The 144179-nt window shown below is 38.3% G+C and overlaps 4 protein-coding genes across 9 annotated transcripts; 3 read left to right on the top strand and 1 right to left on the bottom strand.

The window, feature by feature from the left end:
* The first annotated feature begins 7303 nt into the window (after window positions 1-7303).
* Window positions 7304-34147, top strand: prkcbp1l (protein kinase C binding protein 1, like). Of its 4 annotated transcripts, XM_056250032.1 has the most exons (21): window positions 7305-7442; window positions 13609-13679; window positions 14065-14225; window positions 16150-16371; window positions 17873-17986; window positions 18113-18205; window positions 18384-18471; window positions 18555-18610; window positions 19241-19318; window positions 19519-19634; window positions 20862-21334; window positions 21417-21524; window positions 21609-21758; window positions 23273-23797; window positions 23897-24323; window positions 24355-24395; window positions 25106-25236; window positions 25643-25723; window positions 27991-28069; window positions 28269-28508; window positions 33521-34147. In XM_056250032.1, exons 1-21 carry the CDS (start codon window positions 7429-7431, stop codon window positions 33697-33699), a joined length of 3447 nt encoding a protein of 1148 aa, XP_056106007.1. In that variant the 5' UTR covers window positions 7305-7428; the 3' UTR covers window positions 33700-34147. The 4 variants fall into 4 exon arrangements, with proteins under 4 accessions (XP_056106005.1, XP_056106007.1, XP_056106006.1 ...); XM_056250030.1 differs by lacking the exons at window positions 24355-24395; window positions 33521-34147 and adding an exon at window positions 30458-30599 and having other exon boundaries at window positions 7304-7442; window positions 23897-24334; XM_056250031.1 differs by lacking the exon at window positions 24355-24395 and having other exon boundaries at window positions 16228-16371; window positions 23897-24334.
* Window positions 34148-35813: 1666 nt separating this feature from the next.
* mapre1b (microtubule-associated protein, RP/EB family, member 1b) lies at window positions 35814-44242 on the top strand. Its single transcript, XM_056250027.1, has 7 exons — window positions 35814-35919; window positions 36991-37114; window positions 37226-37371; window positions 39931-40129; window positions 42104-42210; window positions 42299-42451; window positions 43857-44242. The coding sequence occupies exons 1-7, from the start codon at window positions 35881-35883 to the stop codon at window positions 43905-43907; spliced, it is 819 nt and encodes a 272-aa protein (XP_056106002.1). The 5' UTR covers window positions 35814-35880; the 3' UTR covers window positions 43908-44242.
* A 10983-nt stretch (window positions 44243-55225) lies between these two features.
* Window positions 55226-136006, top strand: lama5 (laminin, alpha 5). 2 transcript variants are annotated; one of them, XM_056250026.1, is made up of 80 exons: window positions 55226-55660; window positions 57826-57978; window positions 87616-87733; window positions 89253-89371; window positions 89504-89674; window positions 89784-89881; window positions 93861-93976; window positions 96787-96905; window positions 97103-97193; window positions 97428-97562; window positions 97699-97743; window positions 97844-97984; window positions 98567-98704; window positions 99680-99814; window positions 99913-100047; window positions 100131-100268; window positions 100362-100414; window positions 101129-101228; window positions 101424-101476; window positions 101563-101668; window positions 101749-101848; window positions 101937-102093; window positions 103105-103234; window positions 104454-104596; window positions 104668-104771; window positions 104866-105019; window positions 105133-105296; window positions 105680-105794; window positions 105888-105985; window positions 107404-107596; window positions 107770-107896; window positions 107984-108123; window positions 108225-108340; window positions 109173-109384; window positions 109464-109665; window positions 111683-111827; window positions 112861-113001; window positions 113451-113612; window positions 115087-115191; window positions 115310-115393; window positions 115532-115762; window positions 116204-116317; window positions 116516-116646; window positions 116865-116945; window positions 118510-118724; window positions 118824-118924; window positions 119003-119186; window positions 119279-119419; window positions 120209-120360; window positions 120483-120593; window positions 120689-120800; window positions 120919-121089; window positions 121683-121879; window positions 122053-122169; window positions 122262-122416; window positions 123474-123615; window positions 123756-123855; window positions 123978-124091; window positions 124805-124990; window positions 125079-125221; window positions 125961-126143; window positions 126313-126449; window positions 126549-126702; window positions 128022-128164; window positions 128259-128421; window positions 128513-128641; window positions 128745-128887; window positions 128978-129110; window positions 130869-131012; window positions 131094-131224; window positions 131307-131471; window positions 131627-131750; window positions 131973-132121; window positions 132479-132665; window positions 132749-132895; window positions 133346-133493; window positions 133578-133708; window positions 134380-134473; window positions 135193-135312; window positions 135439-136006. In XM_056250026.1, exons 1-80 carry the CDS (start codon window positions 55403-55405, stop codon window positions 135585-135587), a joined length of 10986 nt encoding a protein of 3661 aa, XP_056106001.1. In that variant the 5' UTR covers window positions 55226-55402; the 3' UTR covers window positions 135588-136006. The 2 variants fall into 2 exon arrangements, with proteins under 2 accessions (XP_056106001.1, XP_056106000.1); XM_056250025.1 differs by lacking the exon at window positions 103105-103234 and adding an exon at window positions 102672-102810.
* A 120-nt stretch (window positions 136007-136126) lies between these two features.
* adrm1 (ADRM1 26S proteasome ubiquitin receptor) lies at window positions 136127-143182 on the bottom strand. 2 transcript variants are annotated; one of them, XM_056250022.1, is made up of 10 exons: window positions 143114-143182; window positions 142449-142663; window positions 142257-142373; window positions 141707-141830; window positions 139801-139887; window positions 139611-139683; window positions 139269-139531; window positions 139029-139186; window positions 136493-136595; window positions 136127-136372 (listed from the first exon to the last, which is right to left on the bottom strand). In XM_056250022.1, exons 2-10 carry the CDS (start codon window positions 142656-142658, stop codon window positions 136269-136271), a joined length of 1239 nt encoding a protein of 412 aa, XP_056105997.1. In that variant the 5' UTR covers window positions 142659-142663; window positions 143114-143182; the 3' UTR covers window positions 136127-136268. The 2 variants fall into 2 exon arrangements, with proteins under 2 accessions (XP_056105997.1, XP_056105999.1); XM_056250024.1 differs by having other exon boundaries at window positions 139801-139884; window positions 143114-143181.
* Between the last annotated feature and the right edge of the window lie 997 nt (window positions 143183-144179).

Genomic DNA, 144179 nt, shown 5'->3' with positions numbered 1-144179 from the left:
CATCGAAGATACATTTTGGTCCAAAAATAACAAAAACTACAACTTTATTCAGCATTGTATTCTCTTCCGGTTCTGTTGTCAAGCCGCGTACACGAGTCCGCAGTGACGCTGATGACGTAAGACGCTGCTGACGTGTTATCTGGTGTGCCTGAGCTTCGTTTACAGTCTGAGGGAGACGCACGCTGTAAACAAAACAATCTTCGCAAACATGTCTAAGGATTTCGACACAGAGGAAGACTTGCATTTTTTTGCCCAGCCATATTTATTTGAACCCCAATACACGGACGCACCAGATAACACGTCAGCAGCGTCTTACGTCATCAGCGTCACTGCGGACTCGTGTACGCGGCTTGACAACAGAACCGGAAGAGAATACAATGCTGAATAAAGTTGTAGTTTTTGTTATTTTTGGACCAAAATGTATTTTCGATGCTTCAAAAAATTCTAACTAACCCACTGATGTCACATGGACGACTTTGATGATGTCTTTATTTCCTTTCTGGACAAGGACAGTATACCGTACATACATTTTCAATGGAGGAACAGAAAGCTCTCGGAATAAATCTAAAATATCCGAAGATGAACGGAGGTCTTACGGGTTTGGAACGACATGAGGGTGAGTCATTAATGACATTATTTTCATTTTTGGGTGAACTAACCCTTTAAGGTTAGACCAGCTCAAACATACATTTAAGTCTGGGACTTGACACTTGAAAGTGTCACTTGAGGTCCACTCGGTGAAACCATTCACTCGTATAGCTAATCTTCAGACAGATGGTGCGTCCAAAATCACATACTGAGTAGGTAACTACATTTGAATTTACTTTGTGACCGTTAAAAAGCAAGTTCCATATAGTATCAATATGGGTAATATGAATGAAATGTGGACATACTACATGATCTGCCATGTTGTTATTGCCACGTGACCTGTCGCTTCACTTCCATTCATAAATCCCCTTCCGTGGCCTCATGGGATAGTAAAGTGACCATCGAATGTGCACTTCACAATCTCAAATTCTTTAGAAAACGTACATTCGATATTTCAACTTATATAGCACTTTAAAAACAAGTCAATAAAATAAAATCCCTTGATCTTTTGACAAGTATAGGTAGGAACCCCCAAACGGACGCCAAAGGACTAGCGCTGATGAAAGTCGACTGTGTTGTCGCCTCGCATCGCCTGCATCGGGGGCAAAATTCTGCACTTGAGAGAACTACAGCCGACTTTCAACTAGCATGCGTGTTCTGCACCTGCGTGTTAATGAGAAAACTGTCTATTTCTGCAGATATATTCATCTACATTCCTCATTCGAAATGGGAAACCGCTGATCACTTTCTTTATTCCACTCCGCTCATGTTAATATAAAAATATTCGCCAAGGAACACTCAGGTAAGATGACGTCAAATTAGAACAGCCTTCTGTACGGTTTTGACTTCTTTGCTGCTGTTTTGTTATTATTCTCGTGCACTGACTCGTTCACCAAGCTGAACAGCCAATCAGAGTTCTCCCTCTCACCGACGGCGATTCTACATGCTGAATCGGCCCAATAAACCCAACAGCGTCTGACTAGAGCCAACGGTGTGGAACACGCCGAAAAAACTACGTCGGCCCGAGCTTAAGAGGTCATTGTACTATAAAAAAATCCTGTAAATTTTAGAACTCAAAACTTCCTTGTTAGGCCAAAAACAGCTTTCATTGAAACCAGCTCTGTCACATTATGACTTAATAGTGCGAGAGAGACCGCCTCTGCAGAAACAGACTTCCATCTACATCATCGTATATTTGGCCCCGCCCACTGGATATATATAATTGTCCTCTTTAGCCACATTACTAATAGATAAAACCAGGGCTGCACCCGAAAACTTAGGCAGCTGATTTTGTTGCCTCGCTGCCCTATCAGGCAATGACTTTGCAGGCCGCATTTGAAGGCACCTCACGAAACTGACTTTTTTCGGGCAGACTTCTGAGGCAGCGTAACGGTTTAATGATTTACAGCAAAATAGTGCAAGTTTTGGTGATAACTAAGCGAATATTTAAGTACTACAGTAGTAACTTTTCACTAAAAATGATAAAAATGACAACTTTCAGACACCATCTTTATTTTTTAGTTCAACTGTCACAGAATGGAAAGCACAGGATTGTGGGATATCAAAGGATAGGCTAAATCTATGCTGCCTTCAAAAATCGATCAGATGAGGGTCTCTCATGAGGCAGGAAGTGAAGCTAACTTTGGATTCGGATGTACCTTGATGCCTTCACCTTGGAATGCGTCCTCCCTAGGCAGCATTTTTAAGTTTTCGGATGCAGCCTAGGTCAAAAGTGTGACCATGGCTGTGAGTAGCACAGGGTTCCAGCAGATACTTAAAAAAGTCTTCAAAAGTATTAAATTAGATTTTTAAAATTGAAGGCCATAAAAAGTCTTAAAATGTGCGGCATGGTGTAAGTGGCTCTGTCACCTCACAGCAAGAAGGTCCCCGGTTCGAGCTTTGCATGTTCCCCCGTGTCAGCGTGGGTTCCTTACAGGTGCCCGTGCTCTGGTTTTCCCCACAGTCCAAAGACATGCAGGTTAGGTGGATTGGATATGCCAGATTGTTGAGTGTGAAGCATGGTGTGAAGGTGTCCCAGCACTCTCAGATGTGACTGGGTTGTGTCAGGAATGGCATCTGACGTAAAACCTGTGCCAAATCATGTGTGTGTAAAGCGGACCCTGCAAATGAGCCGAATTCTGGCCCCCGCCAAATTATTACCTCCAGTATTGGTAGGTTTAGGATTAGTTCAGGGGGACAGGGTTTGGATTAGACAATCAGGTAATGACTTCAACTAGGGGGAAATCATTTGGCAGGGAGTCGAAATTCGGCACTGAATGAGCGGGAATAACGCTAGGAAAGAGAGAGAAAAGTCTTAAAACGTCTTATTTTATGAGAGGTCTTACATTTTAGATGACACTTTGATTTAGACATATCTAAATCCTTTACCAAATTAAAACTAGGCCTATATAGTTAGCGTTCATTTATTTTTTATTTAATTTGACAATTATTTGTATTATAGGCTACGGATTTGCTCACGTCACGTGACAATTCACTTTCGCGCATTTACGACAGCATATCCTCTCCTGCACGCGAAAGAAAGAGAGATGGAGAAGAAAATGGGTAAATTTCAGTTCAAATGTAAGTAAGTACATTATTTATGTGCGTAGGGATGTGCCATATGTATCGTCTAATGATATTGTAATTATTGTTTTAATAATGTGCGAGCTGACGTCGAGTTCGTCACTCGCTTTCACTGCGTGATGTATGCAGAATATGGCCTTAAAAAAAATCAAAATACAAGAGCATTTTTGCCCCGATGAGTTTTTTTCTTATAATTACATGATGATGTAGTTATATTACAATTTCACACGAGCAAGAGTGCCATTTCCACCAAATATCAGCACTATTATGATATTTATTTTATACAACATGTTAATGAACAATAAGTTATAACACTGTGAGTTACATTTTATATTGTTTATTTCGCCAACGAAAATTCCAAAATGAAACCACTTCAGAACGAGCCTCCATGCAACAGACAGCGATGATTTTTAACTGACTGAATCTCTGCATTTTAAACGAACGAAACAATCAATGATTCAATGACCCATTCACTTGTTTCTTTCTTGAATGAATCAGCCGTTTAAACGAATCGGTTGAACGAATGACTCGCTCATTAAGACAGTGACCTGCTGCCACCTACTGGCGGTTTTAGTTTCATATTTAAAGTACCCTTGAAAAGTTAAAATTAGAAATCATTTCATATTTAGCATTTAGCATTATTCATACAATTGTTATGCAGTGTAAATATATTAAGCCACGTCTGATGCTGCTTCTGTGTCACCTCTGCACTGCGAAGATGGATTTTGTTGAGGATTTAATTTGATTGGTAATAGCCCTATATTGTGTTATTATTCTTATTGAATTTAATTTGAATGTTAGAATTTGACATAAAAGGTGATGAATACATCCAATAAGTTTTAAAAAATGCCATTATAAGTAAATATTCCCCTGGAAATATTGCCCCTTAATAAAAAATAATAATTTCTGTCACTGCTGTGAACTGACCACCGCATAGGAAATATGAATAATATGAATATGTCTTTGTGAGTCAGCTGTCCACAACAGGCCTAAACCAGCCATTATACCAGGCCAGCACAAAAACAAACTCAGCAAAATAGCATCTAATTATTGCTATCAACAAAACTTTGAAAATATCGAGATATACTTTTTTGTCAATATTGCACACCCCTAATGTGCAGTATTAATTTTAATTTCTTCAGGTCTTAAAAAGCCTCAAATTTGACTTTAAAAAATGTGCAGCACCCCTGTATATGTAGCATCACAAACGGACTTTGTCAAGTTAAAAGAGTCAACAAGGTCAGAGAACTGCCTTACCAATGGGTTAAACTGGCAGAATACATGAATGTTAAAGTCCCTAATAATTAAAAGATTGTCAGTGGTTCGGAACAATAAAAGAAAGAATAATAATAATAATCCTGCACAATGAACAGTGTTGGTCAGTTCCAGTTTAACCAGCTGTAATTCAAAATTAAAAGTATTGCTCCACTGATAGTATAGGCTATGAATACCATTTATCCAGCCATGTTACTATCATGTGACCTACCTACCAGCATCAGTTGCGTCACTTCACTTAACTCGATCTCTGATCTTTGGTTGTAGCATCGATCACATCTTCCAAACTAGCATGGGATAAATGTACCCAAAATGTCTGACTTTCACAACAATCTAGGATTTATATTCTTCATCTCTGCCCTAACCCTCACAGCTTCTATCCTCCTTGATCCTTAACTTCTTCCTTTCTTACTATAAGACCTCATTATCTGATGCACTGCTTTCATTATCATCAATACTGTCTGGAAAAGGTACAGCTTTTCCTCTGTCTTCTATAAAACCGAACTAACATTTACCACAAACACGGGCAAAAAGGCTATTATACTGCCTGCAAGTAATGAACAATAGTGCAGCTACACAAATATACATTTATGCATGCCATTTTTTGGTCTTTTATGTATTGTTTTTACAAATTGTGCATTAAAAATGACCTAAAACTTTGGTCGTACAATGACATTTAAAAAAAATGGAATTTATATATATTTTCTTTATACATATTATCTTTCTTAAATGAACTCACTGTGGTGCCTTGACAGCATGTGACCTAACCTGCTAATGTCAATGGGTGCCGTCAGCTGTTTGATTACAAACGTTCTGCAAAATATCTTCTTTTGTGTTCAACAGAACAGAGAAACTCTACAGGTTTGGAACAACTTGGGGGTGAGTAAATGATGACAGCAATTTCATTTTTGGGTGAACTATCTCTTTAAGGGGATGTCATATATGATATCACTAAATTTATTACTATTATTATTATTGGTTGGACATATTAATGTACTTTAAATGCAATTTTACCCCACCCACCTCGACCAGTGGATCCGGGAGTAACGTTAGGCCCATTTAAAACATTGGAGTTCGCGGGGGGCTAACGAGTTCAGGCAGAAAACACCGGGTCTCTCAGTTAAAATCAGAAAATCCAAATTTTGCTAAACAATAAAATCGCGAAGTATTGCGTTTTATTTCCCACTGACCTCACATTCAGAAGTGCAGCGAATATACGCGCGCATTCCTCGTGGTCTTCGTTAACCGTCCGTCTCGTGTTTTGTTTTGTGGCGCTTCTTTTTAAAAGGTGAGAGATAACTCCAGCGGTATATGGATGGACATCAGGTGCTTGGAAAAGGTGAAACCATGGCCACCGGTGATTGTTTTGGCGAGCCACAAAGTTAATTGAAGCTTGAATGTCCAAAATAGTTCCCTCAACAACCAAGCACAAAAACAAAGACATTAACATAAAATCACAAACCATTAAGTTACCGTACTAAAGTGTTCGGGAATCGACGGCTTGCCGTACAACATGCTGGCGCCATCGCCTCTCAGTTTGCAATTGTAAGACACTTTTTTGCAAAACGCTGCACTCTACATTAGGCACATTATTCTAAACTAACAGCTCTTGCCTTGCGTTTGATGGTTTCTGTGTAGGTTTACTATACAAAAACACATTTTTTGAATGTTTGCTTTTGCAAGAGATGTGTTACGTTTTGCATGTTGTGTGCGTGTTTTGTGGTTTTGTGTGTAGAGAAAAGGAGCCACGGTTTGAGAAATTGTGTGTAAGCACTTTAACTTAGTTTTCAATGCAACATTTCTCATTTTCACTTTTTTTTTATCTATTAGTATTGTATTCTATTTCAGCTTTATTTCAATTACCGAAAACAACTTCTTTTCTATTAATTTTATTTAACAATAACAACAAAAGAGGTTTCACCTAGCTAGCATATGTGATGATCGATGGGAGTCAGTTCCCCGGCTCTCCAGTGGGTGTCAGTGTTGTGTAAGTGTCAGCGAGCAGGCGGCGCTGTTTCCGGCCTAGTGGAGGCTTTTGCTGTGAGGGCCTAAACACATTCCTACTAATTCATCGAATAGATTCACCTTAAAATTTACCAATATCTTAATGCAGTAAAGATTCAGAGAATTTTTGTTTTAACACTCACACTATTGTAATGAATCTAAGGCATTTGCCTAGCTAGCTCCTCTGCTTTTGTGAATGTGAAAATATATCATTCATAATAGCCTATGGTACTTTTTTATTCTAGAAAACTATCTTCATTGAATATAGTGAATTGTTTTTTAAGTGCTTCAGGGTTTAGTTAATCCGTTTAGGTACATTACTCGTTATGTAACATCCAAGTGTATTGCATTTGTTTGTTTTTTGCACTGATTACTGATATAATATGGTAAAGTACATTGCATTTCTCTTTTTGGAATGAACACCATATCTACTTTACATATTGCTCATGAATCAGTTGCAGTTCAAGCACAGGAAGTTATGGTGGCTGCACTATTTTTTGCTCAGGGCTCATATTCACTAAAGGAGTGTCTCCTATTTCTCAACCGGCTCTGATGGGGGAAGGGATTAAACAAAGGCCTACGGCTCCACACAGACAAACAAAAGAGCTTTAATGCGAAATCCCACACAATTTAACCAGCTAACGGATATTTAGCTGCCATTTCGTAGTGGGTCTGTGCAAACAAGCGTGTGTTTTTTAGAGTGAGTGAGGCCTAGTTCTTTCTCTCCCTCTCCTCGGTGCTCTTTCCCGCACTCACTGCTGCTGATCCTGCCAGTGCCGAACAAAGATAATTTACTCAGGAAGCGCTTCGGCCAATCAGACGAGGCCTTACATCCTGCATGTGGGAGGGCAGCCAGTCACGGCCCTGCTCTGATCACACAGGCCTGAGCTCTGAGTGTGGAGAGGAGAGCCCTCCCTTGTCTAAAGGCTGAGGCTGTCCTCCATGTTTTATAAGTATTGACATTACACTGTTTCAGCCATGCATCCACAGAGGTAAGCCTGATGTTTTATTACGTTTGTCCTTTCTTGTCATTGTACTGTTTTCATCCACTGCTAACACTGTGAATTGCAGATTTGATTCTCCACTGACTGGGGAGGCCTAGCAAAGGCCTGAGTCTCAGAAAAACAGGGCAGAGGAGGAAGGAGGTGGGGGAGAGGGCCAGAGAAGGGGGGTCAGGCGTTCTCCCTCTCTCTCTGCTGAGCTTTGGCCTGTGTGCTGCTGCTCGGTCACATGGTTACATGGCAAACGAAGTCAGCTATCACTCATTGCTGAACTGGCAAACAGCTGAGTGACAGTCATTTCTGTAGATGTTGATCTGCCCCACGTAGGGGGAGGAGGATCAGGGGGGTGGGGTGCTTGGGTGATGTACTTTTTTTAAGCTGAATGCCTGTCCCATTGTCTGTTTGTGTCACAAGCCACGCAACAGAAAATGGAGGCATCTGTTAGGGCCCTATTAGAGAGCAGAGAGTCCCAGCTGTGGTCATTTTACACAGGGGCAGGATGGGTAATTCAGGACGTGATCTACCAATGAGGGGCGGAGAGCACAGTTTTCAGTGGCATTCGTGTTTGTTTTATATTTTCATTTTATAGGTTTAGCTTTAGGAAGGATGTTAGATGACAATCCCATGTCGTTTTTTTTATTTATCTAGTGATTCCAGCTATTTTCTGTGCTGTTTTTCAACGCGTCCTTAAGAAAATAATTACTCAGTGTGGGCGTTTGCATGATTTTTGCTATCATTGTTTACTGTCAGTCACATTGTGAGTGCAAGTACGAGTTTAAAAATAGTATGAGACACCATTTTGTCATAAGCATTTTTCAAGCATGGATTATTCTTGGAAAAGGAATTCATCAGCCTCATGCAAATCATGCAAAAAAAGCCATTTTGTTATTTAGGCCAGTGATTAGAATACATACTGTAACCCATATTATGTGCAGACAGCCACAATGACAAAAAGCCATTGAGTTCTTAAGAATTATAGTCCGCTTTCATTTCCTTTGTGAGCAGACTTTTATTTTTTTGCATTGCACTATTGCACACGCACTATCATTATGTTATGTCAGCATTAGCAATGTTGAATTATTTAGAAATGAATGCATAACATTTAAATTCAGCTTAGATTGTGTGAAAATAAATTCTTGTCATAGAGAAGGCAATGAGGTATTTTTAAGAAGATTGTTTAGATGATATTTGCATATTTCTTATCTCCTTTAAATTTTTTTAAATTATTATTTAGATTTATGGTGATGTTAACAATAAAATAGCACCACGGCACATACACACAGCTGCTCCCTAAGACAAAACAAGCGAGCGCAAACCACACGGGACTAAAAGCCCCCTGCCTCATTCCCAACGGATCCTTGGCCTTTCTAATGATATTTATGGCTGCGTTACAAAAAACTCCAGTACGTATCGTATTTCACCTGTTTATCAAACAACAAATGGTTCCCGAGTTAGTTGTTGTAATTATGAACAATTAATTTAATTGCATTCACAATATAGTCAGCTATATTGTTAGCCTAGCTTCTCTTTATGGGAAAATGGCTGGAGGGTTTTATGTCAGTACGGTATAGCTCAAGTTTTGTGTGTTCCCAGGAAGATTATGCCACTGTGATTGAGATTCTTGTCAAGGAAACGACATTGTAAAGGATTGTGGTGATTGGCTTCTTGCCGTTCGGAGGAAATGACCCGCAGTGGTTTGACAAGTTTTTTTTTGCCTGTGTTAAATCAGCAAAGAGCAACAGAAAAAGTCAAATCATATCAAATCTACATCGACATTGTGACAGGAAACAACTGTGTTCTTGTACAGTCACTGCTTGCCCTTGAAATGATTCACAATGCAGCCATGAACCACAAAGTAGCAGCTCCCTTTAACGGCCCAAAAGCTCAATCTGAGAGGAAGGCTTGCCTTGTCTGAATAGCGAAATGTATGTTTGCATGTTGTTGATACTCGGGTGCATTGTCGCTTCACTTGTTTTTCTCAGCTGTGGCTCTTGAGACTGACCTATATGCTAGGGTTTCTGTCGTTCTCCCTGTTTACTGTAAGCTCCTGTGCCATGGACGTGCCAGAGCCCGCGTCTCTGGCCTAGAGGGAGGGGGGAAGGGGAGCTCGAGCAGAGCGGTGGGGGAAGGGAGGCACTCTCATTTCCTGCGAAGAGAGAAAAAAAAGACCTCGGCTCACTCTCTGACCAGTTATCTCCACATTCACAGCTGCCTTTCTCTTTATTTGGTCTGTTTGCGAGGACCTCTGATTGTCTCTCTGCTCAGATCGTTCAGGAAGATCCAGTTTTGGAGGGCGGTTTGGTTGCAGAGCGGTGCTTTTCTTTCTCTTCGTTCGATCAGCTTCAGGACTTCCTGTTTCTTTGATTTCAGTGTAGAGATCTGGATTTTCAGCCTCACAGTTGGCTTGACCTTTCTGAAGCGAACAGGAATAGAAAGGCCTGGTGGATGGGAGTTTCTGACGTGATGTGGCCCTAATGTGAAATAACATCCATGCGGCTCCTTTTAGCCTCAAATTAAAGTAAAAAATGGAGAGCCTTCAGGCCCTTGGCTACCTGCTTAGATGTGCATTTCCCTCCTCAGACATCATATGTCTAATTCAAGTTTGCTGAAACGGATATACGTTCTCCAGACTAATGTCATTACTCTCGTTTCTGACATACTCTGCAGATTACTTATGATTTTTCAGCACAACCTGGAATATTTTCTTGTGAGAAAGGTGAGTTTTATTCGTCGCAATGGAAGGTTATTTGCCACTTTGGATTTATTTGATGAGTTTTCCTTTTTACTGTCCTGATGAAGGATGTCTCCGAATATCTAAACACAGTAAAAGTACATGGATTTATTTTTTTTCAAGCCGTAGCTCCGTCAATGAGAATTAGTCAAAGACTAAGGCCTCATCGCGGCCTGATGATCAATCTTCTCATCCGTGCTCGTTCTCAACACTGGTCCTAATCCTGACCTCATGTAATGGAGATCCGTTGCCAGCTTCTAATCTTTTCTGGTCTTTTCTTCTGCACAAAGACCAGGATCAAGGCCTCATTGTTGTAGGATTTTGTTTGTGCCATTGACCTTGGTCCGCCTCTTCTCTTTCGCCTGTCATTTACATGATTCTGTTTGGTACCCGTCATTTCCATTCTAGCCTTGTGGTTGAGAAGGTTTTTGTTGATTGATTGACCATAGTGGGTTTCCTCTTCATGGGGTTGAATAAGGCCTCTTTGTGGTCAATATATGTGTGGTTAAGTGTTAAGTGAAGTATTCACCTCTTTTTGTTGTTGTTTAATCCTTAAGCTTATCAGTTTATTTTCATTAACTTTTGTTAATTGTTGGATGTATCTGATTAGATTCCATTATTGCTGGATGTATAACTTCCATTTTGTTACCTCGGTATGGTCTTAGATGTTACATTTCGGTCAGATAATGATATAAAATAATAGCACTGCATGATCGAATGTTAAAGCTGCCGTCGGCAACATTTTTTTATCATATTCAGTGAAATCGACACTATAATCCGAAAGAACAACATAAATAAAGTGGTTTTAGAAGAAAACCCGAGCTTCTAACACCACCTGGAGCGTGTTATTTGTTTTGCAAAAATCCACAGATCATCGGGTCCAATCAGCGCAGGGGGGTGTGAGATCTGACTGTCAATCACAGATCGGGCACACGCCACCCCTCGCGCACGTTACAATCACATGCACAGCCGCAGTAACGAAGAGTGATGGCGGATGTATCTCGCTTTCAAAACACTAACAAATCATGTAAGCTCATTTAGAGTATAAATGACGTTAGCAATTGCAATCTCTCGGTAGATTAGCCAGGACAGCATACCTCCAAATACTCCATGGTGTTGATGGATGCTGATGAGACGGGCGCGTTCACAGATAACCTGGTGCACACGCACTGACGAGCACGAACTCGGTGGGAGGGTATCCGTTGATAGTGGGGGAGGGGCATGAGAGTTGTAAACATTCAAAATTTTGCCTAAGTCCACTCAATCTGCCAGACTTGCCGACTTCAGCTTTAAGTTCAATACAATATATATTGGGCCATATTCAAGATACTTGAGCAGATATATGTAAATCCTTTTTTTTTTTCACATTAATTTTGTAAGACACAAATTTGTTATGGGTAGTCTTGCCCCCTGAATTGGAAGAAATCTCACTTCACGGATCTGTTTGCTGTATTAAACGTCAAATAGTTGCTACTCGTCTAATACTAAAGGCCTTCGCAACAACGCAATGTGAAAATTTGCACTCAGAACACCACAAATGTTCATCTGTCTGATGAGATTTCATTGCAGGCAGGGCTACACAACACAACGCTTCAGAAATGAAACCCAAGTGACCAAGAAAATGTGCTGTCACTTGTTGTAGTCATGGCAGCTTAAACCTTGTTTACACTGACGCCGATTAAATCGAGTGTCTGAGCTGTTGGTTTCTAGTAGACGTTCCTACTCTGCAGAAGTTTTCAACTGTATCATGTGGCGAATTGCTTTCAGTGCTTCTGTTGGAAGTCGCTGCATCGCTACGCTGGTTATTTCTGACACGGGCACAGACAATTTTGCGTGTTATGTGTCCGTTCAAGCACAATAAGACGAGAAGGAGAACTGAATTCGGTGTTCGCGTGCTGTCTACGGCGGCTCTGTGTGCGCATACAAAACAGCGCACGAGTTACAAATTGAGTTGTCTTTCAGGTCTTCTTGCGCTTGCATGCTTTAAACTCACTTTAATGTTGAAACTGACAGGACTTAAAAACACGTGCAAATAATAAACTTTCACTCACTATGATGGTTAATCTTTGCGATTAATCTGCAAATCGCATGCATTCCGAGCCGTGTCTCCTGACTCCTGGTCTGTACGTATCAACTACTATCCCTACTTGCTTGATATCGCACACCCTGTAATGTGAATATGTGCACATTGTGATGGCAATGCTGAAACAAATCGCTGTCTCATTTCGAAGGCTGCGTCCTCTGGAGGTTGGATTTGTCGGAGTCATTGAGGCTGCTTCATTTCAGTAAACCGACCACTACATTCCCAATTCATTAGGAAATTACAACAATTTATGCTTCACTACAATTTATGAATAACGGTTCATTTTCTGAAATAATACTTGCTTTTTGATATATGGGGCCGACAAATGCGACCTTCAAAATGAGACGCACAGCTAGTATATCTAGCAGCCCTACTTTAACTTGCTGTTCTTTCTGAAAATAAAGCAAGAACCATCGTTTTTTTATTGCATGTCTTTAACCATTTACTATGTCCAGTCATTTTGTCACAGCAAATTCACCTTTTATTGCTTGCCACTTTATTACCTTGTGACTGATAAGGGCAGGCCGTGACAGTTAAGATCTTTTTTGAGACCTACATCTATTTTCTGAGAAAACAACAAATATCAGTTGACAAGAATGGGGAAAAATTGGTTTCATGGGACAGCAATGTTTCATTCTAACATCTTATTGTTACTATAGGCCATTTCATTATCATTTCATTAGTTTTTGCTCAATTTTATGAGGCAAACATACTGCTAAGAAAAATGTATGTCAGCTTGACATCCAGTTTACATTTTATACAACGTCTCTGAACATGTAAATACTGCCACATTATTGGGCACATTTTGAATGTATCAATGTCAGTAGCTCATGGTATTTTAATACCCGATTATGCCTGAACTTGGACGAAGCCAAACCTCTCAAACAAGAAGTAGACTTGAGTCTGAATCAGAGACACTCTCCGGTGCTCAGCAGACGTCTCCGCCGTAATCCCCAGTGAGTTGACCTATTCACGGTGGTATTCCCCATGAACAGGTTTGGTTCATCTGAGGGAGGTGCTGGTCTATAACTAGACACAGAGAGTTTATGCCTCGCACCGTCTTGATCAGTCGTGTTTCCCTCCTACGGTTAAACCACTTAATATCCTGTTGTAAATACAGGCCGATAATAGGTTACAGCACAGTTCAGACAAAGCAATACTCATGCAAGGGTCTCCTTGCCCAAGTAAAGGTGGTTCAGATATGGACTGGAGGACGATTGCTATGAACAACAACAACATAACTCTGGAGATTAGATTACATCATCCAAGTCTTTTATCTCAGGGGTAGACCTCATGAGGTTTCAGTGTCTTATTCCAGCTTTTTCTCTCTCTACTCCATTTAGTTTGGCTGTGGAGGAAGTAAAGACGGAGTCCGATGCTGTTGATGGGATGGAGGTGTCCATGCCACCCAAAGGTATTTTTGTTTTTATTTTTGTATTTAATTCTAATATTTAGACTCCTTTATTGTATAAATTGAATTAGCATTTCAGTTCATCTTACGCAACAGACTCCAAATATAGATTGTGAGAGAATAAAAAGCAAGTCACACTTTTAATCTGAACCACATCAAATATGCCATGCAACCTAATTTGTAAGTAGGTTAGTCAGACGTTAAATGCGGCACCTTTTGTTTTATTCTTGAAGATGTACATAAAAGACAAGTGTCTTTGTGCGTGGAGGTCGATGGTGGTTTGTGTTGTTGATGCTTTGAAAGGTCACAATCACAGGCCCAGCTGGGTGAGGTGCTGTATTATCCATGTGGGCTTTGCATAATGAAGCAGCTGTGTTTCTCCTGCCAGCGGCCCCTGATCTGGGATCAGCGGAACAGGCGCTGACTGCGCAGAAGAGGAAAGCACCCAGTCCTCCACATTCCTCAAACGGACACTCTCCCTCTGACACGTCACCCAGTCCCATAAAGAAGAAGAAGAAACCAGGATTAATCCACAACAGTAAAGACCAAGTATGTTCCCTCACTGGCTTCCCTTTCTTCCTGATGTCCTTTTGTCCGATTTTAATTGGTTTGAGCTGAGAATTGCTTCAAATGCTTAATTTAAAAAACATTTAAAAGTCAAACTCTTGCCTCTTCCTGTGTCCTTTTATATTTCTTGCATTTGACTGGCCAAATTAAATAATCAGGGTTGATTGTGGCTTGTAAATCTATGTGATTGATTTTATTTCTATTCAATGTGCAGTTTTTAATGATAAAACATTGGTCATTGGCCGAATGCTTTTACCGATTTGCATGAACAAAGTCGACCCCTTGTGGGGATTTTTTCTCAAAAAGCATTTGGACACTACAGGCATACTTAAAGGGATAGTTCACCCAAAAATGAAACTTTTGTCATTAACTCACCCTCATGCTGTTTCAGATATTACTTTTTTCTATGGAGCACAAAAGAAGATATTTTAAAGAACGTTTCAACTGTTTTTGCCTATACAATGAAAGTCAATGGGGTCCAAACATCATTGCACAAAATATGGACACTTTTTAAAAATATCTTCTTTTGTGTTGCACAGAAGAAAGAAGGTCATACAGGTTTCCAATGACACAAGCGTGAATAAATAACGAAATACATTTTTGGGTGAACAATCCCTTTAATGTATTTATGTCATTGCATTGGAGAGAAAAAATATTAAACTGAGTAGTGTTAAAGAACAACCTATTTTAAATGATAAAATAATAATTATACTGTTTATAATGAAGGCAAAATGTATTGACACTTTCTGTTTATAATTTCATGTACACTATTCAAAAGTCTGGGGGTCTGTCATGTTTTTAAAAATGTTTTTTGAAAGAAATACATTAAAAACAGTAACATTGTGAAATATTATCACAATTTAAAAAGGCTTTTTTTTTTATTGTAATATATTTTAAAATGTAATTCATTCCTGTGATGCAAAGCTGGATTTTCAGCATCATTACTCCAGTCTTCAGTGTCACATGATCCTTCAGAAATCATTCTAATATGATTATTTGATGCTCAAGAAACATTTCAGATTATTATCAATGTTGAAAACAGTTGTGCTGCTTCATATTTTTATGGAAACGTTTTTTCCAGGAGTCTTTGATGAATAGGAGTCCTTAGTTCCTTTTTTTTTTAAATCTTAAAAAAATCTTGAACCCAAACTTTTGAACAGTAGTGTTCATATAATTAATGATGAACTACACCTGTGGTTTCCACTTTCTAGTTGGTTAAATGTCATTACAAAAATAGCTCAAAGGGAAGTTAGTTCTCAAAAAGCTTTCATTACCTATCATTTGTTTGCAAACTACATTTTTTTAATATTATGTAAGTGTCCGAATGCTTCTTTTTGGGCCCAAGTTAACTTTATCACAGCTAAATATCAAATGTGAATGCTGTGCCGTCTTTGTGGTGGTCCGTCCCAGTATATATGAATGAACAATGTTTCATGAAAGATGCCAAATGTGGATTTGCTTAATTATGTTTTTAATGTGAAAATAACAAGCAAATTTAAATGAACTAGTAACTTACAGTTATTGAACACTAATTAGCTGTCATTTATGATGATTCCATATGAATCAAAACTTTGTCTAAAGTATCTTTTGCCACTGTCCCTTCATCCTGCTAATCTGTATTTGGCATCTGGTGGTATTTTAGGATTTCATTCCAATCCTGGCGAAACACACTTGATCTCAGACACCACAAGGTTCTCAGATCACACATGAGTCATGTAGTGTGTTTACGGAAATGTGAATCGAAATCCTACACAGTGTCTTCCCAATGTGCCGCTTTTGACCCAGTGGTCATGTGACTGCTTACCTGTCCATGCTTGATTTATTGCAGTGCCTTGCTACATTTCCCCTGCGAGTGTTGTGGCTTGTGATTTGACCCCTTGCCCTGTCTCTCTTGCCTGCATTTCAGTGTGAGCTTAGACATGGTCCCTTTTACTATGTCAAGCAGCCCGCACTCACCACAGACCCTGTTGATGTTGTACCGCAGGACGGGCGGAACGACTTCTACTGCTGGGTGTGTCACCGCGAGGGCCAGGTGCTCTGCTGTGAGCTCTGCCCGCGCGTCTACCACGCCAAGTGCCTCAAACTGGCCGCAGAGCCTGAGGGCGACTGGTTCTGTCCAGAGTGCGAGGTACTGAGGACTGTACTGTGTCTGGATTAGTCAAGTCATGTGACTGTCCTTCTTGCAGTTTCCACATTCAAATATGTTCAGAGCTCGAAAAGCTGCTTGTGCAGCGATAAATCACGTCCATAACCGGTTATATGGAAACCTAAGATCTTTTCCAAAACCTAGTGAGCTGCCTAGTTATTTTAAGGCGCAGGCACAGAATGTTTTGAATGTTGTTTCACAAAGTAGGCGAAATTATGCTGCCTTAAAGGGATAGTTCACCCAAAAATGGACATTCTGTCATCATTTATTCGCCCTAATGTCGTAAAATGTATGACTTTCTTTCTTCTGTGGAACATAAAAGAAGATATTTTTGTTGTTGTTGTTTTTTAACCATACAGTGGAAGTCAATGGCCTGGAATGCTGTTTGGTCTTTTTTCTAAAATTCTTCAAAATATCTTCTTTTGTGTTCCAAAGGGTAAACTATCCCTTTAAGAAACCACAGTTTGGCTGAACTCTAAGGCAACATTGCGGTGTGGAGAATCCCTGAATGTTTATATAAAATAGCGGACGGACGAGTCACAATAAACATATTTCTTTCAGTACTGAAAAGTGTTAAACATCGTTTAGCAGTATAATAACATTTTTGAGTGTGCTATGTTTATGCGTATTGTGTTGTTAGTTTAACGACATGCTAACCTCAAACTCTGTTGTGCTTGTAGAATATCTATGTAAAGTATTTAGTAAGACGTCATTTGAGTTATACTTCATGGGAGTGGTTGGAGCTAACGAGATCTTTTCGTTGCTTCGAATTTTGTGTACTGCATCGTGGGTAATGTAGTTTTCACCAGAAATTCTGCTGTTAAGCATGGTTATTTTAAAACTAAGTTGAAATAACGCAAGCCAGCGATTTCAACAGAAACAAATACTATCGATTAACAACCTCGTAGCTCACAGTAAGGCTTATAAGTTATCATTAAACGTTATCGTGCACTCTATAGTTAGGATGCTACCCATGATAGGAGCTGCCTATGTAGACCGCAAGCTCACTAGGTTTTGGAAAACTAGATGTGACAGACACTTCTCCTTTCCTTAGAGTTCTGTACTTTGCTTGGACTAGTATGAACCAGACCATTCAGAAAATAGTGAAACGAGTCGAATTACTGTAGAGGTGTAGATATTTGCTCGGATGACAATTTATTTTGTTTACAATTTGTACTAAATCCTGTTATGCATCGTGAAATCTGAAATTTGGTCACAAATAATTTTTTTATGGTGTGATTTGTATGTTTACAACTTAAAATGGCTTCAGTGCATTATTAGACTACTAATTTGGGGCAGACAGTTCTTACCAAGAATAGAAAGAATATATTTTAATACATTTTATTACATCAGGCTAAATGAGACAGGAACTATGAATCGACAGATATTAATGATATTATTATATGCTTGAGAACACAAATGATTATGAACTGTTTGTGTGTGATGCATGTATATACTACAGTCATTTCACTCTCTACTTCAGAAAATAACTGTGGCTGAATGCATAGAGACTCAGAGTAAAGCTATGACCATGCTGAACTTGGAGCAACTGTCCTACCTGCTGAAGTTTGCTCTGCAGAAGATGAAACAGCCAGGGGTGAGTCAAATACCACATCCCTCACAATTTATTTAATCACCCCATATTTTCATTATGATGGTATTGGTTTTCACGTGACTGATTTCGACGCTTGCGGCGTATCTTTATGAATGATTAATCTTGCAGACGGAACCGTTTCAGAAGCCAGTGTCCCTGGAGCAGCACCCAGATTATGCCGAATATATATTTCACCCAATGGACCTGTGCACTCTAGAGAAGGTACGTTAGGTTTTCTGTATTACAAGTGTTTAGATATTTTTTGTCCTTATTTTAAAGCGTATATTTATTGTTTTATCTTGTAAAACCTAATCATTTTCAAAATGTTTGCTTTTTGAGCCCACTGTATGTGCCTAAAGGTAAAATAAATACTGTAACTGAGAAATATATGTGTCTGTAGAATATCAAGAAGAAAATGTATGGTTGCACAGAAGCATTTTTGGCTGACGTGAAGTGGATTCTACACAACTGTATCATTTATAATGGAGGTTAGTGCTGGTCTATGAAATCAATGTGCTTGTATCTTTACTCGCATCAGTACATTCATGAAGTCTAAATGGCTCTATTTCAGGGAACCACAAGCTAACAGCAACTGCTAAAGTTATTGTCAAGATCTGTGAACATGAAGTGAGTAGTCTAATATCCTTACAATATATAAAACATGTTTTATAAAAGCTTACATACCGTCAAACGTTTGAGGTCTGTATATGTATGTATATATATATTTATATATATATTATATTTAACTCTTTTATTTTTAGCAAGGCTGCATTTATTTAATCAATAATTAAATGCAAAATTATTACTATTATTATTAGCATTATTATCACAATTTAAAATAACTGTTTTTGTATTTTAACATGTTAAAATGTAATTTATTTCTTTGATAGTAAAGCTGAATTTTCAGCATCATTACTTGTCTTCAGTGTCACATGATCCTTCAGAAATCATTCTAAAATGATGATTTGCTTCTCAAGAAACATTTATTATTTATTATCAATTTTGAAAACAGTTGAGCTGATTAATATTTTTGTGGAAACTGTGATACACTTTTTTTCAGGATTCTTTAATGAAAATCTTTAATGTAACATTTTAAATGTTTTTACTGTCACTTTTGATCAATTTAATGCAGCCTCGCTGAATAGAAGTATTCTTTTCTTTTTTTTAAATCTTACTGACCCCAAACATTTGAAAGGTAGCATATGTATACATATTTTAGTCCTGTAATGTGATACAGTATCTATAAATCATCCACAGATGAATGAAATTGAGGTTTGTCCAGAGTGCTACCTGTCCGCCTGTCAGAAGAGGGACAACTGGTTCTGTGAACCTTGTGTAAGAGGATGATTTTTATTTATTTTTTTAAATATTCTAGCACTATCCATATGTGAGTGATCTCTCCTGATATCAAGCTGCTTCTTGGTTTGTAGTTAATCCTATTAATTTTGTAATATATTTAAAAAAAAACAGCCAGTCAATATCTGGCCTGTATTTCAAGTGTAGCTAATGGTCATGTTTGTTATGTTTACTTGTAGTCTCAGCCTCACCCTCTGGTCTGGGCTAAACTGAAAGGTTTCCCCTTCTGGCCTGCTAAAGCCCTGAGAGACAAGGACGGTCAGGTGGACGCACGGTTTTTTGGCCAGCATGACAGGTGAGCCTATTACTCTTCTATTTACTTTAGCCGGGGACACACTTAACGACTGTAAGGCCGATGATGAATGTAATTTGATACGTAAGACGGATCAAGCTCAAACTCACTGAGTCAGAGACAGTTGCGTTCAGTCGGTGTTCACGGTCGGTGTTTCAAATCTGCTCCAGTCACTGGAAACAGTCTGTAAGTGTGTTCAGTTCAGTCTTAGAATGTTTCAGTCGTTAAGTGTGTCCCCCGGCATTAGGGATTCACTTAAATAATATATTGAATATCTACAATATGATGGCAATGATTTTGTTACCAATATACAAAATTAGCAACATCAATTAAATCAAAGCTTGAACTTAATTAGCTTTTCATTTGACCCGTTCCTAAAGACCATTATAAAAGCTTTGTGACCTGAGGGTGTTAAAACATATTTTAATAGCTTTTCTGATTCAAACTTAACTTCTGACTTAAACTAGCAAATACATTTGGGAAGTATGATTCATTTCTGCAAATCAAGTTCTTCCAACAATACGGCAGCCAATTCATTGCTACAATGTGTTTATATAAGTTTGCAAAAGTTAATTTTATGTTTTAAAAATGAGTTAATATTACTGTATTGCTTTATTGGTAAAACAAATAAATGGTGAAGAAAAAAAATGAAAAGGCATACATAATCATTCTAATCTGCTGATTAGAATGCTCAAGAAACATTTCTTATTATTTAATGTAGAAAAATAGTTGTGCTGCTTCATATTTTTTTGTTAAAAGCCAAGATATACTACCATTCAAAAATTTTGGGGTCAGTAAGATAAAAAAAAAAAATTAATGCTTTTATTCATAAGTGGCAGTAAAGACATTTATAATGTTACAAAATGTTTCCATTTCAAATAAATGCTGATAAATGCACTTAAATGTATCATGGTTTCCACAAAAATATTAAGCAGCACAACTCAATATTATTTAACATTTATAATTGTTTCTTGAGCATCACATCAGCATATCAGAATCATTTCTGTGACACTGAAGACTGGAGTAATGGCTGCTGATACATTATTACTGTTTGATCAAATAAATGCAGCCTTGGTGAGCATTTTGACAAGGTGACTTCTTTCAAAACATTAAAACATTTTATTTATTCCAAACTTTTGAGCTGCAGTGTACATCAACAAGGGTCTTATAGTGGAGTCATACTGCCATACGCATTTTTTAATTTTTATCATTTCATCATTTACCTTTCAGAGCCTGGGTGCCCATAAACAACTGTTACCTCATGTCTAAGGAGATCCCCTTCTCTGTGAAGAAGACCAAAAGCATCTTCAACAGCGCCATGCAAGAAATGGAGGTCTACGTGGAAAACGTGCGCAAGAAATACAGCGTGTTCAACTACGCGCCGTTCAGGACGCCTTACACACCCAACAACCAGTTCCAAATGCTGCAGGACCCTAGTAACCCTAAAAAAGGCACGGTGAAGAATGAGAAACAGGACAAAGTCAAGTTCAACTTCGATATGACCGCATCCCCCAAGATGCTACTGGGTAAGACAGTGATGTCAGGAGGGGCGGGACGACGGATCTCTGTGACGGACATGCCCAGATCGCCAATGAGCACCAACTCCTCGGTCCACACGGGGTCGGACCTGGAGCAGGACGAGCGAGGGGCGAGAGTGTCTTCGAGTCACTATAGCGCCGGTGAAGACTCAATGGATTATACAGGTGATTAGCTAGATTCCCTGCCTTCAAATGGCCAATATTTTGTTTAATAGTGGGTAATAAAGTTTTCAAATTTGGCCCCCAGCGTCCCCTGCGTCTCTGAAGACAAGCGGCAGCCCCAAGCCTCTCCTACCCACGCCGGTTAAACAGGAAAGGAGCTCAGCCACGGGAGGCATTCTCAACCTCAATCTTGGTGAGTCTAAAATCAACACAATGACCACTGCTCCACTTATTCCTTAGTGTTTGTTGAATATTTGTGTTGAATGTGTTCCCTCAGATCGCATTAAAGCTGAAATGGACCTGAAGGAGTTGAGTGAGACTGTACAACAACAGCAGCAGCAGCAAGGGACGTCCGTTCTCCTCACCTCTCCCAAAAAACCTACTAGGAGTTTGGATAAAACTATAGAGAGCTGCAAGGCCCAGCTGGGTAATGAACACACAAACACACTGAAATGATGATAGACCTCAACAATGACCCTCCACTTTTTCAGCAACCTCGTTTCCACATTTATTTCCTCCACATTCTTCATTAAAGAGCCTTGAATCACGCTTTGAGATCAATCACAAAATTACAATATTTGAATTCAAGCAACAAAAATATTGTATTTTTTTACAGGGTTTGTGCCATTCAGAATTGTATTGAGAATGTCTTTTCAATTCCAATTGGAACTAGAATTGAAATTTGAGTACAAAGAAGTAGAAGAATTAAAATCAATTGAAATTCAAATACATTTCTATAACTGTGATAAGTGTAATTTTTTAACAAGAAAAAATAAAGTTTGTTAAAACGATTTTGTCAAAAAGAAACATTAAAAAAAAGAAAAGCCTTACAGACAGACAGATTTATAGACTAAGGTTTCCCAGAGTGCCATAACTGTCATTAACTTTCTTTGATTTGTCAAATTTCTCTTTCTGTCATTCCATTTTATATTCCAAATCATCTTCCTGTGTTGGTTGTGACTAATTCAGTTCAAATTCCAAAATATTAATTGAAAGGAAGCTTATTCTAAATTTTCTCAACCTTAACATCTTGTTATGAGGCAATAAACTCCACTTACAACTTCCATAAAGCATTGTAACTGTTAATCTAATCAGTCTGGGTTTTTTTTTTTTTTGTGTAGTTTCATTGTCTTATCAGAATCCATAACTACTGTTTCTATGCTCAACCCTACAGTGTTCTGTATTAATTTAACATTTGGTTGGTAGCTAGCAATTTAACTAGCCTGCTAATGTTATCTAAAGTTATATAGCTAACCTGCAAAAACTCACAGTGGGGAATGCCTAGATTTTTGTGTGTGATTGGTGGGTCTTGCTTCAAGAATTGTCGGTGACGTATTACTTAAAATGTTGTACTTCACTGAGAATTTAGTGATTAAAAATGTATATTTTTTCAAATGGAAGGTAAAATCACACTATGGCTTTTATAGTATAGATATATAAAATAACACCATTTATAATTAAGATTATAAATATTTTTACTGTCATTCTTGATCCATTTAATGCTCCCTTCCAAAAAAAAAGTAGTTTCTCTCAAAACAAAAAAAATGTTCTTAATGATTCAAGATGATCACACACACAAACACAGTCATATAATGAAAATGTCCTTTTTGTTTTAAGAAACTTTCTGTTCCTCAAAGAATCCTGAAAGAAATCATGCTTTTCACAAAAATATTAAACGGCACAACTGTTTTCAACATTGATAATAATCAGATATGGTTCTTGACCTCTAAATCATCATATCACAATGGTTTCTGAAATATCATGTGACTCTGAAGACTGGATTAATGATGCAGAAACTGTTAACTGTTTGTGATCAAATAAAACCCCAAACTTTCAAACAGAAGTGTACATCTGAAGCCCTACTTTTAAGCTCCATTATGTCCCCAGATATCCATTCTGTAAAATTTAAAACTGAAAAAATGTCTCTTTCTCTGGCCACAGGAATCGATGAGATCTCAGATGACGTGTACCGCGGTGTTGAGCACAGTGATTCGGACGACTCGGACAAATCTGACTCCAGTGACAGCGAATACATGTCTGACGACGAGCAGAAGCCGAAGAACACTAACCACAACAGCAGTGTCCACAAAGACTCCAAAAAGAGACCCAGACCTCCATCTGCTCAAGGGCAAGACCAAGACGCCGCCCCATCAACCGCTGGAGGAACTACAGGTGGGGACAAGAAATCCTCAGATCCCCAGACCAAAGAGAAGTTAAGTGGTGGCGTGGACAAAGACCCTCAGGAGAAGAACAAACCCCTGCAGCCGACCCAGAAGGAGCGGTCACAGCCTGGGCAGGACGTCCGGCCCGCCGGACCAGAGCCGGATGTGGACTCGGACTCTGAACGGGAGCTGGTTATAGACCTCGGTGAAGAACCAGGTGGGAGGGAAAAGAAGAAAGCCAAGCGAGAGACTCCATCAGCTCCCGTCTCCACACCTAAAGATCAGACGGGCATTAAAACAGATGGTAGATACCTTACATTTTGGATTTTGTTTCTCTAAAAAACTTTTCTAGAATATCTAAACTGAAGCTTTAAATTTACATTGCGTTCTTCCCTCTGTTTAGGTAAAGCTCCTGCATCTACCAGCATATCAGCTTCTCCATCCACAGAGAACGCTTCATCTTCCTCCAATCCTGGTCCAAAAGATGCAGCCTCATCAGCCATCAAGCCTCCAGCCACCGTCACAACAGCATCTACCACTCAAGCCACCTCCACCTCCACCGCTCAGCCCGTGTCTACCGTCCCTGCCGCTTCCAATGTGGTGAAGAAACAGCGCCCTCTGCTGCCCAAGGAGAGCACACAGCCGGCCCAAAGGCCTGCGACGTGGAACCAGGCTGGTGGTAAATTCCAGACCTCGTCTCAGAAGTGGCACATGCAGAAGGTGCAGAGACAGCAACAACAAGGAGAGACGGTTCCTCAAACAGCGGCACAGAGCCAAGCGCAGCCCCAGACTTCAGCCAACAACTCCAGCACACGCTACCAAACCAGACAGTCCGTCAAAGGTAAATACATCGATTCCCAGTGACTCCAGCACACGCTACCAAACCAGACAGTGTGTCAAAGGTAAATACACTGACTCCCAGTGCAGAAGTTTTATTCCCATATATATATATATATATATATATATATATAATTCTGACCTAGATAATAATATTTTTATTTAATTACTAGGATTTGTGTGAGAATTTCCCATGAACCCCTGAGCTGAAATATTCAGTTTAAATCTGTTTAAATGTGCAATAATACATTTAAAAAATATTTAAAAATGAAAAATATTAGATTTTTCTAATCTAGGTGATAAATATATTTGTATTTAATGACTAGACGTTGCATACGATCTTTTATTATTCCCTTTTATTTATTCCCCTTTGAATGTATATTGAGATTACAATAAAAACTAAAATCTGTATTTGTTTATTTTTGCTATAATATGCTACCTAGAATGCTTTGCTCCACAGAACTGACATAAACAATGAACACACCATATAAAATATATCACATAACTTTATTTGGACATCGTGATTCATCAGCTGTCCATCGGTGTGAGGTTAATGACAATTTTAGAGCTCAAATAACGATCTTTCATGGAAAAAGTGAAGTAAAGTGATTTCACAAATAAATATGAGCTTCAGATTTATCCCCAAACAGATTTTTATTGCATTTAAACATGAGGAAAAATTATTTCCTGTGATGATAACCTTATGCAACTTAATTTGTAAGGAAGCCAGAACATTGGTTTAATTTGGCATTAATCTTTTCTCTTGTTTCACCAGCTGTTCAACAGAAAGACACCTCACCTGTTAACACAGGGTCTGGTACGTCCACTTCCAGCCTGGCTGGAGACTTCCTCACCCCTCCTGCCTCTGCTGACGTCGCCGCTGACATCGCCAAGTACACCACTAAGGTGAGTCATACATTCACTTCAGAAGTAAAAACTGTCAAATTGAATCCATTAAATAGTTCCATTAGTACAATAACGCCTTCAAAAAGCAATACAACATTTCTTATTTGACATTTTTATATAATATGTTTTCAAGCACAAAACCTTGATGGCAGGCCACATCTAATTCAAGTGGATCTGTGCTGTAATTCTGGAAGTGCAACTTTGTAAAAAATAAATATCATTCCAGTATGTACTTCCATTAAATGAAATTAGTTCTGATGTTTTTTGGACAATTAGTTTGAACATATAGTTGATCCAACTGATTATTACTATTGCTGAACTGCTATTACTCAAATTGTCTAAATAATTTAAAAGTCAGTTGTGAATTTGACGGTGATGTTGTCTGTGTTATCCATCATAATGGCAGGTGATGGACGTGATCAAGGGAACAATGACAGAGATATACAATGATCTCTCTAAGAGCACGACGGGGAACACCATTGCAGAGGTGTGTACTTTTTGTGCCTTATTTCATTTCTACTAGTTGACTTTATTCCATCATCCACACTCTTTGTCAATGTGTATTTTATGAAAAGGTTAACTTCTCCAAGACATTACAGGTTGCAAGTTGACAGACTGAATTCATATTATGCCAATACTTTGATACAGTTCTCGTGTAAAATTCTCACACCATGAAATCAGTCCCAGTGTTGGAAGAATAATATTTTTTATCATTTTTTAAATCAATGGGACCAGACAGGGCTCCAGACTAACTTTTTTTACTAGGAGCGCTGTTGCCCCTGACTGAAAATTTTAGGAGCACAAGCAGAAAATTTAGGGGCACACCTTAAATCAGCTTGTAATGCAATTATTCAAATTTCCCCCAAAATAACTGTAATACTGACAAATTCTTTAATAATAAAGAGACTTAACGTACAGATATTACGATATGCAGTTTTAATTTAAGTTCACAGGGCTCCAGACTCAAATTTGAGGGCAGCATCACTTCAAATGAGACCTTCTCTAAATGAGAAGTTAGAAATGAGTTCTACAAAAAGAAAAAGAAAAATTCTGGTAGCACCGGGGCTGACAATAAATCACTAAGCTTAATTTAGGGTGTAGATGAAATTAACTTTTGTTATTATTATCATTCATAATGTCTTAATATTAATTAAAAAACAAAAGGAGTGAAAAATGTATATTAAGGAATGAACATAGCCATATAAACCTACTGTTTACAATGGTATTTAAAAAAAATAAAAAAATAAGTGTTTAAATAAGAGTTATCCAACATCTTAAAATTTTTAGTTTTAGGATAATCTTTGAAGGATGAACAAAAAATGAGTTGGTCATCACATAAAAAAATTAATTAAAAAAAGCATTTACATAATATTAGTGTTTTGAAGTGCTAGAAAAGATGTGTAGGTGTGTGACTATTTCTGTCACATTATCATATGGTTAGAGTTACTTACTACATTAGCCTAAATCCATGGTGAATGTTGCTGATTTGTGGACTGAAAGCCTTCTATAAGTTTTTCTCCTGGTTTCCACGTCAGCACTGTTTGATCCATAGACAGGTTTGATCTGATATCTATGGTTTATAACAGAACTCTGCGCCGAATCGGAATGTTTCTCACTGGATCTCGTAGCGATGATGTTATTAATTCTGAGGCGAATTCAATGGATTTCTTCACTGGATCTCGTAGCGATGATGTTATTAATTCTGAGGCGAATTCAATGGATTTCTTCACTGGATCTCTTTGTAAGTGTCGCGTGAGCGAGATCGGCCCGCGACTGGCAAGTTCGGGTCTTTATTTTAGCCTACTGTCAGTGGTTCGGGGCGCTGCTCCATTGATATACATAAGAAAGCTTATGCGCTGCTCTGTCTATTATTGGTCCGAAATAATTAACGGTCCGTGAAGCATAAATGAGTAGCGTATTTTCGTTCCACTTTCATTTTGTTTGCATTCGCTGCTTGGTAACGAGTCGATAGATCGCTCATTGATTGCTCAGACGCACATAGCAGCTTGTGATATTTGTCTCCGTCTCCTTCCCACAGACACGCGCGCTCTCTATTCTTGTCACACTCACTCATTCCGGATTCATTGACGCGCGCGCCCCTTCCACGCTTAACCATGCGTTTAACGTGAGGCAAATTTACTGGTCGCACATGTGCGACTGGATGTAAAATTCAGTCGCACACTCTCAAATTTTAGTCGCAAAATGCGACCATTTGGTCGCAGTCTGGAGCCCTGCCAGATTATGATGTTCTTAATTGGTTTGACAAACCAAATATAGCTTTCAAGTTTTTAGTAAATACAGATTTTACAACCTGATATAGTTCGCCATACATTTTTCATACCACAAAAATAGCCACAGAAGGATTAAAGTCATCATGAAAAGGAAGTTGCGATAGTCGTTTCTTCCCTATTGTGACCAAAACTGCTTCTCAAACGAGAAAAAATGTAAGGCGGGACTTGATTGGATGGCTGTGGTTTGCCTTTGGTGGATCTCATGTGAGTGACCGGTTGCCCCGCCCTCACGTCAATAAACACATCATCAGAGAAGAGAAGAGATGAGCTGCAAGAGGGCAGGAAGTTATTTTGATAAAAGGTTACAAGGGCACATGAATTAAAAAAAGATGATGTGCACGGATAAATTATTTATATAAAAAGAATAATACATTCCACAAAAAATAAGAATGGTCTTTTTTGATTTCATGGTGACTTTAAAAAACAAACAAACTTGTTACATTCTCTGTGGATTTTGTTGCAGATCCGGCGGTTGCGGATTGAGATTGAGAAACTCCAGTGGTTGCATCAGCAGGAGCTGTCAGAGATGAAACATAACCTGGGTAACTCTCCTTGATGACTTTCAATAGCACTGCAATGCAAACTGTGTTTCGGGATGCTGTAGCAAATACTATTGTTATCTAATGCAATTTAGAGAACATTTACTAAAGGCCCACTAAACTCCTACAAGTTCTAGATGATCAAGCCAGAGCTTTAACCACTAATACTAAATCACCATCGTGTGTGTGTTTTTGTGTGTAGAGCTGACCATGGCTGAAATGAGGCAGAGTCTAGAGCAGGAGAGAGAGCGGCTGGTGTCAGAGGTCAAGAAACAGATGGAGGTGGAGAAACAGCAGGCGGTGGATGAGACCAAGAAGAAGCAGTGGTGTGCCAACTGCAAGAAAGAGGCCATTTTCTACTGCTGCTGGAACACAAGTTACTGCGACTACCCATGCCAGCAGGCACACTGGCCCGAACACATGAAATCCTGCACACAGTCAGGTAACTAACCATTTCTATACCTAAAAGTAATTTTTTACTTTTTAGCACTTTTACCAAAACTGTTGGGAATGGAATCGGGAAATGTTGCAGGACAGATTCGAACTTTCATCGGCCAAATAAGCGCCAAAGCTCAATCTGTCAATGCAAATGTACCAAATGCTAAGCCACTTCTCTGAAAGGCTGTTTAGAATAACATACTAACATACCGTACTACTTAAATTGTATTAGTTCACCTAAAAATGAAGCTCTATGTATGTTCGAAAATCAATGTTTATACATAATATAAAAGTACACACACACACACATATATATATATATATATATATATATATATATATATATACACACATATATACTAGGGGTGGAACGGTACACAGAAGTCACGGTTCGGTTCATACCTCGGTTCAGACATCACGGTTCGGTACGATTTCGGTACAATGTAGGGAAAAGCAAAACAAAAATGCAGAAGGCATTGTATTTTTAAAATAAGTTTTATTAATAAAGGCATAGAACCAGTTTATGCACTGACAATAGTTTTATATAATTAGTTTATTAATTAAATTAATAAAAAGACAAAAAGACCTTGCGATATGTTTGGTAATTGTACTATTAATTTAATATTATTTTGCTATATTTCAGATCAATATATTTGTTTTCCTTAATTTTAATTTAACATTATGAATTGACAATGTAACATTATTCTCATCTGAATTATAAATAATTGATTTCTGCATGTATAAAATAATACTACCATTAAAAACATTCAATTTTCTTTTTTTTAATGAATGTAGAATGTGTGAGATTAGTGCTCCAAGGACAAGAAATGAAAACCAATGCAATATGACGAATGTCCAAAAGATTGGACCCACAGACTGTTTTGAAATGGAGTTGGATAAATATGTTTTGCTTTTAAAACAGTGTGTGTGTGTGTGTGTGTGTGTGTGTGATTTTGGTTGGGTGACAGTTGTAGGTTACAGTTTGACAAGAGTTTGCAGTGTGACAAAAGCACAATGTTGTTTTATTGCGAGTGTACACAAATATAAGTGAACACTTTGCAGGTTTAATGATCTGTATGAACAAAATGACGGAGTAGGCCTATGTTTTTTATGTTTCCACTGTTCGATCTCGCGCCTCTCTCTCTCTCTCACACTCACACAGTTCGATCGCGCCCGCGCGCCTCTCTCTCTCTCTCTCTCTCTCTCTCTCTCTCTCTCTCTCTCTCTCTCTCTCTCTCTCTCTCTCTCTCTCTCTCTCTCTCTCTCTCTCTCTCACACACACACACACTCCAGCATTGCAATCTTGACATCGCAGCCTGTTCATTATGCGGTCACACCAAACGCGAATAGAGCGTCAAATTCGCGTCTAGTTCGACGCAAGTCCAAAGCGAATAGGACGCGCGTATAAAGCCAACTTTTGAAGTGAACGCGCGTTCAGAGCTAAGCTGATGCTACAGATTATGTGTCACTAAAGAACCCGCGTATCTAACAGTAGTTCCACATTACATTAATTAATTTGCACGCGAGTTTTATTTATTTTTATACCGTGTATTCTCCGTGTAAATTCGTGCACCGAACCGTGACGCCCGTACCGTTTCGGTTCGATACGAATACATGAACCGTTCCACCCCTAATATATACATATATATGTGTGTGTGTGTGTGTGTGTGTATGTATATAATCTAAAAGCCTAGATTTAATGTGTTCATCATATAAAGTGATAGTGTGTATTCAGAAGACTTTAAACCACTCAGATCATATGGATTTCTTTTACGATCTTTTTGTGAACTTTTTGAGCCCTCAAAGTTTTGGGTTTCATTAAAAATAGCTTCATTTGTGTTTTGAAGATGAACGAAACTCTTATGGTTTTGGAACGACTTGAGAGTGAATAATTTATGACAAAATTTTCATTTTGGGTGAATTATTCCTTTAAACTATTTCTCTATTATATAGCGTCCGCCTCCCACACCGGAGGCCCCGGTTCGAATCCCGCTCGGAGTGGGTCGAGTAGGACTGGTTACACAATGCACTCAACATGAATATTCAATTTTAGTGTAATGCAATTTTTGTTGTCGGATCAAATAATATTTTTAAAAAAGTGATGTTAAGACAATTAAATAAAAATGCTAAATAACCTATTTTAATTCCAAGACGATAACAGAATGCCACTCGCAGTGTAGAATGTATAGCTTTTTTTTTATAAGTTTTTTTATTCACCATTTTCAATCGACCCTTTTCACATTTCTGGGGTTCTCAGAAGCGTAAGTCGTCATAGTTGGGTAAATTATGACAAATTTGCTCCCGTAGCAAAAGAAAAAAAATCCACGATAGTGTTTCTATGATTTTCCAAAAGAGGATTTTTTGCTTCTACTCCCTCATCCATTGTATTATAAATGCTCAAGCAGCAGCGTTAGCCAGTTTTCTGTAATTTAATGCCAAGGTTATAAAAAACAAAAGTATACTCTAATAAAAGATGGTTATTTAAAGGTTCTCTAAGGCCCGTTCGCACCAAGGATGACAACTATAATACTACAATGATAAAGCTCTAAAAATCATTCTAAATATAAAAGAATAGCAGAGTTCACACCACAGCTATAACGATAACGGCACAGAGAAAAGATATCATTGCAATCACTTTCAGAACGATTTTGTCCAGCTGATGAACAATAAAAACATTGACAGCCAATCAGAATCCATCCTGCTGTGAGCTCAAGCATTTAAAGCGGCAGACAACAAAACTGCAGGGCTCTTAGAATAAACAGAACTATATCGTCCGCTGGTGTGAATGCTAATATAGTTATCGTTAGTTATAGTTCTTGGTGTAAACGGGTCTTTACACATAGTGACAGTTCTATTTAGAACCGCATCATCCTGAAGAACCCTTTAAATGCTGAAATGGTTCTTTGTGTTAGAGTTAAAGGGATAGTTCACTTTGAAATTAATTTTTGGTATGTTTTAGCTTACCTCAAGGGCATCCAAGATGTAGGTGTCTTTGTTTCCGCAGTAGTTTCAATTTTGATATTTTTAGGTCAAACTGTTCTTGTCTGTCAGTCATATAATGCAGGTCTATGGTCACCACCTCAAAGAGCATGCACAGAGAAGTCCAAATTAAACATGATTTAATGACTCGTAAATGTAAGTACACATTGATGGCCTACGACACGAAACGAGCGGTTTGTGTGAGAAAACGAACAGTATTTATATCGTTTTTACCTCTTGTAAACACAGCCACGTCCAAGTGATCTGAGGGCGCGGGCGCTTCGGTCTTTTCCGGAAAGCGCCGGAAGTGATCTCTCTGAAAAAATTCAACGTTGTCTGTTGATATATCGAAATCGTCTTCCATTGCGATTTCCTGTGTATCTAAATATGTTTAGATCTTCACAGTGAAAGGTAACACTTCCGAAATCTCTGTGTAAACAATGAGTGACAAACACGCGCAAGAGATCAATTCCGGTGCTTGCGCAGACCGAAGCGCCCGCGCCCTCAGATCACTTGGACGTGGCTGTGGTTACAAGAGGTAAAAACGATATAAATACTGTTCATTTTCTCACACAAACCGCTCGTTTCGTGTCTTAGGCCATCAATGTGTACTTACATTTACGAGTCATTAAATCATGTTTAATTTGGACTTCTCTGTGCATGCTCTTTGAGGAAGTTAACGTAGACCTGCATTATATGACTGACAGACAAGAACGGTTTGACCTAAAAATATCAAAATTGAAACTACTGCGGAAACAAAGACACCTACATCTTGGATGCCCTTGAGGTAAGCTAAAACATACCAAAAATTTATTTCAAAGTGAACTATCCCTTTAAGGGTTCTTTATTCCCGCCTTTTTATTTTACAAATTTGTAACTATCAAGGCCACCTCATTACTGATTTTCTGGAGATCAGCTACACAGACCGTCAACACACTCTCAACAGGTGAATTATTTCTTTCTTAAAATGTCTATAAATTGTAACTTTCAATTTGTAACTGGTTTCATATCCAATCATGTCTTTTTCTCTTTTTAGTGTAACAGAACATGTAAGTGTGACCAGCACTGTTCGGTTAAGGATACTTATCTTCTCTTTTTCACTAAGTAAGTAACAGAGATATTTAATTTATGATCCATATTGTTAGATATTTAATTTATGATCCTTATTGTTTTTTTAATTATTACTTTATATATAAACATAATCAGTCGCAAAAAAATTACAATTATCCCATCACTTTTTTCCTTTTAACATTGTAAACATACTGTTCATTTTTGCTAATTTTGGCCTTCATAAACATAATTGTTTTTACATAAACAACTGGAAGAGACGCACTGTAACTCGAAACTCAATTGTGTATTTCAGATGCTGTCATACCATAACCTCATCATCTGCAGAGAGAAACTGACACTCAGAATACACACATAATGTACAACATCATAGAGGATTGTGAAGAGATTTCACTGCAACTTGGCCTATATCTATATCATGTTTAATAACAATAGTTATTTATTAATGTACTCAGCTAATAACTTGTTAGAGCACTGTCATTCTTGCTCCATTTGCCATATCAATAAAAAATAAAAGTACCCAATTGAAACAACATGCTGTTTGTTGTGTTTTTATGTAAAACCCAAATAGAGGCTACATGATAATACAAGACCAGTCAGATCAAGGGGTAAAAAAAATAACAATATAAAATAATAATATGTAAAAAGGGTTCTGCTATTACAAGTCTGTTACTGTTTGGAACCATTTTTCTTCAAATTGTATAGTGTTACAAATATACTTTACTTTTTTTTTAAATGTTGCTGTATTAACGATGTTAAAGATTGTGAAACGTGTCATCGGTCTGTGAAAAGGGTCCGATTTTTAACTAGTAGACAGTATCTACAGTATATACAGTGATGTATTCAGTATGTGGTAAGCTATATTCCCTTCTGAACCACACTCTTTTTACAAATGCATTTATTATTGAAAAGCAATTGTCTCAATAAATAATTCTCTCTTCTTTAAAAAAAAAAAAAAATCCCACATAGCCACAGCATCTCAGCCTGAAACTGAAGCAGAAGCCAGTTCGGACACAGCCGGAAAACCTGTAGGACAGTCCCCTAAAACCCAACCGCCATCTACCGGAGAAAGAACATCACCCGCAAACCACGGACCCTCCCCTTCCACAGACAACACTAAAGGCAGCTCCTCCGTTGCTGTCTCGTAACCCGAGCGCAGGAGCCTTTTCATCACCAGAACGGTGCCATTCAAAGAGAGTCAGATGTGAACACCAAAGGACCTTGACTCATTTCAAACAGACTGTTTATTGTTCAGTGTGGTCATGACATGATGTCAGCACACTTCCTGTTCACTACATCAAACTCGACATTAGGACAATGCCTATAGAAGTTTGATTCATTTCTACGTACATTTCGTATTTGAATTTGTGACTTGTTTAGTACAAAGACGGAAACACCCTTTGATATAAAATATGCAACTGTAAAACTGTTGTGCTTTTTTTTTTTTTTTTATACATATCAACTTTTGTAAACTTCAACAATTGTGTTTGATCAATATAATTTTTTTTCTCTTAATGTGAAAGATGCACTTAGAAGTGCCTCTGGAAGAGTACGTTCACTATACAAAGCTAAAGGTAAATGAAGAGCGTGTTTGTACAGGTCAAAAACGTACGGAATATGATTGTTAGTACTAATGGATTGTCACTACGTTTCTTGGAAAGATTCAAAGATTTATATCTTTCAGATCTGTCACCCATGAAAGGCTTCTTGATAAACAAAAAAATTGCAAAAATCTAGAGGAGCAAAGGAAAAGATTTTACTTATTGTGGGCATGTTTCTTTTTTTTCTCTTGTCTTGTGGACTCTCTTGTTTACATACTGTAAATACAAAAGATTAAGCAGAGATATCTGTAAGAAAAATAAAGTCTTCATGAGACACAAAACTTTGGTATGTGTTTTATGCATTTGTATCAAGAAATCCATCAATCTATCCATTCATCTATATATCATCCATCTATATATATATATCCATCCATCTATCTATCTATCATCCATGTATTTATCATCTATCCATCCATCTCTTTCTATGTATTTATCATCCATCTATCCCTCTGTCCATCCATATATCCTCCATCTATTTATCATCCATCCATCAATCTATATCCCTCTATCTATATATCTATCATCCATCTATATATCCATCCATCTATATATCTATCATCTATATATCCATTCATGTCTATATATCTATCTATCTATTCATCTATATATCTATCCATCCATCTATATATCTATCCATCCATCCATCCATGTATATATCCATCCCTTCATTCATCTATCTATCATCTATCCATCCATCCATCTCTTTCTATGTATTTGTCATCCATCTATCCCTCTATCCATCCATATATCATCCATCTATTTGTCATCCATCCATCTATCTATATCCCTCTATCCATCTCTATCTATCTATCTATCATCCATGTATTTATCATCTATCCATCCATCTCTTTCTATGTATTTATCATCCATCTATCCTTCTATCCATCCATATATCCTCCATCTATTTATCATCCATCCATCCATCTATATCCCTCTATCTATATATTTATCATCCATCTATATATCTATCCATTCATCTATATATCTATCATCTATCTATATATCCATTCATATCTATCTATATATCTATTCATCCATCCATCCATCCATCCATGTATTTATCATCCATCTATATATCCATCCCTTTATTCATCCGTCCATTCATCCATCCATCCATCCATCCATCTATCTATATCCCTCTATCCCTATATCTATCTATCTATCTATCTATCTATCTATCTATCTATCTATCTATCTATCTATCTATCTATCTATCTATCTATCTATCTATCTATCTATCTATCTATCTATCTATCTATCTATCTATCATCCATGTATTTATCATCTATCCATCCATCTCTTTCTATGTATTTATCATCCATCTATCCTTCTATCCATCCATATATCCTCCATCTATTTATCATCCATCGATCCATCTATATCCCTCTATCTATATATCTATCATCCATCTATATATCTATCCATTCATCTATATATCTATCATCTATCTATATATCTATCCATCCATCTATATATCTATCCATCCATCTATATATCTATTATCTATCTATATATCCATCCCTTTATTCATCCGTCCATCCATCTATCCATCTATCTAACATTTTAGTAATATAATTGCTTCAATTTACTAAAAAATAAAAGCGGTGAGACCTTTTTTACAGTCTATGGGTGAGACAGAAAGACTCTTATTTTGTCAAGGATTTGCCACAGTATTTCCCTACGTATGTGTACGTAATGACGTAACACGCCCAAAGAACAAACCGACGCATGATCCATCTGAGAGAAAGAGGCGCCGGCGAACAAGAGGTAAAACTCGTCTGAGACAGCTCAAATGCCGCTAGATATCATGTATTTTCTTTTATTTCATAAAATAAAGACACAGAGATGTAGTTTTATGTTGTGACAGCGCAGATAAAGCGTTTTATGCCCGTTGGAAATTGTTTAATTTTAACGAATGCTCTGAAATGAACGCTTAGCCCCGGTCGCTAACGGAAGCTGGTGCTGCTGTTTCTGATGTTTTATGGGACAAAGCATTTGCTTGGCTTGTCTTATATTTCGTCGGTCCTGCTGTCTTTGAGGTCGTATTTGCAGTTTGACCAAATACGTGTATTCATTTGCGTCTACTCTTTGTAGTAAGTGTCTGTAAATACCCCCGTTTGTAAGGGTTATAGAGGGGAAGGCGAGGCCTGGATGTGGATGAGCAGCTGAGGCGCTGTGTGACTCAGGGCTGTGTCTCAAAACCTTGCGAGCTGCCGAGCAAAAAAACAATTTTGGGCGTCAAAGGAGCATTTGAATCAGACGTGCTTAGTTTAGACGGGTTTGGTTTACTATGTTTTAAGACACTGTCTGCCAGAGTGACTGACATTACTGCTGTCTCTTTTCTCAGCATCTGCTCAGCTGTCTTGAGACTCATTCTGGCGTATTGCCAGTACGATGTATTACAGCCAGTATATTACACTGACTAGGTTTAGGCACATTAGTATCTTCATGGTGCTCATTCTGTTACATATCAATGTATTAGTTGACTGAAAAGACTATTTCTGTGTGTTTTGGTTGATGGATGGAAAGAGGAAATGTTGAGGCGAAATCCGACATTAAATATTCATGGTACACTCCCTGTGTCACCCATGTGATAAAATGCACAACAGTACATTCATTGAAGTGCTTATGTGTCTTTATATTACAGCATGGATAATGTATGATATTTGAACATCATTTAAAGTAAAATTGATATTTCAACTGAATAATTATCTTATTATGACGATATGATGATAATTATCTATATTATGATAATTGATATTATAATGCCCTAGTTTCCACACTAACTATTTACAGTCTTCGCATGGTTACTCATCATGATGTCTCATTTATCTTTAGGAAATGGCTGTGAACGTATATTCCACCTCAGTGACTAGCGACAATCTGAGTCGCCATGACATGCTCGCATGGATCAATGAGTCTCTACAGATGAACTTCACTAAGATCGAGCTTTTATGTTCAGGTGAGTTGTAAGGCCTGTATGCTCTTTTGTAGTAAGGCCTGTATGCTCTTTTGTAGTACAATATAATGGTTATGTTTTGAAGTAATGGAAGTGTTATAATTTTCCCTACAGGTGGAGCCTACTGCCAGTTCATGGACATGCTGTTCCCAGGCTGCATACCTCTGAAGAAAGTTAAATTTGGTGCAAAGTTAGAGCATGAATACATACACAATTTTAAGATATTACAGGCTGCCTTCAAAAGGATGGGAGTTGACAAAGTGAGTTGCTTAATTTCTTTTCCTCAAGCTTGTCTGTACAACCAGTGTTTGTGTGGTCAGGTTCAGAAAAACAGAAGTTTTTACAGACTTTTTTTTTAAAATTTAGCAACAAACAACTAAATGTTATTAAATTTCATCATGAATCATATTCACCTAGAATAGGGTATTTTTATTTTAGATGTGAGACAATTATATCTTGTTGACGAGTCTCAAACATTACAACCAATTTTTTTTTAAGTCCCTGTAAAGGCAATAAAAAAATAAAAAAAATTCTTAACACATTATAAGTGTTAGAAATGTATTGCTAAAACATATTACAAAGACTGTGAAGAACTGAATTATGGAGTTAAACAGTTTTTCACCATTGCTGTGTTCCGGATTTTTTTGGGCGGGGCTAAAACGGGGGCTCTGACGCACTGGAGCCCTTGAGCCCCTCCAGTCTATCCTCAGTGCCCAGTTTGCCGCTCAATCGCGAGTTACTGTCAGTCCTAGTTACTACAGCCTACACTACAGTTTGCTAGCTAGCTATGCCTTCGTCACGGAAATGCGTACTACCTGGATGCGATCACATACAAAACAGATCGGTGTCCTTATTTCATTTCCGAAAAACGATCACATCAAGAAGAGGTGGATTAATTTTGTGAAGAGCCACCTTGATGGAACCGCCAAAACCCGCTTCTGTTGTGATCATTTTACACGGGATCGTTTTATAAACTTTTGTCGTTGACAACTGGCATTCACTGATAATCCGCTGTTACTGGTGAACGGGGACGAACCGACTATCTCCCGCCTCGGCCTTCATCCTCCCGTCCCGAAAGCAGTAGCAGTGAGTGGGCGTGGTTTCAGCGCAGCCAGCGGACACGACCCCAGTGTTTGAGAGCAGAGAATAGGCTCTATGCATGAACGCTGCTGACGTATTTCCGGTAGAATCTCAGCCAGTGTCTTTACCTCCGCATAGCGAAGTGTACTAGCGGCCAAACTTTAATAAAATTCATTTTCTCAGAAACGAGACAACAATTTTAGAAACTGATTCGCTAGTCGGATTTCGCATGATATGAGAGATTACTCGCCCTCAAAGTTGTCGATGTAGCTCGAAATATATAATTGAATGCCCTTCTCTTTCTTATTTTTATGTGTAACTGCAAACTGCCTCACAATATTGTTAACATCATTCACGTTAACCGCTGGAAGTTCTTGTAAACAGCGAGTTTAATTTGCCATTATCTCCACCTAATGCAAAAACTGCTCGCGACGCAGCACCGGATGTAACTGGGCGGGCTCAGACAAAACACGGAAGCGATCGTGCATAGAGCCTATACTGCTCATTTTTTCAAGATTTTGATAGCTAATTTTATTTACTTGGTGGCTTTTTTATCATTCAAATTTGGCTGGGTGACTAATAACACATTTTTCTGTGGTGTGACAAACTCAGAACACATACTTAAAGCCCTAGAATGTGAAATTGAATCTATTTTGGCATAGTTAAATAACAAGAGTTCAGTACATGGACATGACATACAGTGAGTCTCAAACACCATTGTTTTCTCCTTCTTACTTAAATCTCGTTTTTGAAAAACACCCCTGAAAAACAGGCGAATCTCCACATATACAGAAAGCGATCAAAGAACAATCTTTCCACAGCACGAGTTTATCTGGACACTTGCCAAACTCGTTATGAATTCAATGACGCACGTTACACTGCACAACTAGCTCTTACTATTTACATGATCGTGTTTGCATTGGTGAAAGCATTAGAGAGAGTGCAGAAACTGCGTTGCAATGATTAGATCTTCAATCTCGCGATCAACACACTGTCATCTGCTCAATGCTCATCACGGCAACATTTTATGTGATGGGAATAGATCTAAATACTTTAAAAACATCTCACGATTCGTTAATCTCGATAGCTGTAATAGTAAAAACGTATAATAGCTGTAGTAAAATTATTCGAGAGAGTTTCACATGTAATACATAGCTATTTCATATGCAAGCATGTCAGCCAATCACAGCAGAGGCCGGTTACACACAGCAGACACGCCCCTTCAAACAGAGCGTTCAAATCAGATGCTAAAATCAGGCTAGGAAAAATGCCTTTTATTTCTAAATTATGACTATTTTTGATCTAAAAAACATACTAACATTATAAAATAATAATAAAAAAAAACATTCTAGGGCACCTTTAATTTTGACTTTACAGGGACTTTAAAGGATTTTGATTTGTGTCTGGCAGGGTCTGGTGTTTAATTAAGGTTGTTGTACAATATTGGCCTACAGGCCTACTTCTCAGTAATTTGGTATATAGGCATTGTAAACTTAAAGTTTGTGTAATTTCTGTATTACATGCAGAAGCACACAGAGGGCTTTTTTTCTCAAGCTTGTGACTTTATGGTGTTTGTGGGTTTCCATGTGTTTGGAACAGTCCTGATTTTGCAGTTCTGTTTGGTGTTTTTAATGGCATAACGTCCTCAAATGTAGTTGTATTCCAGTTTTTTTTTTTTTTTTTAATACACATACCTGATAAATCCATGAAATAATATCCGGATGCGTTTTTCTCATCAGATTATCCCCGTTGACAAATTGGTGAAGGGCAAATTTCAAGACAATTTTGAATTTGTTCAGTGGTTTAAGAAGTTTTTTGATGCCAACTATGATGGAAAAGACTATGACCCAGTGGAGGCTCGACAGGGCCAGGACACCATGCCTGTACCCAACCCCTCCATGCCTGCCCTCAGCAAGCCCAAGAAGATTTTGAATGCAGGTTGGTCACTTTGCATCAAGTGTTTAAAAACCTCATGGGTTTTAGTATTTTAGAATTAGAAATATTTGTGCGTATTGTATACATCTGCCCAAATAGGTCAAATGTTCAGTGTAAGAACTACACTGCCAATCAAAAGTTTGGGGTCAGTGAGATGACTCACCCCTTCATACTTTGATCACAGGAGTAAATTACATTTTAAAATATATAGAAAAGTTATTTTAAATTGTGATTTCACAGTATTACTGTTTTTACTGTATTTTTGATCAAATAAATGAAGCCTTGGTGAACATAAGAAAGCGCATATCTTACCACCCCCAAACTTTTTAGTGTGTATTAGCATTAATAATTTTATTCCATTTTATTAATATCCTGCAGGCATTGTGTTGTGTTCATGGCTATTTACATAAATTCTTCAATAAGATATTCATTTGGAAACCTGATCGTTTTGTTCCTTCTCCTCTGGCCAACGAACGAACACTGTGCCATTATGATTCAGGCTCCATCGCAAGTCAGAATTTAGATCGGGATTGGTAGAATTCAAATATTCATCCTGTTCCTTTTGCTTGAAGATAGATTCATCAAGCCGGTATGGAGCCGAAGCTGGCCAATAGGGTCTGTGGGGAGGACCTGTCTGGTTCTTGTGGTCTCTGCTGAGGATCTGTCTTGTCGACGAGGCCTTCACAAGGGATTGTCTAGTAGACATGGTCTCTGTTGACATTCAGGGCTGTGTTGTGGTCGTGTCTAGGTGCAGGTCCACCATCTGATCTGGATATGGACCGGATCCGGCTAACTACGCTAATCTCGGGATAAGGATGAGACAGACAGACTAATATTGGCTTAGATGCCTTTCTTCTTACGATGTAACAAGTACATCGGGTGTTATGGGAAGTGTTCTGGTTCCTGTAGACTGATTTGAATAGAAATTGATAATATGTTATGTTTATGCCAGGTTAAAGAGATGTGTTTATAGTATAGATTTAAACTGACAGGGTGTGTCTGCTTCTTGAACAAGGCTAGAAAGACTAATCCAGAGTTTGGGTGCTAAATAGGAAAATTATTTACTACCTGCAGTTGATTTTGATAATCTAGATATTATCAACTTTTTGAGATTGCAATAGACGTGAAGGACTGTAATGCTTTAAGAGCTCGCTCAAGTACTAGGGAGCTATCGCTCAAGTACTAGGGAGCTAAACTATTTAGTGTTTTGTAAGTAATTAGAAAGATTTTAAAATGTATGTGATGTTTAATAGGGAGCCAATTCAGTGTTGACATGGGCTAAAAAAATAGTCATACTTTCTGGTTCTAGTAAGAACTCGAGCTGCTGCATTTTGGACAAGCTAGAGTTTGATTATTAAGCTTGCAGGGCAACCACCCAGTAGAGCATTACAATAATCTAGCCTTGAGGTCATGAACGCATACTAACTTTTCTGCATTTGTCATTGAGTGCATTTGTCGTAATTTAGATATAATTTAGTCTACTCCTGTTAAGACAGCCAAAGCAGCAGCTGTAATCGGTATGAAGGTTTTAAACTTCTTTAGTGTCTGTAGTAGGGCTTCCCCCTAATAGTCGACTAAACGTTAGTCGATGAGGAGAGGCTTAGTCAACCAAAATATTATTAGTCAGTAAGTCGCAACTCGCAAGGAAAAAAAAACTCCACTAGAAGTCACGCAGTCTGTGAGGGACAGATCGGTTTTACAGTATGTCAACCGGGTAGGAAAGCCAAACGTTTGCCTTTCATTCATCAACCTCAAATATGGCTTATCATTTGAAACATGTTAGTAGCAACTTTACATGGACTCTCGCTATAAAGTAATCGAAGATTATGTGCGCTATTATTAGGCACATATCCAAGGGTTCGTGCTGGGTGTGGAAGCTGAAGTATAGTATTAGCGCGCTTACTGCATAACCCAAAACTGAACCGAAACTCATTTGTCGGTCTCTTAATACTTTTTGTGATTGCTTGTTTCCCATAGCACCACAGAGAGCAGCCGTTGCCAAGGTAACACCCAAGATGGTGCCTAGCTCTGCGCGGAGACCCGGTGCAGGTGGCGATGAAGAAAGGGCAGAGCTTATTCAAGAGGTTTGTTATACTGTGTACATTCTCACATCATTATGTTAGTTTGATATATAACCCATCACTACTAAAATGTTTGTTTGGTTACTTTCAGTTAAATATGTTAAAGTCTACGATCCAGGACATGGAGAAGGAGCGGGACTTTTACTTTGGCAAACTGAGGAATATTGAGCTGATCTGTCAAGAGAAGGATGGTGAAGGAGACCCCACCCTGCAGAGGATTGTGGATATTCTTTATGCCACAGACGTGAGTCCAACACAACTGCAATCTCACTAAAAAATGTTAACAGTATTCTCTGACTTGTGTTTCTGATTAGACCCTTAATAGAGAAAAGTGATGTTATCATACGTATTGTCATCTGCCTCATGATACAGTATTATGTCATGCTATGCATTGGCCGATATGACTTTTGTAGGAATGCGCTTTTAGTAGTCAGCCATGATTAATATATTTCATAAGTGATTGTTTATTACCATGGGGGTCACTGAGATAGTGTAGGACCTCAATATTTTAATGAGTTAGTTCTCACAAAAATGAAAAAAAAATTGTCATCAATTACTCACCCATATGTCGTTCCAAACCCGTGAGACTTTCGTGAATCTTCAAAACACAAAGATATTTTAAATGAAATTTGAGAGATATCAGTTCCACCATTGACAGCTACGCATCTACCACTTTGACACTTCAAAAAGACATTGTAAAACTAATCCATATGAATTAGTTTAGTCCAAATTTTCCGAAGAGACAAAATCGCTTTATATGATGAATGGATTGAATTTAGGCTTTTATTCACATATAAACATTGATCGGCAAATAAACAGAAGCTTGATGCACAAGAACAAACTAAAAAAAAAAATCTCAGATTTCAATAAAATATCTTCATTTCTATTTGGAAGATTAACGATATGGGTTACAGGGTTGGAATGACATGAGGGTAAGTAAATGATGACAGAATTTTCATTTTTTGGTGAACTAATCCTTTAAGCCAGCGAAACGTCAAGACATGCCACTATACGATTACGATTTGATTTTATGATATTTATGTGCCTATTTTACATCATCAGTTTTATTTACTCACAAATGCAGCCAAAATATAACATGAATATTTAATTGAAATCTCTGAAAATGGCAAGTACTGTATTTTTAAGAGTATAGAATAAAAGTTCCAAAAATGGGTTTTTGCAGTGATGCCATAGGACAACCATTTTGTGTTCCCCAAAAAACCTTTCCTCTATAAAGAATCTTTTGTGCAATAGAAAAGTTCTATGCATGCTAAACGTTCTTCATGGAACCATCAATTCCAATAAACAACCTTAATTTTTAAGAGTGTAATTGGAACACCCACAACAAAAATTTGACTTAAATTACACGGAATTATTTTTTAGTATGCGTTGCATAAACGCACATCTTTTGATTGATGCATCGATCCATATTGATGTGTCGTTACAATATATTGGCGTGTCGTTACATGTCTCCAGTTTACCATCTTTCTACTGTTTGCTACATTTTCATCATACAACAGGTTTACCCCTAAAATGAGTTGAGAAAAACACATTCTTGGATCAATCTTTAAATGTCTAGACTTTTGTTATCAGATGACTCACTCTCTCTTGTCTCTTTCCTCCTTTTTTCTTCTCTTGCTCTCTCTCAGGAGGGATTTGTCATACCAGACGCTGAGTCAGAGGACCAGGAGGAGTTCTAATGCTCGTGACTTGTTGCAGTTTAAACCCTCCTCTCACTCTCTCCATTCCCGTCCTCTCCAGTCACTTACCTCCCACCTTCCCATCCACACATCCCGTTATGCATTTGGACTATTCCGAACTAACTCCATATTGAATCCCATCGCATCTGCTAAAGCATGCATAGACACACATCATGTTGAAAGAACTGTTTTAATGCCCTCAGACCTCAGGCTGCCACGATACTCGTGTTTCGCTCCGAGGAAGAGTGTGTTTCCTGTCTGTAAAATACAATCTAATATTGTTTTCCTCTTTTAGCAACTTCAGACACCTGCAAATGTATTTATCTTATTTTAAATGTCTCTGAAACGTCTTGGACACATCGTCTGTAGTGTTTTATTGGTGGCGTCTCCTCCCTCACTGCTGTGATACATATCTGTGACCATGTCTCATTCAGGAACCGTACCTTGCTGATACAAAACCAAGGGGCGGAATGACAAAACGTGCGTTAGTTCATTGCAAAAACCTTCTCACTTCCTAGGTTCCACTCATAGTTTTGGTGCTTGCTTTAGCGTAAGGCAGATAGCAGTCACCACCAGCGCTCCAGTCTATCCTCAGTGACTGTGCCTTATACAGACTGTCTGGAGGGAGTGGACTCAGTCTGATGTTTGTCTTTTCTTTGTTTCATGGATGTAGTGAAGCGTCGTTTTCGAGTTGACGTATGTACTAACACTCAGTCGTGCGCTTTGGTCTGCAATACGCTGCTGTACTGTAGCGCCACAGTTGCACGAGTAAAAATATTTTATTCTAATTTTATTGCGTTCGTTTTAAAGAATTATCCCAGCCACTACATTGGTGGACTCAAGGACAAATTTTGAGTTGACAAGACAAACACTGCCCGTTTTCTTCCTGTTTTTACTGCCTTATATTTAATGCTTTTTTTCTATCCTTTATTCGCACTCTCCTTTGGCTAATTCAAGCTGTTAAAAATTTCTTTTAATTATTATTTGTAGAAATAGCAGCAGCAGAATATTGATTATTTCAGACCACACAAGATAATCCATAAAATCCTTTGAGTTATTTTAAAAGATTGCACTCTTTCAAGACCATTCCCGAAATAACCATGTCAGGCTGATGATACAAATGCAAAAAACACTAAAAATATCAACTAAAGGAGGCTTTTTAGATGAAAACTCGTTCATTTTCTATAAAAAAACAACAGCTTTCTGGATTTGATCTTTGAGTTGCTTCTTCTAAGCAATGATCTCTGTTCATTTGTTGTTTTTGGAGATTCATGATGATTATGATCACTGTGCGAACTGACTTTCTTTGTGTAGTTTCATTGTTTTCATGTGCACTGGTCATTCTCAGTCGATCTGAATTTTTCTCGGTGTGTAGTTCTCAATGTTGCATTTTACATCAATAGCACACGCGAAGCCGGCAAACAGTTTTTATTGGTGCTATGAAATACCTTGACCCTTAAGAACTTGCCTATTTGTGCTAGAAAAGCCTCTTTGCTGGTTCTTTTGGTTTATTGGATTAGAAATGTTGCTGCAGTTGGGTGGATATAACAGCGTTATATCTGTTCTAAATAGGAGACGATAGGAAAACAAGTGACACTCACATTTCTGAGCTTGCGTTTCGACAAATATCTCATTGTAATTTCATAATCCGAACTGCTAAATATTGGTGGATGCAAGTAAAAATGTGGAAGGAAGTTGTTTGGAAGCAGGTAATGTCTGTGAAATGCAGTGATTCACCCTTCCCTCCTTTCTTTCAATGCTCTGTGGCCTTTAAGAACAATCTGTAGCAAAGGTACATAGTGGGGCCCGCACCACGACCAAACCGTCTCTCTCCCTGTTTTTGTACTTGCAGGCTGTTAAGAGTTCCACATTTTTAACTGAAATCCATTTCTTACAATAAAACGGTATTTACATGTCTTTCTGTTGGTGTCTTCATTTCTGGTGTTGAGGGTTGGTTTGCAGTTGTATAACTTAGCATCTTGTTTTTTAGAATTTGTTTTGGATGTGTCTGTTCATTATTTATAGGATTTTCCTCATTTTTGAACAATAGAAAGTCATCCTAACTTTGAAATACTTACATTTGTCATGTAATAACTAAAAAATAATGTCAAATCTCAGCAAAGGCTGTGATGTCTGAGGGATATTTTCCTTAGTACCAATTGAGCATCGTTTAAATGCCACAGCCTACCTGAGAATTGTTGCTGACCACATCCATCCCTATAGGACCACAGTGCCAATCTTCTGATGGCTACTTCCAATATGGAGCAAAATCTCTGAGGAATGTTTCCAGCACCTTGTTGAATTTGTGCCCCAAAGAATTAAAGTTCTGAAGGCAAAAATGGGTCCACCCGGTTCTAGCTAATAAAGTAGCCAGTGGCTGTAGTCGACAGTCAGAAGACATCACCACTAGATGGCGGTAGGGATCAACGCTATTTAAACAGTTGGACTGAAAATCCTGAAACGTCCTAGCTAGAAATGAACATGCTTGTGCCTTTAGAGGCTGCTTTCAGTCGCTGACTCTAGGTTTGCCACTGAGAACTATGGTTGCTATAAAGCAGTCATTACATGAGGAGAATCAGGTACGACTCAAGCTTTGTTTGTCCGTTATTAAAGAGTGTGTGAGATTACAGCTGTGGAACTGAATAACAGAGTAATAACTGTGTTGGACCAAACAGGTGTGCTGTGTTTCTCTGTCATCAGGCCTGGTGTCTGACAACACGCTTGTGGTTGGTAGAATGATGAAATTTAGCTGCTATGCTACACCCGTGTGCTACACACACAGTTCGGAAGTCACATCCTGTTCCTACATGCCAGAGGATGCTTGTCATGGAAATCCTTTTTACTTTTAATATTTATTAGGCTAACTTACATGTTTTTTTTGTTTTTTTTTAGGTCATCATGGCAAATTGTAAACAACTGTAAAATTAGCTGCTGAGGTATTGAAATTTTCAGGTAATAGGTTTTTTATTTTTTTTATTAAACAAACAGCTTTACAGTTCTTTTCAGTAACTTTGAAAATCTCTCCTGTCTGTAGAATTGGTCAATTTAGGGCCATTTCTAAAACTAAGAAAGTTTCCTTCCTTTTTTTAAGAAATAATATTACTTTTTGATAATTACAAAGTACAATGCAGTGTTGTTTTAGTATTTTATTTTGTTTAGTTATTTATTCATTTCTTTTTGTCTTTTATATATTTTTAGGTAATATTTTAGTAATTTTAGTACTTTTATTTTGTTAGTTTATTTGAAAGAATATAAATATATTTAATTTATTTAATCTTTTTCAATTAACAAAAACAAATTTTAATAGATCTAGATTTAGTTAACAATAACAGTGGTACAATTCAAAACATTTTACGTTTACTCAAGTCTGTTTTGGCTACTGTGACTATAACTTGGGTATAATTTTGACCCCTTTTTTTACCTGTATTTTTGACCAATTTTTATTATTGTGTTTTTTTTGCTGTATGTTTAACTGCCCAATGACATCTGCTGTATGTGATTTCACCTGCTTCGGCCGTTGTCCTGTTCAGTTTAGTCTCACACTGTTCTTTTACACAGCTGCTGACAGCTGTTGTTTATCAGAAAAAAGAAATGCTGCTATTTTCAAACACACTGGGTTTTCTGTCGCCCATCTCTCTTATTTGTCCGTCTCTGTGCTTTGTTAGAGCTTCTGGACGCACAGCTTTTTTTACAGAGGTTATTTATCTCCCTTACAGAGGTCACAAAATGCCTGTGGCCAAAGTTTCCAGTAAGTTTGGAAAATGCTATTTCTAAATGTTCTCCGAACATTCGAAATGTTATTTTCTTGGTTAGGTGAACGTTAGAAAAAACATAAGGAAATGTTCAATTTTATTACTTGGCAAACATTATCGGAACGTTACTTTTGAATGTTCACCTGTAACAAATTGTAGGCCTAAGTAGTAACATTTAAAAAACATTAGACGAACGACCCATGAACGTTTTGCTCTAACATTTTGATAACATTATTAAAGACCAGATAACTTTGAATGAACATTATATTAACATTACTGGATGAACATTTGTTCATAACTTTAAGAGAACCTTTCCAGAACGTTATAGCCAAAAGATCTGAGAAAATTCCCCTGTACCTGGGAAAAGGGCTAGTCTTTTCCCCCAATTAATTGATGTGTTATACTCCTGACAAAAGGCTCTCATTCCTTCCTCCCAGACACCAAAGACCGCAACCATTGTAGCCACCAAAGTAGAGCTCTTCAACATGATCATATTCTGTCTAAAAGCAACAATACAGGCTAATGCTAACCACCTGTGCGCATGCTAGTGAAAATCCACATCTCGTTGATCACATCTATTGCTTGTCTATATGCGTATTCTTTGGGAGAAATATACTCTTATTGTGAAGGCTAGACTGTATTCTGTTTGTCTGAAATGCTTCACCGCTCACTTAGCAAGACCTCCGGCCTTTTGTTCTCCTTATCTGCAGTTAGCGCTCTGATCATCTCTTTTCATGCAGACTAAACTTCAAAGCATGTGAGCTTAACCAAACTGAGGGAAGAGCAAGAAGACCACTGTTTTGTTAAATAGGTTGTTTAAGAGAGTGTGAAACATGCTACAAACCCGTAGGCACTTGCCATCCAGTCAGAGCATGTAGCGCTCACATGCTAACACAATAACTGGGCTTCATGCCAGTTACAATAAAACTTGATAAGAGAACTATATGCCTGTAGGCTACACTGTATATAGCCTATACCTGCATGATGAACATCATCGGTGCCAGCTATTCACTAAAAATACGTGTTTGTGAAATGGCTTAGGCTGCTGGAGAGACTTGTCTAGTACCCATCATGCCTGTTTGACTCGGGGATTAGGACTTAAACTCCATGTGTTTCAACTGGAACCAAGTTTGTTGTTGAAACTTTAATGCCGCACTCCTCACTCGTGTCTTTGCTTGGGGCAAAATGATCAGAGGTCCTGTCTTTTGCTATTTCCTTTCATATGAGTTTGGTTTCAAGAGGATTTTCTGCTCTTTATTGTTTGTGCAGCGCAGAATGCTGGTGAATGTTTAGTGTGGGTTATCTGTCTCTTTCTCCTCATTAATGAGGAATTAGAGGTGCTGAGATCCTGCTGTAATTATTAATGTGTGGATTGATGGGTCTGACACGTCGAGCAGGTGTGTTTGTGCAGGGGCAGTTTGAGGCAAACGTTGAGTGTGCTTTCGTCTCTTTCACATGAACATGCTAGCTCACTATCTCAATGATCTTTATTAGTGGTGTTTGCTTAAAAACGCCTAAATAATCTCACAGATTTACTAAAAACAAGAAGAGCATAGAGACTTTTTATAGAAGCCTGTTTCCACTTTTGAGTAAAAAGCTTAAAAAATATAGTTAAACATATATAATTATATAAATCATTGTTTGTAAAATAAAATTTGAATAAAATTTAAAATGTATTAATAATGTAACAAAATATTATGTTCTACAATCTCACAATTGTGACTATTTCTCATATTTTAGACTTAATATCTCACAATTGTGACTATTTCTCAATGGTATATTTCTGAAATATACCATTTAAAGGTACACTATGTAACTTTCCTGCATGCATTTTGCGGAAGAACATTGTTTTGGTTGTGCTTCGGCTGTGCATGACTGTAGATTAATATGACCCTTTATAATCGATAATGCTTTAAAATGAACTTTGTTAGAGAGCTACATATGGTAATTTATCTGTTCAACAAAATACCTTACTCACCTGTTAAGTAATAACAATCACCGCTTCACTTTTAACATTTCAAATCCTTCAGTTCTCGCCGAAAAGCCTAGCCAATGTTGATTCTTGTTTTATTACGAACTGTTGTGTTCTCTTTTTGCCAGCAGACTCTCCTCTGGTCTAAAATATAACAGGCTTACCATAGTGATTCAGGGTAAGACAAAAACACATTTTGGAAGAACGATTTCAATTTGAACAAATTAATTTACATAGTGTACCTTTAAGACTTTAAATCTCACAATTGTGACTATTTCTCATATTTATGACTTCATATCTCAATTGCAACTTTATTTTATTCACAACTTTATTCACAGTTGTGACTATTTCTCATAATTGTTTTCATATTTCATAATTCCAACTTCACCTCCCGGTTTCACAGACAAGGCTTAAGCCAAGTCCCGGACCAAAATGTATGTTTGGGCGGTTTTAACTGAAAGCAACTGGCTGAGTATTTTCTTCTTAAAACTGCAGTGGACCAAAGACAGTCTCAAAAACGTGGTTTGAAATCGTTGGTGTTTCTAACGTCACAAACTACCTTGTAACCAATCAGATCAACGTGTGATCGTCAACGAGTGGATCTCTGAGCTGGTGTGAGTGAGTGGAGGCGGGTCTAATTTGCATATTCATAGAACCACCTATACTAAATGATGCAAGGGTGTAGAGTTACATTCAAGCTATTTTAAGGCATGAATAAAAAAAAAAATCAAGGAAAAAACATTTAAATATGTCATTTTGGTAATCAAATATGAGTTTTTATGGGATACAAAAACTGACAGGGGGACTTTAAGAAAAAGTACAAATCTAGTTTTATTGTCTCCCTCTCTCATGTGTACACAAACACTTGCTTTATCCTGAACCATCCAGCTTGGACAGGTGAACAAGTGCTAAGAACCACATCACAGTTAAGATCAGGCCTGTCTGATCACGTCTGTGGCTTACTGACTTTGAAGTGCATGAAGAAGCCACATCAGAACTGTGTTTGAGACACATTATCAAACAACCTCACAGACACTCAACAGATTGTGTGAAAGGACAAATATGTGACTGGAGCATATGCATCTTAAAAAATAGGAACAGCCCTAGTTTAGTCGCTGACCTGTGCCGAGTCTGTAAGGGTGTAACGGGGCGTTCCCACATCATTCTCACTATTTAAAAGAAATCCCTGGCAACCAGGAGACCTAGAGACTAATACACTGACACAGCCACTTCAGACAAAGAACCTTTCTTTCATCTCTTGTACTCTGAGTTGACTCTCTTGTCCATAAAGGAAGTATGTGACAGCTGGATGGCATTTCCTTCATCCTTCAGTTGTGAGATTTGTCTCTCTCTTGTTTCGTTTTTGTCTCCCCTGTGTGGAATGTGTTCTTGTTTGGAAGTGAATGAGATTTCGGTTGCATTAGCAGGACGACTCTAGACTTCCAAAGTCAAACACCAATTTGACCCCTGCCAGTTTGTGGCGATACTCCTCTGAGAGCAAAGTTCAGAGGTCAACGTGTAGGACAGACAAAAATATTAGTGTGTCAGCCTTAAGCTTCATTCATTAAAAGTGACATGAGTCAGCAGGGGAAGTTGAAGTATAGTTCATCCAAAAATGAAAAGATCTTCTCACGCTGATGTCATCCAAACCTGCATGACTTTCTTTCTTCTGTTGAACATGAAAGAGATCATTTGAAGAATATTGGAAATCAAAACGTTTCAGTTGCCATTGACTTCCATTATATTTTTTGTCTATGGAAGTCAATGGGAACTAACACTCTTTAATGACCAATATTCTTCAAATGATCTTTTTTTCAAATTCCTATATGATTATTCTATAATATAATATTCTTATATAATAGTCATACAGGTTTGGAACGGCTTCCCTTGTCAAGGCATGCTTGTCTGTTTTTGTCAATGGAGAGACACCAGATGTCTTCACACATCTGGCTGCCATCTTAGCTTGACTGCTTGACAGTCACTGGTTGCTGTCTACTTTCATTGTACAGAAAAAATCAGCTTGGGCATCCTATCATCTCCTTTTATGTTCCACAGAAAGAAAAAGAAAAGCAAGATGAGTTCAAATCAACATGTGAGTGAATGAATTTTCATTTTGACCGAAATATGACCCCAGACTTTTGACCTCAGCAGTTTATTGTTCTGCAGCAAATAAAGATTGCTGATGGACTGAATATGTGTGTGAATAACTGTGTGTGTGTTTTATGACTAGTGCTCAGAAGGGCGCCTCTTTGCTGGCTGGGTTTCAGGTGGTCAAAATGATGGGCGAAGAAAACACCTGCTCCTCTCCGCCCTCTGTCCCCTCTCTCTCGCTTTGTTCTCTGGAGCGCTGCCATTTAATTAAACCTCAGGTTCTGTAGACTGGAAAATGAAAGCCTGACGCTATATGAGGTGTGGAGGAATGTGAACGAGCTCTGGTGGGAAATCTCACAGTGTTGGAGGGTGTAATGCACGGTCTGATGGGTTCCTGCTCGCTATTACAAATGTTTCTTGTCTTTTGTGACAACATTTTATTTGTACAGACTGAAAACATTTACCCTTCAGAGCAATTAAAATGACGAGCATGTATTGTGTTGCAGTAAAGTAACAACAGATGTGTAAAGACCTAAAAACCATACTTGAGTAAAAGTACAGATACCATACAGTGAAAATTACTCCATTACAATTCCAAAACGACTTAAGTTAAAGACTTAGAGAATCTGATTTTAACAGTACTTAAGTATTTTACTTGTACTGTATGTAGGCTCAAATATGCCTTAGTCCTCACCTAAAAGACGTGCCAGTGAAAAATAAGAAGCAGTTGATTTGTGAGGAGAGCAATCGCGTGTTTTATTGATTTCCTAAAATCAATAAAACTGAACCAAGGTCGACACAACAGCCTCTTAAACATCTCAGTTAAGCTCAAGTGCTCAAACAGGGCACAACAAGTAAACCAATATCTTTGTAAATGGTCTCTTCAATATAACTGATACATAAAATAATGTTAAGTAAAATGAAATAGTCAAAGCCCAGTCATGTCCTCATATATAATGACACACCTGCGATTCACAACTGCCTGCTAATGCACTCACATTCATGTAAAGTAGCCTTGTTGACTGTTAAGGGCTAAATACACAGTATATAGTACCTTTAATGCCCTGTAGATGGCGATATCTCTTCTTTTGTAGCAGAAACTAACAGCTGAAGAAAAAGTTAGGTGCCCTGCAAAATGCAAGGGGGTAATCCATCGACCAGAAGTTGAAGCCGGCCGGGTGCCGCCATCTTGTAGCAGAACTTCACTTGCGTTAGCATTCCCATTGACTCCCATTCATTTTGGCGTCACTTTGACAGCGAATAACTTTACATCTGAGGCGTTTAAAGACTCCATTTGTCCATTATTTATTTCTAAAGAAACACGACAATGTATACAGAGCTCCATTACCTTCTATGTTACATTATGGCCCCGTAGAAACAGATATTGTAAAAATAGGCTAACAATTGCGTCATAACCACTCGACTCTCTGTCGCGCTGTACAGAAATTACCGTACAGACAGGAGAAGCTCGCAGGCAATCGGGGGGACGTCCCGTCAAGGGAGAAGCCCATAGATAATGAGTCCATAAAAGCAACGGAATACTTACTCCTGCTCACTCACGCCAAAGAACTCTTTGCTCAAGTTCCCCGTCTCTGCAAGATTAACTTTGGCAATTTTCACGCACAGCTACTAGAAGATTCACGTCTGTCAGACAGGTTGCTCACGTCATCAAGCTTAGTTTGAGTCGGTTTGAGTCTGCGCGTCAGGAACGGAAGTGCTCAAAAATCGCTAAAAATGGGCTTCAACTGTCTCAACTGAGTTCCAATGAGATGGCTCTGTCCACTTCTTATACTGTCTATGGCAAAATGTAAGGAGTGCAGTACTTATCACAAATGTACAGGAGTTACGAGTACTGTAGTCATTCAAAACTGCAGTTAAGTAGAGAGTAAAAATTGCTAATATAGGCAAGCCAAAAAGATATAAGTACGGTAATTACATTTAGCCTACTCAAATAAGCCTACTGTACTCCACTGTTATTATGTCTATGTCTTAATTTTGAGGTCACGTCCGTCCCCCAAAGGAAGTCTTCTCATGTAGGAGATAAGTCTGAAAGCACACATACATCTCAGATATGCCTATTTAATGTCTGCATACAAATCTGCAAGATACATATTTTTGAGTGTTTGCTCATCTGCAATACGTCTCTGAGACGTTTCCTGTCAGACGTCATATAGACATTTAGAAGATGTCTTTAAGATGTGTATGATTTAGAATGGATGTAAAACTGCTTTTTCTAAACTTTGTTAGATGTTTTTACACAGCAGATGTTTTCCAGATCTTCAGCAGACATCTTGCAGATGTACCAGTGATATGTCAATAATTATTTTTTTCTAGCTGAAGGATGCCAGAAAGATAGTTAATGATTACACTTCTAAAAAGTAAAATATGAATACATACTTTTGGCTTTAATATAATTAGGCCTATGTGGTAAACTTGTTTCATTCAAATAAATAAGGCATGCTTTATTGTGAAGAAAGTTCCAGCTATAGCTACAGCATGGCCTCTACCCACCAAACACAGAACATTCCCTAATTTGGTTCCCGTTTGGTTCTTTGAAATTTTTTCTTTATAATAACGTTCTAACATTCTTTTTAGGATTTATTTTGCAACCATAAAATAACTTTCCCAGAATGTTGCAGGGTGGTTAAATAATTATTACTCTGTACAGCGGGGTACCCTAATGATATCGGAGAAGGCTAAAGAGGTTACGGAAACGTTAGAACAACGTTAGAGTAACGTTATACAAACTAAAAACTACCGCTCTATTTCCGTACAGAAAACGTTCCTGTCTAACAAAAAACAATCATAAAAAAAAGAACGTTCTGGGAAACAAAATATGTTAGCTGGGTCAAAGGCTACCTTTTAGGTTAATTTGGTAATCTGATCAGAAGGGAGAACGCAATCAGTCTGATTCGTGAACTAAGTTTTTTTTTGTAATTATGCTCACGGTTTCACCGAAAAGATTCGACCGAGTTATTCACGAATCTGACATTACTTAAATTTTCTCATGAACGCTCATTTGAGAGCGAGGAGGACGTGAAGATAAGCCATACGTCTTTCAATCAACTAAAGTTATGCTATTTAAAATACTTATTTAGCCTAAGTAAGCTATAGCGCACGAATCGTAGGCTATAAGCTATTATAGAAGCTACTTTTATAGGGTTTGGCCTAAGTTACTGCGTCATTTTTGTTCTCAATGCATGGAGAAGAAGATTGTTAAATGTCAAAATGTTAAACAGAAGAAAGCGGTCATATTGAACAAAATGAATGAGGCTATGACAGAATTTACCTTTTATATTTACCAGATTGGTTTTAACACAAAAATATGCGATTTGATTTGGCAGGAATGGGGTCTCTCTCCAGCAATAACACATATCACCTATTCATGGGTCTCGCAGCGTGAGAGAGAGACAGGACTACACACACGCACTGCACTGCCCTCTCTCTCCTCAACAGCGCGCGCGCACACTGCACTGCCCACACAGAGGCAGAGCCCGAGAGAGAAGGTGCCCCCTGAACTGCACTTCTGCCTAGTATTATTGTATATCACACACAGAAAGAAACCGCAACGACTTTACATTTATTCGGTCTCTCCAAATGTCCGTCATTAACACCGCAGCAAGCTCTCAGTGGACATTTTGACCAGTTGTAACAGTGTCAAGCGCGCGGCACAGGTGAAGATGGCGAGGGGAACATCGCGCGCACCGGTGTTAGTGTTTCTATCGCTGCTGTTCATTGAAACCTTAACTGCGCAGGAATTGCCCACCGGCGGCGTGAACGGATACAGTTTGCACCCACCGTATTTTAATCTAGCGGAGGGAACGAAAATCACGGCCACGGCAACCTGCGGAGTGGACGAGAACGAGCAGCCGATTCAAGACTTGTACTGCAAGCTGGTCGGGGGGCCCGTGTCAGGGGACCCGAGTCAGACTATTCAGGTAAAGATGTGGAAAATTCTCACTTTTCTGCAGTTTACATTACTTAAACAAGGATAAAGGCGTATTTTTATGTTAGTTGTAGTAGTTATTACTTATAATGGATTGTATTTGGCTTTGTGAAATGCACTTTTAATCGTTTTTGTACTCAAATATAGGATCAGATGGTACTGAATAATCCCCATATTACTTTAGACCTACTCGGTATTCAAAGTTGGAACTGCCATGGAAGCCTACACGTTACCATTTTATATTTTCCAAATTAGACTTATTACCATAAAAATACTGCAATTTTGTTTTTATTTTAGTCTATAAACAAGTCAGGACAGTGCTTTTGGTCTTGAGGAACTGCAAAAACTTAATCTTTTTCTGAGAGCACCTGCTCAAGGTGAAAATGCCAAAGACCCTATAAAGGGCTATACTGACTCATAAGAGACCCCCACTGAGGCTTCATAAGCAGGAGGCTCAGGAGGCACGACTCAGCTTGTTGGCGAGTGAGTGAAAAGTTTAAACATTGTAAAGTAAAACGCAACCCCCGTGTAGCACTGCTACTGGGATTTTCCCTGAGGAATGTGTGGCATTCCTGTAGGAGACCTTGAGGGAGACAAACACACACATTTGCACCACACTTCAAAGAATATGTTAATAAAATGTTGCGACCTCATCGATTGTTGCAGGGGCGTCCTGTGGCCTTGTTCACAACATCACACATTTGCATTTAGGGCCTATTCATTTAGCAGAAATTTTTATCCAAAGTGACTTACAAACGATGGATACAATAAGCTTAAAGAGGCATTAAACACGAGAAGATTCAAATGTAATTCAGAATAGTAGGCCTACCATAATGATTTATCATTTTACTGTAGTAACAGCAACTGGTATTTTGGCAGAAACTATGGTTGCTGTGCAATTGGCAGTAAGTCGAACCTTATGAAAGATTAATCAAAGGAAATATTATCTAATCAATCTCAGAAACCTTCATACATGGGTGGTCTCAACATAATTTGTGAATTGCTGATTGAGTCTTCTCCTGTTTGTTTATTTATACTGTTATAAATTAATCAATTTTCCTAGCCAAGTGCACAAATAGCTCTACATATTAAGAATTAAAAGAGGTTTGAGTTGCCAGAAGTTGGAAAATAATGGGTGTGAATTCCTTGGTTTCTTCCAATGTTTTCACTGAAGATTCTGCACGCTAAACCCCTACAAATCCTCAGTTTTCACAAGCAACAAGTGTCTAAAGCTATTCGCTGATCACAGTTTCAAAGGATTTCTACATCAAAAATGAAGTTTTACTTTGCTTAGTCTGTGCATCTTTTTCAGTCACAGTTTCCACAACTCAGATTATCATGGAAAATATGTTTTCACATTGTCCGTTCGTACTGAAATAAACAGATAAAAGGTGAATAAAACAGATGGGAAATTTTCCGAGAAGGTATTGCATCTTCAAAACAGTTGTTTATTTGCACGCACTCTCTATATTCGTTAAAATAATTATGCAAATCAGGTGTTTTGCAAACCCTCCCAAAAAGTTAATTTCAGTTTGTACGCCACAATTCCTTTGCAGGTCACTTTGCATCTGAATCGGCTCTTTAAATTCTTGAATTTTAGTAATAACTCTCTTCTTTATCTTTTCATCAACATTATTGCTTCCATTGATATAAAATGTACACATATCTTAATTATGCCAGGAACATTTTTAATGCATTTAGCAGCACAGCGACAGTTAGAGCACACTATAACATCTGGATCAAATGGATTGTGAGTGGTTTCAGTGCTGTAATACCGCTCACAAAAAGTGGAACAACTGTAGTGAATTCACCTCAGACAGAGGGGAACTTTAGTTTGCTCTTTCAACGTTTCAGCCTGTCTGAGTTAAACTAAAAGTAGATCTCAGTTAGAAACCTAAGACTTCCTTTACCTAGTTTTATCTAGTGGCCGAGGCGTCTCGAGGCCAGGATTAAAGGAGAAGAGTTAAGCTTACAGGTCAACTTGAATGTTTTACAGATAAGCCATTACCCGATCATGTGACATACTAAAGCGTTGTCTATTCAATCATTATTTATGTGACAGATTGATACATTAAACTGCTCAATCAACAGTTTTGTTTTGCAAAGTACTTAAACGGAAACCTAAAACCTAAACTTTGTGTCTTCCTGTGTTATCAGGGCCAGTACTGTGACATCTGCACCTCAGAAGACACTAACAGAGCGCATCCCATCAGCAATGCCATAGATGGAACCGAAAGATGGTGGCAAAGCCCTCCTCTCTCCCGCAATACAAAATACAACGAGGTCAACGTCACTCTGGACCTGGGACAGGTATGTTGCCGATGCATTTTGTCTAACTCTCTATCACACCCCCACCCACACGCACATATCGTGTTCAGATTATTCAGCGTACAGTAGAGTCATCCGATACTCGGCTACAGCAGGCGCTTTTGTGGATTGCACATGGGTGTAGAATTTCAAGGGTGGATCCTAAGTTGAATATCATCCATTCATACTCAAGTCTGGAGTATCTAGAGGTGTTTTTTTTGTTGTTGCTCTGAACTCTCCACGTCCTGGTCCTTTGTATTGAGGGTTATTATTTGTGAATACCTGAAGAGCCAGGGGGCATTTAAGACAATTACTTTCTAATCTGTAATTGTAAATAAACATTACAGACACTCTCACACACTTATTCTCCTCCTAAAGTCCTCCAGCATTCCCAGGGGCTTCTACATAAACAGTCAGCGCTGCTTCATATAGCTTCACGCTGCCCAAATGAGACCTACCGTCAAAAAAAGTTTCCCATTGACCTCCACTGAGTTTCAGACTCTTCAGTTGTGATTGAATGGGAACCAATCAGTGATCAGGCTGCAGGATGTTATATAGAGAAGCTTGGATCACATCATGTTATGACTGTATTTAAAATGAGATTTTGGTGAGTGAATTATTACCAGGCCTCACAGCTCTGTGAACAGAATGGCCGTCATTCACAAAAGTTCGATATTTCCACATTCCTATTCAATATTCAATAAATAACATTATGCAAATTCTTTCAGCTACCAATGATTATGTACTCTCAGCTGCATTTAACACGTTTTCCATTCAAATCAGTGTAGAAATTAGGGAAAAGTCTGGACATTCTGTATTGGCCTAAACAAAAATTTGAGAAACGAGAAACTAGCACATTTATATAGGAAATCGGTTGCCTGGAACAAAAAGATCAGTCGCTTTTAGCTTTTAGCAGTATTGTGTTTATGTGTGATGTGGCTATCTAGTTTTAGCTGGACATGGCTGTAATATGTGACAGACTAAGCCCTGTGCAGCATACTTTCCTTTCTCTCTCCCTCCCTCCCTCTCTCCCTCCCTCCCCCCTCTCTGTCTGAATGGAGGCAGAGAGCAGTGATTGGCTTTGTATTGAATTCCTTTATGTGGCTGGTGTTTTTTCAGTGCCACTTAAACCAGATTGCTAAAGCTATCATACCTACATTGCTAAGCAGAGAGAGTGAGGGAGAGATGTACTATATATATTAATGCCTTTCACTACATTACACTTCATCAGAAGAAAGAAGAAAATATGAGTTGCACAGAACTGCCACCACAGGCACAGGGGTGTTTTGAGTGGTTGCCAATGCGTTGCTATACGGTTGCCAATGCACTCTGAGTGGTTTTTAGCATGTTGCTATGTGGTTTATAAATAAGTAGTTGATAGGATAATGATAAGAATAATGATTTTCACCCATTATAGTTTAGATCTCAATAGCTACAATAGCTCCTCTCCTCGTCAATATGCGTGGTTTAAGATATTATTCATGTCAATAGCGCAAACAGTGCGGGATGAGTTACACACCAAAAGTTTAAAGACCCCTTGTGGTTAAAATCAAGTTTTAATGTTGTTTATATGTCTATGTGGTATTTTTAATATGAAATTCATCAGTCAACACCATTGCTATTATTTTCTCCTTAAAACGGCAGTGTACTAAAGAGAGTCTCAAAAACGTGGTTTGAAAGCCCCCCTCTCCTACCATCGGTAACCAATCCCATCAATGTGGGGGGCGGGGCTTTCCCTATCATTATTTCTAAGGATGCTGATTTTTAGAAGTCAGCTCTCTGACTCTGAGACGGCAAACAGGTACATGGTTTGTGTAACATTAGCAACAAGACAAAGGCTAATCATATCAATAGGCTATGTGCACAAGCGTCATTTCGTACTTCCGCTATTGTCAGAAGTCGGCATGTCAGTTTCCGGTTTACGGCTGTTCATCCGCATTCGCTATAAACAAACAAGATTAGTGCTGCTGTTGTACGAAAAAAAGAGTTGTTAAACACATCTAAGTTTCTAAGAACTGTAGGTGGATCCATCATCTAACGCCCGTTTCACACATACCCCGTTTGCAGTGTGTGTTGCGGTGCAGGAGCAACGCGCGCTATAGTGCTTTCACATATGATGCGTTTGCAGTGAATAACTGATCCGCGGCTGTACCACAAATACTTTTTTTTTTTTTTTGCGCGTCGCCCAAAATGTCTATTTTGTGCAGCCACTGCGCACGAAGGTTGGTGTTTTTCGGGAAGCGTTGGAAGCTCAAATGGCTGTTAGCAACTTGAAGCAGAGCAAAGTGGCACACAGCAGTGCTCCGTCCTAACGCACCATGTTAACAGGTTAGGGCTTTCACTTTTCACACCGTTCCAGATGCGGCACGTATAACAGCAGTACAGCGATCGTTTCTGCACCGAATCTATTTCTGCTGTGCTGCATTAAAGTGACACCGCATGTTTCGTGGTCAAAATGCATAAAGATTGACCTGAAAATGTAGTAATTTCCCCATAAATGCGTTTCATTAAATAAAATGTAGTAATCTCACCATAAATGCATTTAATATACCGGTACTACTATTTTTCACAGTCATCTGAAGACTGTGAAGACCGGGGTAAATCAAGGAAAACTACAATTAAGGCGACATAATGAACAACACTCGTCTCATTCGTGGAGGTGGAAAAACAAGTTCTTTGTGACATGCAAGATCTATTGTAGGCTATTACAATTTAAATGCAAAAGAAAAGGCATGTGAGTCGGCTGTTTTTGCCAATTTTAAGTTTTAATTTAAAATATTTGCCATTTTAATATAGTAAATTTGACCACTTGCTTGAGCAACTTAATATAAGTAATGCATGGAATAATAGCCCTAACTTGCGTTGTTTAAATTGTGTTTAAACGTGCATACGTCCATTAAAGAGTGTGTACAAAGAGAATCGCAATGCTGACAACTTTTTTTGAAATAAAAGTTCTAGCACAACTTCTGGATTTTAAATAAAATAGTAAGTATGTGTTTGTGGTACAGCCGCGGATCAGTTATTCACTGCAAACGCATCATATGTGAAAGCACTATAGCGCGCGTTGCTCCTGCACCGCAACACACACTGCAAACGGGGTATGTGTGAAACGGGCGTTAGATGATAGATCCACCTACAGTTCTTAGAAACTTAGATGTGTTTAACAATTCTTTTTTTCGTACAACAGCAGCACTCATCTTGTTCGTTTATAGCGGATGCGGATGAACAGCCGTAAACCGGAAACTGACATGCCGACTTCTGACAATAGCGGAAGTTCGAAATTACGCTTGTGCACATAGCCTATTACCATTTACGTATCAAATTTGATTAAAATTCTGAATGGATTATATAAAGCCTACAAAGCACTCAAAGACCGCTCCCTTTACAATCACTAGAAAGCTGTCCCTCACCTCAGTTTGCGATCTCACGAAGTTCCATTATAATCAATAAAGTTGTCTACACTGCACAATGAATCTCTTATTTACATAGTGTCCACACTTTGTTAATGAGAGGATTTGTGAGTGTGCAGAACTCAGTACTCGGGTGGCATTTTAAACAGTGAGTTGATTTAAAATTAATTTAAATTAAACTAAATTAAACAACCCTGATTGGCCACTGCGTTCTAGAGATCAACAAACAAGAGATCAATTCAAGAGATCAACAAACATTTCTGGTTGGCTACATTGCTCACCTCTGCAAAAACACGAAGTAAATAGAAACATTTGACGTTCTCCAGAATGCAAACACAATTACGCACTGGAGCGATTATCAAATCTGTTTTGTCAATATAATATTTTATTACAGTATCAACTGTGGGTGCTCTTGATTTTGTTTGAGGGTGCTTAGCATGGTCTTCCTGTATAATTCTCTCTTCCTCTTCTTCTGAATCAGTCTCTGGTTCAAACATATATGGTTGAGTTAAGCCAATATTTCCACTTTGTGCCATTGTGTTGCATTTACTACAGTTGACAGAGTGGATCAGGTAGTCCGAGCTGGTCTGATTGAGTGGAGGCGGGGACTAATTTGCATATATACTAAATAAAGTTAGGGAATTTTTTTTTATGTCATTGTGATTATCAAAAATGAGTTTTAAGGGATACAATTATTGCCTGCAGGGGGACTTTAACACATAGACTTGCACCGTGTCCTAACCGGACCTGAAGTCGCGACACACGAAAAAAGGTATTTTTCTGTCCTAACCAGCCGTGATTGTGATAAAAGTGACAGAGGATTCTACTTACAAAGTAAAAAATGGTGTAATATTTATTCATTTGATCATGTATTTGATAAGTGCCCACTACCCACACGCTCTTCTGATTGGCTGTGATTTTTGATTGATTTTCAAGTCAAGTCAATTCACCTTTATTTATATAGCGCTTTTTACAATACATATTGTATCAAAGCAGCTTCACAGTGATAACATGACAATAATATGATTTTTGATTGATTTTGTCACGTCTTGTAGTCGTGTTGATCTGGTGTGGAATCTCATTGCATCACGTCTGGTTAGGTTTGTTCAGAGCCCTAAACGTAAGTATGAGAAGCAATAATAGTGATGCAGGAATGAGGTGCATTCTGACCCCTCGGAGCAGATGAATTAGATTGGAATGTTAGTTACTCAATATCTGCCTCAACCTGTTCAGGGACAAAACGACCCTCCCCATCACAATCAAAGTTCACGTCTCTCTGCTCTCGCTCACTCTCTTTCTCTAAACATAAATGCTGACATACATTAATTCATTCTCTAGATGTAATGGATTAGTAACCTGTGTTTATGCAGGTTCTGTCTGTCATGTTAACAAGTTAATACTTTAAAGACGGTAATTCCCAAACAGTGGTGCAGTGGGTTTGGTGCCAATTAATCAAATGATTTGAACAAATACTTTTTTTCTCTCTTAATGAGCTTTGAATCGATGAGTGAGCTTCTGATAATCGATAAATAGATATTTGTTCTACATCTGGCTTTCATTGGAACATTTGAGGAATATGTCCCAGGATGTCAAGGAAAATGTTATGGCGTACTGATGTAAAAGATTTTTTTTATTTTTATTAACCAGTATATTCTACTGAACTGTTTGAAAGAATCAAGGTTGTCCTTGAGTCAGACATTAGTAATTACTAACAGTCTTAAAGGCCGTTCACACCAAGAACGATAACTAAAGATAATTACCAGTATATTAGCGTCCCCACCAGCGGATAATATAGTTCTGTTTATTCTAAGCGTTATTCTAAGATTCTGATTGGCTGTCAATGTTTTTATCGTTCATCAGCTGGACAAAATCGTTCTGAAAGTGATTCCATCGATATCGTTTCTCTGTGCCGTTATCGTTATAGCTGTGGTGTGAACTTTGCTATTCTTTTATATTAAGAAAATTTTTTAGAACTATATCTTGATCGTTATCTTTATACTCATCCTTAGTGTGAACGGGCCTTTAGGCTCTGTAAACGAGAAAGCTGCTGGCTCTTTTTTCTGAAAACTTGGCCAATGAGTAAATTCTCTCTGCCTTTAGCGTATTCAGGTTTGATGACATAGCCAGGGCAAGGTTTGGAGAAAAGGTGTGTGGTTGAATACATGGCGGCAGTCTAATTCAGTCTAATGGAAAAAAAGCAAAAGCTAAGCTAAAAACACCTTTAAGCTGAAAATTGTTTTTCATTTTACTGTCTGACTTCTCTTAGACAAATTCTCACGGTTAATGTGACCTCATTTGTGTGTGTGATCCCCCAGGGCACATTAGTTTAATATCACTGAGAGTTTAGCATTAGAGACAAAGAAAAACTGTCTTGCTGCTAATAGCACATAAGTGCTTGGGAAATAAAAACTAATGCACTTATCTAAGCTAAAACGAGATGAGTCATTACTTAAGCTACTTTCTGAAGTATTCAGTCATCAACCTGTAATCTTTTGAGGAAGATCATGGATGGATCCCGTCTCATCCGGAAACAGGTCTAAATTATACTCCACACTGCATCAAAACAATAATCAAGCCTGTCAGGGAGACTTTCATCACTCTGTTAAAGATACACAGTTGTTTATTTCTTATTTCTCCCTCTAATTATTAAACATGCATTTCTCGTCTACAAGTTTGCACTTTGCGCTAAAGTATATTGTGAGTTTTCAGTACCATTTAAATACCTAAAAATACTCGTCTTCCAAACCTTAGCAGAAATCCTGTGCCCTTTTCTGGGGCACTTTTGTTGCATGTGAAACAATAGTTAAAAATAGACTATGTCTAATCTAGAGTAGCACCATATGCTGTGTGTTTGAGTGTATTCTGGCGGGGTGGGGTTGAGTAGGACTCAGTGGGGACTAAAGTGCCCCATTGTGTGCCATGCGCAGAGACAGGCATGATGCCAGTCGCACAGAACTACAGTTTTCTGGCATTTTGAAAGGACTGAGTTTATCCAATGTCAAGGCAGCCAAACTGGATATTGATCTCTCAATCATCTTAAAACAGTCAATTGTTCACCTTATCCTTACATGACATTAGTTTTCCTGCCATTATGTATTGATCATGTGATCGGGAGCTAGCTTAAAGCAACAGTTCACCAAAAAATAACTTGCCCTCATCCTAAAACTGTATTACTCACTTTCTTTTGGAGAACACAATAGAAGATATATTAAAGGATGTTTCAAATGTGTGTGTTTCAAAATATCTTCATCTGTGCTTTTGTTCCTCTCTTGGGTGTTGCTTTGGATAAAAGCATCTGCGAGATGCATAGATGTAAATGTTCAAAGAAGAAAGAACATCATACAGATTTGGAATGACATGAAGATTTTTGTAATACATTTTTTACATACAATGACTTTTTCACAGAGAGTGTGTTATGCCTCAGGTACAAGATCTACCATGTCAAAATTTGTGAATGTGTTTTCCATAGTCTCAGGTATGGGACGTCCCAGTGTGTGTGGCCTGCATACCTTGGCAAACAAAGTTCCCATTGTGCAGTTCTCAGGATCTTACCTTGCTCTTCCCTCACTTTTTCCATTGGAAAGGATGACACTCTTTTTATCTGTCAGACCTGTTGATCTATATTGCTGATATGCTTAGTAAATGTCTCTTCTGAGATACTCTTGCTCCGTAAACAGCTTATCATCTGCATTCATTTTTAAGACTTCCAATATAAACACACAAGCAATTTTAAGGCGTTAATGAAAATTAGATCAATAAATTAGATCTATGCATTAGGTCTTAAAGGTCACATACAAACTGTAAAGTTTCAGGAGTGACAACCGCATTTAAATGCGGAAGTGAGTCCCGTAAATTATTGTTCCATGTGTGTACTAGGGCTGTCACTTTTGTGAAAAAATCCTGATCGATTTTTGAGACATAAATGTTAATTGAATCGATTGTAAAATCGATTTTCCATGTCTAAAGACGTTTCCATTTTCAGCGCCAAATCCATGGACAACTAACAGGCATTAGGACGAACGTAAAGAGTGCGCTTGAGACGCACACAAGTCAGCAATATTTCTGATGATTTACTTGCATGAAGTTTCGTGCACAATGACAAACAGGAGTGCAAGATTCTCGAAAAACAAGCAGAGTGGGCTGCCATAACATCAATGAAAAACATTTCTACATGTTTCCACATGGCTGTTTACGATTTGAAATTTACTAATTTCGCCTACGTAGGCGATTGTAGGCCGAATCTGTATCTGTATGCATGAGACTGTCTGAATACCGGCAGAATTCACATTTTGTTGTAAAAAGAGACACATTATGCAGAAGTATAGTATAGTTTGTATGTGTGTTTGTCAGAGCCTGCAGTTGCTGTGTGACGCGCGTTCGCTGCGGGCGTGTCGTGACGAGCTGGACGCGCTCCGAGAGAAGGCCGTTAAAATCGATTCCCTATTTTCGTTTTCGATACTTGTGTTGCAGGGTTCTACGCTAAGGTTTTTCCCAAGGAGCACATGTGCTCCTAAATGAAAAAATGTAGGAGCACACAAAGAAATTTTGGAGCGCAGTGAAAAACAGTAACAAGTAATAACAAACTATTTATTATATATACACTACATGTGTGCTCCTTCTCTTTGTGTTCAACTATAGTGTGAAACCGTCGATTTGATGCAGAAGTATAAATCACACTTTACAATCACTTTAGTAAAACAGAACAAGGGGAACGTGTTGCTCTCAGGAGGAGGCTAGGAGCACATTGGCACACCTGTGCAGTGGACATCTGCATCTTTCCACTGCAGAGGCTCTTTCCACAACATGGAGGAGAAACTAGTTTAGAGTGTATTAGTATTTACTAGTATTAGTATCCTACTGTAGATTTAGTCGACTAAAATCTTATTGTATTTCGTCGACTAAAACTAACACAATTCAGATGACTAAAATATAATGGGTTTAGTTCAATTGTAATGCATTAATTTAGAATTTCTCTAAAATGTCCAAACCCATATACTCCCAGAGAAAACATCTATTAACCTGTTAATATGAATGATTGTAAAGTTTGAACATGCAATACAGATACAGATTTAACTACTGTGACTTAAAAAAATATCTTAAAATTAAATAAAACCACTTTTCCTAAAGTAGAATAGTCTTCTTTTCAATGAATGTTCAAGTAACGAGCAGTGAATGCTATTATTTCTTTCTTTTGTTGCTTGATGACACAGACCGCATTAGGTTTATTACCCACTGTCACTTTAAGACATCGGATCATGTCCAATGACTTGCGGATCCAATTGCACTGATGCACATCCGACACACTCAAAACTGTTTAAGACATAACCAACATAGTTTACGTGAATACTCTCCAAAATGGACATTACGACATAATGTTGTGTGTATTAGTCCATTTCAGACACGAAAGAGAGCTCAGTTCAGTCCTCGCGCGCTGTGTGTGTGTGTGTGCATGGCTGCGCGCTTCGGGTCGGGTGTGTGCGCAGAAAACCGAACCAAATAGAGCTCTTTTTTTGCGTCGTCACTCTTATTCAGATCTATGTGTCTGCTCTACTAATTCTCCCAGACATTTACATTTTTTAACGTTTGATGAGATGCAGCGCTTGTCAACCCGTGTGCCGCTGTGTATATCAGCACGTTACAATACAAATATGCGCATCTACCACAAACGCAGGACATCAGTTCTTACTGGATCGTCACTATCTAACATTTTTGTCTAGTTTTTATTTGTTGACGAAAATGTCAATAGATTTTCGTCATAGTTTTTGTCATTCAAAACTAGTTTTTATTTAGTTATCGTCTCGTTTTCGATTATGGTAGGTAGTTACTCGCACATTGTGCTCGTAGATCTTTTTTCCGGTTCGCACGTATCGATTTTTAGGGGCATATGCGAGCAAAATGGTCGCACTGTAGAGCCCTGTGTTGGTTGGTCCGATCGATTGTGCAATCGATTTTTGAACGTAAAGTGACAGCCCTAGTGTGTACAGAACACAACTCACTCCCAAAACTGCGATGGTTGACACCGTGGTAGCCATAGAAATGTTTTGGGTGTCTCGCATGTCTGGTATCTGCTATTCTGAACAGAGTAATATCAAAGACATAAAGTACTGAACTATATGTGTATAGAACGGGATTAAGCACTAAAAAGGTAAATCGACAACCGAGTTTATCTGCAGTGTGTATGGCCAAAGTGACAGCAGCCTAAAATATCTGTTGCTGTCTGTGTCCCTAATGTTAATCAAAAACTTGACTGAATAACTTTTGTAGCTTTAATAAGGATTAATTTGATTATTCCATTTCTGTATTACTTCTTACCTGAATACTACTGTTAGACCTATCTGAACATCTTAAAGTTCTATTGAATTTATTTGTGCTATCGCTTGTTATTTGGTTATTTGTTCTTATTTTATGACTGACTGTTTACTTGTCTTTAGTAATGTTTGAAGTTTATATTAGTTAGATTTGTAGTTTTTGCTGTGGTATCAAAACTGGAATCGAGAATTGTAAAATATCCCTGTATCTAAAATGTTGGTGTTGTAACAATCTTAATTATTAGAATACAAAGTTACATGGGTCAAAATCAGTGAAAACAAACAATTTTATACTGGCGGGCCACTGAAAATTTTGGTAGGGCAAGTAAAAATCTGAAGCACCAGGGCCAGTTGGCATTTCTTGGCATTGAGCCCTGTAAGTCCTATGATTCACTTGTGTTTCTTTTACATATCTGTCCAGTAATACACACACACTAACAGAAGGCCAAGCTGTTGCTTGCACACACACACACACATTTTTTTTCATGGTGTTTACCGAGCATGAAAATGGGCCTGTTAATGGGAGAGAGAGAAAAAACACTGTCGCACAATCCTTAATAGGAGGGAACCATGGAGACAAGGGCACAAGGAAAAACTTTATATGATTCAATCTTTCCTGCATGACAGAGCACTGAGTTGTCTTTCCCTTTAATATGAGCAGGCTTGTACATAATGGACATCCATGAGACTGTCTCGTGCATGAGTGTGAACCATCATTCCTGCTTGAGATGGCTGTTAATGGGGTAATTCAGAAACAGCAGGGATCTGAACTCCTGGCCTAAATTCTTTAGAGTCCTCTACCTCGACTTTAGCCATCGATCATGTCTGCTGCTTTTCTGCAGCTCCTTTTCCCCAGCATCCCTGTTGGCAACAGCCCCATTTAAACCCCAGATCCATATATCTTCAGTGACACGGAACACTGCTGACTTGCTCACTTCCTATTATTTATTAAAGGGGCCATATTCTACACTTTTGCAACATACTTTCCCCCCCTTAGAAGTCCACTTTTGAAAAGGGTTCTGGTGGCAAAAACTTATTTTTGACTTGGATGTAAACCCTCTTGCTGAACCACAGAATTCAGCAAGACTGCTTTTGGTACTTTACCTTTTCAGCAAAATCCTTTATATATACTGTATATATGTAAATGAACTCTGTTATGCTGCTGAATACTGAATAGGGGTAAATCTATAAACCATATGTCATATGTTAATGTGCATATGGTGGTGAAGACAGATTTCATTGGCCCCAAATTAAAATAAAATAATAATACTAAATGTTAGGTTTTCTTTACAAATAAACACTTAGCTGACAGGTTTATCTGTTCATCTGAACATTTTGGAGAACATTGCACATCTCCCTGTATGGCAGACATGTTTGATTTTGAGGCTGTCTTCACTTAATTTCTCCTAAATAAGGGTTTTCTGTAAAGTACATAAACAAGATCAACAGATTAGACACTTCCAGACTAACTGTTGTTTACGTATCCTCTCTAGGCCTAATCTCCATTGCATTGGGAGGCGAGCATGTGCACAAGTGTGTGTGTGTGCAGAGTCTTATAGTATTTAGATGGCGTTTTACTGCCTGTTTTCAGGTGTTTCAACATTGTATGCAGTTATTTCCATCTGAGATCACAAATAATCCAGTATCAACTTTAGTATTCTTCCTTTAAAATCCCCCAAATTGCTGGTTTTGCTCTTCTTGGGATGGATGTTGTTTGAAAAGACTCTTGAGAGATCTGGAAGAGCATTCCTGCTGGAAGGATCAGCTGATACAAACTCTTTGAAGATAATTGACCATTGTGAGTTTCTTATTGACATGTTCCGGTCATTCCTTTAGTTCAGTTCACTTTCACGTGTTCCGGTTTGGCTCGCAGTGGATCTACAGGTCACTACGGTCCACAGCCTTCATCTCACCATGCTCCATGCAACTAGCAGCTTTGATTTGACCCACCTATCTCTTCGCTTCCTGACTTCAGTATTAAACATGCTGCTCTTATCTCCTTTATTGGCTGTAAGCGTCACAGGCCCGTTTAGAGTTTCCTGCACTCCCTTCTCAAATATTAGCAGAGCATTTCAGCAGCATTTTTGAGACATTGAGGGAGAACATTTAGGATAAGGAGTAGATTGTGATGAAGCAGTAAACTTTGAGTTCAAAAAGAGGATTTTGAGAAATAATTGAGGTTAATGTGAAATAGTCAGGAATAGTGAAACTGACGATATGATTGGCTGATTTTTCTATGAATTTTCTTTCATTTTCATTTATCTCAAAAATTACAAGCATTGGTATACATTTTACTAGATGTGATGTTATTGCTTAATGCTACGACTGTAAATTGATTACAAATTTGAATCAGAAATTAATCATATACAATATTTACTATAAAAATTCCCAAATGAAGATATTTCAAGGACTTGATTCTAGCAGAAAAAAAAAAAAACGAATTCATTTTAAAAACGATTAATTTTGTCTCATTATTTTATACATATATTTATACATATATTTTTTTATTATTTAATCATATTAGATCAACAAGTTAATTTTACAGCTATGCCGAATGCAATTCTTTACTAATTGTTGGTCATCGACTTTACCAAAAGCATGCTTGTAGATCTGCTGGAGATAAAAGCTTTTGAGCCGTGTCACATAGGAATGAATGAGAACAATTCACACCTCCTCAGGGATCCTCATGTTCCCCAACCTTATGGCCTGAAGGTAGCCTTCAAGAAAATATTTCAAATGAACAATTGACCCCCAAAATGAGGCGGGAGAATTTGAGATGGTGTGTGGGGGCTGTCTTATGCTTTTTAAACAGAAATGTGGCAGAGTTCAGCAACGCCCCCCGATTCCTGTCGAAACCTGTTCCGTTATGCATTAGAGAAAGAAACCCACCTCCATGTCTCCAAGGCTGAGTCTGGGAGCTGAAACAATAGGGTGATCCTGCTGCCTTTCAATGGATAGGTACACGACCCGGCAGTGTGACCTTGCTTATCTCAGCCCTGCATGCAAGATAGGTGTCTTTCACAGGCGACATGTCTACAGATTAGGCGTTAAGACCTATCGCTGCTTCACTAGTCTGCTGATTAACTATCAGTGACAAACCAAAATTGGCTGAAGGAACTGAAAGGTCAACCAAGGGTGAAATAATATGTAGATCTAAAATGTGCCTGGGCTTCTTCAGATTTTGGTTTCCTAGAAACGCAGTTCAAGCTCATTCACACATTAGGAGCAGCTTATGAATGAATATACTGTAAATAAGGGCGAGTGATGTGTGTGAGGGTATGTTGGCAAGGTAAAGTTTAGTGGTTGACTCACAAAACACTTAAATATGTCTAAATTTAATTTCATTAGATAGAAAATATATGTTGTTTGAAAAGATCTGGAGGAGCTTTCCTGCTGGAAGGATCAGCTGATACAAACTCCATATACATTCCTGCTTTGAAGATAATTGACCCACTAAACACTTAAAACACTTAAAAATGTCTACATTTAATTTCATTAGATAGAAAATATAAAGTGGCATCAACAAACAACTGATGGTAGAGCTTTTCTCTAAACTAACTTCAAATTTCAGAGCCACTTTTCAATTTTTTTTAATTAAATGATCTCAAGGTTATTTTTCGTATAAGTCAGTTCCCCTCAGGTTCACACCGATGTCCCAGCGGAATAACCACCGGTGCAGTTCACTATATTAACATATGAACATGTTCCACAAATACATTTTGTCTTCATTTTGAACTATATTTGTTTCATATTTTGAAGCCTAACACTCTTCAATTTGTGAAATGTTTTGGTTGAAAAGTATTTTTGATATGAAAATTCATTTTTACATTTTTAATTGTGGCCGATGTGTCCAAATGCTTTTTGGGGCCGCTGTAGTTTTTTTAATGGCCGGTGCCGATATTGATATTTAGCAAGCAGGGTTGCAGATATTCAACTTGTTTTAAACATCATTTAAGGCCTGTTTACACCAAGGGCAATATAACAATAATAACTATAAAGTTTTAATAATTCTAGTTTTATGAGAATAGTCTAAACCAAAATTACAATGATAACGACACAGAGGCTGGAATCAATTTCATAACGATTTTTTTCCAGCTGATGAATGATAAAAATGAAGACAGCCAAGCAGAATCCACCCAACTTGTTATAGTTATATTGTTATCGATATCTCTATATGTTTCTTGGTTTGTTACTGACCAACTTCAACCAACTAAAAACTATGTAAATCCACCTGCCATGGTTTTCCAGTAGAATAACATAGAATAAGTAGAATATATATTTTTTTTGGTAAAACTGGATAACCAGGGGCGTAAACAAAACTCTTTCCCTATTACTTTATATAGTGATATTACTAGCATTGCACTTAATCGGAATTTTATCAGAATTTTCCATATTTCATTTCTCAGCAGCAGCTCTTAGTCATTTGAATGAACTGACATTATGAAGTCAGACTATTAATAGTCTAATGCTAATGTGATCGGTCCATACACAAAAGTTTCTTTCTACATTTTGGGCACATTGGTGTAAAGTTCAGACTGTGGTTTAGGCCCCGATGTCTCATATTCTTTTCTCTAACTTGCTCTGATGAATAGATGCGAATTCACACTCAGCTGAACTGGCAGATTTACCCATCGCTGATGGCAGTGACACGTACACAGTGATTCCTTACATAGAAATAGAATTATTCCGTACTCGCCTGAATACGCTAAATACTTAGTTCCTTGTGAGCAATCTTTCCCTTTCATCTCTCTCTCATTATTTCCCTTATGTTCTTTAATCCTCCCTCTGCACACTGATAGATGATAGTGTTTTTTTGGGAGTTTAAAGTACTTGCTACTAAAAAGACGGGAAGGGATGGAGTGAATGTGAGGCCTTGTTAATGAGATGGTAAATGTTTGTTTTTGCCGGGTCAACAAGAGCTGTTGTTGGAGTCTTTCATCCATTCAATGGCTCATTGGTTGGGTTGGGCCTGAGAGGGGAGGGGAAGTGTATTTGTTGCGGAGAGGGAGTCACTTTGGTTAAGGGGGCAAATAGAGGGATATAAATACCTTTCCCCCTCCCTTTGCCCTGAAGGGGGCTGTTTTCACGGGTCTTTCCCCTCCTCTAGGCCCCACTTTTAATCAAGACACAGAGAAGGGCATTCAGGAAAATAGAAAAGGATGCACTTTAAAAGTGGATTCTAGCCTGCCATTGCCTGTGGAAGTGAATTTATTCTGTATGTATTCTGCACAGTGTACAGTAGATGCATTAAAACGTGGTGCTACGGCTCTGATTTACAGTTCCAAAGTGTCCTTTAGGGAGATTTCTGAACTTTGCCCCCAAGCATGAGAACCCAGGAGAGGAATGACAAAAAGAGTGATAAATCCATCCCTCCTCTCCATCTGAGATAAACAGGGGAGATAAACAAGTCTAAAAAGACCTCCATTTGAAAGGCCATAAAAGTTTCAATGAGTGAGGAGGGCTCCAAATACAGATGACGTGTGGCAACTATTCCTGAATTTGACTTGGTGGTACATGCTTGTGAAATCCCATCACTCCTCAAACACTGCATTTTGAGTATTTTTACTTCAGTTTCCACTAATGTTCCACTTTAGTGCTTTTTAGAAGCTACGTATCCATTTTTTATTTCATACTCTTAATTACCCTGTTCCTATTCTAAGAGTTTAATTTCTCACCAGGCTATGCATTCACAGCATACTATATCATAAAGTTTTCCATAAATATCATTAGGGTCAGTGCTGTCATTGTGATGCTCAATAAGGGCGCTGTCAGCCGCGCTGATCGTTATCGGCCGATAATAGCTTTATATAGTGATGATCGGTGGTCTCTATAAAAGTCTAGATGACGCAAAACTTGTGAGACAAATTTTCTGTTTTCTATTTCTATTTTTCATTTGTATCTTTATTCTGTTGTATTTATTTGTGCTACTGCTTTTAATTTATTTGTTCTTATTTTACTGGCTGTTAGTCAATTCAATTCAAAATTCAAAATCCTTGTGCTGTGGCAGCTGTCTAAGCTATTAAGCAAAAAAATACCCATTGTAAAAACACAAATCCATAGAGTGAGGTTGTGCTTATTATTAAAACAAATAGCAAGAAACAAAAAGCATTAAAAGTCATTCATTTTATTTAAGATAAAAATATAAGATAAAGGTAAATTTAAGATTTTATTATTAAAACAAATAGCAAGAAACAAATAGCATTCATTTTATTTAAGATTTTTATTCTTATTTTACATGTATACATAGTTTTCCATGGAGCATTAGGTCATGAATATTTGTCTCAAAAGTCTTTTTATTCACACATACGATGACCTCAGTCCCGGCGCCATGGGCGGGCATTGGGGGGCCTGGCCCGCCCTGTGAGTCACTAGTGCCCGCCCTGAGCGAGTCTCTCCCTTCAACAACTCCACTTCAAGTCCCACCAGTCCTTGCTTGTTTGCACAATATCTTTTTTATCAATAGGCTACTGTTATCAAAAGTTATCCTTTTGAATATACATAACTCCTGAATAAAAAAAAAAAAGTGTTTGGTCTGATTTTTTTCTAATTGTAAACGGATTGATTGGTTTGTCGATAGAGAGCGCGGAAATGCATGTGATAGCGGTCTTATTAAGCGAGTCATTTATTCAAACGTTTCGTTCAAACGCCATAGAGAAATGCACATTTCATACGGATTACATGAGCAGGGAGCAGTCTGTAGTCTGTTTTCTTTCGTTTTGAACTGTTCTGTTTAAAAGTAGACATGTCTGTGAGGCGGGCTACCTTATACGCCTACACGAGTTTCGGTTCAATTGCGACGAGCTCCAGTTCACTTCACGCGCTGGCGCCTCCGGTTCGTCATTATCGTCTGCTATATTTACTTCTTATTTATTAAATCCATCCAGGCAATTGGTTGATGAAATATTGATTAAAATTAAGATACAATTAATACAAAACGAAATTCACTTTAAAGAAAGGTTTTGCTTTCTGTTTGATGTCTCTGTGAAAGTTTTAAAGCATCTTTTAGTGCCAGAGCGCTCACGTCCGTAACATTGTTTTTTCCTCATAAATGCGAACACGAAAAATAAAATGAAATGAATATTTTATGCTCTGTGGAGACTACTGTTAGCCTACTCATAATTTGTATTCTGAATACGTAATACGTTGTATTACTTTGAATGAGTGTTTATGCTTTCGAGGTTTTTAAATAAGCTTGATATGTGTTTGGGAAGATGTTTATGTTTTGTTGACATGTCGAGTTTTTTCGGTATTATATTTCGTTTTTTTGGCTAAACAGCACAAGACTTTAATTAAGTAGGCTAACGTTAGCCATCCTGTTTGTGCTGCGTGATTTAAAGAAAAGTGCGCTCTTGCTCACACGATCAGCATGGTGATCTTGTGTTTTCTCCTAAATAAAAGCTCAAAGGTTTATTTCTTACAAGTGAAGAAATTAGGACAAAAGTAGTGTAATTTTCCTATTTTATAGCTTAATATAAAATACGATGTAATGTAGACTGAGACTATAATTAACAAGATGTTTGAGCCCTCTTTAGGTACAAGTCAATGCTTTTTCTTTGTTCAATGTGCACAGTTCATGGGTCGAAGCCGGTTGAAGCTCTTAATTTTGAGCTCTCAATGTGCACCAGATTGATGCATTTAAACTTAAAATGTACAAAATTTTCTTGCGGGGGAGAATGCCCCCGAACCCCCCTAGGGACAGAGGTCCACACAACATGCCCAATTTTTTTTCAATAATAATTCACAGCACCCCACTGATTACCTGAAAACACCTCTCAAACCTACTTAAAAAATTAAATCGAAATTTGCGGAGGCAGTGTGTAAACGTACCTTTAGCGTCAGTAGCCTATTATATAATTATTATGCTCTATCGATCATTGCATAGTATCATAATCGATTCTGTTATGATGCAATGAGGTTGTTTTCATTTGTGCCCCCCTGAAAAAAATGAATGCCCGTCCGTGAATTTGTGTCTGGCGCCGGGTCTGGATGACCTAAATGCTTTTCTATGATGGGCATATTTTTAATATCAAGTAGTTTGGCATAATATTCTATTATAATAAATTATATATATTATGTTATTATTTATTAGATGATAATAATACAAATTGCTTCACTGCTTATCAAGTAGGCTATGTGGCCACACACACACACAAACACACAAAAGAACTTATTGGATAACCCCAAGTATTTTTTAATTAATTAGATCATTCACAGCTGTACCGAATTTGTTGTTTTTTAAACGGATCCCTTGTTCTCTTGTTCCACTGGTGACATCACAGTAGCATTCTAAGCAGAAGCTTTACTGTATATAAAGCTGATGCACCTCAGAGGCTCATAACAGCAGTAGTTGAGAAAAGTTATCAGTGTTGCCTGGGTACTACTGATCAAATACCAGTTTGTAGGTCAGTAGATAACTGTACAGTTCAGATGGCTCAAGGTGAACCTTTTGACGGCAACATCGCTGAAGATGTCATTCAGCTTGACGATTTCGAAGAGTTAGTTATTTTTGATTTGTGGCCGCAATATGTGATTAACGTAACAATTATAGATGAGCATATCGAGAGAAATGGTGTAGAAATACGCATGCCACATCGATTCACTGTTTTCAACCCAGGTTTTTATATTAGGTTGGTTCGAAGATCTCTCACTTTACTTGTTCAGTATTTCCTGACACATGGTCCTGAAAGCAATCCATTGCTCTCCATGCTGGCCTGGAATGCGGATTACTGGTCCATCAATTTTAATGCATCGGGTGAGTCCTTGGAAATTGCGTTTTATCCAGTGTATATTAATAGCCCACCGACAGAACGTGTGGAGACATCTATGAGTGAGTCCAGCACTGATGATGAACAGCCTGGACTATCTCATCGGGTTAACAACAGCTCTGAGATCAGATATGGGGGATCACAAATTAATGCGTCCAGCACCGATGATGAACAGCCTGGACTATCTCATCTGGTTAACAACAGCTCTGAGATCAGATATGGAGGATCACTGAATGGGTCCAGCAGAGATGATGAACAGCCTGGACCTTCTCTCCAGGCCAACAACAGATCTAAGATCATATCTGGAGGATCACATATGAATGAGTTCAGTACAGATGATGAACAGCCTGGACCTTCTCGCCAGGCCAACAACAGTGAGATTGGATCTGGAGGATCCAGAACACCCTCTGACGATAGCTCAAGCAGTCAGGTTGAGATGAGACTGGGTGCTAAAAGAAAAATAAACACTTCTGGCAGTTCAAAGAGTAGAGAACGGAAAAGGAAGAGATCAGACCACCACTCTGATTCTGATTCTTCAAGTTTTTCACTCATCTCAGGCATTTCTTCTCCAGGATCACTTGGAGAAACATCCAGAGATGATGAACAGCCTGGACCTTCTCACCTGGTCAACAACAGATCTGAGATCAGATCCGTAGGATCCAGAACACCTGCTGACCAAAGCTCAGGCAGTCAAGTTGAGATGAGACAGGGTGTTAAAAGAAAAAGAAAGACGTCTGACAGGTCAGAAAGCAGAGAAAGGAAAAAGAAGAAATTGCGTTTTGATTTAGATAATGATCAGCCTAGACCTTCTCACAGAGACAACATTGAGGCCAGAGCAGTAGAATCATCTATGATTGGGTCCAGCACAGATGATGAACAGCCTGGACCTTCTCACCTGGTCAACAACAGATCTGAGATCAGATCCGGAGGCTCCAGAACACCTGCTGACCAAAGCGCAGGCAGTCAGGTTGAGATGAGACAGGGTGTTAAAAGAAAAAGAAAGACGCCTAGCAGGTCAGAAAGCAGAGAACAGAAAAATTATAGATCAGACCACAGCTCTGATTCTGATTCTTCAAGTGATTCACTCAGTTTTCTCAGATTTTCTTCTCCAGTATCACTTGGAGAAACACCCAGAGATGATGACCTGCCTGGACCTTCTCACAGAGGCAACAACAGTGAGGTCAGAGCATCTGCTGACCCGAGCAGCCAAGATGAGTCGAGACTGGGAAGAAAAAAAAAGAAACAGAAAGACTTCTGACCACCTAGACACTCAAAGCAAAAGGAGGAGATCTGACCATTAGTCTGATTCTTCAAATGATTTTTTCATCTCTGGCTTTTATTCTGCTGCATCACTTGTAGAGACCTCTGTTTGACCATAGAGCAACCAAGATGAGTCGAGACAGGGAGGGAAAAAATAAAAAGACTCTAACTAGGGTTAAAATCCTGGGTTATCTTGCGTCATGTTTCACATTACTCATAATCTACCTGGGGTTAAAAATTAATCCTGGGTATTCATAATGCATCACACTGTTCATTCCTTATCCCTGGGTTATCATCCTTATTTGCATATTTGCGGTGTCATTGGTTGGACAAACTCAGCATAGAACCTGTTTACATAAAGGCTCTAGCATTGTGCATCCTTTATTATATACTTTTCGGATTTCTTCCCTCCAGTTGTCGCATTTTCTGTCACCATTTGAAAATTTCCCCTCAAAGGCTGAAACAGCATACTTTTTAGACAAACTGTGGTGTTTCTGTGACTATACAAAGCCTGTTATTGGCTTGGGTTTCATAACCCTGGGTAAAATGCAGTGCTAACCCCACTTCTAAATTACATGTGTGAAACGTTCCTTTACCCGGGGTTTAAAGCAGGGTTTTTAGAACGACGATAATCTGGGGTTAAGTGCAGTGTGAAAAGCTATAAAGACTTCCGAGCACCCAGACAGTCAAAGCAAAAGGAGATCAGACCAGTAGTCGGATTATTTAAGAATTTACAAAATAATCATTTAAATTCGAAAAATAAACATTTAAAATAAACAGATTTATTAGTTCTTCTTGGTTCTGTCTGCAGTCATAGTATTTTTCACAAATAAAGAAACTTTTTTTTAGATGTTATGCTGTAACTTAGTCACCACACATTTAAAAAAAAAATTCTTTCGATAACTCACCTCTAATTGGAAATTGCGTTCACGTGCTCAACAGGCATGTCTGTGATTGGCTACAATGCTCAACACTTTGAAATCAAATTGTAAATAGAAACCTCTTCATAAAACATGCACACAAATACACACCGGAGCTCTTGAAAGCAGCGTCTATCAGCCGGTACCGAACTGACCTGGTATTCGGTACTACCAGTACTGGAGAAAGTTTTAAAAAGATTTAAATTTAAAGATTAAATTTTCTTTTTACATTTAAATATTTAAGTGATACTTATTGAACTAATGATGCATTGACATGGAAATTGCAGTTCATTTAATGAGTCATATCTTGATTCAGTAAGTTCATTCAGTGAAGGATTTGTCAAATCAGGAACAGGAACCAGGAGTCTTAAACAATTAATTAAAAAATGACTCATAAGAGTGATTGATTTGTTTGTAAATCAGACTGTTCCGGTGGCATAAATGTAGAGAATATTATGTTGTGTTTGAATTAAATAAAAATATGAAAGTATATACAATATGTGCAAATATTTATGTAATAATCACTCTTATATAAAATATACCGCTACATGACAGTCATATATAAAAGTAACAGTTGCAATAATGTAATACTTTGTAATAATAAAAACAAAAACGCTTCAGAGATCAAAGTTAAATGAAATACTCTGAAATGCGGTTGTAATATCTCACTAATGCTGTCCACCCAAAAATGAAAACTCTATCATCATTTACTTACCTTCATGAACACAAGATGGTGTGAGGAATGTTTTTTGGAAGTATGTGCTCTCCGATGTTGTTTGGTTTTTAACATTCTGCAAAATATCTTCTTTTGTGTTCCACACAAGAAAGAAAGTCGTACAAATTTTGAACATAAGCATGAGAAAATTATGATAGAAATTTCATTTTTGCGTGGACTATAACTTTAAACAGAGGAACAGCTTATCAGCATATGCCACACAAATCCACAACACGCCAAAAAGATGCTCAATTTGAGATCTTCTCAAATCTTCGCTCAAGATCTTCCCTTTATCGTTTCAGTGGCCATTTAAAACTGGTCGCAGTTGAGAGAGTGAACCATGTCTAATGTAGCGCTAGTGGTAATTCATGGTGCTGAATGAGAGGGCATCTGCCTTCACCACATCTAACCTCTCAGCGAGTTCCCAGAGGAGCACAAAAGGATTTCCGACTGTGCTGGGCAGGATTGTTTCCTGCTTCCTCTTTCAGGACTTTTCAATGGCAGAGGAGATGGGGGTTCACCAATGATTCAAGACTCTTAATGCTTGATCAAGGCTATACACAGAGCCCATGCATTCACTTTTATTTAAACACTTTACTTAGCAGGGCGGAGAGGGAGACTTGAGTTACATTCGTCAATCTTAGCTTTCCGTTTTCGGTCTATTTCTGTGTGTAATTAGGTTGCACTTGAGTATAACAGGCTCTTCGTGGAGACATTGACACAATTCTTGAAGTTGACTGCTTAGTGTATTGCAGAGAAGATCATTTTAAATTATGTTTTGAACAGTTTTGGTATGTTTCAGTCCTTGGATTTGTTTGGCTGATTGTCATTGTAAGAGCGTTGATGTACAGTCCAACGGTGCTGGGGTTTGTATCGCCTGTCCGTCTTAACACGTTCCAGAAAGACTCAGTCAGTGTAATAGTAGAATTAGAGGATTTTTTCTTTCTGCAGGTTACATCAATATGCCAGTTTGTGGCAGCATGTGCCTGTCTTTATGAGTGAGTCATTGAATGATTAATTCTACTGATTTGTTCAAAAAACACTGATTCATTCTGGAATTAAACAAGTGGCGATCTTTATGAGTGAGTCATTAAATCAATAATTCAACTGATTTGTTTAAAAACACTGATTCATTCTGGAATGAGACAAGCAACACATTTGAGTGAGTCATTGAATCATTCATTCTACTGATTTGTAAAACAAACCCAAAAAACAGATTCATTCTAGAACGAAACAAGTGACTGTCTCTGAGTGGGTCATAGAATCATTTGTTCAGAAAACACTGATTCATTCTGGAATGAAATAAGTGACTGTCTTCATGGGTGAGTCATTGAATCATTCATTCAACTGATTTGTTCAAAAAACAGATTAATTCTGTAACGAATCAAGTGACTTGTCTTTGAGTGAATCATTGAATCATTCATTCTACTGATTTGTTCAAAAACACTGATCCATTCAGAAACAAAACAGTCTCTCAGAATGTATAGCATTCCATCTCCCTTTTTTCCTCTGTGATCTTCAAATACTAAACCTACTGTAAGTGAAAAGCCACACATGGAAGTACCTAAAAGCTGTTTCACTTTTTTTCATTTGTTCTGGAGAGCCATGGGAACTCCCCTTGAGTCCTGTGTGTGTGTGTGTGTGTGTGTGTGTGTTCTAGAGCAGATGGGAGAAACACAGATACTACACTCTGACTATACTCTGGGATATCTAATTAGAGTCTGGAAAGCATCTGGGAGACAGAAAACACCCACCACTCTTTCCCAAAGACTCACAGGACTAGCCAAGAGCAGAACCAGAAGGTTAAACACTGAACTACCAATAATTAGCCACTTGACCTCCCAGTTCAGGAAAGAAAAGCACAGATAGCCCACTCCCTCTGATCTTCCCATGTGATTCCAAAGGGGCTATAATTATAAAAATGCCTGGTCAGGATAATGATGCTGATGATGGAAGCAAGATAATTACTGAAGTAGGATAGAGGAAAAGCTTTTAGAATTAAGTTAAATAGACACATGGAAAAGTCAGGTTAAGTCCCAAGGAAAGCTAAGACGTAACATTTAATTACGCTTGGAATTCACAAATCCCACCACTTCTACCCTACCTCACACCCTGCAGCAAGCATTCCCAAATCCAGTCATGGTCCTCAGAGGAAAACATACAGTATATTCCTGTAATGCTCAAATTATCCCAGACTGATAGTAGTGCTTTTGCAGGAGGGGAGGATGGGATAGGCATGCAGAGCAGGTGTGAACAGATGACCACCCTTCAAACTCATCTAACCCCCTCTCTCTTATGCCTTAGGGCTGGTAACACACACACACACACACACACACACACACACACACACACACACACACACACACACACACACACACACACACACACACACACACACACACACACACACACACACACACACACACATTCATACCTTAGCTGCCCATCCAGCATTCCCAGGAAATGAACTGTGATTATACATGTCATCGGTGACATCCCTCTGTCTCGAAGCTGAGAACTGATGAACAGCGTGTCTTTCTCAATACATTACTAAAGTCTACAGGAATGAGGTTAGCTCACATGAGGCCAAGAGCTCTCTTGTCTGCGAGGGCTTATGGCAGCATATAGATGCCTTTCAGTGGCGTTGTGCTTTCTGAACATTCCCGCACTGGGTCGGTGAAGCACACCTGTTTGTGAATGTTGCCATTTTTTATGGGGTGTTTGCACCTCTGGACACTTTTATAGCATGTGGTTTAACAGTTTAAATGTAGTATTTAGGAGCAGACTGTTACATTTGACTAAGTGTGCTTATGGTCATTTCAGTCATGGGTAAGTTTAGATGCTCATTGCTTGGCACAGTCCTCTTAAAAAAAAAAAGACTATATTTTCATCATGTATAAAGAGCCATTTACACTACAGCATGTATTTGAAATAGAAATGTTTTGCAAGTCTTTACTTTTTTTTTTGGATCAATTTAAAAAGTGTTCTTGGTGAATAACAGTATTTATTTTTTTATAGAAAAAATCCACTTGCCCCAATTTACTTTAGAAAGGTAGTGTATACTGTGTGCAGTAGTAAGTGTGATATTATGAACACATGTTGTTTTCAACATGCTTTTTGGTCAAAAGTGTAATATTGGAATATTATGTGGAAAATATTTTCTTCATATCAAGTTAACGATGTATGCCCGATATTAGAATATAAGAGAAACATTTTCAGTTCAGTTCAGATATATTTTTATGGCACATTTTATAGGATTACTTTTCTTCAGTTTTTTTCTTGTGACCCCCTGAGGGACCCAGTTTGAAAACCTTTGGCCTATAGGAATAGTTCATCCTAAAATAAAATGTTGAGTTTTTAACGACATAAGGGTTCGTATAAAAATGACATAATTAAACATTTTGGTTTAACTATACCTTTAAGCTCTTTGAGCTGCATAAAGCATTCAGGGCTAACACTGTCCTCTTGTCCTTTTTTCGGGCTGTCTGGAGAGTTCCCTATCAGCGTGGCGGAAAGCTATGCAGGCCTTTTCTTCAGAGCTGTATGTTTTGTCATAGTGTGGGATTTTGAGTGCAGATTACCAGTGTCTGCTCATGTTCACACTTGCTCGGATGCTAACAGTAGCCAGATTTCAGCTATGAATAAGAGTGTTCAACAGAAAAGTGTGTCAGGACACACATTTATGCACTGAATCTTCAATTACATGGTTTGGACACATATTCATCTTACTTTATTCTTTCTCTGTTGCCTCTATCTGCTTTGCATTACTTGTCCTTTCAGTCTCTTATCCTAACTTTAGTATTTTGTCTTCTCTTACTGGCATCATTGCCTTGAGGAGCCAAAAAATGTGTTTTAAAATACCTTATCTGTACCCACGTGCTTCTTGACTTCAAGTCTTTACTTGTTTTGTTGGGGTCTTCCATAGACAGATATGCGTATTATGTTCTTTCTTAAAGATGTTTTTCCTGTGCATAATAAGTGGTGTTTGCTGAGTATCTTCACTATTGCTCATACTTGAGGTTAGAAATTTGAAGAAAGTGAACAGATTTGCAATTTTTTGCCTGTGTTGGTCTAAGCAAAAAACAACAACAACAACACCAAAAAATATCCCATAGCTGGCTGTATCTAAAGATTGGAATATTATAGTAACTTGAGAGCGGGTTCTTTTGACTTTAGCTAGTAAGCAACTCGCCCTAGCAACAACTCAGAATACCTAACAAGAAATGCTCTTGTGGTTCATTTTCGTGTTTGGAAAGAGATAAAGTATCCAGTGACTCATGTCCTGCGGTTACATGTACCGGTGTTGTAGTGTGTGTATATGCTTTGAGAGGTGATAGACAGTATAAGAGGATTCTTTACTGTCTGTGCTGTTTTCTGTGACTCTGTAGCTGTGAATTGATGGCAGTAAACACAGCTCTCGCAGGCATGTCTGGAATGGACTGTAAGGGTGGGATCCGTTTGCCCTGATCAGATTCTGTCTCTAGGGGGCAACAGCTGTGTTTGATCTTTGAACTCTGGAGTGACCCATCATAGTTTCATTTTACTAAACCATGTACATACCAGTTAACGATGTAACAGGATTTATGACATGCGCCGGGACTCCAGGTGTGAAGGGATGCGTGCAGCTGTTACGGCATCCCCCGTTGCCGTGGTAATCCCTCCTCCTCCTGCTCTCCTTATAAGCATGCCATTATTCTCAAGCCTGTCTGGCGCTCCGAAGTCGGACCGACTGAGGTTGTGATAGGTTCCATTCCTGCGGCGCAACACCGGTGTCTTTACACAGACAGCCGCTTGCATCATGGCAGGATGTGGTATAAAGATAAAAAATATAATGGAAGGAGGAAGAGGATAGGAGGAGGGAGAGAGGGAACAAGTAAAGCTTATAGGGATTGAGTGGGTGTGCAACCCAGTGTTCATTACTATAGTACTCTGTTAGGCTCATTCACACCAAGTGTGAGTTTCTTGCACAAAAATATATATATATAGTCCAACATAAGGTTTTTAAAATAAAATAGTTTCTCTCTATTAACTGTAAACTGATGATTTATTGGGTCACACTTTATATTAGGTGTCTTTAACTACTATGTAGTTACTTAAAGGCGTAGGTAGAAATCCCCCAAAATACTTACCCGTATCCCACCTCGATAGCAGCAAAAGTGCTTTACAATACAACACGAACGCAATCCATACAATGTACTTATTTTTTAAAGGCAGGCTAGGTAAAAATTCCCAAAAATACTTTTTTCCAAATTTGTTTAAACTGTCTTTATATATAAGGTTAGGGACAGGTTTTATGGTATAGGTAGATTTAAGGGTGAGTTAAGCGCCAAGGGAAGGAATAGCAGTGTAACTATTAGATGTAATTACATAAATAATAATAATAATATAATAAGTAGTATTATATTATAATAAGTACATTATACATAAAGACTTTAAGTAAAGTGTTACTGAAAAAATATGTAGGTGTAGGTAGGGAAAAGCATAAAGTACTAGATGAGGGTGTGGGAGAGGGAATGAACATACTTTATACGGACATACATTCACTTTGAAGCATGTTCAGACATGCACAGATCACCTCACCATCACCAATGCTGTTCACTTATTCCTGCAACAGGCTTCTATACAGTCAAAAAGAGTTTAAATAAATGTTACTCAATATGCCCCACATAACACATGAGCACTTATTCCAGAATGAAACAACTTAGACAACTGAATCAGGTAATAGCTCTTTGGAAATATCAACCCATGTTTAGTTTTGTCTTTTGTTTAACAACGTTACATTTCCATGTCCTTTTTCCCTGTTGACGAAGGTGTTGCCGGTTTCTCAGGTGCTTAATGATTGGCCAAGGATTCACAGTCCCCAAACCTGTGTGTTTCCAAACTTATTACTGTGGCAACACAAAGAGGAATTTGTGCAATCATTAAACACAACTGGACTTTTATTGTACATTTCATACACACGACACTTACCTCACGCTGCAGCAAACACAGCCCAACCCAACCAAATAAAGAGCTTTTTCCAGTAAGTAGCCACCTAGAAACTACTCACAACACCCTAGCACCCCCAAACCATCCAGAAGACACTAGCACCAAGTAGCAAGCACTTATAACCACTCAGAGCACCATAGCTTCAAGCCAGTGAGGCTTTTTTTTTTTTTACTGTGGCAACCACTATTTTTTCATCAGAAAGAATAAAAATGTACATCTAAATCTTTATTGTTCCTACATTTTAATTATCTCTCCAGTTTTTTTGTTCCTTTTTAATAAAAAATGTATATCATTTGAAATTTGGTGACCTTAGAGACATGATTTTGATGGTTTAAAGCTCTGTTTAGTTAACTCTAAAGGCATTACAGCCCATAAGACATTGGGATGGGTCCAAATGGTTAGATATAATCTCATCCTCATATAAAACTTCCTGCCTCTTGACAGAAGCATGTTGCATCTCTCATCATGGTCCTAGTAAATGTCAAATGCAGACGCACACACACACACACACACACAGTCTGAAGTTCAGGTTCATTCACACCCCTGTGACCAGCGGGCCGTCTGGCAGATGGAAGAAAGAGCATCTGATCCCCATTTCAAAGCGCCCACCTTTCCACCTTGCTAGTCCCGTCAGATATTTCCACAGATGTGTTTTTGTTCTGCGTATCTGTGAGGAGGCTTGCGTTGACAAAAGCCCCTGATGTGGCTGAAGTGCTTCTTTGTAGCAGTGGGGCTTTTGGGTTGCGTTGCATTGCATTGAGGGGTTGTGGAAGTTAGTATAGATGGTGGGGGATGGTTTTGTGTGTGTGTGTGTGTGTGTGTGTGTGTTGAAGGGGATACTGTGTTGTCAGAGCTGAGGGGCTTAGAGAGGAAGTAGATGGATGTTTAAGCATTAAGCCTTTGGCTTTCCTAAGGAAGACACTTTTCCAGTAAGATTAAATGAAGAATGTCTGATATTTATAATAGGATGCCTCATTATGAATTATTCTTATTGTTATATATGTATTAAACTTATACAGAACAGCCGTTCCCTTGAGAATGCGCCATTGTGTTTTGGGAATGGTAGAGATAGCAAAAAGAACACAAATGAATGTCAGGTGGTTATCACATAAGACTAAAATGGGCCAAGGAGATGCTGCTGATCAGGTGAGTTTTGGCTTTCATCAGAAATGTTATCTCCCTGTAAACAAATTTGAAAGAAATATTTTTATCTTAATTCCATGATCCATGTTTTTCCATGATTCCACGTTCTTTGGACAAGAATGATAAAGTTCTTATAAATCTATTATGTATCTGGTAATGCATTCAGAAATTACACCTCTTTTATCATTTCTGAATTAAAATGTATTTGTAAATTTTAGATTTTTAGTTTTAGTATTGATATATTATCGAGTTTGTTGTTTTGTTTTTTTTAAACACCTGTAATCTGACAAATGTAAGTCAGCATGGACAACAAGCACAAAATAATTTTGTCATTATGTGACATTATAACCATAAAACAGGAAAATATTTCACAGACTGTGACTAAATGCCCAGATCACTAGGCCTATGTAAAAAAAAAATATATAATAATGATTTGAATGAACACATTTTTTAATGTTATACAAGATTAAACTAGGCTGTATTTTTTTTTTAATTGTTGAAATGACTTACAGCCAAATTGATTATACTTGCAAATGTAGTATTTGTATATTCTTACAAACAGTATTAATCTCCAGATTACCTTAGCATGACATCATTTAAAAGTCATGATGTCATTACTTCCTCCTTTCTGTCTCTCTGGGGCAGAAATACTGCCTGTTGATCGAGTCATGCTTATGGAGTGAGTTCAGGGAAAACAGTCCAATTATGTCCATGTCTTTGATCAAGACTGTGGGAGAACATCTGTGAACCTCAAAGACTTTATCAATCTATCAGTCATATAAAAGACAGAGACAGGATTGATATTGATATGTGATGACTTTATGTGAAAAGGAAGTTTAAGGTGGTGGTGATGTCATCGCCTCCATTAAAGTATAGAACGAGCTTCAGTCTTCAGCTCCAGTGGATGCATGTACTGTATAACCAAGGTTAAACTAATGTATTGTACAGTGCTAAGGTCGGTTCATTGTCTCTAAGTTTATTGTCACCAATTTGTTTGTTTTTTGGCCATTGCTGATACTGATAGAGCAAGATGGCTGATATTCAGTAATGCAGATATAAATGATAGAGTTTATGCAAATAAGACATTATTCATATTGTGAACTTATATTGAATTCTTTTCATTCCTCACAGCTTTTTCATGTTGCATACGTGCTCATCAAGTTTGCCAACTCGCCCCGGCCGGACCTGTGGGTTCTGGAGCGCTCCATTGACTTTGGGAAAACATACCAGCCATGGAAGTTCTTCGCCTGTGAGTAACCGAAATGAGCTTTTTATCACTGTTCTTGTGTGTTATGTTCACCTCCGGTTTTCAACATAGTAATGAAAACAGCTTCATGAACATTGTGTGGCCTTCAGTGATTGAAAAGGAATGTATTATAGGAATGAAAGTGTGGGTTAAGTGAGAAAGGTCAGGTTTTGGACAGTTCTTTCTGTTCTCTGGCTCTAGGGTTTGCAAACACACATATTGTGTTGTTTTGTTTGTCACTGAAGGCCATCAGTAGTGTAGGTGTACAATCCTAGCAACAATAACTACACCCCTTGGCTGGCATTTGGAGGTTTGACATTATCAGCATAATGAAATGTGATTTTCAGTTGTTTTGCTAATCGCACAGTACAAAACAAAGACGCTAGAGAAAGATGGAGTAAACATTTTGTGACAGATTGCTGTGTGTCGTATATTTCATAAGTAGATTATTTTATAGATACTCTAATATTCAGTCTAGAGTCCGCCTTGTATTCAGAAGAACAAGAGCTTGATAATAATTGTTTATTTTGTTAGGAAAAAATATCCACATAACTTAAGATGAGTAATATCCAGATTTAAATATAATATTGGTGTAACAAAGAAAACATTAAGCAATGGACTTACCTGCTAATACTAGTTGGAAAACTAAATGTTAGTTTAACAATCAACAGCTATACATTGGGACAATTTTAACAAGTACTTCTAGTTAAGTTCAGATTTACGAATGTTACAAATAATGTTATGAATAATTGATTATATATAACAATTTATATAATGTTTATATTAATTTACTAATTTATATTAAATTGAGTTATATTTATACTGTTAATTTATATTCATTTAAATAATATTAATATTATTATATATGTATTAGTTCCTATTAGTTTTAAATGTATTTATATAATGTTTTGATATTAAAATAATTATTTTCTTTAGATAACATTTTGTTAATTTTTTTTATTTTTTTATCAGTTACTGTTAAAGTATGGGTATCATAATATTATTAAAGCACTTGTCTTTTCTCTCACTGTGACATTCCTAAATGGAATTAGTTAAAGATAACTAATAATATTAATAAAACTTAATCTTAATAATAAAACGTAAAGATATCAAGAATCAAACCAAAGTCAACTAATAATCGAAGTTCACAAATTTATACACTATTTCGGCAAGTTGCGAGAGTCTGAAGGCCGGTACTTGTTTGGATGGTTGTGGTTTGCTATTGGCCAATCTCATGTGAGTGACAGGTTGCCCCGCCCTCACGGCAGTAAACACATCATCAGAGAAGAGAAGAGATGAGCTGCAAGAGGGAGGGGAAGCTATTTTCATTAAAGATTTTAAAGCCACATTAATTTAAAAAAATTATGTGCACGGATAAATCTTTTATAACAAATACTGCAATATTCTATGAACAAATCAAGAATTGTACATTTTGATTTCATGGTGACTTTAAATAGATTGTCCTGACCAGTGTCTAACATTTTCTCAACTGATTTGTACAATGTCTCTGTTTTTGCTCCAGCCTCTAAGAGAGACTGTATCGAGCGGTTTGGCAAGAGGACGATCGAGCGGATCAACCATGATGACGATATCATCTGCACAACAGAGTACTCGCGGATTGTCCCTTTGGAGAATGGAGAGGTACGGACACAGACAAACTGTGTCTCAACACTGCAGATGCACTTGTATACTTTTAGTACTTTTATAGACACTTTAGATATCATTGTGAAGTCGGATTTTTGCCCTTGTTAAATCACTCTCACACACGTTCAGATTGTGGTGTCTCTGGTGAACGGACGACCGGGCGCCATGAACTTCTCCTACTCTCCTGTTCTGAGGGAGTTCACCAAAGCCACCAACATCCGCCTGCGCTTCCTCCGCACCAACACACTGCTGGGTCACCTGATGGGCAAAGCCCTGAGAGACCCCACAGTCACACGAAGAGTAAGAATGACCCCTCTTCATTGTTTTGAATAGACAAAAATTACAAACAAAGCTCCATTACAAAACCATAAATTATTCCAACTATATATTTTCTGCATTTATTCTTCAGTATTACTACAGTATTAAAGACATCAGTATTGGAGGAAGATGCGTGTGTAATGGCCACGCTGAGGCCTGTAATGCTCAAGACCCCAATGACCCGTACAAGTAAGTGACCTTTAAGAATATTTTAATTTGCTTTATTTATAGGATTTAAAAGTCACAAGTCAGATTTAAATCATCATATTAGAATGATTTCTGAAGGATCATGTGACACTGAAGACTGGAATAATGATGCTGAAAATTCAACTTTGATCACAGGAATAAATTAACATACATATATAAATATATGAAAATAGAAAATATTTATTTTAAATTGTATTAGTATTTCATAATATTTGATCAAATAAATGCAGCCTTGGTGAGCATAAGAGACTTATTTCAAAAACATAAAAAAAAATCTCCAAAAATTTGTATTTTGTCCTGTTTTTGCCAACTCTATTGAAGATGTGTTTTCCTGCCTTATCCATCAATTGTAATGATATCATCAATAGGCAAATGTTGTTGAAAATGTTTCACTGATTTGTCCATACGCCTTCACATGAGCTGGGGGCTAATTATTTCTGTAAATGTGTACGTTAATCATACTTGTTCATAATCTGCTCTTTCCTGTGCCTAGAGGGGGTTAAAATTACCTTTAGTTTCCACCTGCACTGCAGACCACTAGCACAGGCACATACATGCTGCCCTGACGCTTTGCTCTGAGGAGTCTTCACTTGCCTGATTCTAAGCTTTCTGCACATATTTTCACCTCAGAATATTATTTATCCTCAGGCACAATGTTTTAGACCTTTTATGTAATCAAGAGTTTTAGAAAACAGCTGCACTCATAACACAAAACAACCAACGCTGGATCTGCTTTTTTGTTTAGGATATTCGCATCAGGGTTTTTAGCTAGAAAGCTCATAGTCAGAGCAGCTCGTCGCGTGTCTCAGGACAGTGAGTGATGGTGGCTGGGGAGGGACATTCTTGAGTGCTGAGGCCCTGCAGGCGTCTGGATTTACTAGCTTGTCAGAAGATCACTCTGTTCTTAGCCTCCCTACTAATTGACCAATGCCTTGAAAGGATCAGTTCAGCATTGGCTCACTTATGGGTTTCATTCACTCAGGTCATTGTAGAAGTTTGTGTTGAATGTATCCAGTGGCTTCATTTGTTTTGCTACTTTAATCAAGTTCCAAAATGACGTCGGAAGTTCAAAAGTAATGAAAACATTTAAGCGAAATTCCTTTAAAAAAGATGTGGTCCTTTAGTGTAGAAGACCGTTGGACATAAAGCAGATCATGCTGTTTGACCGACAACGGTTTGTGTAATATTTCAGGAATCTTGAGAGATTTGTCCTGGCTCTTTGTATGTCGCAATCGAGACGTATCCGCCGGTCATAGTTTTTGTCCCTGCTGATAAATAGTCTATTACTCTACTCACTCATTCCACAGATTCCTGCAGCGTTCAGTGCAAGCAAACATGAATATGAACCACCTGGAAGGTGTCATATATATCAGTTTGAAAAAAATATATATCCTGTGTGGGGATTATCAAAACCCAGAGGGTTAATACAGATCATAGCAACAAGAAACATATGCTAACATTGCGTTTGGAGAGGAGGGAGTGTTTCCATAACCTTCATCGATCTCTGTTAAATCTGCTGTTCTTTTTGATTTCCTCTTTATAGGATTTTTTTTGTGTGTGTTACTGATATTGTAGAGATCTTCTGATATACATGCCATATATGGATGTAGGAGACCAGATGTTTTCCTCTGAGTCTGTCACACCTGTATATTTCAATTTGAACCACTAATTTTTTTTATCCAAAAACTGCAGCATTTGTGAGCATAAGAGAATCTTACCGAACCCAAACTTTTTAATGATAGTGTGTGTATATATATGCAGAAATAGTATGAATATTATTATAGAATACTATTCTGAATGAATGAATGCTGACTGAATGAATACAGACAGTTAGTGAAGGGTGGAGGGCTTTGATTGACAGAGCTATATGAGGATAACCCAGAGAATGAGTCAGACGCTGAAGGTCACAGGTCAATCGCTAAAGCGTGCTCCATCTATAAGCTTCCCAGATCCACCTGTTTGCCCCACAGGTACCAGGAGTTAAACAGATGTCAGTGTGCAGTTGATTCATGGGGGAATTTGGGTAGAAAGGTAACTTCTTCCATGCTGTAAGCTGAACCCGAAGCGTTAGAGGTTCAGGCATGTGTATTAAAGTCTTAGAGGAGATCTAGAGGGCAGCTGAGGGTTAATAGACTCTGGATGGGGTTGGTTAGTATGGTTGGCTGTAGCTCATTTGAAGTAAGGCTCTGGAACAATTGCTCCCACTGTGGGTGGATGCTAATGAAGGATTAAACTGCTGCTCAAGCTGAACCATCCAAACAGATTCAGGGAAAGTGTGCGTCCATCCATATGTGTGCACTTGGTAGTACTCAGATGAGTGGAAGTCTGCTTGTTGTATGTGTTTATGTGGCAGACTGCATGGAATTAGCCACAATCCCCATCAATAGTCATGCAGCATCCCATTTCATTTTGGGATTCAATTTTTGTCAGGTTTAATACTGATTATTAATCACGAGTCAAACCCCTCTATACGTAACCATTGGTCTTGCACATCCGCCATGTTTGTAGTTTTTTTTACACATTTAATTCATTATTGTAGTTCTAATGGAAGCCTTGTTCACTTCGCAATGGGTTGTGGGCAATATTAGCCGTTAAAGTGCGCACAGATCTGCACTTCGTATTCTAACCGGAAAAAGTAGACCAATCGTGTTTCTTTGGAATACTCATTTCAACATACTATGATTTGGGACACACTAATTCTTATTTCAAATACTATTTAACACGGATATTATGCAAATTGGGACGCAGCATCACTTCCTGTTTATTATTGCTAAAAACAAACATTGTAGAAACTATATTGCAGGAGTGAGCTAAGATTCACTTGATTGACCATGTTAGAAGTTTTTTATAAATGTGTGAATTTTGATGGATGTTACAGTACATTTAAGGCGTGTTCACACTAAGAGGAATGTTTGGTGTGAAAATTCGGTGTGATAAAACTTTTAATTTGATTGAACGAATGTTAATGAGTCTGTTCAGACTGACACGAATATTCGCGGACCGTCAATGTGATGTTTTTTTTTACTGAAGTGTTCTAATCTGTTTTCCATCACACGGCAAAGAAAACTGGCCAACCAATAAGATTTGTGCTTTTGGTCACATGCCCAGAGCCGCTGTTCTCTCGTAATCCACGACTTGGTGGTGCTCACAAACTATTTTGAGGAAGAATCCAGAGCCGGCTCTCTGTACTCTTGCATTTGGTGTTGTTTGATAAACGCCATAGCGGATTAAAAAAAGTCTGTATGGCTTTTGAAATCATGTAAATACTGTTTTACCTCCTTTTTGCAGTGCTTTCATATGAATTTATACGATTGTTTTTAAAATATGGCATATGTGAAGTGTGTAGCAGTTCCTTACTGTCCGCTGTGTAACTTTATAATGATACGTGTGTAAATGCAGCCACCCGTGAGCAAACCTCTGAGTCTCAGTTAATTCGATCAGCTTTTCAGATGTCGTAGGAAAATTAAGCAAGCGTGAAGAACTTAACCATTTCAGACTCTCAGGTTTTAAAGGCTCTCTCGCTTTCCCTCTATCTCCCTAATTCACTCTTTTCATAGAAGCAGGAAGGTCAGTGAGAAGTTTAGACACTTGAATTAAAACACTGTAAGCTCTTGTCTGGCTCATTTGATGCCCATAGGCATGAAGTGCTTTAGTATTTGCATATACTGGCCCCTCGAGATTGAGACAGAAAGAGGACAAGAGTGATGAGACTAACCTTCAAACATGGCAGTGAGAATTTACTTAAAAAATCATTATATATACAGTCGTTATATAAATAATATATAGTATGTAAAATGATTCAGTGTTTATTACTCATAATACGTTTTTATTGCAAAGTACCTAAAGGACAAGTAAAGTGCCTAATGAAATCAGTTTTTCATGAAAAAGCATGTGCATGATAGAACGATGGATGGTTTTAAGGGATAACCTGTTTTATGTCTTTTATGTCTGTGTACCCCAGGCTTCTGTGTGACTGCCAGCACAACACTTGCGGCCCGTCATGTGATCGCTGTTGCCCCGGCTTCAACCAGTTTCCATGGAAACCAGCCACCACTTACAGTGCCAATGAATGTGAACGTGAGTTCTCCACTCTGCGTCCAGCCAGCCCACAAAACAAAGATTTAGTACCTGCTGGCGCCTCCTTGACACATTGTTCACAAAACATGATTTCTCTCTTTTGGGAGATTTTTTTCTTCTTTCCTTTCTTAATGGCAGAACAGCATTTCCTTTATTCGTTCCAACAGTGCTCTTCTTAATGTATGAATGGACATGACATCTAAAAGTACAAGTGTGACTTTTTCAGAAAGTTCCTAAACTTAATATCTTCACTTCATTTCTGTCTGGTTTTGTGGTCTGTTTTTCTTTCTTCATTCAGTCAATTACACAACCCTAGTGAAGTATATTTATTTTATGCTAAGTATACTACAAATACATTTACATATTTATGTACTATAACGTTTTAGGTTCCAGTAAAGATGAAGAGGATCCCAAATCAAAATAAAAGTTATATTTATTAAACTAAATCCACTCCAGCACAAACAAAAGCAAGAATCAACAAAACAGAGTGTGTTGCACAAACAATACCAGACCACTGAATGAACCAAAATGAGGGACTCAAATACACAGTGATAATGAACAGAATACAAACAGGTGTGATCGTTAAATCAGTAATCATGGTGACAAACTAGTGGCGGGAAAATGAGAACAAAGGAAACAGGAAACCATAAGCAAACGGAAAGTACATTTACACGACAAGGATGTGCTAAAAACAGAAAAGATTTTTCTTCGTACAAATGACAACGTTATCAAAACGATCTCCGTTCACACGGATCTGTGAAAACGACTAATAACATTGTATTATTTATGCCAGAAAAGTAGTTGGCGATGTCACTTTGTAAAGAAAGACCACGCACCTGTGCACATATGCATTCTTTTACTACAGTATTACTTTGTCTTCTGGGTAAAAATGGCCATCTGATACCTCTATAAATGTGAATACATTTATTAGCCTTTCAGATCTAGAATTTGGCTTTGTTGTGCGAGGATTTTTAAAGGTTCACTTTAGAATCAGCGTAGTCCCTGCTTTAGTAAGACATCAGAGACAGTGTGAATAAGAGCGGCTGGCAGTCTATGTGAACAGCCCCAGCCTTCTGTGAGCTCATACAGACGCTAATCCAGTCTGACTGCTCTCACACACTGTAAAAATAGTCCCACAGTGCTTTTAAGAGGATCTCAGTCTCACTCTTTGGGTGTCTATCTGTGTATTGGGAGCCGTTTCAGTCTGGAAAACATTTCCACTGAGTATGTTGTTGGATATCCGCTGTTTCTCACCTAATCTAATCTCTGAGTTCCCAAATATTTAACTGTCCCTTTGTGTGTAGAGAGACCTCGGTGAGGTTTATAGCACATCTGTGAGCAGAGCTGGCTTGAGTTAAGCCAGAGAGACTGTCCCATCTGACAGAACTGTTTCATCTCACGCCGGGTCACCATGTCCTCACCCTGCCGTCAGTGGACTGGACCCTTAACAAAACACAGCCATTCCACACCGCACGTCCTGTCAAAGACTCCACTGTGGGACAGGAAAAACACACATTCTGTAGTTTTGAGAGCTATTTAATGCCTGCTGGTGCATATTTAAAACTGTTCCTGACAGTGTGAGGTTTTTCTAGTCACAGCTGATTCAAGTGTTAACAATTGTCAAGTCGAGTGTTGTTAGTGATGCAATTCTTAGCTGCAACCACAAATTCTGAACCCACTGGGCTGAAACAGGAATCTGATCTGGAATTTCGTGTCAGATCGAAAGATTTCCCCACGATTTTGCATCTGGGTCATGTTGGTAAAGTTGGTTGAACAGGTAAAATATACATACAATTGAATAAACACTTCATAGCCTTCACTGCATGAATTATAAATTGATTATATATTAATCCTTATTAAAGATACAAATGTTAATCAGTTAAGAGCAGTGAGTGATTTTCTCTGTCTTTTGTTCTTTGATTAACATTAATGTCTAATAGGCTGCTGTCACTTTAGGACCTGACGCTCATCATGTGGATCTGACACACATTCTTTTTTTCTCATAACTTTTTATGTTCATTTAAGACTCATTGTGTGTTTTTGTCCTTTCAAGTGCGAAAAAGAACTTTGCAGCTTTTTGTGCGCCTATATCGGGTGTTTGTTTACAGAGAGCTGCTTTACAGACACCGCACCAGTACAGATTTAAGTTTTTTTTTACTTTTTTTTATATCTTATCGCGCTTGAATGGTTTAATAGCACTTGAATGAATGATAGAAAAAAATGGATGCTGTGTTAATTGCGTTAAATATTTTAATGCGTTAAAATGAAGGAAATTTTTTTTAGCAAAATAAATGCATTATTTTTTTACAGCCCTAGTATCCAATATGATTCCATTATTTGAATTATGTCACATTTTCTGTAGAATACTTTGTAATTTAATTTTATTGTAAAAAAAGGAGTCAATTTATTTGACCACAATATGTTAAGGTCTGTAGGTTTTTCTTTGAGCATCTCATGTCATGACACATCATACAAACACACATAAACAATTGCAATCTTTGTTAGTATTGTGAAATCATTACTAGATTTTGTCATATTCTACAATCTAAAGATTCCCTGACAGTTTTTTCCTAATTTTCTCCTTGCTAACTTCACTGCTAGCTAATGGCTGTTGTCTTTTCTCTTTCTTTTCCCCTCTCTGCTGTCATTCATCTTTGGACAGTCTGAACTCTTCAGGTGGACACTGATGTGTTTGTCTCTGTATATCCTTCCCTGCTTGTGTATTGTTCACTCTGCACTGGCAGATGAGTTATTAATCTGTGTGTTTCATCTTCAGGCTGACTATAAGTGGGTTGTGTGTGTGTTTTCAGCATGTAACTGCCACAGACACTCATCAGAGTGCTACTATGATCCAAAAATCGACCAGCAGAGAGCCAGTCTCAGCATGCAAGGAGAATACAGGGGCGGTGGAGTGTGTATCGAATGCCAGGTGGGCTCAGGTGTACAAACACACAATTATAACGCAAAAGCAGTACAGCGGCATTGGCTGTGGCTCAAAACCTACCTATACATTTATGGCATTTATGGGCAACATAGGTGCATATAACATTTGTGGGCATCAAATACATGCTCACTGGGTTTGGAACATTTTTGCAAGTACATCCTATGATTTTTATTCTCTCACAGCACCACACAACAGGCATGAACTGTGAGCACTGCATTCCTGGCTACTACAGATCACCTGACCATCCACTGGAGTCCCCAGTCGCCTGTTCAAGTGAGTCTACAATCATACACAGTGTTATTTTAGAATTATTTATATAATATTTATTTATATCCTTAAATAACTTTTATTTTCATTTTTTAATTTTTAATTTTAAGTGATTTTAACTTAAACTGTGATAACAGCACTGGTCATACATGCATTTAAATGAAAATGAAACTAGATATAGTTAAAGCATGTTCTTTTCTTTTGCTGTTTTTTTTCTGATACTCACATGTGGTTTTGCAGAGTGTCAGTGTGAGTCTGAGTTTACTGACGGCACATGTGAGGACCTGACCGGACGCTGCTACTGTAAACCCAACTACACTGGCGAGAACTGTGACGCATGTGCTGAGGGATACGAACGCTTCCCTGACTGCTACCGTAAGCCTGTGTGTGTGTGTGTCTTTGAAGCTTTCATGAAGGTTTTAGGAATTCTATTTCAGCTGAATTCATCCAGTGCGGCTAATCTCTAAACAATTATCAAACAATTGTGTTTTCTCGTGTTTATTCTCGTCAGAGGTTTACATCAGTGGAGAGGCCAGACCTGCAGGGGAAATCATCAGTAAGACACTGATTTGATTCAATTTGACTCGAATTTGATTTGATGGAACTCTTATTCACTGATTTTGTTCACCCGTTTTATTGAATTCTTGTGTTTGCAGACTGTGAGTGCAGTGCTGCAGGCACAGAAGGGAACTCCTGTAGGACAGACCCTCGCACCAATACATGTGTGTGTAAACCTCAATTCACTGGAGAGCACTGCGACACCTGTGCTTATGGACACTTCGGCCTCAACTGCCAACGTAAGGACACACACACTCTGCCCCCTTTAATATGTTAATGCCGCTGCCTTGTGGTGACATCACATTATTATAAGTATTTAAAAAAAATAAAGTTAAATAAACAGGTGCATATGAGGTATAGTTCATTAACAAACATTATAGACAGCTGAATAGTTCATGTCAATTGAAATGTTTAATATATTGAAGTATATGAATCTAACTATATGTGAATGTACTTTAAATGATTAAATTAAAGCATTTATTAAATGCTATTTATGAGTCTTACAAGTTAATCACAGTGATATTTTAATGTAAGTATATTACTTGTCATTTCTCTGTGTATCTGTGTGTACCGGTATGTCCATTGCTAAGTCCCAGATCAAATCAGCTGTCCCGTTCTGCCCATTTTTGTCTTTTTTGTCTCTGTAAGCTGCAGCAGCAGATGACATCTGAGCAAACACATGCAGATTGTCGCACCAATGTTGTCTGTCTGCTAAACCGCTGTTGTTCTTGTGCATAGTTGGAGTGTTTGCGAGCACAATATACCACCCAAAGACAAAGGCAATGCAAACATGCCCACATTCTCGCTTCCTTCCCCCCCAGGCTGTCAGTGTTCAGGCCAGGGTTGCCTGGATGGGTCCTGTGACGCAGTAACGGGCCAGTGTGTTTGTCGGAGCGGGTTTCAGGGGTATTCATGCGAGCAGTGTGCGCCCGGCTACTTCAACTACCCACTGTGCCAATGTGAGTCTTGCCACATTGCAACTCACTAATCTCACTGAACTCCAAAATTCCCCATGAGTATTGCCAAACCATGAACTTCACAATGCAGCCACAAAGAAACTGTTTCCTGTGCATTCTTTTACTGCTTAGAAGTCTGTTTAAGATCAATTTAAATGTTTACCCTATTTACTTGCTTAACACACATTCTTGGTCTTATTGTGCATGATTCGTCAGTGCACATTTTAAAATGTAAAATAACTTTCTCCACCTTTACTTTTTGGCTGATACTTCTAATTTGATTGACTGAGTGCTGAAATAACATTACAAAAGCAATGGGAATTTTGTACATTCACAGACTGTGAGTTTGTTTGTCTGTGTATTAGTGGTGGAGATTTTTTAGTGACTCTTTCTGCAGTTTAAATCATTATTCCAGTAGGTGGTGATGAGCGACTGTCTTTATGAATCTGTCATTTGAATCTTTCACTCAACCAATTCATTCGACAAACTGATTCATTCTGAAACTAAACAAGTGACTGTCTTGATAAGGGAGTCATTGAATCATTCACTCAACCAGACTGATTTGTTCAAAAACTTTGATTCACTTAGGAACGAAACAAGTGTGTCTTTATGAATAACTGAATCTTTTACTCAACTGATTTGTTTAAAATCACTGAACCATTCAGGCAAAATTGTGTCTACAATGTAAGTTATTCACTCTAGACTATTAACTCAGTTGTAACTCACACAAACTCACACTCAGTTCTTGCTACATTCTTGTATAGAATGCCTACTCATGATCCAGTCAATTCAATTTAAGTCACTTTTCACTCTCATGTCACATTACAGAAGTAAAATGGGTTGCCAATTCATTTCATGTTGACTTTGATACTATTAACATTCAAGTTTTAATTTCTCTCTCTGTCTGTCTGTCTGTCTGTCTGTCTGTCTGTCTGTCTGTCTGTCTGTCTGTCTGTCTGTCTGTCTGTCTGTCTGTAGATTGTGGTTGCAGTCTTGTGGGCTCTATGCCCGAGATGTGTGACGTGGCCGGTCAGTGTTTGTGCCGGCCGGAGTTCACTGGTCCTCGCTGTGAGCAGTGTCGCTCAGGGTTCCACTCGTATCCAAACTGCCAGGGTGAGACACACACAGTGAATATCCATAAAGAAAGTCTCAGTCTGATTTACGCAAATACACTGTCCATCTCTATTATCTCTTTTTATCCTGTTTCCCAGATTGCACTTGTGACCCTCACACATCTTTGGACTCCAGCTGTAGTGTGTCTGGTCAGTGTAACTGCAGACCCAACTACAGTGGCCCCAAATGTGACCAGTGTGCACCCGGATACTACTCTTATCCCAGCTGCACACGTAAGTCACATGACTCTTATCACGGTGGAAACATTACCAAGAGAAGGATTGTCTGCTGTAACAGGTGATTTTCTCTGTTTCAGCATGTCGTTGTTCAGTGGAGGGCTCTCGCTTCAGTTCATGTGATCCAGTGTCTGGTCAGTGTGTGTGTCTGCCAAACATTGAGGGTCAGAGGTGTGATAGCTGCATGCCTGGGTCATATGGCTTCCCCCTCTGCCAAGGTGATCTTGCATAGACGTTTGCTCAAACAAAATCCTCTTTATAAATTACTTTACAGTAGTTCTGATGGTTATCTTTCTCTTTTTATGCTGTAGTTGGGACGTGTAACCCAGCAGGCTCTGTTCATAATGATATCCTGCCCACTGTGGTGAGCTTTATTGATCTTTTTCTATAATAAGTGTAGCTACATTCAGAATGGAGTACTATGATACTGCATATATGTATACTGTATGATATTTTAAATATCATGTATGTAATAAAATAGTATGTGAAGTATGCAGCAATATTTCAGTAGTAGTATGGCACATTGTGTGTTGTCACAACGTGTGGTGTTTCATTCGTGGGGTTTTTTAAAAAAAAAGAAAGAAATTCATACTTTATTCTGCTAGGATGCATTAAATTGTTAAAAATGTATAATGTTAAGACGATTTTTAAATAAGATCTTTTTAAAATAAATGCTGTTCTTTTAAACTTTCTATTCATCAAATAATCCTGGAAAAATGTATCACCGTTTTCACAAAAATGTCAAGCAGCACAACTGTTTTCAACATTAATAATAAGCGAATTGAGCAGCAAATCAGCATTTTAGAATGATTTCTCAAGTATCATTTGACACTGAATACTGATGCTGAAAATTCAGCTTTGACATAACAGGTATAAATTACATTTGTAAATATATTCAAATAGAAAACAGTTATTATAAATTGTAATAATATTTATGTTTTTTTTTTTTTTATAAAAAATCATAGATTTTACATGGTTACTTTTTAATTAATGCTGTAATTAAGGATCTTGGACAGTCTTTTTCAAACATTTATTCTTAGTCCTGACTCTCAGTGCTTGTTTTTTTTTTATACCTCAGGGCTCCTGCGAGTGTCGGCCGAATGTAGAAGGGGTGGCGTGCGATCGCTGTAAGCCTCTCTTCTGGAATCTTTCTCCCAATACAGACTATGGATGCTCAAGTAAGAGAAAAGTTTGGACACACAGCACAAATTGGGGATTCATGTAAACAAATGACTGCCATTTTGTTAACTTTGGTGACCAATCAGACTCTGGTGATAGTGTATTATTTGAATCTGTAGCTTGTTAGTTAAACTGTATATACAATAATATAGATTATATATTTCTGCTAATATATATTCTGATTGATTTTGCAGCCTGTGACTGTAATACAGTAGGAACGATGAGCGAGGTTGCAGAGTGCACTCAGGTATGGAAATATTTCCAAAATAGCTCCATCATAAAAATGCAATTCCAAGAGAAAAGTTGGCAAACCTCCATCTGTGTGTGTATCAGAGCACCGGCCAGTGTTATTGTAAACCCAATGTGTGCAGTGGCACATGTAGCGGGTGCAAGGATGGGTACTTCAACCTTCAGAAGAACAACTACTTTGGGTGCCAAGGTACACAATCAATTCCAAGCAGATGTTATCAATATTTCAATGAAGAGATGGGTTAAACTCTCGTCCCTGTGTGCATGCAGGCTGCCAGTGTGACATTGGAGGCTCCGTTAGGCAGGCATGTGATGAGAGACACGGGCGGTGTCAATGCAGACCCAATGTGGAGGGACCCAAATGCAACCAGTAAGTGAAAAGCACACACAGATTTAGCTGTGTGCACTAATCACTTTTATGTGTGGCCGGATGTCATCACTCTGTTGTGCGTGTTTAGGCCACGGCCGGATCATTACTTCCCAGACCTGCACCATATGAAGTTTGAGGTGGAGGACGGAACCACAATGGATGGACGTCCGGTGAGATTTGGTTACAATCCTCTGGAGTTTGAAAGCTTCAGCTGGAGGGGGTACGCCCAGATGTCCCTCATACAGGTGAGACACACACACACACACACACACACTCACACACACACACACACACACACACTTACGAGACACTTTTGTACCTTGAAATCATGTTTTTTATTATCAATGGTAAATATAAATTTAATTTAATTTGTGTTGTTATTATGAATCGATAATAATAATAGTATAAATAAATAACTACATTACTGAAGGATAAATAATAACAAATTGCTTAAATAATAAATATGTTACGAATGCTTTTCCATTTAGACTTTAAAGATATTGTTAAAGTAATAATATGTGAATAAATATAAATTATTTTAAATTTAAAATAAATATAATAAAAATGTTATTGTTGTTATTATTATTTTGTAAATGAGATGTTCAATGCATGTGTGTAAACTTCAGAATATCAGAATGCAGAATATCACTGTGATGTGTCATTGAAATGTGCTGTGTCTTTGGCTTGGCTTTGATCAAGGGTTTTGATTGGTGCTGCTTGGGTACATTGGCTGCTGTGTTGGGCTGTAGTGCTGGTTGGTGGTGGCTTTAAGGAACAGCTTTGCAATTGTCTCTGTTGTGGGCCGTTCTTTCTCGCTCTCTAGCCTCGGGTTCTGGTTGAGGTGGTGGTTGGCTCTCCAGACCTGTTTCATGTGGTCTTGCACTATGTGAACCGTGGGGGCATGGACGTGAGGGGGCGGGTCTCTGTGATCGAGGATGGCAGACACTTCCTGTGTGGAAATTGTAAGTCTTTGAGCACCTCTCTGTGTTAATAATCTGCCTTTTTTCCATCTTTCTACCTTCCTCACTACTCCTGCCCTCCTGGATCCTCTCTTTGCAAACCCTCCTTCATCTCCCCATATTCAAGACACACTCACAGTAAAACCTGCATCTCAGATCTATCACATGATCACCCCCAGCTTGATCAGAAAGCCACAGATCAGGTCTTTAACTCAGGCCTTGTTATGTGCTGTACACCCTCCCCTCCTCTTTCCCTCTCTCTCCCCTTCTCCTTGTCTTCCTTGTCCTCCATCTCAGAATACGGTTAAAATGATGGTGCACGTACGTGAAGCAGACGTGTATCTCACGCGCTTCATCCTCAGATATGTAAACACGCGGTCGGCCGTGTCGAACGGTAAAATCACAGCCTTTCAGAACAGCAGAAGAGGTACGTCTGACGGTTCAGTGTCGTAGTTCTGAACTGCCATAGCTTTCTTTCTGTTAATTGAGGTTCCGGATAAGAACTATTTGAACTTTTGACTATTATGATTATTATTATTATTAATTATGCTGTTTTATCTATTTTATTCAAGTAACAAGGTTCACCTGAAAATTAATCTGTAATCATTTACTCATGATGTTCAGAATCATGCAAAATTGCACGACTTTCTTCTATTGATCCCAAAAGGAGAGTTTTAACAGCATGTCCAAAGCTGCTCGTTTCCATACAAGGAAAACTATGACAAAAAGGCATTGTAATATTACTATAAAAGAGGTCTATATGAAGCATAATACCAGGTCATCAGTGATGCCACATCTCATTGGTTCTTGCACATATAAAAATTCATTTTCATTGAATTTACTTGAATCATTTTTGTCTATTAAGCTAATGCATGCTTAACATTTTCAGAAGACTTGTAGAGCTTGATGCATATTGACTATTTTATTTTATTTTATTATTTTATTTTTGACAGGGACAATGCAGTATAACTAGATGCTGCTCAATTTAGAGCTCTCTCTCTCTCTCTCTCTCTCTCTCTCTCTCTCTCTCTCTCTCTCTCTCTCTCTCTCTCTCTCTCTCTATATATATATATATATATATATATATATACTGTATATATGATTCTAGTAAATATAATTTGCAGCATGTGTCTCTACTTTTACTAAGAACCTAAGTAATCTAAGAACGCTGACAGCAGAATACAGCGTTTTTAGTCGTTTTCTTGGATCCGTGTGAAAAGGGATAATTTTGACAACGTTGCCGTCTGTACGAGGAAAAACGCAAAGGAAAAACCTTTCCATTTTTAGTACATCGTTGTTGTGTAAACGTACCCGTTCACCATTTCTAATGTTTTAATTTTGATTTTCTGACTTTATTAGGATTCATCTTTCCCCTTTTACTTTTATTGTATGGAAAAGAGCAGCTGGGGCATTCTGCTAAACTTCTCCTTTTGTTCCACTGAATAAAAAAACGTCTATATGAGTAAATGACAGCTTTCTCATTTTACATGAACTACTTTTAGTACAATAATTAATATATTAATATTAATAATGAATAAAAAATATGTAACTTCTTAACAAATTTTAGAGACATGTACTGTTTTAGTCATTCATTAAATGCGGTGACTCCATACCCATAAATTAGATCTCCTTCCTTCTCTTTGCAGGCTCTGAGCAGTCTAAACAGATCGTCTTTGCACCCAGTTCAGAACCCACATTTGTGAACGTGCCTCAGAACAGTTTTGTGGAGCCATTCGTCTTGAACCCGGGAACCTGGACTGTGATCATTGAGGCGGAGGGCATTCTGCTGGTAGGACCACCTCTTAAACATTATTATGAGCAAACGCTGGACACACATTCTGTGTCTCTTTCTCTCTGCAGGACTACCTGGTGCTTTTGCCCAGTGCCTATTATGAGGCTCCTATCCTGCAACTTCAAGTGACTGAACCCTGTTCATACAGCAACACACAGAGCGCAAGTCAGAAGTCAGTAGTACAGTTACTTTTTGTGTGTATATGTCATGTGTATACCTGTTTATGTGCAATGTGACTGAGGTAATTTGTTTTTTGGTGTGTTTAGCTGTCTGCAGTACATGTATCTGTCTCTGGATGAGTTCCCGTCCATCTCCTGTAATGAGGCCAGCTGCAGGTTTGATAATCACCTGCCTAGACCCTGCCAAACTGAAAAGATCACACCTCGCCATCCCAGCATGGCCATCTGCAGTGGCAATGATGTAAGCACATAGGTTGAAACAATAGCTATGTTTACAATCAAAGTTGTGAATTTAACTTGAATTAATATTTGAATGTTTGAACGTTATGAATAAAATCCCATCTGTGTGTTCAGATGAACGTTCAGCTGCGTGGTCGTGTTCCTGTCCCTGGAGAGTACGTGTTGGTGGTCGAGTACGCCAGTGAAGATCAAGCCCCTCAAACACTCACTGTGTCTGTCAACTCTCCGGGTGAACCCACTCACCAAGAGCAAATCACACTGCTCCACTGCAAATACAGGTGTGACGTTGCAACGATTGCCTTTTCTGTTCAACCTGCTCTTTTGTGCTTCAGATTTTCACTCTCAACTTGAATGGGTCATATACTGTAATTTTGTAGTATTTTAGGATTTTACCCTGAGGTCTATATTTTACACTCTCTCTCTGACCCATTGAATTAAACATGCTGTTTTTGATATTATACCTTTATAACTTCTACATGACCTCTTTTATGATTGAATAGCCATTTTGCATGTGAAATGAGTCATATTTATTGTTTTAATGTAAAATCACAGCCACAACAATTTTTCACGTCCCATTTAATTGTCCAGTAGGTCTTTTTTTCATAATTTTTTTCTACATTTGCTGATTGAATTCTGTGTCTCTTATTATGTGTGTGTGTAGTTTCCTGTGCCGTGCAGTGTCTGTAGATGACATGAAGCGCGTGGCGGTCTTCACTCTGTCCGAAGAGGCTGATATCCAGCTTATCGCCACCGATAGAAGAAGTAGTTTCTTCCTTGTGAGAGAGCTTGTCTGCTTGAATTCAACCATAAAAGCTATTTTTGTCCACTGTAATAATGGCATTTACAAGTGTGTTGTATTTCCCCTCCAGCACAAAGTGTTCCTCGTCCCTCGTGCTCAGTTCACCATGGAGTACTTGAAGCCCAGAGTTCACTGCATCAGCACACACGGTCACTTCTCTCCGGACAGGTGACTAACACATACATCTTGTGAATCGTGTACAGCTTCAATCAAACATTTTGATTGTTTAATTTGAAACCATTTTTGACTTTGACTTTTTGATTGTTGCATCATGCGGGATTACACTTTTTAGTTTTTATTTTATCATACATTTTGTGTTGCAGAACTTTTCTAACTCTTTTGTATTGTAGATCATTTCATTTTGGAATTTATTTTATTATTTTTATTTAATTTTTTATTTAGTTATAACTTACTACTCTCTATTTTAGATTATTTAATTTAGGATTTATTATTTATTATTATTTTATTTTATCTTAAATTTTCGGGTGTGAACATTTTCTAACTTTTCTACAATCAAACACTTCTTTTGTAGATTTATTTGATTTAATTTCTTATCTTATTTTTATTTTGGTGTGGACACTTGGGTGTACAACTTTTTATCATATTACAAAAATATTACATTGTAAGACAAGTGAATAGTCAGTAATAAAATAAGAACAACTACACAAATTACAAACAGAAATGTATACTATATAACAAAGTTACAAATAAAGTAAGGTCTATCAGTAGTAATCAGGTACAGAATTAATTTGTTGTTTGATTAACAGCTTTCCTGTAGCTAAAACAGTAGAGCGTTGTTGGCAAGGTCATGGGTTCGATTCCCAGGGAAAGCAAAAAGTGATAAGAATGTAAATGTGTACCTTGAAATGCAATGTAAGTCGCTTTGGATAAAAGCGTCTGCCAAATGCATAAATATAAATGTAAATAACATTAATGGCATAGACAGCAGCAGGTATATTAGGCTGCTGTCACTTTAAGACCTAATGCACGGATCCAATTTAATGATACACATCCAATTTCTTTCTCAACTGTTTAGGTTCAATTTAGACATATCGACTGTGTTTATGAGAATACTTAAATATTTTAAGATAATTTTATGTTTATTTGTCTGTTAAAGTCACCTTCATTTCAAGGGCAAGGAGACGTGAAAGAGCTCGATTCAGTGTTCGCGTCCTGTCTGAGACACGGATCTCTGTGTGTGCCTGTGCGCACAGATAGGAGTGTGCAAACACCGAATTGAGTTCTCTTTCGTGTCTCCTTGCGCTTGAATGGTTTAAAATCACCTAAATGTTTAAATCGGCAAAACTCAGAAATATATGCAAATTATAAACTTTCACTCTGTGATGGTTAATCTTCGCAATTAATCTGCGAATCACATGCGCTCCGAACCATGGGACCTGGTTTTATTTTTTATTTTATTTTATTTTATTTATTTATTTTTATTATTATTATTATTATTTTTATTTATTTTTTTGCCTTAGCACTGACCTGTCATTGAATACTGCCAGTTTTTGACACATGACATATGAATATGCTACAGTTATAAGTAGTAATGATCGTCAAGTTTTATATTCTTTTTTGTCCAGCGGCTCCTGCATCCCGTCTCGTTTCCAGAATCCTCCTCAGTCTCTGGTCCTAAAAGAGGGTCAGGCTTCTTCTGCGCCGGAGCAAATTCTGGCTTCAGCCCCCGATCCCTCCCTTTATGCAGACAGACCCATAACCTCTAGGCCGCCAACCGCAGCTGATAACAGTGAACACGTGCTTCTGGACCCTAATCAGGTACATCAAGCCCATTACACTCTCATTGCTGTCCAAAATCTGTTACCGTTTATTGCTTTAAATGAACCTCCATTTATCCATCCTGTGCCTCTTGTCTTCTAGGTCATCTCTTTCTGATTCTTGAATGTTGATAAAAACTCTTCTAATGTTAATTTGTCTGCATGATTTCCCAGAATGCTGTGGTGTATTCAACACGTGTACATGCACTGGGCCGTTACGTGTTCATCCTGCATTACCATCAGCCCCTTCATCCAACTTACAATGTCCAGGTCTACATCAACGGAGGACGCATATGGCAGGGTGAGCATTAAACAGATGCACACTATTGAGTTTCTGTTATAGCAATACAAATATTTGTTTTATTAATGGTCACTCTTTGTTTTCCAGGCCACGTCAACGCATCCTTTTGTCCCCATGGTTATGGTTGCCGTAGTGTTGTTATGTCAGAGAACCAGATCATCCTGGATGTGACGGACCACGAGGTCATCCTGACCCTGCGTGTTCCAGACAGGAAGACACTGTGGCTGGTGAGTGACATTATGAAATTGTATTAAAGGTTATTTTAATTCTGTGTTCAAGAATGGTAATAACAATGACTCTTCTACACTCTCTTGTGTTTGTGTATTAGGACTATGTGCTAGTGGTGCCAGAGAGCACTTACAGCTCCAGCTTTTTGTTTGAGGAGCCTCTGGACAAATCCTACGACTTCATCAGCAACTGTGGACAAAACAGCTTTTACATCAAGTATGACACTTCTAAATTTAAAATATGTATGGATGCATATATACAAAAGTTTAGACCGATAATCATTTTCATGCTATGGCCTAAAATAGGCAACAATGAATGACAAATATTTCAATTATAGGCTATTTTTATATATGGATGAAAAATATATACATTAAATATAATATAAACATTAAAAAAATATTAATTGTTAATTAAAGTGTTAATTAAAATTGAAACTACTAAGAATTGTATTTGGTGATTAAAGCTGAAATAGCAAAAATGCACTCCAGTTAAAAACTTAAACATAAAAAACGAAAATGAAAATGAGAATGTTTACTTGGCAACTAACTGAAATAAATATGTTTAAGTACTGAAATTACTAAAACTGAAATAAAAATAAACTAAAGCTAGAGAGAAATATTTAAAAAAAACAAAAAAATAATAAAAATTACAAAAGCACATAACAAAATGACTAAACCTTAAACTAAAAGTGAAATAAATAATAGTACATAAATAATACTAAAATAACAGTTACAAGTGAATTTAGGCATCAAAACATTATAATGTACAATATGAAAATATATATATATTTATTTTGAGATTTGTTAAAGATTATTTAACAGTATTGTTAAAATATTAGTGTTTTTAGAGTTTTTTAATTTAGACAATTAAAATATTTAAAAGGAAAAACAGAGAAAATGACACAATTAAATATGCAAAAACAACTGATGCCAATACCTTAAAATAATATCGACCAACATGGTGTGGATATTTATCGTTCATGCACATTGTCTGCTATAATAACATTATCAGAGTACCCTCATTCCTAACTTTCCCTCTCTCTTCTCAGCCCTTCCACAGCCTCTGCATTCTGCCGTAGCTCGGCCGTGTCTCTGTCTGCGTTCTTTAATAACGGTGCTGTGCCCTGCGGATGTCACGAGGTGGGTGCGGAGAGCGACACCTGCGAGACCTTTGGTGGACAGTGCAAGTGCAAACCCAACGTGATTGGCCGAGACTGTTCCCAGTGTGCCACGGGATACTACGGCTTCCCCAACTGCAGGCGTGAGTAACACCAGCCACATGGTGGGACGATGCATTGATTGATTGATCCATGGATGATGTTGTTTCCTTTTCTCTCTAGCATGTAACTGCGGTACACGTCTGTGCGAGCCTGTCACGGGTGAGTGCATCTGTCCTCCACGGACCATTCTGCCGGAATGTGTCGCCTGTGAACCCCAGACGTTTGGCTGCCATCCTCTGGTGGGGTGTGAGGTGTGCAACTGCTCCAGGCCTGGAGTGACTTCACTGGACATCAGCTGTGACACACACAACGGCCAGTGCAGGTACAGCACAGCAGGGCACACACACATATACTACGTTATGGCCATGCTACTCACGAGGATGACTTTTTTAAGGATCTGAACATTTATGAATTTGTGATTTTAAATTTGCCTCAGTCTGCCTAAGGAATGTCTGTTTTGAGCTGTTGTTTTTTTTCAAACATGTTTTAATGCAATTGAAGTTTGCATGCAAAATCTGTTTCTTGCTTTCTTATAAATTCTAAATGGTTGATTTATTTTCAAATGGTTTCATTTGATTTGAGTCTCTCAAAATTTTTTCCACCCCAAAATCAATAAGAAATTGTATTTTGTGTGAACAAGCCTATTTTTAGACCATCAGGACTTTTTGTTTTGTGACATTATTTTCATGACAGTTAAGTCAGTTAACTGTTTCCTTATACCTATATTATATGTTAATTACTCATATCTATCAGTGTTATTATAGTAACATGTTTATACTATTACAGTATTTATCATTTGAATTTTCTTAATTTCTATTTAGCTTTAATTTATTTTTAATCTTTAGTTTTAGTAAATTTTGTACTTTGACTTAAACTTATTTTATTTCATTTAGAGACCAAGGCAACATTTTTAATTAAGTTTTTAAGTTTAAGTTTTACCTCTAATATTTATTTTTATTTTATTCAATTTTTTCCCCAGTTGAACGAGAACGCTTTTTAATGGTTTTCATTTTAGTTGTAGTTCCAGTTTTAGTTTAAGTATCCAGGATGCATTCATTTTAAGCTTATAGCTTAAGTCGAATACCGTACTCAATCTCTTAATTTATAGGCAGCATGGCTAACCGTTTCATCTCTATGAACTACTGAATGAGTAAAATGAAATTTTGTAAAAATGTGCTTCCTTTTATATATAAAAAATTGTACAATGAAAAAAGAAATAATAGTCCAATGGAAAATAGGACCATTGTAATTTGTTCTTTTGATTTCGGGGTGAAATATGCCATGGACAAGTTCATAATATTTGTGAGACTAAACGTGTCTGGTGTTTGAAGTCGAGTCATTTGGATTGGAATGGAGTCAATGGATTGTTTACAACTGAGCTTTTACGCCTGAGCCAAACCTTTTTTTCTGTGAAGCACTGCCTGAAGGACTGATATTATTAACCACTGTCTCTGGTTATAACAATACTGTCTAAATAAGGCTTAAGTGCAGGAATTCCAGAGGTATTTATTTTTAGGAGGTTTTATTTCAGTCTATTGGCCGCACCGTCTCCTCATTAGGCAGTGTTTAAAATAGGATTTGGGATTTGAGCTCCAGTGACTGTGAGCTGCAGAATTTCACCAGTCATCCCTGTACTTTGAGAGAATGTCATAAATTATAACTGTTCATGCGTCATCCATTGAGGTCATGTTCATTAACTATAACTGGATAAATGGAAAATAACTTTGGCCGTTTGCTTAGGTATAGTTGGAAGAAAGTTTTAAGACTATGAGTGTGACACACCAAGACTACGTCAAAGGAGCTGGCTGTGTTGTTGCCTCACGTCGGCTGCCTCTTGGCCAAAAAGCTGCGCTTGAACACAGCGCAAAGACTACAGGCGACTGTCAACTAGCATGTGCGTTCGGCGCCTTCGTGTAAGGAAATAACTGTCTATATCAGTGGTTATCAATATCAGTGGTAACAAACTCCCTCCGACATGATCCCGACTAGAGGCGACGTGTGGAACACACCACAAAAACTAGCCCAACAGATGCTCACCGATGGCCCAACATTGGCTGATGGCTTAACGTCGGTTTGGTGTGTCACGTCCCTTAGGGCAAAGCCAAGATCTTGTTATTTGGACTGGGTCTGGTTGAGTACAATCCCCATATTTTGGGTCTTCACATGCTCACAATAAGTTTGGCAATTAGTTTTGTTGAATTCCACAGGACATTGTCACATTTCATTCAGACGTGAGTAGGAACTACAGGCCATCCTAGTGTGTCAGCTGGCACTGAAAACACATACCTACATACTTCATGCTATTTGCACCATGCCAAAGCACATTACTCTCTCCACAGGTGCAAGAACAACATTGTTGGCCGTCAGTGTGACAGATGTAGCCCAGGTTTCTATGGATACCCCAACTGCAGACCATGTGACTGCAACGAGGCAGGAACTGAGATAGATGTGTGTGACTCCTTCACCGGACGCTGTTTATGCAAGGTTGCTCTTCCTCTCCTTCTGCACCTACAGTATATCATTTGTGAATTAATTTATATATCCGTTTTCTCTCAAAACATTCAGGGCCCTATCTTGCACTCGGCGCAAATGACTTTGTACACTGACGCATGTATCATTCCTATTTTGCACCCACGCAAAGCGGACTTTTCCCTCCACAGACACACGTCGGTTAACTAAGAAATACACTTGCGCTCCCCGGGGCGGTTCAGCGCAAAGAGGAGGCGTGTTCCGGCGCAAAATTTTCCTCATGCTATTTTGCTGTTCTATAAAACAATTGCGCCACTGACCAGAAAAAACCTAGTCTAAAGTCAGTGGCGCGTTGCGCGTTGTTCATTATGCTATTTTAAGGGCGCATGCTTGGCCATAATCAATGTAGCGTGTGCACAACGCGCATACACTTTGATTCTCTCATCTAGCAGCAGTTTTCATTTTTTCAAATCATACATTATTACGATCGATAGATAGATAGATAGATAGATAGATAGATAGATAGATAGATAGATAGATAGACAATTTATAATAAAAGCATACATGTAGCTTACACATTTACCCAAATTATCATACGCTTGTTTAACAGAAGTTAATTTGGGTGGGTTTCTCCATCACCAATGTCACTTCTCTGTGTTTTACGGCCCTGACGAGAACGTTGCTCTCCTCGGCTGTGAACCGCTCCTGGCGCGCGCCTGGCAAATCCGCCGTTATAATAGGAATCCGCTTTAGAACAAGCGCGCCTGCTCTTAAAGGGAATGTGAGATGACGCTCTGATTGGTTTATTTCACGTTACGCCCAAACCACACCTATGAATAATGAAGCTACTTCAGACCAACCCCTTTTAGATTTGCGCCAGGCGCAAGAGGCATTTATCCCGCCGGGAAAATAGCAACAGCGCCGGGATCCGCCCACAAAGTTACTTGCGCTTTGCGCTTTGACACTTGCGTTTCAGATCGTTAAAATAGGGCCCTATGTGAGCTCTCTCATCCTCTCTGTTATATCAATGATGTGTCATCCCTCTCAGGAAAATGTGGAAGGGGCTCGCTGTGACCAGTGCAAACTGGGAACGTTTCATTTGGACCCCACTAACGCTAAAGGCTGCACCAAGTGCTTCTGCTTTGGAGCCACTGACCGCTGCCGCAGCTCTGACAAACGGAGGAGTGAGGTACTGTCCTAAAGATAAAGACCTGTTGTTTAACAAATAATGAATCCATTCACCTTTATACATGAACATATACACTACCATTGAATCTCCAGCCACACTACAGTGTCATAGTAATCATATTTTACCATCTGTCTGTTGAGTTGTCGTCACTGGCTACACGCAAAAACAAACATACAGCGCAACCAGTGTAGTCTGATTTACTTACAGATGACCCTTATAAGCTGGTTCTTTTAATGATTTGTTTAAAAAAGACTCGCATATTCCAAATCTTTCACTGAATGAACTCACTGTATCAGTTACAGAATCAATATATGAAATGTGATTAGCTTGAACTGCTTGTTATCACTCTTTTCAGTGAACCTTTGTGTAATGGAGGTTTGAAAAAAATTAAATCAATGTAATTACTGACTGGTGTAAAATTTTAGTGATATTTTTGCTTTGATCTACAGATCATGGACATGGCTGGCTGGGTACTTTTGAGGAGTGACAGACAGGAAGTGCCTGTGTCCCCGTATCTCGATCAAGATCTGGTGGAGGCGGATCTGAGTGATGTACCTGACGTCTCTCAGGACCTGCACTGGCACGCTCCCCGCACTTACCTCGGCGATAAAGTGAGTCCACAACAATTCGTGATATTCAGAGTAGTGAAGAGCAGGACAAATTCGGTCATGCATTCCTGTGCTCTGATCTTCTATACCTAGACTTTAAAGGTGCTCTCATCCCTATATTGTGACGTCATGGCAGCTGCAGTAACATATGTTTCAACCAAGCTTATGGGTTAGCCGGCGGTCAGACAGTAAGGGGCCAGACAGACAGCTGAATCTCCATCAGATAGCTCACATTAAAGCTACAGGAAACATAAGGGACAGATAAACAATATAATCTGATAACTCACGCACACCTTGTTTGGTCTGGTGCTAAATGTTGATGCCGAGATTAAATGCAGGCTTAGTGCAGTTTTTTGTTGACTCAGGAATTATTGTCTTAAAGAGGCCATATTATTCCCTTTTTCAAAGTCTTGATTTTGTTTTTGGGTCTATTAGAATAGGTCTTCATGCTTGAATGTTCAAAAAAACATTATTTTTCACATATTTTACATTATTACAGCACCTCTCCTCCCAGTGTGTCAGTAATGCTTTGTTTAGTTCCTCCTTCTGAAAAGTGCAGTTTGCTCTGATTGGTTGGCTGGACCATTGTGTTGTGATTGGATTGGATGTCTCAGTAGAGCTTTATTTGTTTGTTCGGTACATTTCACTGTGGATTCTTTGGTAAATCAGGCGCAATTTCGGCGCAGGCTTTGCAAACAGACTTTTACTGTAAGATATGGACCCGACATTAATGCAACAGCCAGTGAATCGCTTGAGCTGTCAATCAATCAGCGCGAGTTTATCAGTGACTGAGTTCTGGACTTTTACCAAAACTCCCGTTATAATCAATGATACTGTCTACACTGCAAAATGAATCTCTTTTTTACATCGTGTTTGCACTGTTAGTTATGATAAAAGAGAGTGCAGAAATCGAGTTGCGACGGGGGTAGATCTAAATATAACACTTTTCACGATTAGTTAATCTCAACAGCTGTAATAGTAAAAAAGCAGTAAAAGATTTCAAGAGAGTTCCACATGTAATATTTTTTTCATATGCAAAGATGTTAGCCAATCACAGCAGTGGGAATTTACACTGAACTCTCACAGCAAACACGCCCCTCAAAACAGAGCGTTCAAATCAGAGGGCTAAAATTAGGGTAGAAAATGACCTTTTATTTCTAAACTATGACAATTTTTTATGTAAAAATCATACTGACATTATAAGTTCACCCCAGGAAACGCTATAAAATAATAAAAAAATGCAGTTCATTACTCCTTTAAATAATGAATATTGTGACGTGTTCGTTCATGGAAGAATACTACAATCGATGCGTTTTAGGGAGTGCTTACTGTTAGAGTGAGTTACTATTTGGAGTGACTTTGTGCTTGTAAATTTGCAGACCTTTTTCATGCTCAAAAAGCAACATTACACAAAGAAAGTTGAAAATGTAAGAAAGCATAATAGGTTCTGATTTTGTGTTCTCTTTTGCATGTGTAGGTGTCGTCCTACGGAGGCTATCTGCGCTACCGCTTGCACACCCAGACGATGCGAGGTGATGCTTTTCTGATTGTCGAGACCACACGGCCAGACATTATACTCAAGGTACCAGAGCAGCATAGACTCTCCCTCTGTCAAGTTTATTTCGAATCTTTACATAAAGTTGAAGTTGAGCGTAACTGAAAATCTTTGTGTGTGTATGTGTATGTCTGTGTGTGTGCAGGGGAATCAGATGACTCTTGTGTACATGGAAAGAGAGTATTCCTCTCCTGAAGACCCTCATGAGGGGATCGTCCACCTGGTTGAAGTGAGGAAATTAGTAACAAACACTACAAAAAAAAATATGGTCTTCAGACATACACTGAATTGTTTGTATGCGTGTGTACAAAATAATTCCACAAATGCTCAGTTGTTGTGACTCGAGTTTCCTCTTTCTCATTTAAAGGAGAGTTTCAGGCACGCTCAGACTGGGAACTCTGTGTCCCGTGAGGAGTTGATGATGGTGTTGGTGGCGCTGGAGTCCCTGCAGATCAGAGCGCTGCACTCTCAGTCGGCCCAGTCCGTGTCGCTGCACGCTGCTGTGCTGGAGGCGGCAGAGAACCTGCCCTCTGGTCGACATGCCAACAACGTTGAAATTTGTCTGTGCCCAGGACACTATCTAGGAGACTCCTGTCAGGTAGTGTGCTTTAACAAAAACAAGGAATTTATACAATCACTTCTATACTTTGATTTAATGCTTATTAGAGGTTCTGTGTGGATATGCCAAAAAAGCAGCTTTGGCTGTTTAATAATGCTGGAATAAAGTAATATTGCCGGAAAAGTTCTGTATTGATGCATTATGTAAGAGTCCTTCCACACTTCTTTCTTTTGTTGAACACAAAACAAGATATGTTCAAGAATGTTGGGAACCAGTGACTTCCATATTAGGGAAAAAATTATATGAAAGTCAATGGCTACCGTTAACTGTGTGGTTAACAACATTCTGTGAAATATCTTCTTTTGTGTTCAGCAGAAGAAAGAAAAATACAGGTTTGGAACAATATGAGGGTGAGTAAATGATGACAAATTGTTGGGTGAACTATCCATTTAACATGTTCATTTCTTCATCTCCTCTCAGCAATGTGCTCCAGGCTACTACAGAGACACTAAAGGGCTGTTCCTCGGGAAGTGTGTCCCCTGCAACTGTAACAGTCACTCTGATCAGTGTCTGGATGGCTCTGGGATATGTGTGGTGAGTTCAGCTCACTAAGTCATATATAAATCACATGAGACATCAACATGGGCAATATATTGCTGTTGCATATTCCACTGGGTATAGTAAAATGTCAAACTTCATGGAAAACAAAGTTGTAAATCCATAAATGGATGTCGGAGCAGAACTCAGATCTATAATTAGGTATTAGATGAAAGTTTAACTCTTCATACACAGAACTGCCGCCACAATACCGCTGGAAACCATTGTGAGAAGTGCCAGGGCGGTTTTCACGGTAACAACACAGTTGATGGCCATGCGGTGTCCTGCTCCAGCTGTCCCTGCCCGCTGCAAGTGGCTTCAAACAAGTCAGTGCCCGTTTTTCATCATCTGGAACACTAATTTACCATTTCCTGTTCTTCTCGAACCTTTTTTTCTTAGTTTTTCTTCTGTTGATTTGCTTGTGCAGTTTCTTCCTGGTTTCTTTGTCTTTAACCCCATAAAAATAGCTGATTTCAGCGCTGGATATCCCAGCATCCCTCATTCTCAGAGTAAAGGATGTTTGTCTGTTTGATCTTGTTATCAGTTTTGCCATCCGCTGTGTGGAGAAGCCCAAGCATATGCAGTGTCTGTGTATGCCTGGCTATGCTGGATCCAAGTGTGAAAGGTACAGTTATGAAACATCCACTATTAATCAATAATCATTTTTATTATTTTATAAATGTTATTATTATTCATAATAATAATAAATAAAAATAAAATAGGGTTGTCAATTTAACATGTTAGTTTTAATTATTTACTTATTATTAGCGCATGTAAAGGCCATTCATCAAGAGAGCCATTTACTTCACTCCTGAATGAATCAGCCATTTGAATGATTCGAATGAATGAATGACTCAGTGACTCAACTGTCACCTACTGGCTACTGGCAGCTCTAGTTTCTTATTTAGAGTATCATTTCATCAATAAAATAACTTAATATTTCCATATTAATAAAAAACCCATGAAAGGGAAAGTTCACCTAAAAATGAAAATTCTGCCATCCTTTACTTACCATTGACTTCGATTGTGTGGAAAAAACACAATCTATTTTGTGTTCCACAGAAGAAAGAAAGTCATACATGTGTGAAACGAAATTAGGGAGAGTAAATGATGAACTGTCCCTTTAATATATAATTTTATTATAAATATATACAGTGCTTAGCATAAGTGAACACACCCTTGGCCTTAAAATGGAATTAAAATAGTCCCACATCATCACATACCCTTCACCATACCTAGAGATTGGCATGGGGTACTTTCCATAAGATCATCTCTCAATGCAAATCAAACCAGCTATTAGGCTAACTGAAATAAAACCATGCCAATCTCTAGGTATGGTGAAGGGTGTGATGATAGGGGGCTATTTTAATTCCAAAGGCCAAGGGAACTTTATCAGGATGCATAGTATCCTGGATCCATGAAATAACTGGCCTTTAAAAATAAAAATCTGCCTGCCTCTATGGGAATTTAACATAGGGGTGTCCTGACGTATGCACCCTGTATTTTAAGGAAGAACATTTATTTATTTACAATACATTATTCATTCACAAAGAAAATTGGTGTCCTTAAAGGTTGGAGTTTTCCTCTTCTTTTTTTTAATTAAGGCATTAAGATCAATTTCCAAAAGATGATTTTCTATTCTTCTTTTTAGTCAACTTTAGCATGGGTGTGTTCACTTATGCTAATCACTGTGTATATATATAATATATATATATATTTATAATTGCTATTACAGTGTAATTCATGCCACCTCTGAGCTGCAATAAACAATAAATTCTCTTGAATCAAATAAAATATTTCTTTCTGAAGCCACTTTTTGTAATGGCTATTTGATGCTTTTCTCATTTAACACAAGAATGACTTTACATGATCTTTTGTGGGTAATTTCTCAGCTAAATTTGATGTGAGATTAATTTGTGATTAACTAGATTAATTGATCAGCACGTCATATAACTAATTAGATAACAAAATGTAATCACTTGACAGCCCTAAAATAAAAATACCATTTAAATAAAATGATAAAAAATGTATAAATTATACATGTATTCTATTAAATAAAATAATTTATCATTTATAAATTTAAAAATAATACGTTATTATTACTATTATTGTTATTAAATAATGAATTACAGTCGACTTGAAAATCATAAATGAAAATCGCTAAATTACTAATTTTATACATAATGCAGGTGTGCACCAGGTTACTATGGAAACCCAATGGTGATTGGCAGCACATGCCAGCCGTGCAACTGCAATGGAAACTCAGACTCCAACATGTTGTTCAGCGACTGCCACCCTTTGACAGGCGAGTGTCAGAGCTGCATGCACAACTCCGCCGGGCCGCACTGCGAAATCTGTGCCCCTGGTTTCTACGGTGATGCCATCACAGCCAAGAACTGCACCCGTAAGGCAAATTTATATATACTCTAATGCACATCTGTCATCTGGAAGGTGTTTAAAGTGTTCTCATTATTGTGTTTTTTCCCCCAACTGCACTACCCAGGATGCAGCTGTTCTCCTTGTGGCACTGCACATTGTGACCCTCACACCGGGCAGTGCCACTGTAAGCCTGGAGTGCTGGGATCCCACTGTGACAGCTGTGAGGTATGTCTGCTTATCTTTTTAGCCTATTTATTGTTTTGTCACAGTAGTTGATGGTTATAATGTTTGTTTGTTTTTTAGGATGGGGCATTTGGCTTTGATTCCTGCACTGGCTGCCGTAAGTGTGATTGTGAAGCAGCAGCGGCGTTGGTTCAGCCATGTGACCCTGCTAACGGCTCGTGTGCCTGTCGGCCTGGGGTCAATGGGCCGAACTGCCGCCAGTGTGCTCCAGGTTACTGGGACTACAGCCCCAATGGCTGTAAGAGTGAGTCTAAAGCACACATACACGCAACAGGAGGAAATATTACACATGATCTGTTGATTTTAATGAGGGGTGTGTGTGTGTGTGGTCTGTAGAGTGTGAGTGTAGGGGAGGTCGCTGTGACCCTCGCACAGGAGAGTGCCGCTGCACCACGGGTCTGACAGGGAAGCAGTGTGACACATGTCTCAGTCAACACAGTGTTCTAGTGCAACATGGAGCAGATGTGCACTGTCAGCGTGAGTACTGCTTCACTGGACAACACACACTTCATTCACTTACATATGCATGCATTCATTCATTTTGCTCACTCATTTTTTACAGTACTGTTCAAAAGTTTGAGGTCAGTAAGACATTTTTCAAAAGAAATTAATACTTTTATTCAGCAAGGATGCATTAAATTGCTCAGACGGTTAAGGCATTTATAACATTAAAAAGATATCTATTTCAAATAAATGAGAGAATCCTGAGAAAAAAGTATCACAGTTTTAACAAAAATATGCAACAACACACTGTTTTCAACATTGATAATAAAAATAAATGTTTACTGAGCAGCAAATCAGAATATTAGAATGATTTTATGAAGGATCATGTGACACTGAAGACTGGAGTAATGATGCTGAAAATTCAGCTTTGATCACAGGAAAAAATACATTTGAAAAATATATTCAAATAGAAAATGGTTGTTTTAAATTGTAATACTATTTCATAATATTATATTAAATATTATATTTTTATTGTATTTTTGATAAAATTATTGCAGCCTTATTGATCATTAAAGACTTCTTTTAAAATCATTAAAAAATCTTACCAACCCCAAACTTTTCTATGGTAGTGTGTATATACACACTCACTCAATAGCTGAATAATTCTTTGAGTCAATAATTAATTTGCTCACTCATTAATTAATTCACTCTTTCAATACAAAGGCAAAGTAAACAATATTTTTGTGGGTTGCACACAGTTCATTTCACTCATTAGATGTGATTGAATGATGATCAAATGATTGTTGCGCATTATGTATTTAGCCTGTGACAGCTGTGTGATGGTTCTGCTGGAGGATCTGGACAAGATAAACCAGCTTTATCAGTCCGTCGCCAATCAGCTGACCAGCCTCAATGCCAGCTCAATGGCCTGGACTCAACTAAACCGCCTCAATGCATCTATGGAGGACATTGCCGTGAGTCTCTCTCTCTTTCAGACACAAACACTCTCTCAGCTTTTACATTTTAGGATTTGCCCCACTTTAAATTTTAGTTGTGTAATATTATAATTATAACCAACTATAATTTTATGCTACAGAATGCCATAACAAACTACAACAGCACTCTGGATGAGAGCAGGAACCGGGCCGATTTGCTGGAGGGGGAGCTGCAAGTCATTGACTCGGATATTAAAGAGTTAGAGGAGAAGGTGTGACGACATACCATCAGATCAACTTATTCTGTTTTCAAACCAAAGGGACTATAAAACCATTTGACCATATTGACTGTGTGTCTGTGTATTAGGCCTCGGTCACGCAAAAGAAAGGAGATGCTTTAGAGGACAACACTAACTCCACACACACTAGAGCACAAGACCTGCTTGGATTCATCAAAGGCATCATGGGAGGTGTGCAAGGTGGGAATGTGACAAAGTAGAGCAGATACTTGAAAAAAAGCCCAGTCTTATTACATTTACCCTTTATACTTAAATATTACTGCTACATTCAACTGACAACTTTTCTGCATCTGCACAGACATTATACTGCAGGTGAACCGGACTGCACAGAATGAGACCAAGGTGACCGATGACAAGGATCTGGCTGGAAAGATAGCAGAGGTGGAGTCCATGCTCAGAGACATGCGCTTCAGGGGCTTTGACTTCCAGATGAGACAAGCAGGAAATGAGCTGGAACGAGCCAACAAGTGTGAGTGACAGGAGTCTATAAGAAATGTTCACCAATTTCAGCCTCTTTCATTTTATTGTGTAACATTTAACTGATCATTTTATAACCTTTCGAAGCTTATAATCATTTTTAAGTACTTAATGTTGGATTGGAAAAATGGGAAACACTTTACTTAAAGCCTTTTATATATAATGCATTATAATAAAAGTATTTTTAATGCATTAATTATGCCATGTAATGCATCTCACCACAGTTATAATACATTATAATACTCATCTATTCACTGTTACACTTTTAGAAAGTATAATGCATTACAAACACATCACAAACAACCATATTCAGATAACAAGGAATCTGCTAATATCATAAAGCCTTTTAAGTTTGGTTACAATTATTTATGAAAAAATAATATCACACGTAACAGCGTACATTAGGAATACTTTTATAATCCATTATACATAAAGGCTTCAAATAAAGTGTTACTGAAAAAATTGTATCTAGACTACTTAAAAAAAAAAGCTGACACTTTTGTATTCACATTTATATGTGCTACGTGTTTTTACTGTGTTTAAAGGGGATAGACCTTGTCCTTTATAGTTGCTGTCTCTCTGTAGTGGTAGATCGTGTGAAAAATGAGGTTGCAAACCGGACGGTAAATAATGAAGCTGTGGCGGAGAACATCAAAAACAAACTGAACCAGTTCAATCAGCAGCTGATGGACCTGAGAGATGCCCTGAATCAGGCCGTCAACAACACCGCACACACCGTAGAAGCCAACAACAATAACCAGAAACGCATGGAGGAGGTTCAGGTAATCATTCAAACACTTGGACACGCACCCAGGATTTGGAAAAATTCTGGAATTTTTGTTGAATTGGCCACACATCATATTCATAGGAATCTGCATATAGATTTTAGATGGATTTGCAACTATTTACTGCTTTGCAATTCAATTCAAAATAACATCATTGTTTTTTTTTCTAGAAAATAATAAATAACCTGCGTGAGAAGCAGAAGGAGGTGGAGGACCTGAAGCAGATGGCAGAGGATGATGTGACCCAGGTCAACGACCTGCTCTCCATGCTCCAGGACTCCAAAGAGGTATGTAGAATCATAACATTTCTGTTTTTACCATAAAAGAGCCTCACTGACCACATGCATGCTGTCTCTGTATGCTGTGTTCATGCTATCAGGACTATGAGCGTCTGGCCGCTCAGTTGGACGGAGCGAGACAGCCCTTAGCTGAGAAGGTGCAGAAGTACGCTCCATCCGCCAAAAAAATTCCCCTGGTGGAGGCTGCAGAGAAACACGCTGAAATGCTGGACCAGCTCGCCAAGAATCTCTCCAGGTGTGTGATCCATGTATGGTCAACTTATATGGGGGTTTTAGGGCACATTAACACAACAATGATGTACTAAAATAGAAAAGTTTTTCCAATTTTTTTGTGTACTGACGACAACATTGTCAAAATGATCCCCGTTCACACGGATCCCAGAAAAATGACTTAAAACGCTGTATTCTGCTGCCAGGCCAGTAGTTGGCGATGTCACTTTGTAAGGAAACACTATGCGCCTAAACACGTAATACGTATGCGCATGACATCACCGTTTTCACAAATTCACTTTTTTGTAGTTTACACTTTGACAATAATGGCATCATTTTCAAAAACGTGCACTTTGAAACCGTTGAAACGTTTTCGTAAGTTTGCATTTTCAGGCCCCCAAAACGCCAATGTCATGTAAATCAATGGCCAAAACACATAAAAAGTTTTCCATTTTTAGTTGAAAACTAAAAGATTCTGGGGCTAGTATCAGTCTGATAGTAGCACTCTGATGCCCAGTGCAATGCCTGTTTACATAATAGTAGCAAAGGAGACAACCACAAAGTTGCTGAAGTGCAACAATTATTTTACACAATATTTTATGTAATTATTTTATACATTTACATAAAACAAGTTTATTCATAAAACACATTTCATACACATTGATCACTTAAAAGTGCTTTACACAGACATAAAAACAGAAAACAAAAGTAATGATAATTTTTAAAAATAATTGAAAGTAACAAAAATGGCCATGATTAATTAAAAAAAATGCATTAAAGGACATAAACTGAAATAAAATTATACAGTGCATTGATTACAATTTCAGCACAGTTCTAGTCAATAACAAAATTGCCATAATTGCCAAAGCATTCATTGTGCCATATTGAACGTTGCACTTTCTCTCATTCATAGTAATATGAGTGCACTGTCTTTGTATATCTAAAGTCTTTGGTATTAGTCAATATCGGCATGGCCATATATTGTGGACATACTTGTATTCTCTGATGTGACCTCTTCTAACATGTTGAATGTTTTTTAAAATGTAATATTGCCCTATGGTCATGTGTTTGTTGTTGTGCAGTCTAATATCTGGCTCCAATCAAGACGGTTTCATACAGCGTGCTTTGAACGCATCTCGCGCGTACACTAACATTATAAACAGTATACTGGAATCTGAGACTGCTGCTAAGAAAGCCAATGAAGCTTCTACTGAGGCTCTGGAGGTACAGTCAACCACACACACACACACACACACACTCCATGCACATCACCGCAACCTTTATTAATCCATCTTAATTACTCTTTAAACATGAATACAAACACTTATACATTTAGATTTGTATTGTTTTTTGATATGATCTAGAACATAAAGGACAAAGACCTGCCTCTACAAGCTGCTGCACTGAAGAATAAGAGTATTGAGCTTGTGAAGGCAGCAGAGGAACTGAATAACAGCAGTCAAAGTAAGAACAGCAAACTCTACTCTGGATCTGGATCTAAGCGCCACTTTGCACACTTCTATTAAGGTACATCTTTGTTGTTGTGAACCTCTGTTTAATGTTGGCCTATACTATATCTTTGTCAGGTTTAAAGCCACGTGTGGACTCCGTACAGAAAGGTTTGCAAGATGCTGAAAAGAAGAAAGAGAAGATGCTGCAAGACCTAAAGAACATTCAGGATAATCTTAATTTCAGCCGAGGTCAGAGGTCAAAGTCCTTAGTCTTCCAAGGTCCATTGTGACCTAACTAATAACAAGCTAAATAAATAGACTACCATTCAAAATGCTGGGGTTGGTAAAATGTTTTTGGACAAAGTCTCTTATGCTCACCAAGACTGCATATACTTGATCAAAAATACAGTTAAAATAGTAATATTGTGAAATATTATTACAGTTTTAAATATCTGTTTTCTATTTGAATATATTTTCAAATGTTATTTATACCTGTGATGTCAAAGCTAGATTTTCAGTATCATTACTCCAGTCTTCAGTGTCACATGATCCTTCAGAAATCAGTCTAATATCTGATTTGCTGCTCAATAAACATTTCTGATTATTATCATTGTTAAAAAAAGCTGTGCCGCTTAATATTTTAGTGGAAATAATATGGAAACTTTTTTTCAGGATTCTTGGATGAATAGAAAGTTCAAAATAACGGCATTTATTTGAAATCTTTTGTAACATTATTAATGTCTAAAGTACTAAAACAATTAGTAATGTAATTATCAATGTCACTTTTGATCAATATAATGCCTCCTTGCTGACTAAAAGTATTATTTCTTAAAAACAAAAGTATTATTGACCCCACACTTTTGAACGCTAGTGTATATATTTGAGTCTTTCGAGAGAAGTTTAGCTTTATTAAATCAAAACCATGACCTAAATGTTGTTGAAATGTGTTTGAAATGTTTCAGAAGACATAGCGAACGACATCACAGCAGCTAAGAGTGCAGTGGAGCAGGCTAACAACACGATGGCTAATGTTGACAATGCGCTGGCTCCAATTCAGAAGCAGCTGGAGGAATGGCAGAAGCAGTACGGAGACTCCAACGCCACCAGCGACGATATCAACAAAGCCCTCAGTGACGCCAATAAGTCAGGTGTGTGATAGTGAGCGTTTGTGAGTGAGCATGTGTGACCTTGACCTGGCTTTCACATAGAGTCCAATGTGTTTCCATGTTCCTGCAGTGGTGGCACTGAGCGACACTCTTCCTCAGCTGATGAAGAAGTTGGATCGTCTGCAGAACACCTCATTTCAGCCGTCCAACATCTCCGACAGCATCCAGAGGATCCGCCAGCTCATCGAGAAGGCTCGCAACGCCGCCAACAAGGTACAGCTCTTCAAAAAAAGTGGATTCTGGATAAATTGAGAATCACAATTGTTTAAAACAGACATCACAATTCTCCCACGATTCTGATTGGACAACTGAACAAAATAACGTCACTAGAGGTTCTGACAAAATGCTAATAGCTGCAGTTTATTTAAAAATAATTTATTCATTTGAATGATTCAGTGACTCACTTATAAAGACACTTATAAAGAGTGTTTTTGAATGAATCTCTTGAATGATTCAACGGCAGATACATTTAAAAGTCACTTGTCGCCACCTACTGGTGTAACGATGCAATCGATCTTTATTTGAAGTGTCAATTTACTTTACAAGGTGATTTACTCTATTTTGATCACTACTGTAGACATCAGTGTTTGTATCTGAACTATAAACTTTTATCCCAGTACTTCTGTGATCATTTGAATTGCTGTAACACAGAAATAACGATACTGTGTGGTTGAAAAGACTGTTTGTAAAGCCGTTTCATACCTACATGACAACAACTCTCTCTGGATCACCAGCAGCGCCAGCACAGATCTGAATGTTCGCTGTGATCGTACTTGTCAAAGGTTTAATAGTCAGAGACGAATCGCTGTTGTTTCGGAATAAGATCACGTGGGTGTTTGAATCGAGATCCCGATCTTTTAATGATTAATTGTGCAGCTCTACAAGATGCTAAAGTTTTCTCAGTACTCCATAAAGTGTTGCTACAGGGAATGACTCGACTGTCCTCCTTCAGGTGACCGTGTCAATGCAGTTTAATGGTAAGTCAGGAGTACAAGTGAGGAGGCCCAGTAACGTGGCCGACCTGGCAGCTTATTCATCACTACAAATGTACATCAAGCTACCACGTGCCGCTCGTAGACGACGGCAAACCGAAACCACCAAACCCCAGTTTGTCTTCTACCTTGGAAACAAAGACGTAAGCCAACTTCCTCAGTCTAACAGTGATTCGTACCTTTTGTATGTTATGCAAATTGAGCTTTATGATATTTTGCATGTATTATTCTATTATTATTTTAAAGCTGTTTTAAGTCACACATGTATAATTGAATATAAACACAAGCGTCTGGGCTGTATATGTGTTATAGTCAAGTAAGGACTATATGGCAATGATGCTGGAAGGAACAATGCTGCACTGGTACTTTAATGTGGGAGGGGATACAGCACAGGTGCTAATGACTGATGGCGTGAATAGTGAATACTTCAACAAACTCGTCCTGGAGAGGTGGGAAACATGCACACCATCATACCGACACACATCACATTATTTTCTAGCTGTATTTCCTTTACACTTCTACTGTATTTGTGTATTGTGTGTGTTCAGGACTCTACAGTATGGTCAGATGGCAATGTCCACAGATTCAGAAGGCACAAAAACAGTTAAACAAATCATGGAGGCAGGAGGAGAAAATGGCCTGCTCAACCTGCCAGCTGAGGAGACCGTGTTTTATGTCGGAGGTTATCCCAGGACTTTCAGTGTGAGTAATGCTGAACACTTATCTATGGAGCGGAATAGAATAGAGACTCGGGATTGGGCACTTTTGACTTGGGCCAATAAGCAAACACCGTAGTAACCATCTATATATAAAGGTTATAAATTATAACCTTTAAATGATGCACTATATATGCTACCGTTCAAACGTATTTGTTTTAGTCATTAAATATTTTTATTCAGCAAGGATTCATTAATTTGATCAAAATTGATAGTAAAGACATTTAAAATGTTGCAAAAGATTTAAAATCAAATCAATGCTGTTATTTTGAACTTTCTATTTATCATAGAATCCTGAAATAAGAAATGTTTCTTGAGAATCAAATAAGCATATTAGAATGATTTCTGAAGGGTCATGTGACACTGAAGACTGGACTAAAAATTCATCTTTGATCACAGGAATAAAGTACTTTTCAAAATATTATATTCTAGAGTTATATTCTAATAGGAAACAGTTTTTTGAAAATGTAATAATATTTCAGAGTTTTACTTTTGATGAACATAAGAGACTTCTTTCAAAAGCATTATGAAATCTTACCGACCCCAAACGTTTGAATGGTAGCGAATATAATGGTACCATAAGATTTATCGGCCGATGTTATATATATTTTCATTTATTGTTTTCGGTCAATATTGGATATTTAATAATTTACCCTGTTTTTTAACTGAGATTACATATGCCAGCATCTAACACTCACTTAGAGTTCATGTTTAAAAATACTTTATAATTTAATGTCAAGTCACATTTATTATATAGCGCTTTATACAATACAGAGAAGTTAAAAAAAATTGCTATAATAAACGGGAAAATAACAGTCTTAATATTGCATAATTCAGCTGTAAAGCATCTCTACAGGAGACAATAGTGTCATCATCCAGCTCAATTCAGTTCAAGTTTTGTTCTCATCTGATAGTGTCAGTGCAGTCAAATGAATAATATTACTGAATATTAACTTAAGCAAGCCAAATGTTACAGTGGCAAGGAAAAATAGCTTACAGGAAAAATTAGCTTACAGTAATAGAGTAAAAAAAAAACTCTGTTAAATCTTTAGCAAATCTAAAACTGAATATCTATTTTTTTCATACTGTACATTATATTTTTAAGATACCTAAATTCACTTGTAGCATTTTTAGATGAATCATTGTGTTTTTTCATTTTGTATTTAACCAGAGAAATCTACAATACAATGACGCTAAATATCAGCTTATCCTTGTCATAAAGAATTTTAATATTAGTGCATCTCTAGCAAGAATTATCTGTAAAATCTCACAATCTCCATGTTTGTCTCTCTCAAACACTCACAGCCTCCTGTGGACCTGAACATAACATCTTCAAACTTCTTCAAGGGCTGCCTGGAGTTGCTAAGTCTAAACGAAGAACTAATCAGCCTCTATAACTTTGAGGAAACCTTCCAAATGAACACCAACACTGACCTCCCTTGTTCACGGTCAGAGGGGTTTTATTTGTTTATTGAAGGATATAATCTGTTAACTCTTTGTGAGAGTGCATTCCTTGTAAAATCCCTTCATGTGTTAAAACAGGAAGAGGCCATCCAACACGCCTGAATGGACAGTTGATGGAGTGTATTTTGATGGATCAGGCTATGTTGAGGTTTTGTTCGAAACTCTGAAGGACGACCGTGTGTTTGAGCAGAATGTCAAACTCGTCTCGCAAAACGGCATTCTGCTGTCGTTCCAAAGAGACGTGAGACTTCTTGTCTTTTGTGTGATTCGTGAATTTTAGACACGTTATCATGAGTTAATGTCATTTTTCTCCGTCGATTGTCCCTTCTCAGGATAAGTACGTGACTGTGGCTGTGCATGGCGGCCTTCTGAAAGTCTTCTATAACGTTGAGGGAACGTTGTCCGAGCTTTCCGACCCACAACAGTCAAAAATTAAAATCGGCAATGCTCAGGTCAAATTTGTGAGTGAAACCCTCTATTTATTCCTGTCTATTCCTGCCAGATGCCAAGATTATATCTTCACGTTTTAATTATTTAAATGTTTTCTTTGTTTTTTGTTTTCAGTTGGATGTTATCTTTCAACTTTCTAAAAGTGAAATGCTAGTGAGGCTAGATCGTCAGAAGGTCTACTCGCTTTCCAGTAAAGAGCTCAACTTTACAGGAAGATACTTCCTGGGTGGAGTGCCAGAGGACCAGATGCCCGAGAGGTGACCACGCAGATATTTCCATTGAGAAGTTATATTTAGATCCATTTTGGCGTAGGCCGTGTAATTAACTATCTGTTCATATCATTGCAGTTTAAAGAGCGTGTTTCATAAGCGTGGCTCCATAAAGGGCTGCCTTAGGACCATAAAGGCCTTGAGAAGCTTTGTTCAAATTAAGACCATGAAGGGTGTGGGCATCAGCTATGGCTGTCCAGAAGACCTGCTGGTGAGAGCCTCATCATACATGCCTCTTTAGGGTTGGGAATCCACATTCAGTTCTGCTCATAGTGTTGCAATATCTGCGTTCTTCTCCAATGAGGGAACATACTTGTATTCGCTCGGTTATTTGTGAAAAAAGAGGCCTCCAAAATCTGGGATATGAAGTAACGAATGCTGCTATGGTAAAGGCTTAAAGTCTTAAATCATTTTTTTTCCTTAAAACTCACCTTTGATCACCAAAATGCCATATTTATGTCTTAAAGCTGCTGTCCGTAGCTTTTTTTGGGTTAAAAATTATCCAAAATACATATTTGATAAAATACATAACCAGCCAGTGTTCAAAACTATCTGCTTGCCTTAGCTCGATGCAAAACGGTAAGCTTGTAATAATGTTTTTAATTTTAGTGGTACTGGTGGATTTCCGCGGGAGATTCGAGCATGTCTTTGCGTCATTACGTCACATCTGTACACATAAAGAAGAGTCTCGGCTAGTATAAGCTATATTGCGTGTGAGGATGTTGGAGGTAGAGATTTATAGCCTTTTCTCACAGCACTTGATATAATTAAACTTATCAATTTGATGGCGGATCCAGAAAGGTTCAAACGACGATCATCATCAGTGACAACTAGAGACTCACCCGCTGTAACATGCAAAAGACTTCGTTCGGACTTCGGAGTGGCTACAGAAAAAAAGAGACTGCAACTGGACCCATGCGAAAACAAGGATAATATCGGAAGGACATTACATGATGTAGTCACGCAATGCTTGCTGACGTTGTTAACATTAACAAGTAGAGAACATAGTATAGCTACTTTGCACGGTTTTGCGTGAAATGATAACTTATAAGCAATTGTTAGATTTAATCAGCGCGATTTACTGCAATGTCAGAACCAGAACAAAAGTGAATGTTTCTTACTAGTTCAGATGACATTTCCCGGTGAAAATTGTTCTGTTGGTCATACTTCCAAAAAGAATAATCTGTGATTCTGAATGACAATATCCACATCGGCGCGGTGACTGACAGCTGCACACTCTCCTCAAACACTGTGTTCATCCGCGCTGTGCCGTGTCGAGGGTGTTGAACTACAACTCACGTAAAGTTGATAATTCCGCGAATGACTGCAATTGCAGATTTCGAACAGAGATGGCGACAAAGAGGAAAAATGCCGGACTGCAGCTTTAATATAGCTTGAATGTAACTCTACACCCTTGCTTCATTTAGTATACGTGGTTCTATGAATATGCAAATCAGCCCCGCCTCCACTCACTCACACCAGCTCAGACTGAGAACCATTGGGTCAACTTTACTCAAGTTACTGCAGTAAATGCTGCACATTTGTATCACTCTTTACAACGTCGGACACATAACGGTAATTAATATGATTAGCATTTTGCTTGACTATGTTATCAATAATAACATATATAACGTGTTGCTAATGTCACACAAACCAACCATGTTCCCGTTCGCCAACTCAGAGTCAGACAGCTGCCCTCTAACAATCAGTATCCTTACGAACACTTTAAACAACTTAGAATGTCAGTGCCAGTGAAGAAAGGCATATAGTTCATCATAACATCACATACATAATAAGAATATAATAATAATAATAATAAAAAGAAGCTAAAATCGCACAGCAGAATCAGAATTAGAACCAGAATCTGTAAAGATGTTGTGATTCCCAACCCTACTGTTTTCACTGCATATGACCTCTACTGTACCGAGTTAAGACGTGTGTTTACGTGTGTTTGTGTTGTTGTTTTTAGTTTACTCGTGAGGCTCACTTCACTGGTGAAGGTTACCTAGGCTTAAAGATGGCGAATGTACTAGATCTTCCAGACAACTTCTATGCTGGCATCGGCTTCAGAACAGATCAGCACAATGGACTCATGTTTTACCATCAAGGCCAGGTACAAATTACACTGATCACAGTTTTGCTTATCATATTTGAAGTACATAAAACAATATAATGTTTGTGTGTGTCCCTTCAGAATGATGTGTGTCAGGTGGTCTTAGACAGCGGCCATGTAGTAGTAAGTGCTGGCAACAAAGGAGTCAAGTCTCAGAAGACATACAACGACGACAACAGTCACTATGTTGCATTTTACCGCAACACAAATGGGTACGCCACTGTATGGATGTTATAGATATATTAATAGATTGTGTTTGTGTACAGGGTTAAGACTATTTCTGTCTTTGTTTAGGTTGCGCATTTATATAGATGATGTCCTTGAGAGTGGAGGAGAAGCTGTCAGTGCGGACACCAGCAGGGCGGCGCTGCAGTCTGACATTACCTATGTGGGCGGCACACCCGCGTCAAACGGCCTCACCAACCTCACCGGCTGCCTCAGTAACTTCTTCATGAAGAGGTGTGTGTGTGTGTGTGTGTGTGATGCAGAGAGTGTGCAATGATGAATCATGCTAAATGAATCATCCAATTGAATCTTATACCTGTATGAATGTACAGGCTGTATGAAAAGTTACAGTTAGATCTGCTGTTTTAATTTCTGCGTTGTGTTCTTAGAATTGATGAAACCAAGGTCGTAGATCTGAAATCAGCTCAAGAGGGACACAAATACACCTTTGTTTGCCCCGCCGCTTCAGTCCCACTGGAGATTCTGGATTCACCACGACGAAAGAATCCAAAGGTACTGTTTTAAAGACTGAAGAATATTTTATTTTATTATATATATATAAAATAATCATATTATTTGAAGAAGAACATAAATATTTTATTATTTTGAATATTTTATTGTTTAACATTGTATGAATCATTATTTTAATAAGAACGCATAGTTTATTTTAGAAATATTGTTTTCATTAATGTTAAATAATGAAATAATCACTTTATTTTAATGATAAAAATACAGAACAAGCCTCAAGGAAGTTCGAGAACTCGATTGTTGCTCAAGTCCTGCCAGGGGGAGGTGTCCGTCCAGGAGGTCGACGCCCAGCATTTCAGTGGCTCCTCCCACAGCCACCTGAGATTTGATTCACTGCCTCAAACGTTTAGCAAGGCGTGAGTGTTTCAAAAAACTGCTTTAAACTGCTGTAGTTGATAAGTTCTTGTTATGACTGATGGCTAAATGGCTGATATTAAAGTTATGTACTATTTTGTATGATTTGTCATTAAAACACACTAAAAATAAAGTCAGTAGTTTTGATATTACATGTCAAAACTAAATGATTACTGATTTTATTGATTAACTTTAAGTGAGCATTCGATGACAGTAAATGTAATCTACTTGTACAGATATGGTAAATGAGCATGCACTGTTAAAAATCAGTAAAATATAACTAATATTGATCAAAAAAGTAACTAATATCGATCAAAAATCTACAGTAACGTATAATGCATTGTAAACTTGGTTTGCAGGCCACACATCTCTCTGGGTGTGCGCGTGAACTCTTCGAGTGGACTGGTTTTCCACGCAGGAGAGAAGGGCCAGAGAACCATGATGCTCTCTGTGTCTGATGGCCATCTGACGCTGCAGGTCAATGGCGGGCGGAGGAAGACTAGCATACGCAGCAGAAAGAAATACAACGACGGCCTGTGGCACACGGTGCGTATGTGGACGTGCATGTTTTTAGACATAAATGTGTCATTTGTTCCAAATCTCACATTTTTTACAATGCACTCATGCAGGTGTTTGTGAAAGTGGAGGGTGACAGGGCCTCTCTGACAGCGGACGGCATCGACACCCAGAACAAGAGGGTGACGGGTGGAGGGAAGAGTCAGTTTGGCGCTCCTCTCTACATCGGTGGACTTCCCTCAGACCACAGCGCAGCTGAGGTAAACGCTGTATTACACACACTACAGAGCCCCTGAACTACTGCCTACATAGTCACACTGTACAGAAACACTCGACATGGGCGGAAACTCAACCCGTCACAAATATTGCAAAGCAAACAAGACTCAAAATTGATTTCAACAAAGTTGCACACACAAATGTTGGATAAGAAAGTTTATTTTTAATTAGATTGAACTATTTTTATTTCTCTTTTTTATTTTCATTGAAATACAGGTCTCCGTCCACCATATTTTCTATTTATTTTATACATTTTTATTCATAATAATAATAATATTTTATTTAGATAAGAATGTAAAAACATAAATATATCTGCACTCTTCGGGTTTAGGAAAATTTTTTTTACCTATCTGAATATATTGTTTTAAGAGCAAATTGGTACCAAAATGCTTATGTGAAGTTGACTTTTCTTTCTTTCTGTTTCTCTCTGTCAGGCTGGTTTCGTCGGCTGTGTGCGGGATCTGAAACTGAACGAGCTGCCGGCACAGAGCCCCTCTCACAGTGTGGGAGTGACATCCTGCTACCAGCAGCCCCTCCAGCCCGGGGTCCACTTCTCCAGTCAGGGCGGATATCTGACCATCGGTGAGCCTCTCACTTCACAACGGTCCCCCTGATCAGTCAGTCAAACACACTTCAGATTTCATTCTCTCCGTCTCTGCATGCTAGACGAATCGCTGATGTTGGGTCGGGACCTCGAGATCCAGCTGGAGGTCCGTGTGGTTTCAGACTCCGGGCTCCTGCTGCACACTGGAGCCAAGAAAACTCAACAGCTGAGTCTCTATCTGAACCAGGGCCAGGTGACACACACACACACACACACACACAACCTAGTAAAGGACCTGTGACTCTTACAAGGTTAAATGAGATGTATGCTTTTATTCTTTAAGGTTTTATTTGTCAATTCAGGTCAATTGGACCCCATTTTGACAGTAGCTGCATTTACATGGACCTAATAATCCATTTGTAATGGACAAGTAGCACGTCAATGAGAATGAATTGGCCAAATCAATTTTTCGAATTTCATTTGGATTGTAAGAGGTGGTTTAAACCTTTTCTAATCCATTCGATAGGACATGTAAATACTTGATTGAAAACCGAAACTGGAATGTTCTGCGCATGTGGGATAACTTAGAAATAGCGTAATGATGTAACGCCTTGTTTTGGGCACAGGAAAAGGCCTTTTTACTGCTTGGGAAGGGGCTTTTTTAGGACCTGAAATAGATAAGTATTAAGTGTGCTCTTTAAAACAAAGAACAGAAGCGATGGCAGGATGACGGTTAGTATGCGTCAACGGAGGGAAATTCATGTAAACACTATGTTCGGAGTTCTTTTTAAAAATAAGGTGTCCATGTAAACGTAGCTATTTTTATGAGAGTTCAGAGAATATCCACAAATCATTTAGGCTTGGTCTGATGGTCATTGGGACGGGTCCATACTCCAGTTTGAAGTGTCTGTTTGTTCTGTGCAGGTGACTGTGTTGGTGAACAGTGGCAGTGGAGAGTTTTCAGTCAGTCTCACACCAGAGGAGTCTCTCTGTGACGGAGGTTGGCACACTGTGACAAGTGAGTCATACCCTTGAAAAACAATCATACTGCATTTAACCCTTGTGGTGCGTTTTAAATAAAAAATACATCTGTTATGCTCGGGTCAAAAATGAAGCTTTTAGACTTTGTACAATTGATTTTGAAAATGGGTATATGCTTGTCTAGATGTAAAAATGGGTGTATGCTTATGTAGAAGCATTTTACCTGGCTATATGTTAGTCAGTGCAGTGGTGGTAGAAACAAATGCCTGTATTGTATATAATATGACCATTTATTTATGAAATCAAATTAGTTTGTATCACTGATCTATATAGAATGACTTCTATAGATCAGTGGTTTGTATTCATTTTATTTGAAAATTGAGGGCATTTCGCAAGAAATTAAGATTAGATCTATTTTTTCCAGGGGTGGATGAAGAACACAAATCAAGTACTTGAGTAAAAGTACAGATACCCTAATACAATTTAATTAGTGAACATGTTTTATGGAATGTAGTGGAGTAAAAATTACAAAATCATGCTTTGGAATCTAGTGAAGTAAAGGTAAAAATAAAATAAAAATAAAAATACTAAAAGTACAGATACTTGAAAAATGTACTTAAGTACAGCAACCATTATTGTTCACCACTGATTTCTTTTTCTGTTTTTATCTCGTCATTGCTTCAAAAACCCTATCCAAGAGTGTCTATTCTAATCTGTTTGCCATATAATTCCACACTTTAATATTTGTTATTTTAGTTGTGAAGAAGAGCAATGTCATCCAGCTACACGTGGATTCGGCAAGTGAACATGGAGTGGGTCCCAAACAGAGCAGATCGAACGGGGGCAAAGAGACTGTTTATCTGGGCAGCATCCCGGGTATGACACCTGAACGCTTTTACAATTCCTATCAGAGAACATGCAGGTTTCAAATCAAGAATCTTGCATTGATATAATGAGGTAAGATGCTCAATCTAATTAAACCTTTTGTCCTCTCGTGTGCAGACACCATAGCCGTACCAGGTCTCCCATCCACCGTCCTCTCTTTCCATGGGTGTGTGAGGAAAGCCGTACTGAACCACAGGACTGTCATGCTGACAAAACCCTCGTCTGTGTCTGGATCTGTGGGGACTCAGGGGTGCCCTGCCTTATAGACCACAACTGCATTAAACCCTAAATACTCCACGTACACTGACACTATCAAATCAACAGGTGGTGGGTTTGCTTAGCCTTTAATTTAAACGGATATTTATGGTTATTTTCATGACACCCGTGTATGTAGTTTGATGAAAAAGCACTGTAAGCGCCAAGACACCACTGATCAATGACAGGACCAGAGGAAAGGCACTGGATTTATTTTGTTCCAGGTTTAATTAGTACATGTCACTGATACAATCCTGACCAAACACCATTAAATGGGTTTTATGGGAATATTTAGATGTATAAAAACACTGGATGGAGGGAGGGAGGGAGATTTACTGTGGATGTTCCCAAGCGAACTCATGCGCCATAGGGATTCATTGTGTATTATCTAAAACCACTGGAGTTGAAAACTCAAGAAATATTATTGTTACTTTTGATATTTTTTGTCAGATTCCCAAAAATAGCTGTATTTTATTGGCAATAAACATTTCCTTTAAGTTTCTTGTCTCTTTGATTAACTTCACACACACACACACACACACACATAAACTGGCATTACATAGTCAATTGTTTAATAGTGTAGCTTTGGACATACAAAACACACTTGAATCAATGAATGATTACAGGCAAACATCTCGGACTAGTATGAGACTAACACTTCAGAGAGAGACGGTTGTGTTCAGAAGGCCGTTCTAATCCAAGCTCATGTCCTCGTCGTCATCTTTCTTGTCTTTGGAATCACCATCATCAGTCTTGGCATCACTGCCCTCCATGGCCTTGGCAAACGCCTCCACATCTAAATATCAGGACAAAGCAAATGAGAGCTTGTGAGAATGAAAGTTCTTTAAAATTTAACCTACTTTTCCATATATTTTGAAATCAAATTGTGTTGATTCGAGGACGTTGCACAACTCACCCCCTTTATTAGCTGCGTCCACTGCTTCAGAGGGAAGACCAAACTGGTTCATGAGAGGGCCGAGCTGACCGGAGGCCAGAGCACTACTGAACATACTCATCGCCTGCAGACACACACACGGGGTGTTTACATCACAGCAGGATACATGGAAAAGCCCAAGAAAGATGACTGACCACTTCTTTCTCTTTACTACCAATTATAGCATTAAATAAACATCAGGAAGTATAAAACAGTACAACTTACTGAAATGTATAATGTTTCATGTAATCGCTTAGTATTTAAACCGTGGAAAGATGTAAATAAAACCTCTTGCAAACAATGTCATGTAATATTTTACCATAGCTAGAGGGGGAGCATTTAGCTAAATGTACTACATCATCAATTCTTAATATTTTAATTAACCTGTTAGTGAAGTCTTCATTATTATGTGTATGTTTGAATAAATCTGTCATGAAAACAAGTTATAATTACAGCCAATGTTTTTAAAATGTCTATGTATATTTAAACAATGAATTGGAGTAGAAACAATAATATAATTAAAAAAGTGTTGATTAAATATATTTTGGCTAAATGAAAACTAATACTAAAACAAATTTTGGTTTTGGAGCAACACGGAATACTTTATTTTTTAAATACCACGGTTATCATCTATATTAGGGATGCACCAATACGAAAATTTTGGCCAATAACCGATAATTCTTTATATGTGAAAGACGATAAACGCTATATTAGCTTTATCTAAATCCACATTTTTATATAACTTCAGAGACCCTGATTACAAAAACAAAAGTCTGACCATTAAAATCCATGCCTCAAGCACACAATTATAATGCCTATAGGCTATGTGCACAAGCGTAATTTCGAACTTCCGCTATTGTCAGAAGTCGGCATGTCAGTTTCCGGTTTACGGCTGTTCATCCGCATCCGCTATAAACGAACAAGATTAGTGCTGCTGTTGTACGAAAAAAAGAGTTGTTAAACACATCTAAGTTTCTAAGAACTGTAGGTGTATCCATCATCTAACGCCCGTTTCACACATACCCCGTTTGCAGTGTGTGTTGCGGTGCAGGAGCAACGCGCGCTATAGTGCTTTCACATATGATGCGTTTGCAGTGAATAACTGATCCGCGGCTGTACCACAAACACATACTTACTATTTTATTTAAAATCCAGAAGTTGTGCTAGAACTTTTATTTCAAAAAAAGTTGTCAGCATTGCGATTCTCTTTGTACACACTCTTTAATGGACGTATGCACGTTTAAACACAATTTAAACAACGCAAGTAGGGCTATTATTCCATGCATTACTTATATTAAGTTGCTCAAGCAAGTGGTCAAATTTCCTATATTAAAATGGCAAATATTTTAAATTAAAACTTAAAATTGGCAAAAACAGCCGACTCACATGCCTTTTCTTTTGCATTTAAATTGTAATAGCCTACAATAGATCTTGCATGTCACAAAGAACTTGTTTTTCCACCTCCACGAATGAGACGAGTGTTGTTCATTATGTCGCCTTAATTGTAGTTTTCCTTGATTTACCCCGGTCTTCACAGTCTTCAGATGACTGTGAAAAATAGTAGTACCGGTATATTAAATGCATTTATGGTGAGATTACTACATTTTATTTAATGAAACGCATTTATGGGGAAATTACTACATTTTCAGGTCAATCTTTGTGCATTTTGACCACGAAACATGCGGTGTCACTTTAATGCAGCACAGCAGAAATAGATTCGGTGCAGAAACGATCGCTGCACTGCTGTTATACGTGCCGCATCTGGAACGGTGTGAAAAGTGAAAGCTCTAACCTGTTAACATGGTGCGTTAGGACGGAGCACTGCTGTGTGCCACTTTGCTCTGCTTCAAGTTGCTAACAGCCATTTGAGCTTCCAACGCTTCCCGAAAAACACCAACCTTCGTGCGCAGTGGCTGCACAAAATAGACATTTTGGGCGACGCAAAAAAAAAAAAAAAGTAAGTATGTGTTTGTGGTACAGCCGCGGATCAGTTATTCACTGCAAACGCATCATATGTGAAAGCACTATAGCGCGCGTTGCTCCTGCACCGCAACACACACTGCAAACGGGGTATGTGTGAAACGGGCGTTAGATGATGGATCCACCTACAGTTCTTAGAAACTTAGATGTGTTTAACAACTCTTTTTTTCGTACAACAGCAGCACTAATCTTGTTCGTTTATAGCGGATGCGGATGAACAGCCGTAAACCGGAAACTGACATGCCGACTTCTGACAATAGCGGAAGTTCGAAATTACGCTTGTGCACATAGCCTATATGACAGATTTGTGTTGCACTTTACTGTATTGTCCTTTTTTAAAGTTGTTTCCAACATATTTCAAGCAATTCAAAACCATCAGTACACATCTGAAGTGTCTCAGCCACATTTTTTTTTATGGGGACGATAACGATCACATTAAAAATGAACATATATCGGCCAATACTGATATGGTGGCCGACATATCGTGCATCTCTAATCAATACTTGTACAATTTGAATGCAGTATGAGCACGACTGACCTGCTGGAACTGTGGAGAGGTCAGTGTGTTCTGGATCTCGTCGGCGCTCTGTGGGAGGGATTCTCCTGATGGCAGGTACGGAAGCAGTCTCTGCTGCACCTCAGGGTTCGCCAGAATAGGAGCCATGACATCAGGGGTCAACACACTTGCCAGGTCCACTACAGAGACAGCGATGGATGGGCAAGATTTTAGAGGAAAGTAAAAGTGAAGTGAAGATCACATCAGTTGTCGGTTTCTCACCTCCCGGTCCCTCTGCGGCCATGGCGGGAACGTTCATGGTGGCCAGGATGCTCTGGAGGTCACTCAGCTGGATGGGCTGTGTGCTGGACGGGGGTCCTGCAGCAGGAATGGAGGGGGTCTGGGCTGCAGGGGTGGTGGGGGTCACCGTGGGCGAGCCGGTGGAGGTCGCAGCAGGGGTTACGGGTGTGGTGGGTGCCTGGGTGGAGCTGAGGCGTGCGGTGGATCCAGAGGAGGGAGTGGCGGCTGCCGATTGGCTGCGGGAGCTGTGGATGAGGGATAGAAGCCATTAGATGCGAGAACAATCGGCAGCAAAAATAAGCATTGAGAAATCACCAGACGTACCTCGAGGTTGAGCTACTGGTAGCAGGACCTCCACTCCCCAACAAACTGGCCAGACCTGGACCAGCCAGAGCACCTTTGAGAAAAAACATCTTACTGTCCCCAAATTCTGAACGGTCATAGTATTATGACTGGGCCATATTGCAATCATGAACATGGAATCTTGCTTAAAAAACAAACAAAAAAAACTCACCAAGTCCACCCAGTCCTGTTGGTCCAATCAGCTGCATGAGTTGGTTGTGGCTCATATTTCCCAGGAGGCTTTGCAAGCCACCTTCTCCTTAAAGAAAAGGATATTTAAAAAAAGGGAAATTCCCTTAGTACTCTTGTTGCCAAAGAGCCTGTCCCAGAACCTACACAGGGCGCTACAAGTGTGCATATACCTTTTGATTAACCTATGGGGCACAACATATTTACACATTTTAATCTTCAATACTTTGCACTTTAAAATAAACTTGTCTGTTCAGTAGTCCTTATGTAACAGACAACATTATTGAACGTGGTGCTGATAATTAAAGTGTAAAAATTTGTAAAAAGCAGTTGCAAAATACACGCTACATAATTTTTTTTTTAAATGTTAATTATATGTAATATCTAATTAATGTAAAAAAAAAAAGATTCTGCTGCCAGGCCAGTAGTTGGCGATGTCACTTTGTAAAGAAACACTACACACCTATAGACTATAGACGTAATACACATGACGTCACAAATGTGCTTGGTTTTTTGTAGTTTACACGGAGATGATAATGGTATAGTTTAAAAAAAATTGCACTTTGAAACCAAAATTCAAATATTTGCTGTTGTGGTGTAAGTGAACGGCCAGTACGCATAAAGGGTCTCATTCATGAAACATTCGTAAATATGCGAGTGATTTGCGCGTAAAGAGACCTTCCCGAAAACTCTTCTCCTGATTCACAAATACTTCGTAAACGTCAGATGTGATAGTGAAGTGTGTGTGTGTGTTAATGAATTCCAATCAGTTGTAAATGGGACGCGCGTGCACGTTCATTCACAATTACCATAAATCCCGCCCATTAAATCCGACTGACAACTATATATGGGCATCATATTATGACATGAATGCGAATGAAAAAAAAAAAATTCTCAGATGCAGAAATTGAAGTTTTATTATCAGAAGTTCATTCAAAACGCCAAATTTTATTTTCAAGCGTACATAGTGGCGTATCGGGTCCTAAAAAAAGGAAGCTTGGCAGCATATTACAGATGCAGTTAATGGAGTTTCATCTGTTAATCGAACATTCCCAGAAGTGAGAAGAAAATGGTTCGACATTAAGCTTGAGAGCAAAAAACGAATTAGTTCACTTTGGAAAAATAGTATTCAAACTGGAGAAGGACCGCCATCGCAGATGCTATTACTGGCTGGCTCTCATAATAAGAAAAACCGTATGTAATTCCTATATATAATATTTTTTCAAAATGCTGTGCAAATATGTACCCGATTAAGGTGTATTAAAATGCAGCGTTATTAATGAGCAAAACGTTCGGCTGTTAGCGCACTATTTACGCGTGGCTGGGAGCAGGTGTAGATTTCTTGTGTACCAACTAACATTTGGAAAATACGAACATTTTAATGAATCCGAAAATTTACGCCAGAACAAATTCGTTCTGCTCGTGTTTCATGAATGAGACCCAAAGAGTTTTTCGTTTTCAGTTGAAAGCGGTGTGGCGTAAACGGCCCCTGAAACAGTGGTTCAAATATCTGTTAGATAAGGGCCATGAAATGAGTGCAATGCTGGGGGTTCTCCAGGACCAGGATTGGGAACCACTGGTCTAGCGCACTTACCAGGGAAGGAAACTCATCATAAATGTAAAAAAACAAATAAATCAAGGATTACAATTAAAAAATTACAAGGATTACATTACTATTTAAATGTTGAAATAGAAAGAAAAATAGATTCTGAAAGCAAAAATTTCAAAAACGAATCGAATCTAAAAGAATCACACAAATAACCAATTGTGGATTCAAACCGGCGACATGTTTGCATTCCTGATTCAAGTACGTGCACTCTCAAGTGGCCAAGTATTGGGACATGCCCAAAGTCAAGTGAGATGAGTGTTCTGCATCATCCATCACTCACCACCAAGTGCAGAGAGTTCATGTCCGCTGCCTCCTCCGCTGCCCAGAGCGCCCGGCATGGGGGGGTTGTTCAGGTACTCGTTGACTTTGCGACAGTACTCCTCGTCTTTATCTGTTTTGGGCTCCTTCACACAAGAGAGATGGGACAGCAAGAACAAATGTGACCGACAGCTGATATCAGAATCTCCTCGATTCTGTACTATCCTATTGTGGGATTTTTCACAAATAAACAAATGACGTAAAACAGTAAAAAGGTATGTTTGTGCACACAGGGAATCATATTTTTTTTTTAAATCTCTTCTCTGATGATGTGTTTACTGGCTCACGCCAGTCACTGACCAATAGCAAACCACAACCATCCAAATAATTGTCAAGTCCCACCCTACATTTTTTTCTTATTCAAGAAGCCGTTTCACTAGGATGTACGTCACAACAAGGAAGAAAAGAATAACCCAAACCGTCGGGTAAACAGAAAAAGTGGGCAATTAATAAAAATACCAATATGGGCCAATAAATCAGCCTTGGCGAAATATCAGGTGAGCACTCCTCACCTGCATCCAAAAGAACAGCCTTTTAGAGCCAGCCTTGAACTTCAGCACATACACGCGTCCTGTAGTGCACTGACTGACCCGCTTGAACTCACAGTCATCCGGGAATATGATCAGATCCTGAAATACAAAATCAAAACATTGATATCGATATAAAACACCACCGCTTGACCACTAACTGTGAACAGTCCTCACATCCTCCACATTCCCAGAGGTCCTGTCCTTCCAGCAGAAGTGGATGAGCGAGTCGTCTGTCTGCTGGATGTACACGGAACCCTTGCGTTTGTCCGGGGTCACAGTGCTGCCCTTCAGGCTCATTTTACCAGCCCGGAACTCAACCAGATATTTACTGGATGAGCTGCGGGAGCCAGAGACCAGGCTGGGGAACAGAGCTCCAGACGACATCCTCACTGATGGACAGACAATACAAACCGGTACAGACACGTGAAACAAACCAACAGCATTCTGAATCCATATACATAAGGCTTTAATAAAGATATCGGTGCGTGGTCATCTTTAGCGTGTTGCTGATAAACAACATGAAGCTTAAAGGTGTGAGCAGTTACTCAGCAAGATTGATTAGCATTCTAGCTAACTTAAAAAAAGTTACGCCAAATAGCTAACGTAGAATTTGTACAAATATACATCAATATAAATGTAACAGTATATATCTTAAGATATAATATAGCACCACAAGACCTAACCATCTTTTCGTCGTTTGGCTTCTGAAACTCTACACTCAGTTAGCATTAGCTGCCATGTCTCAACAGTGACTGCGCATTTTGTTTCTGATGTGTATTTAAACGAAACACGCTGCTACAGATCAGATAATAGCGCATTGTAATAAAAGTGCATCATACCAGCGGATAAGTTTAGTCTTTTGTAGATTCCTGCAGCAGAGAGATATCTTGAGGTACAATCGCTGAAGAGTTGAAGATGGGCTAGTGAACAGTGGCAAGCGACTTCCTGTATCCTGCTAGCCGTGTGTTGCTATTGCCCACGTGCACAAGTAAGTCAGCATTTGATTGGCTGAATAACTTGTCATTCTTGGCATGCAGCAAATGCTGCGTCATTGAGAGCAGATGGCTCTTTTTTATGAATAATCAATTCAATATTAAGCAGTAAAACACGGTTATCGTTAAATAAAACTATAAGCCACAAAAACATTTTCGTTACTCGAAATAAAATAAGCGTTAACTGAAATAAGATAAATAGGCTATAAAAACAGATAGGCTAGTTTACTTCAGTTGGCAACCTTTTTCATTTTCTTTTACTTACTTTCTTTTGCTTAAAATTGAATTAGCCTAGGCCTAAAGTTAGCCCATAGATATAAACACCTATGGGCCTACTAAAATAACTGAAACTAAATGGGTCATTCTACAGAAATGTCCACTTTTGGTATGGCAAAATGTCTTAAAATGTATTCATTTTTCTAACATTTAAACTTAGAACACAATATTAGATTACCCTTTGACTTTATGAATACACATAAATGACAGCTTAATTTGCTGTGCATTTATTTAAAGAACGCATGTACCATTTGTTTTGTCACTGTTACCTAATCATTTGGCAATATTAAAGGTTTTTATGAAATATTATTTCTATTTTTTTCAGCACATGTAGTCAGAGTTACAGAAAAATAATGATAATGCAATAAATATGGAGATTGTTTATTCGTTTTAATCAGTTTTGTTAAAAGTGTAATTGAATGAATTTAATTAATTTTCACAAGCAGGTATTTGCTATAACAATGGAAATATTTGAAAAACAGTTATAAACAAGTAATGATGCAATACTTTAAATTAATAAATCTTGAGCGTAGGAAAATTAAATGAATGTAAAATTATTATCATGTCACCTGTGACATTTAATTTAATTTGACAGAAAAAAAACTAACACCAGTGACACAATGAATAAGAAGTGACA

Source organism: Rhinichthys klamathensis, unplaced genomic scaffold (assembly GCF_029890125.1).
Source record: "Rhinichthys klamathensis goyatoka isolate OS25496 unplaced genomic scaffold, OSU_Roscu_1.1 h1tg000066l_1, whole genome shotgun sequence".
Taxonomy (NCBI): Eukaryota; Metazoa; Chordata; class Actinopteri; order Cypriniformes; family Leuciscidae; genus Rhinichthys; species Rhinichthys klamathensis.
Note: the sequence above shows the minus strand (reverse complement) of the source record. Positions and strands in the feature narration are given on the sequence as shown.

Bases quoted from the DNA above. Each gene is read 5' to 3' on its own strand.
- adrm1 (XM_056250022.1), bottom strand. From the start codon at position 142,658: ATGTCGTCTGGAGCTCTGTTCCCCAGCCTGGTCTCTGGCTCCCGCAGC. The intron at 142,374-142,448 runs GTGAGGACTGTT...TTTGTATTTCAG, and splicing joins CCTCTGGGAATGTGGAGGAT to GATCTGATCATATTCCCGGA. The intron at 141,831-142,256 runs GTGAGGAGTGCT...TCTTGTGTGAAG, and splicing joins GGCTGTTCTTTTGGATGCAG to GAGCCCAAAACAGATAAAGA.
- prkcbp1l (XM_056250032.1), top strand. The intron at 14,226-16,149 runs GTATGTTCCCTC...CCTGCATTTCAG, and splicing joins TCCACAACAGTAAAGACCAA to TGTGAGCTTAGACATGGTCC. The intron at 18,472-18,554 runs GTTAGTGCTGGT...GCTCTATTTCAG, and splicing joins CTGTATCATTTATAATGGAG to GGAACCACAAGCTAACAGCA.
- mapre1b (XM_056250027.1), top strand. From the start codon at position 35,881: ATGATCCATCTGAGAGAAAGAGGCGCCGGCGAACAAGAG. The intron at 35,920-36,990 runs GTAAAACTCGTC...ATTTATCTTTAG, and splicing joins GAGGCGCCGGCGAACAAGAG to GAAATGGCTGTGAACGTATA. The intron at 42,211-42,298 runs GTTTGTTATACT...GGTTACTTTCAG, and splicing joins GGGCAGAGCTTATTCAAGAG to TTAAATATGTTAAAGTCTAC.
- lama5 (XM_056250025.1), top strand. From the start codon at position 55,403: ATGGCGAGGGGAACATCGCGCGCACCGGTGTTAGTGTTTCTATCGCTG. The intron at 97,563-97,698 runs GTAAGCCTGTGT...TATTCTCGTCAG, and splicing joins ACGCTTCCCTGACTGCTACC to AGGTTTACATCAGTGGAGAG. The intron at 120,361-120,482 runs GTGAGTCTCTCT...TTTATGCTACAG, and splicing joins CATCTATGGAGGACATTGCC to AATGCCATAACAAACTACAA.